At 44.3% G+C, this 121472-nt stretch overlaps 2 protein-coding genes across 2 annotated transcripts; one reads left to right on the top strand and one right to left on the bottom strand.

Annotated features, from left to right (window-relative positions):
- The first annotated feature begins 17411 nt into the window (after positions 1-17411).
- Positions 17412-53734, top strand: LOC115128656 (juxtaposed with another zinc finger protein 1-like). Its single transcript, XM_029658719.2, has 5 exons — positions 17412-17697; positions 43656-43728; positions 47802-47998; positions 52969-53138; positions 53557-53734. Exons 1-5 carry the CDS (start codon positions 17583-17585, stop codon positions 53731-53733), a joined length of 732 nt encoding a protein of 243 aa, XP_029514579.1. The 5' UTR covers positions 17412-17582; the 3' UTR covers position 53734.
- A 5444-nt stretch (positions 53735-59178) lies between these two features.
- LOC115128655 (tax1-binding protein 1 homolog A) lies at positions 59179-100676 on the bottom strand. Its single transcript, XM_029658716.2, is given in 18 exon segments — positions 59179-60569; positions 61553-61638; positions 65983-66155; positions 66158-66175; positions 66504-66690; positions 70211-70297; positions 71752-72209; positions 72296-72368; positions 72920-73096; positions 73260-73511; positions 82377-82562; positions 84292-84382; positions 85783-85931; positions 90747-90905; positions 91007-91197; positions 92789-92891; positions 99602-99821; positions 100555-100676. Coding segments are annotated over 17 exon segments (2793 nt in total). The 5' UTR covers positions 99794-99821; positions 100555-100676; the 3' UTR covers positions 59179-60358.
- Between the last annotated feature and the right edge of the window lie 20796 nt (positions 100677-121472).

Raw genomic sequence — 121472 nt, 5'->3', positions numbered from 1 at the left:
TGTACAGAATGTGTTGATTTGCTGAAGGCTATGTGAATGAGTAACGGTATTGTATTTCGAGTTACTTTCGTGGTTCCATAATGGCTTTTTATGTCAATTAACACATCAAACAGACAGGAAGTCAAGTCCACATTGATTCCGAAGCCCAGACTTAAAGTAGAGGACCCCATGTCTCTAAAACAAAATAAATAAAATAGAGAGAGTTTCAGACTAGGTAGGTTTCGAGCCACTCAGGGCACACCTGGACAGTCACACCAGGACTCCATTAGGTGTAATGACAGGGACCTCAGATTGCCTTTATACAGTGAGCTCCAAAAGTATTGGGACAATGACAAAAGTTTTGTTGTTTTGGCTCTGGACACCAGCAGACTGTCAGCGTTCATTTGTGGGTTTTGTACATAATCTCCCCATTATAGGGGACCAAAACTATTGGGACAAATTCACTCACATTTTACCAGTCAAAAGTTTGGACACCTACAGTACTCATTCCAGGGTTTTCTTAATATGTGCTATTTTCTACATTGTAGAACAATAGTGAAGACATCAAAACTATGAAATAACACATATGGAATCAATGAGTAGGTGTGTCCAACTTTTTGACTGGTACAGTATATGTGTATTAAAGTAGTAAAAAATGAAGTATTTGGTCCCATATTCATAGCATGCAATGACTACATCAAGCTGGTGACTACACATTTGGAAACCATGTGTTTGATGTGTTTGATACCGTTCCATATATTCAGTTCCAGCCATTATTATGAGCCTGTCCTCCCCAATTAAGGTGCCACTAGCAGCCTGTGAGTGGCACCAACTGCAACATGCCCTTACCGAGATAAAAAAAAACTGAATGATTTCAATGTCTTGAAATTAACAGTGGTGGAAAAAGTACCCAATTGTCATACTTAAAAGTAAAGATATCTTCATAGAAAATGACGATAAAATGAAGTCACCCAGTAAAATACTACTTGAGTAAAAGTCTAAAAGTATTTGGTTTTAAATATCAGTATAAGTATCAATAGTAAATGTAATATGCCAAAATATACTCAAGTATCAAAAGTAAATAATTTCAAATTCCTTATATTAAGCAAACCAGATGGCACGATTTTCTTGTTTTTTAAATTTACAGATAGCCAGGGGCACACTCCAAAACTCAGGCATAATTTACAAACTAAGCATTTGTGTTTAGTGAGTCTGCCAGATCAGAGGTAGTTGGGATGACCAGGGATGTTCTCTTGTTAAGTGATTGAATTGGACTATTGTCTTGTCCTGTTAAGCATTCAAAATGTAACAAGTACTTTTGGTTGCCAGGGAAAATGTAGGGAGTAAAAAGTACATTATTTTCTTTAGGAATGTAGTGGAGTAAAAGTGAAAGTAGTCGAACATGTAAATAGTAAAGTAAAGTACAAACACCCCCAGAAAACGACTTAAGTAGTACTTTAAAGTATTTTTTACTTAAGTACTTTACACCACTGCTAAATTAAGCAGTTTATTTATTTTTGTTGAACCTTAACTTTGAATTGGATTAATTTGCCATATTTGGTCAGGCTTCCTGCATGTCCTGCAGCGGCTGTAGAGACAGAGAGTGACTTGGGCATGTATTCATAATGTGTCTCATATGAGTGCTGATCTAGGTTCAGTTCACCCCAGTCCATGCAATATTATTCACTGTGATTGAAAAGGCATAACCTATCCCAGAACAGCACTCCTACTCTAGGAGGCTTTATTACTATGGGCCCATGTTGTGTTGTTGATGTGGCTGAAGTGTGACACCAAAATAAACCCTCTGACTCTGTGACTCACCTCAAAGCAAAAATCAAATATGCTAATAGTTCTAGTGGTGACTGTGGCAACCATGAAAACAGGAAGTAGTGATGACGACACAGGGCTGCATACTGGAGCTGCTATTCCTCATATGGAACTTTGTGGGCCGGTCAAGAAGACACTCTGTGTGTGTTTGTGTGTGTGTGTGTGTGTGGGGGGGGGGGGATGACTCAGAGTAATATAGACCAAGACAAAGAATGAGAGCTGGAGAGAGAAAGAAAGGGAAAGACAGAAACAGAGTCGAGACACCAAGAGGAAATAAAAAGTTATCTTGCTGTAATAACTGTATTCGGGCAGACAGTGAGACTCCTGCGGATCAGACAATGGTTACATCACAAATGACACCCTATTCCCTTTACAGTGCACTACTTTTGACCGGGGTCCATAAGGCTCTGGTCAAAAGTAGTGCAATGTATCGTGAAAAGGGTTCCATTTGGGACACTGCCACTTCCATTAGAACCACTGCTATAACTCAGACATTACTATCAGCCGTTACTATCTGCCATCTTCAGCCAGCCTGGGCTTTTAACAGACACAAGGGCGTCTTTTTATTGCCCCTAGACGCCTGCTGTGGGTCCTGCATCACCCTGCCTGTAGATGTGTGAGAGAGACGGGACAAACAGAGACAGGTCACTGAACCCAGTTCACCTGGGTCAGAGCTCAGGCCTCACGTACAGAACAGATGAACTGAGTGTGTGTCTTAGTGTTTGTGTCTTCCCACACGAAAAAATACTACAGTATACCATGATATAAATAAAGCATTTACATCAGTGTTTTTGCGGACTATACTGTAGTATTTATTTAACCTTTATTTAACTAGGCAAGTCAGTTAAGAACAAATTCTTATTTACAATGATGGCCTACCAAAAGGCAAAATGGCCTCCTGTGGGGACGGGGGCCTGGGATTTAAAATAAAAAATAAATACAATATAAAAATAGGACAAAACACACATCACAACAAGAGAGACAACATAGAGAGACCTTAGACAACAACATGGCAAGGCAGCAACGCATGACAGCACAGCATGGTAGCAACACAACATAACAACAACATGGTAGCAACACAAGATGGTAGCAGCACAAAACATGGTACAAACATTATTGGACAGAGACAACAGCACAAAGGGCAAGAAGGTAGAGACAACAATACATCCCACAAAGCAGCCACAACTGTCAGTAAGAGTGTCCATGATGGGGTCTTTGAATGAAGAGATTGAGATAAAACTGTCCAGTTTGAGTGTTTGATGCAGCTCGTCCAGTCGTTAGATGCAGCGAACTGAGAAGAGGAGACACCCAGGGATGTGTGTGCTTTGGGGACCTTTAACAGAACGTGACTGGCAGAACGGGTGTTGTATGTGGAGGATGAGGGCTGCAGTAGATATCTCAGATAGGGGGGTGAGGCCTAAGAGGGTTTTATAAATAAGCATCAACCAGTGGGTCTTCTGACGGGTATACAGAGATGACCAGTTTACAGAGGAGTATAGAGTGCAGTGATGAGTCCAAATCTGATGACCGAATGGTAAAGAACATCTAGCTGCTCGAGAGCACCCTTACCTGCCTATCTATAAATGATGTCTCCGTAATCTAGCATGGGTAGGATGGTCATCTGAATCAGGGTTAGTTTGGCAGCTGGGTTGAAAGAGGAACGATTACGATAGAGGAAACCAAGTCTAGATTTAGCTTTAGCCTGCAGCTTTTATATGTGCTGAGAAAAGGACAGTGCACCGTCTAGCCATACTCCCAAGTACAGTGGGGCAAAAAAGTATTTAGTCAGCCACCAATTGTGCAAGTTCTCCCCCTTAAAAAGATGAGAGAGGCCTGTAATTTTTATCATAGGTACACTTCAACTATGACAGACAAAATGAGAAGAAAAAAATCCAGAAAATCACATTGTAGGATTTTTAATAAATTTATTTGCAAATTATGGTGGAAAATAAGTATTTGGTCAATAACAAAAGTTTATCTCAATACTTTGTTCTATACCCTTTGTTGGCAATGACAGAGGTCAAATGTTTTCTGTAAGTCTTCACAAGGTTTTCACACACTGTTGCTGGTATTTTGGCCCATTCCTCCATGCAGATATCCTCTAGAGCAGTGATGTTTTGGGGATGTTGCTGGGCAACACAGACTTTCAACTCCCTCCAAAGATTTTCTATGGGGTTGAGATCTGGAGACTGGCTAGGCCACTCCAGGACCTTGAAATGCTTCTTACGAAGCGGCTCCTTCGTTGCCCGGGCGGTGTGTTTGGGATCATTGTCATGCTGAAAGACCCAGCCACGTTTCATCTTCAATGCCCTTGCTGATGGAAGGAGGTTTTCACTCAAAATCTCACAATACATGGCCCCATTCATTCTTTCCTTTACACGGATCAGTCGTCCTGGTCCCTTTGCAGAAAAACAGCCCCAAAGCATGATGTTTCCACTCCCATGCTTCACAGTAGGTATGGTGTTCTTTGGATGCAACTCAGCATTCTTTGTCCTCCAAACACAACGAGTTGAGTTTTTACCAAAAAGTTATATTTTGGTTTCATCTGACCATATGACATTCTCCCAATCTTCTTCTGGATCATCCAAATGCTCTCTAGCAAACTTCAGACGGGCCTGGACATGTACTGGCTTAAGCAGGGGGACACGTCTGGCACTGCAGGATTTGAGTCCCTGGCGGCGTAGTGTGTTACTGGTAGGCTTTGTTACTTTGGTCCCAGCTCTCTGCAGGTCATTCACTAGGTCCCCCCGTGTGCTCACCGTTCTTGTGATCATTTTGACCCAACGTTGTGAGATCTTGCGTGGAGCCCCAGATCGAGGGAGATTATCAGTGGTCTTGTATGTCTTCCATTTCCTAATAATTGCTCCCACAGTTGATTTCCTCAAACCAAGCTGCTTACCTATTGCAGATTCAGTCTTCCCAGCCTGGTGCAGGTCTACAATTTTGTTTCTGGTGTCCTTTGACAGCTCTTTGGTCTTGGCCCTTGTCACGAACCGGCTCAAAGCCCGTAACAAAGGGAGACAACGTGGAGATAAGGAGTAGCAAAACATATATTTATTAACTAAATAACTAAGTATAATTTACAATGGTGTGTGTAATCAGTAATCAGTAGTGTAAGTGAGTGTTTTGCATGCATGAATGTGATAAAGCAGGGTGTTGAAAGGTGCCAAAGCAAACAAACAAAAGGCCACCAAGAACCACAACACAATCTACAAAGGTGTCTGCATGGAGAGAGTCTCCTCCATGAATGTGGAAGAGGTCTATTTATCCTGGGAGTCACCTGGCCCAGGTGTTTCCCATGTAGCTGACGACCCTCTGCACTCCGCCCACCGGCATCCTAATAAGGAAACAAGAACAAAGACAGACTACGGCAGACAAGAGTGGGAGGGTCGTCACACCATAGTGGAGTTTGGAGTGTGACTGTTTGAGGTTGTGGACAGGTGTCCACAATACTGATAACAAGTTCAAACAGGTGCCATTAATACAGGTAACGAGTGGAGGACAGAGGAGCCTCTTAAAGAAGAAGTTACAGGTCTGTGAGAGCCAGAAATCTTTCTTGTTTGTAGGCGACCAAATACTTATTTTCCACCATAATTTGCAAATAAATTCATTAAAAATCCTACAATGTGATTTTCTGGATTTTTTTTCTCATTTAGTCTGTCATAGTTGAAGTGTACCTATGATGAAAATTACAGGCCTCTCTCATCTTTTTAAGTGGGAAAACTTGCACAATTGGCGGCTGACTAAATACTTTTTTGCCCCACTGTGTGTATACACACACACACACAAACAACACACACACACACACACACAGTACCAGTCAAATGTTTGGACACACCTACCTACTCATTCCAGGGTTTTTCTTTATTTTTACTTTTTTGAAATTAAATAACACATATGGACTCATGCAGTAACCAAAAAAGTGTTAAAAAAATCAAAATATATTTTAGATTTGAGATTATTCAAAGTAGCCACCCTTTGCCTTGATGACAGCTTTGCACACTCTTGGCATTCTCTCCACTAGTTTCACCTGGAATATTTTTCCAACAGTCTTGACGGAGTTCCCACATATGCTGAGGTTGGCTGCTTTTCCTTCACCCTGCGGTCCAACTCATCCCAAACCATCTCATTTGGGTTGAGGTCGGGTGATTGTGGAGGCCAGGTCATCTGATGCAGCACTCCATCATTCTCCTTCTTGGTCAAATAGCCCTTACACAGCCTGGAGGTGTGCTGGGTCATTGTCTGGTTGAAAAACAAATGATAGTCCCACTAAGCGCAAACTTGATGGAATTGCATATCGCTGCAGAATGCTGTTGTAGCCATGTTGGTTAAGTGTGCCTGGAATTCTAAATAGATCACAGACAGTGACACCAGCAAAACACCCCCACACCTCCTCCTCCATGCTTCATGGTGGGAACCACACATGCGGAGATCATCCGTTCGCTTACTCTGTGTCTCACAAAGACACGGCAGTTGGAACCAAAAGTCTCACATTCGGACTCATCAGAACAAAGGACAGATTTCCACTGGTCTAATGTCCATTGCTCATGGTTCTTGGCCCAGTCAAGTCTCTTATTATTGGTGTCCTTTAGTAATGGTTTCTGTGCAGCAATTCGACCATGAAGGCCTGATTCACGCAGTCTCCTTTATAATTTACAATCTGTAGACATTATGAGAATAGAAAGGTTCAGAACTTTTGTGAAGCATCACAGCACAGTTGAAAAATATATGGAAAATAGAAATCCAATATGGATGGTGTTAAGCGATAGATGGGAGGGGTTGAATGGAGCTGAAGGGTGGGACTAATTACAACAAGATAACTAATGTAAAACATACTGTGTCTGTAAAACGTACATAGGCTCAGAACTTTTGTGTAAGAAATAGAGGGTAGAGGTTGAGGTTAGAGGAAGGACAGGAGTAAAAACAAACAAAATACAACTATCGTAAAATAGACTGGGCCCGTAAAATGTATATAGTATGTATAAGCTGGAAGTAGAAGCCTAAGTGTTGTTGTTCACTAGTTTACTCCAATTAGGAGAGGGGTGATAGGGTTAGAAAGTAAAGAAACATTTATTTTTACAAAGATATGTAAATGTATGTATGTATGTGTCACGGTAGTCCTCTTCATCTGAAGAGGAGAGGCGAGAAGGATCGGAGGACCAATATACAGCGTGGTTATATTGACTCATGTTTAATAAAAACAGATAAACATGAACACTACAAAATAATAAATGTGGAAAACCAAAAACAGCCCTATCTTGTGCAAAACACAGAGACAGGAACACTGAAACACTATACAAAAACAGTAAACAAAATAACAACCGTGAAGCTAATGTGAGCTGCGCTGAAACAAGCCATCAACATAGACAATCACCCACAAACAGTGCAACCCAGGCTACCTAAGTATGATTCTCAATCAGACACAACTAATGACACCTGCCTCTGATTGAGAACCATACTAGGCCGAAACATAGAAATACCCAAATCATAGAAAAACAAACATAGACTGCCCACCCAACTCACGCCCTGACCATACTAAATAAATACAAAACAAAGGAAATAAAGGTCAGAACGTGACAGTATGTATGTATGTATGTATGTATGTTTATGTGTGTGCGTATATATATATATATATATATATATATATATATATTTGCAAAAATGTATTTATATATTTATACTCCAGACCATAATTCTTAATTCCATTCTTTTACTTTTAGATTTGTATGTATTTGTCACACCAGCCTTTGCTTTGGCTCCCCCTCCTGTCTCAGGCGTTTGGTGTCCCTGGCCTTCTAGCTGTTGCCGAACCTGCTGCTGGAAAATGCCTTTCACTCATTAACCCCGGACGTCATCATTACACACACCTGGAACCAATCCCCAATCTATCACTGTATATATACTCCCTCTGTCATGTGTCTTTGTCGGTCATTAAACATGTTGTTTGTTTTCCTGAGAGGAACCTCTCCTACTATTTCCTGAGAAACTTTATTATTTTGCACTTTGGGTTTCGTCATGCTTTTATATATGATGCTTTATTAAATTCAGTAGTTCTAAACCTGTGACTGCCTCCTCCGCCCCACACTTGTGACAGTATTGTTAGATATTACTGCACTGTGTTTGTGTTCTTGTGTGTTTTTGAGTGTGTGTGTGTCCAACTGGGTCATCAGGTGGGATTAGCCAATCGTGATGAAGAAAATTAACTACTTCAAAATGGAGATAGCCTCAATGGCGCTTCCCATGCTGTCACAGATGCCATAATGGTACGAATACAGTGATGAGACCTCTGTCAATCTCTATGGCGCCATGAAAAAGAGAAGAATCCAGGAGCCAATTGAAAGAGGAGGCAGGTTTTGGGGCAGCTTTTTCCTGGGCGGTTCTTGCCTGGTCAGGTAAGAACCGCCCAGGACGCAGGTCGTAGTCAGACCATATTGCAATGGAGAGTGCCATCCTATGGCCAAGGGGACTATATCTTTATTGCTATAGCCCTGGGTCTGGGTCAATGGTATTGCCCGTGCTTTGCAGAGTACTTTTACAGTGCCTTCGTTAAGTATTCAGATCCCTTGACTCTTTCCACATTTTGTTACGTTACAGCCTTATTCTAAAATGTATTCAATTGTTTTTTCCCCTCATCAATCTACAGTGGCAAGAAAAAGTATGTGAACCTGGACTTCTACATAAATTACCTGGACTTCTACATAAATTGGTCATCAAATTTGATCTGATCTTAGTCTAAGTCACAACAATAGACAAACATAGTGTGCTTAAACTAATAACACACAAATGATTGTATTTTTCTTGTCTATATTGAATATATAATTTAAACATTCACTGTGTAGGTTGGGGAAAGTATGTGAACCCCTAGGCTAATGACTTCTCAGTCAGCTAAGTCCAATTAATGACACGAGATTGGAGATGTTGGTTAGAGCTGCCTTGCCCTATAAAAAACACTCACAAAATTTGAGTTTGCTATTCACAAGAAGCATTGCCTGATGTGAAGCATTGCCTGATGTGAACCATTCCTCGAACAAAAGAGATCTCAGAAGACAATAATTGTTGACTTGCATAAAGCTGGAAAGGGTAACAAAAGTATCTCTAAAAGCCTTGATGCTCATCAGTCCACGGTAAGACAAATTGTCTATAAATGGAGAAAGTTCAGCACTTAATCTCCCTAGGAGTGGCCGTCCTGCAAAGATGACTGCAAGAGCACATCACAGAATGCTCAATGAGGTTAAGAAGATTCCTAGAGTGTCAGCTAAAGACTTACAGAAATCACTGGAACATGCTAACATTTCTGTTGACAAGTCTACGATACGTAAAACACTAAACGAGAATGGTGTTCATGCGAGGACACCACGGAAGAAGCCACTGCTCTCCAAAACACATTGCTGCACGTCTAAAGTTTGCAAAAGTGCACCTAGATGTTCCACAGCGCTACTGGCAAAATATTCTGTGGATAGATTAAACTACAGTTGAGTCGTTTGGAAGGAACACACAACACTATGTGTGGAGAAAAAAATAGCTCAGAAAAATGAATTCCCAATTTTATCAAGACATTTTGCAGCAGAATGTGAGACTATCTGTCCGCCAATTGAAGCTCAACAGAAGTTGGATGATGCAACAGGACAACGACCCAAAACACAGAAGTAAATCAACAACAGAATGGCTTCAACAGAGGAAAATATACCTTCTGGAGTGACCTCAACCGGATTTGAGATGTTGTGGCATGATCTCAAGAGAGCAGTTCACACCAGACATCCCAAGAATATTGCTGAACTGAAACAGTTTTGTAAAGAGGATTGGTCCAAAATTCCTCCTGACCGTTGTGCAGGTCTGATTCGCAACTACAGAAAACGTTTGGTTGAGGTTATTGCTGCCAAAGGAGGGTCAACCAGTTATTAAATCCAAGGGTTCACATACTTTTCCCACCCTGCACTGTGAATGTTTACACGGTGTGTTCAATAAAGACATGAAAACATATAATTGTTTGTGTGTTATTAGCAGACTGTGTTTTTCTATTGTTGTGACCTAGATGAAGTTCAGATTTATGCAGAAATCCAGGTATTTCCAAAGGGTTCACATACGTTTTCTTGCCACTGTACATACCCCATAATGACAAAGCAAAAACATGTTTACATTTTTTTGCTAACTTATAAAAAAGAACACATTTACATAAGTAAATGACCCTTTACTCAGTATTTTTTGAAGCACTTTTGGCAGCAATTACAGGATCGAGTCTTCTTGGGTATGACGCTACAAGCTAGGCACACCTGTATTTGGGGAGTTTCTCCCATTCTTCTCTGCAGATCCTCTCAAGTTCTATCAGGTTGGATTGGCAGTGTTGCTGCACAGATATTTCCAGGTCTCTCCAGAGATGTTCGATTGGGTTCAAATCTGGGCTCTAGCTGGGCCACTCAAGGCCATTCAGAGACTTGTCCCGAAGCAACTCCTGCGTTGTCTTGGTTGTGTGCTTAGGGTCGTTGTCCTGTTGGAAGGTGAACCTTCGCCCCAGTCTGAGGTCCTGAGCACTCCAGAGCAAGTTTTCATCAAGAATATCTCTGTACTTTGCTCTGTTCATCTTTTCCTCGATCCTGGCTAGTCTCCCACTTCCTGCCGCTGAAAAACATCCCCACAGCATGAAACTGCCACCACCCTGCTTCACCGTAGGGATGGTGCCAGGTCTCCTCCAGACTTGAAGCTTGGCATTCAAGCCAAAGAGTTCAATCTTGGTTTCATCAGTCCAGAGAATCTTGTTCTCATGGTCTGAGAGTCTTTTGGTGCCTTTTGGCAAACTCCAAGCGGTCTGTCATGTGCCTTTTACTGAGCAGTGGCTTCCGTCTGGCCACACTACCATAAATGCCTGATTGGTTGAGTGCTGCAGAAATGGTTGTCTTTCTGGAAGGTTCTCCCATCTGCCCAGGGGAGCTCTGCAGCTCTGTCAGAGTGACCATCAGGTTCTTGGTCACTTCCCTGACTAAGGCCCTTCTCCCCCGATTGTTCAGTTTGGCCGGGCGTCCAGCTCTAGGAAGAGTCTTAGTGGTTCCAAACTTCCATTTAAGAGTGATGGAAGCCACTGTGTTCTTGGGAACCTTAACGCTGTAGAAATGTTTTGGTACCCTTCCCCAGATCTGTGCCTCGACAAAGTCCTGTCTTGGAGCTCTATGGACAATTCATTCGACCTCAAGGCTTAGTTTTTGCTCTGGACCTTATAGAGTACAGGTGTGTGCCTTTCCAAATCATGTCCTTTGAATTGAATTTACCACAGGTGGACTCCAATCAAGCTGTAGAAAAATGTCAAGGATGATCAATGGAAATAGGATGCACCTGAGCTCAAATTCGGGTCTCATAACAAAGGGTCTGAATACTTACAGTTGATACAGTCCCAAAATGTTTTGCATTTCAGCAGTCAAGTTTTCAAGATATTGTGGCCTGCATTTTGCATCATCATGAAGATGTGGCTAGTGTTGCTTTGCTTCTTGAAAGTCCAATATCTTGACAGCTGACATGCAACACATTTTGTGACTTTATCAACATTAGAAAAAAATACACAAATATATATTTTTTGTGGATTTTCCCTTTAATATCTTATAGGCCTATGTGTGTGTCATTACAGTTATACATTTATGAATCAAGTAGGCCTAGTCTAGCCTGGCTGACGGGATCAGAGAGATTCCGAATTCTATGGACAGGACTTTGAGTTAGGTGTCTGGCGGACTAGTCTCCTAGGCCTACAACATATTAATAACTTTCATTGTAGCCTAATAAGCCTGGATCCAACAACTAGGCTATGCATTCCTACCATGCATTGTTGCATGACATTGACCAGGGATCATCAACTGGATTCAGCCACGGGCCGATTATTTCTTGAGCGGATGGTTTGGGGACTGGAACATAATCACAGATAATTAGTAGACTGCAAATTGAAGCCCAAACAGATATAATATTTGACTAAAACATAATCATTTCAAACCTTTCTTACATTTGTATATGATCACGTCTCTCTATTATGCTTGGAAATATTTGGGAACAGATTTCCCAAGTTAAAATATAGCTTCACCTTCGTTTTCTTGTTTTTGTAGTTTGTTTAGTGTCCGTCTTCATTAAATATATAACATGTATTCAAATCACGCTGCGCCTTGGTCTCCTCCATTCAATGAACGTGACTGGAGCTGATTTCCTGGTGTTTTTACAGTTTTTTTATGGCCAACAATGAAAATTCTCCCCAAAAGTTTAATTAAATGAAAAAAATATATATATATATTTTGCTCAGAAAACGTATATAACTACCGGCAGTTGGGGAACCCTGACATCGGCTACTGCACGTAATTTGTTAGTGGGTCAGCTCAACCTTGTAAATGCATTTTTAGTGAGAAATGCAAACATCTAGCCTGGGGGCATATACATTCAAACAAGCAACAGGTAAACGTGATATTAGGCTGTCATCCCCTCCCTCTTCTACCCCTATCTACACAGTTCCACATGCTCCCCCAGCTGAGGTTGTCACTAGTTACAACAGGCCAAAGTCAAAAAGGCTATGAAAACAAAAATGAGCTTTTTGGTTGTAATTTAAGGTTATGTTTAGGCATAAGGTTAGCATTGTGCTTAAGGTTAGGTTTCAAATTTAACCCATCTTGTCTCAGCTGGGGGAGGGGATTCTATTAAGCTATATGGAACTGTTTTAAGAAGTTCATACCAAGGATCATTTAGCTATTTGATTTTTAAAAATGTAAGACCCATTGAAGTTTTAAAAAATGAAAAATTATCTTTGCCCATACAAGCGCATTGAATAAAAATATTCACGACATGGAACAACAGATAGTTCCCCCAAAATATCAAAAGGACGTTTGTTCTGAAGTGTCTCCCCTATATCTGAGAGATATAAGAAAGATCAGAAAGTATTCTTTTTTTTACATGTATTTAACCCCATATTGTTGGCATTGAACAGTACCCACATATATTTCCATGCATTATTTCAACTGGTACTGGGTCCCTTCAGATGAGTCTTGTGAGGCCTGTGGGCTGTCCTAGGGCAAAACAACTGACATGTACATGTTCGTGAGAGTCTCACCTTTGTACAGAGGGATGTAGCCCAAACAGTTTGGATGCTACAGACAGACGTTGGGAGATCGGCTGTACTGACTTCTCCTGACACTTGTGGAGGTAGAACACCATTGTGTTTGTGAGTCTCATCTTTCCATTAAGGGGTCATAATAGTTTGTAGGCCAAACTGTTTAGATGCTACAGACGATTTTGTGAGAAGACAGCTTTTCGGGATATCTCATGGTCTGACAAACACCGCTCTGGCTCTGTCACGACATAGGAGGATGCGGTGGATTGAGACGCATCCAATGCAAAAAAGAAGATATTTCTAGCTTATATGTACATATTTTTTTATTTAAAAAAAATGTTTACCTCTTTTTCTCCCCAATTGGTAGTTACAGTCTTGTCCCATCGCTGCAACTCCTCCCCTACGTATATGGGAGAGACAAAGGTTGAGAGCCAGCAGCATGTCACCCTGCAACCAACTGCAGGTTTGCTTCTGAAGCTAAGCAGGGTTGGTCCATGTCAGTTTCTGGATGGAAGACCAGATTCTGCTGGAAGTGGTTTTGGAGGGCCAGTAGGAGGCACCCTTTCCTCTGGTCTAAAGAAATACATAAGAAATGTCCTGGGTAGGGTGCTGTCTTTCAGATGGGATGTTAAACATGTGTCATGACTCTCTGTGGTCACTAAAATATCCAATGGCACTTATTGTAGGGGTGTTAAGCATGGTGTCCTGGCAGAATTCCCAATCTGGCTCTCATACCAGCATGGTCACCTACTCATCCCCAGTTTACAACTGGCTCGTTCATCCCTTGACCCTGTGACTATTCTCCAGGTTGTTGCTGTAAATGAGAATATGTTCTCAGGCATCTTACCTGGTAAAATAAGGGTTCAATAAAAATGTGTCCTCTGAAACATGACCCTGCCAAGCTGCACTGCTCACTTAACCTAGAAGCTAGCTGCACCAATGTGTCAGGGGAAACACAGTCCAGCTGGTGACTGAAGTCACGGCGCCGACAGAGATGGCTGCCTCGCTTCGCGTTCCTAGGAAACTATGCAGTTTTTTTTTTTTTTTACGTGTTATTTCTTACATTAGTACCCCAGGTCATCTTAGGTTTCATTACATATAGTCGAGAAGAACTACTGAATATAAGATCAGCGTCAACTCACCATCAGTACGACCAAGAATATGATTTTCGCGACGCGGATCCTGTGTTCTGCCTTTCATCCAGGACAACGGAATGGATCCCATGCGGCGACCCAAAAAACGACTCCGTAAAAGAGGGAAACGAGGCGGTCTTCTGGTCAGACTCCGGAGACGGGCACATCGTGCACCACTCCCTAGCATTCTTCTCGCCAATGTCCAGTCTCTTGACAACAAGGTTGATGAAATCCGAGCAAGGGTAGCATTCCAGAGGGACATCAGAGACTGTAACGTTCTTTGCTTCACGGAAGCATGGCTCACTGGAGAGACGCTATCGGAGGCGGTGCAGCCAGCGGGTTTCTCCACGCATCATGCCGACAGAAACAAACATCTTTCTGGTAAGAAGAGGGGCGGGGGCGTATGCCTTATGGCTAACGAGACATGGTGTGATCAAAGAAACATACAGGAACTCAAATCCTTCTGTTCACCTGATTTAGAATTCCTCACAATCAAATGTCGACCGCATTATCTACCAAGAGAATTCTCTTCGATTATATTCACAGCCGTATATATTCCCCCCCAAGCAAACACATCGATGGCTCTGAACGAACTTTATTTGACTCTTTGCTGACCACGACTCCATTTTGTTGATCCCTGCCTACAGACAGAAACTAAAACAAGAAGCTCCCACGCTGAGGTCTGTCCAACGCTGGTCCGACCAAGCTGATTCCACACTCCAAGACTGCTTCCATCACGTGGACTGGGATATGTTTCGTATTGCGTCAGATAACAACATTGACGAATACGCTGATTCGGTGTGCGAGTTCATTAGAACGTGTGTTGAAGATGTCGTTCCCATAGCAACAATTAAAACATTCCCTAACCAGAAACCGTGGATTGATGGCAGCATTCGCGTGAAACTGAAAACGCGAACCACTGCATTTAATCAGGGAAGGTGACTGGTAACATGACCGAATACAAACAGTGCAGCTATTCCCTCCGCAAGGCTATCAAACAAGCTAAGCGTCAGTATAGAGACAAAGTAGAATCTCAATTCAACGGCTCAGACACAAGAGGTATGTGGCAGGGTCTACAGTCAATCACGGACTACAAGAAGAAAACCAGCCCAGTCACGGACCAGGATGTCTTGCTCCCAGGCAGACCAAATAACTTTTTTGCCTGCTTTGAGGACAATACAGTGCCACTGACACGGCCTGCAACGAAAACATGCGGACTCTCCTTCACTGCAGCCGAGGTGAGTAAGACATTTAAACGTGTTAACCCTCGCAAGGCTGCAGGCCCAGACGGCATCCCCAGCCGCGCCCTCAGAGCATGCGCAGACCAGATGGCCGGTGTGTTTACGGACATATTCAATCAATCCCTATACCAGTCTGCTGTTCCCACATGCTTCAAGAGGGCCACCATTGTTCCTGTTCCCAAGAAAGCTAAGGTAACTGAGCTAAACGACTACCGCCCCGTAGCACTCACTTCCGTCATCATGAAGTGCTTTGAGAGACTAGTCAAGGACCATATCACCTCCCCCTTACCTGACACCCTAGACCCACTCCAATTTGCTTACCGCCCAAATAGGTCCACATACGATGCAATCTCAACCACACTGCACACTGCCCTAACCCATCTGGACAAGAGGAATACCTATGTGAGAATGCTGTTCATCGACTACAGCTCGGCATTCAACACCATAGTACCCTCCAAGCTCGTCATCAAGCTCGAGACCCTGGGTCTCGACCCCGCCCTGTGCAACTGGGTACTGGACTTTCTGACGGGCCGCCCCCAGGTGGTGAGGGTAGGCAACAACATCTCCACCCCGCTGATCCTCAACACTGGGGCCCCACAAGGGTGCGTTCTGAGCCCTCTCCTGTACTCCCTGTTCACCCACGACTGCGTGGCCACGCACGCCTCCAACTCAATCATCAAGTTTGCGGACGACACAACAGTGGTAGGCTTGATTACCAACAACGACGAGACGGCCTACAGGGAGGAGGTGAGGGCCCTCGGAGTGTGGTATCAGGAAAATAACCTCACTCAACGTCAACAAAACTAAGGAGATGATTGTGGACTTCAGGAAACAGCAGAGGGAACACCCCCCTATCCACATCGATGGAACAGTAGTGGAGAGGGTAGTAAGTTTTAAGTTCCTCGGCATACACATCACAGACAAACTGAATTGGTCCACTCACACAGACAGCATCGTGAAGAAGGCGCAGCAGCGCCTCTTCAACCTCAGGAGGCTGAAGAAATTAGGCTTGTCACCAAAAGCACTCACAAACTTCTACAGATGCACAATCGAGAGCATCCTGGCGGGCTGTATCACCACCTGGTACGGCAACTGCTCCGCCCACAACCGTAAGGCTCTCCAGAGGGTAGTGAGGTCTGCACAACGCATCACCGGGGGCAAACTACCTGCCCTCCAGGACACCTACACCACCCGATGTTACAGGAAGGCCATAAAGATCATCAAGGACAACAACCACCCGAGCCACTGCCTGTTCATCCCGCTATCATCCAGAAGGCGAGGTCAGTACAGGTGCATCAAAGCTGGGACCGAGAGACTGAAAAACAGCTTCTATCTCAAGGCCATCAGACTGTTAAACAGCCACCACTAACATTGAGTGGCTGCTGCCAACACACTGACACTGACTCAACTCCAGCCACTTTAATAATGGGAATTGATGGGAAATGATGTAAAATATATCACTAGCCACTTTAAACAATGCTACCTAATATAATGTTACATACCCTACATTATTCATCTCATATGCATACGTATATACTGTACTCTATATCATCTACTGCATCCTTATGTAATACATGTATCACTAGCCACTTTAACTATGCCACTTTGTTTACATACTCATCTCATATGTATATACTGTACTCGATACCATCTACTGTATCTTGCCTATGCTGCTCTGTACCATCACTCATTCATATATTTTCATGTACATATTCTTTATCCCCTTACACTGTGTATAAGACAGTAGTTTTGGAATTGTTAGTTAGATTACTTGTTGGTTATTACTGCATTGTCGGAACTAGAAGCACAAGCATTTCGCTACACTCGCATTAACATCTGCTAACCATGTGTATGTGACAAATAAAATTAGATAGATTTGATTTGAGGTACCTAGCTTGCCACATGGAGTTGCTAGAGTGCAATGGGACAAGGAAATCCCTGGCAGCCAAACTCTCCCCTAACCTGGATGATGCTAGTCCAATTGTGTCCTGGGTCACGGCTGGCTATGACTGCCTGGGTCTGTAGTGATGCAGTGCCTTAGATTGCTGCACCACTCTAGAGGCCCTAAATTGACATTTTTTATGGGGATTTTTGATTATGCTAAATAGATTTCCGCGCGGGCGCGGACATCGACCTTTTGAAGAAAACACATTGTAGGCGGGGTTTATGACTTTGTGGCTGGGGTAACTACTGACAACCTCCAGCTGCGTTTGCCGCTGCTGTGACTGTCCTGCCTGGCCGCCCGGTGTCTGATACGCTGCTCCCCTGCTCCTTCCCTGGATCCAAAGCCCGCCTCGGCTACCGAACTCCCAGTGAATGCACTAGTCAGCAACCATGACAGGCATCGCCGCCGCGTCTTTCTTCTCCAACTCCTGCAGGTTCGGGGGCTGTGGGCTCCAGTTCGAGTCTCTGGCCGAGCTCATCGTCCATATCGAGGACAATCACATCGGTGAGTTGGGGAGGGAGAGAGGTAGCATAGTTAGCTAGCTAGCCCAATGCTAGGCTAGAAGAACACGGTTCCATTGCATTCCGCTATGCCTGCCTGCTTGCTACCCTTTCGCTGCAAATGCAGAATAAAAAATGAGAAAACAAACTTCCCCTCGGATTTAGTGGTTGGATTTATTTTTGCATTATTATTATGCAGCAAGGGCGTAAGTTTAGCTATTTAAAAAAATTAAACTACTAACGTTGTCATAGGTGGCTAGGCTAGTGTAGTCTAGCCAGGCAGAGGTTTTGCATTGGTCGCTGTGTTTACTTTTAGGCCCGTGTTACAATGCAGCGGAGCACCTTTCGCTGATTGAGATTTATCTCTCGCCATTGTCATCACAAGTACTCAGCTGTTCTCACCCTGAACATGCGGTAAGATAATACTTCATTGTAAATGATAATTGATTTGACTCGACTCAGTTACAACTAGAATAATAAATGCCGCTAGTTTAGTAGTAGACTTGTACCTATCAGGTAGCCTATGTTTTGTTTGTAAGTCAGCGTTTATCATATTATTTGGTTGTTGTCAGCTGAAATGTTTTGAATTTTGTGCCAGCAAAGTTGTTTCCCCTTTTTCCAGATAGATTGTTTCCAGTCTGCAGTCTCTCAGGTGCTTGATTTGCAAAAATGTAACGATATAATGTTTCAACTTGTTGCAGATTACCACCAAATAGGCGCTCATATCATTTGCTTGGCTTTAGGCAATATGCTACAGTTCAAATTTGCAGCAATCATCAATCATTTAGACTGCACTCATTTTATATAAAAATATAAATGGTTATTAAACATATGCCTGTCTATCAGTGTCATACAACGCAATATTTTCACCATAAACTATTGTGCATAGTTATCATAACTACGAGGCCTTAGAGGTTTAATATGCTACAAAAAAAAAACCATTTGTCTAAGTCACTCATCACAAAACAGCTGCGGCAATGAGCCAAATATTAGGTTATCTCGTAAGAATAGGCCTAATCGGATGATCTATGCATGAAAGATCGGGATTTGCCCAGCCAGGTCAGACAATAACATGGCAATTTACTCCAAAACACCACAGGGTCCACAAATGTGTCCTTTGGTCTGGTTGTCACAGGAGCACGGAGGCTCCTAAATCAGACCTCTTATCTAATCTTGCCCATTAGATTTTAAAAATTAGTCATTTTATCATGTGAGGTAATAACATTTAGGGCTTGCAACATTAATACCAATGGTATGCCCATCGCTTTTTTCCATGTGTTTCATACCAGCATGCACACATGGAGGGGGCGGGGCGGGCAAGGGATGCTCCACTGAGCTGGTCTCCATGGAGACAGGCTGTCACAGAGGGGGATGGGAGAATGCTATTGGCCCGAGGGGCAGCACACCTGCTGCCTCTCATACAAAGAAGGCTCCGCCCCAGCCAGCTGTGACCGTGATGTTGTTTAATTACAGGACAGGGGTGCAGTGGGGGTTTTGGTGGAGGTGTGGCAGAAGACCTATCATCACCATACATCATATACCCACTCACATCAGCTGATGAGAGAAAGGGTCAGCTATCTATCTCAGAGAGCAGGTTAGCTCAGAGCTTAGCAATATTATTATTTCTGGTAGGCTTAGCAGTGAGCACGCATCCACATACTGTATACAGACACACACACACACATGCTTGACTATTATTGTGGGGACCTAACCTAAAATAGATTTCCATGCAAAAGCCTATATTCACTAACCCTTAACTGAACCTCAAACTCCTAACCCCTAAACCTAATTCTAAACCTTATTGTAACCCTAACCCCTAAGCCTTTAGGCTTGTTTTACTATCCTTGTGGGGACATTTGGGGACTTCCAGTACCCACGAGGATAGTAAATCAAAACACACACGTTTGGTATTACTATACGTGTGGGAACCTAAAATGTATTTCTATTAAAAATCGAATTTTACCTAAACCTAACCCTAATTCTAACCTTAAATCTAACCCCTGAGCCTAAAATAGCATTTGTCCTTGTGGGGACCTGGGAAATGTCCCCACAAGGGAGAATTTTCCTTGTTTTACTCTCCTTATGGGGATTCCTAGCACCCACAAGGATAGAAATATAACCCCCTCCCCACACACACTCACCATCTGGCTCCTGAAGCAGCTGAGCAGAACAGGGGTCACCAGTCTGATCAGTGGGGTCAATGAATCAACCCTACAGCTGCATCGCTACAATGACTGACACCATTAATAACACATAATCATATCAATACTCTCATTAGATCTGTCCACTCAGCAAGGAGTGTGTGTGTGTGTTTGTGTTTTCTTGTTTGTCTTTGGTTCTTCGTGTGCTCAACCAGTGCAGTATATTCACCATTCAATTGTTACCAAATCAATAATTACAATACAGAAGATGAGTATTCTCTGTGCAGGTGAACAGACTCATTTCATTACTGATATGCTGGGTTGTCCACTCAGACATGTTCAGCTGCAGAAAGTCTGAAGTCCATGTTTAGAGATACAGCGCTGCCCTCTAGTGTCAGAGAATCTAATAGTATGCTGTTCATCATCCGCTGGAACTCCAGTACCAATGATAGGGTTTATTCGGTGGCATCATGCTAGGTTTTGTTGCCGAATTTTGAAAGGGAACTCTGTCATCAATATTAACAGGACCTCCTCTAAAGTAGCCTTGATATCAAAGAGCCTTCCCACAGACAAGAAATATACTAAACAAAAATATAAATGCAGTATGCAACAATTTCAACGATTTTACGGAGTTACAGTTTATATAAGGAAATTAGTCTATTTAAATGAATTAATTGGTCCAAAATCTATGGATTTTACATGACTGGGCACCGCGCGCAGCCATAGGCCCACCCACTGGGGAGCCAGTTCCAGCCAACCAGAATGAGTTTTCCCCTGCAAAGGGGCTTTTTATTACAGACAGAAATACTCTTCAGTTTCATCAGCTGTCCAGGTGGCTGGTCTCAGACGATCCTGCAGGTGAAGAAGCCGGATGTGGAGGTCCTGGGGTGGCGTGGTTACACGTGGTCTGTGGTTGTGAGGCCAGTTGGGCGTACTGCCAAATTCTCTAAAATGACATTGGAGGCGGCTTATGGTAGAGAATTGTTTTATTGATTTGACCTTTATTTTACTAGGCAAGTCAGTTAAGAACAAATTCTTGTATTCAATGACGGCCTAGGAACAGTGGGTTAACTGCCTGTTCAGGGGCAGAACGACAGATTTGTACCTTGTCAGCTCGGGGATTCGAACTTGCAACCTTTCGGTTACTAGTCCAACGCTCTAACCACTAGGCTACCCTGCCGCCCCGGACATTTAATTATCTGGCAACAGCTCTTTTGTACATTCCTGCAGTCAGCATGCCAATTGCACACTCCCTACAAACTTGAGATACAGTGGGGCAAAAAAGTATTTAGTCAGCCACCAATTGTGCAAGTTCTCCCACTTAAAAAGATGAGAGAGGCCTGTAATTCTCATCATAGGTACACTTAAACTATGACAGACAAAATGAGGAAAAAAATCCAGAAAATCACATTGTAGGATTTTTAATGAATCTATTTGCAAATTATGGTGGAAAATAAGTATTTGGTCAATAACAAAAGTTTCTCAATACTTTGTCATTGCCAACAAAGGGTATATAACAGAGGTCAAATGTTTTCTGTAAGTCTTCACAAGGTTTTCACACACCGTTTCTGGTATTTTGGCCCATTCCTCCATGCAGATCTCCTCTAGAGCAGTGATGTTTTGGGGATGTTGCTGGGCAACACAGACTTTCAACTCCCTCCAATGATTTTCTATGGGGTTGAGTTCTGGAGACTGGCTAGGCCACTCCAGGACCTTGAAATGCTTCTTACGAAGCCACTCCTTTGTTGCCCGGGCGGTGTGTTTGGGATCATTGTCATGCTGAAAGACCCAGCCACGTTTCATCTTCAATGCCCTTGCTGTTGGAAGGAGGTTTTCACTCAAAATCTCACGATACATGGCCCCATTCATTCTTTCCTTTACACTGATCAGTCCTCCTGGTCCCTTTGCAGAAAAACAGCCCCAAAGCATTTGTGTTTCTGAGGTACAGGGTTGTCCTGTATGTAGGTTACATGTATGATCATGTCTTCATAGATAATTGCGTAATTATCGTATTTCGTCGTCCTAACGCAGTCTACACCGCCCTGCAGCTAGCTAGCTAGCTAACGTCTACCGTTAGCTAGTCCACCGTCTACCGATTAGCAGCACAACTTACACTCAACGACTTGATTAGTGTAGTGTTAGCTAGCTACATAGTTGTCTTTGCTGTCTTCGTATCCAAGATAATTGTGTAGTTTAGAGTGTGTAGTTTTAGAGTGATTATCTTAATTTACAGAGGTTAGCTAGCCAGCTATTCGTCGTCCTTAACGTAACAGAACTTCCGCACTCAACATCCGGTCGCATTTCGCTTCGCTCCACAGGTAGTATCACATTTTTCATTTCATTACAGTACAACGGCTTGAGTTGTTTGATCGTAGCTAGCTACATAGCTAGCTAGTCTTTGTATCAAAGATAATTGTGTAGTCTTGAGCGATTTCCTGGTTAGCTAGCCAGCTATTGTCGTTCTTTTAACGCAACGTAACGTAAATCAACACTGCTAGCTAGCCAGCTAGCCCCGAATAGCAGCACAGTAGCACAGTAGAAACCATTACACTCAACGGAACGACTTGATTAGTGTAGTGTCAACAACGCAGACACTGCCAGCTAGCCTACATAGTCAACAACGCAGCCTCTGCCAGCTAGCCTACTTCAGCAGTACTGTATCATTTTAATCATTTTAGTCAATAAGATTCTTGCTACGTAAGCTTAACTTTCTGAACACTCGAGACGTGTAGTCCCCTTGTCATTCAATCTCCTTTGCATTAGCGTAGCCTCTTGTGTAGCCTGTCAACTATGTGTCTGTCTATCCCTGTTCTCTCCTCTCTGCACAGACCATACAAACGCTCCACACCGCGTGGCCGCGCCACCCTAATCTGGTGGTCCCAGCGCGCACGACCCACGTGGAGTTCCAGGTCTCCGGTAGCCTCTGGAACTGCCGATCTGCGGCCAACAAGGCAGAGTTCATCTCAGCCTATGCCTCCCTCCAGTCCCTCGACTTCTTGGCACTGACGGAAACATGGATCACCACAGACAACACTGCTACTCCTACTGCTCTCTCTTCGTCTGCCCACATGTTCTCGCACACCCCGAGAGCTTCTGGTCAGCGGGGTGGTGGCACCGGGATCCTCATCTCTCCCAAGTGGTCATTCTCTCTTTCTCCCCTTACCCATCTGTCTATCGCCTCCTTTGAATTCCATGCCGTCACAGTTACCAGCCCTTTCAAGCTTAACATCCTTATCATTTATCGCCCTCCAGGTTCCCTCGGAGAGTTCATCAATGAGCTTGATGCCTTGATAAGCTCCTTTCCTGAGGACGGCTCACCTCTCACAGTTCTGGGCGACTTTAACCTCCCCACGTCTACCTTTGACTCATTCCTCTCTGCCTCCTTCTTTCCACTCCTCTCCTCTTTTGACCTCACCCTCTCACCTTCCCCCTACTCACAAGGCAGGAAATACGCTCGACCTCATCTTTACTAGATGCTGTTCTTCCACTAACCTCATTGCAACTCCCCTCCAAGTCTCCGACCACTACCTTGTATCCTTCTCCCTCTCGCTCTCATCCAACACTTCCCACACTGCCCCTACTCGGATGGTATCGCGCCGTCCCAACCTTCGCTCTCTCTCCCCCGCTACTCTCTCCTCTTCCATCCTATTATCTCTTCCCTCTGCTCAAACCTTCTCCAACCTATCTCCTGATTCTGCCTCCTCAACCCTCCTCTCCTCCCTTTCTGCATCCTTTGACTCTCTATGTCCCCTATCCTCCAGGCCGGCTCGGTCCTCCCCTCCCGCTCCGTGGCTCAACAACTCATTGCGAGCTCACAGAACAGGGCTCCGGGCAGCCGAGCGGAAATGGAGGAAAACTCGCCTCCCTGCGGACCTGACATCCTTTCACTCCCTCCTCTCTACATTTTCCTCTTCTCTCTCTGCTGCTAAAGCCTCTTTCTACCACTCTAAATTCCAAGCATCTGCCTCTAACCCTAGGAAGCTCTTTGCAACCTTCTCCTCCCTCCTGAATCCTCCTCCCCCTCCCCCTCCTCCCTCTCTGCAGATGACTTCGTCAACCATTTTGAAAAGAAGGTCGACGACATCCGATCCTCGTTTGCTAAGTCAAACGACACCGCTGGTTCTGCTCACACTGCCCTACCCTGTGCTCTGACCTCTTTCTCCCCCTCTCTCCAGATGAAATCTCGCGTCTTGTGACGGCCGGCCGCCCAACAACCTGCCCGCTTGACCCTATCCCCTCCTCTCTTCTCCAGACCATTTCCGGAGACCTTCTCCCTTACCTCACCTCGCTCATCAACTCATCCCTGACCGCTGGCTCGTCCCTTCCGTCTTCAAGAGAGCGAGAGTTGCACCCCTTCTGAAAAAACCTACACTCGATCCCTCCGATGTCAACAACTACAGACCAGTATCCCTTCTTTCTTTTCTCTCCAAAACTCTTGAACGTGCCGTCCTTGGCCAGCTCTCCCGCTATCTCTCTCAGAATGACCTTCTTGATCCAAATCAGTCAGGTTTCAAGACTAGTCATTCAACTGAGACTGCTCTTCTCTGTATCACGGAGGCGCTCCGCACTGCTAAAGCTAACTCTCTCTCCTCTGCTCTCATCCTTCTAGACCTATCGGCTGCCTTCGATACTGTGAACCATCAGATCCTCCTCTCCACCCTCTCCGAGTTGGGCATCTCCGGCGCGGCCCACGCTTGGATTGCGTCCTACCTGACAGGTCGCTCCTACCAGGTGGCGTGGCGAGAATCCGTCTCCACACCACGTGCTCTCACCACTGGTGTCCCCCAGGGCTCTGTTCTAGGCCCTCTCCTATTCTCGCTATACACCAAGTCACTTGGCTCTGTCATAACCTCACATGGTCTCTCCTATCATTGCTATGCAGACGACACACAATTAATCTTCTCCTTTCCCCCTTCTGATGATCAGGTGGCGAATCGCATCTCTGCATGTCTGGCAGACATATCAGTGTGGATGACGGATCACCACCTCAAGCTGAACCTCGGCAAGACGGAGCTGCTCTTCCTCCCGGGGAAGGACTGCCCATTCCATGATCTCGCCATCACGGTTGACAACTCCATTGTGTCCTCCTCCCAGAGCGCTAAGAACCTTGGCGTGATCCTGGACAACACCCTGTCGTTCTCAACTAACATCAAGGCGGTGGCCCGTTCCTGTAGGTTCATGCTCTACAACATCCGCAGAGTACGACCCTGCCTCACACAGGAAGCGGCGCAGGTCCTAGTCCAGGCACTCGTCATCTCCCGTCTGGATTACTGCAACTCGCTGTTGGCTGGGCTCCCTGCCTGTGCCATTAAACCCCTACAACTCATCCAGAACGCCGCAGCCCGTCTGGTGTTCAACCTTCCCAAGTTCTCTCACGTCACCCCGCTCCTCCGCTCTCTCCACTGGCTTCCAGTTGAAGCTCGCATCCGCTACAAGACCATGGTGCTTGCCTACGGAGCTGTGAGGGGAACGGCACCTCAGTACCTCCAGGCTCTGATCAGGCCCTACACCCAAACAAGGGCACTCGTTCATCCACCTCTGGCCTGCTCGCCTCCCTACCACTGAGGAAGTACAGTTCCCGCTCAGCCCAGTCAAAACTGTTCGCTGCTCTGGCCCCCAATGGTGGAACAAACTCCCTCACGACGCCAGGACAGCGGAGTCAATCACCACCTTCCGGAGACACCTGAAACCCCACCTCTTTAAGGAATACCTAGGATAGGATAAAGTAATCCCTCTCACCCCCTCCCCCTTAAAAGATTTAGATGCACTACTGTTCCACTGGATGTCATAAGGTGAATGCACCAATTTGTAAGTCGCTCTGGATAAGAGCGTCTGCTAAATGACGTAAATGTAAATGTCTTTAAGTTAGATGTGTGTGTGTGGGGTCAGAGAAGAGCAATATAGTGATGTCAGCCTTGGCTAGCTGTGTGCCAGACTGCCAGTGTTCTGTTGTCATTACCTGAACAAGTACATACCTGCCTCTCGCCTGAAACCACCCCTTCCCCTGTCCTACCTAGAGATAGAGAGAGGGGAGGAAAGAGGAGTGGAAGAGCGTGAAGAAGAGAGCGAGAGAGGCAGAGATGCCACACACAGTGCTTCCTAAATTGGTAAATGTTGCTAGTACAACTTGTCTCTGTTACTCATGTATCCTGTTAGCTGTCAAATGTAACCTAGATCTAAGGTCGTTGTGTATGTGAGTCTGCTAATATAATGTAATGATAGTACAGGCACTGTATATCCGTCTGTGACCAGAAGGGGCCAGTGTAGCACTGTTTCTTTTCACTGTTCTTTTAAACGCTTGCTATTGCTTACTGACTACTGTACTGTTGCATTTCCAACTTTGGAGTGTGTCTCTATAGTTGAAATAGGCATCCTTTCCTGTGTTATTAGTTTGTCTTAACTCCATTTTTGGAGTAGGCATATGTGTTTTTTTCTTGTGTAATTACGTTATGTGTGTAGGATGTGAAAGCAATGATTCCACTACAACATATCTTACTAACCCAGTCATGTCAACCCAGTCATGTCAGATCAGTGATTTAATCCAGGACCTGAAGGAAGGGAGGGAGGTGGGAAGGAAGGGAGGGAGGTGGGAAGGAAGGGTACACTGTATAAGTATTTGAACAGTGTCCATGTTTGTTGTTGATGCCTGGTGTGTTGGTGGCTATTTCCTCTCTCCCCCTCTGAACTCAATGCTGAGGTGTGACATGAAAGTGTGTGTGTGTGTGTGTGCTCCAAATGACCTGTCTGGGCGTAACGAGGCAATTAGTGTGTCCCAGAATGGAAAATACACCACCGCAACACACGCACACCCTCAGAAGTCGCAGGGCCTGAAAGCCCCAACATGCACTGGGAAGTCTAATTACAGAGGGGTGTACCCTCCCTCTCTTTCCCCACTCTCCTCCTTTTTCTCTCTTCCCTCTCTCCATCCGGTGCCTGCTGCTTCAGAAACACATTAAAACACACTCTGGCTTAATTAGCAGTCTGGAAAACAAGACCTGCATTCTTGGCCTGCTGTGACACACACACACACACAGTTTTGTATTGCTATCCTTGTGGGGACCAAATAATTGATTCCCATACAAAATACTATTTTCCCTAAATTTAACCTTAACCCTTAACCTAAGCCTAACCTTAACCCTAAAACTTTACCTAAACCTAACCTTAACTCCTAACCTTAATTCTAACCCGAAGCCTAAACCTAAGCCTAAAATTGAATTTTTCCTCATGGGGACCGGCAAAATGTCCCCACTTGCCCGCCCAAATGTTCATTTTTTTACTATCCTTGTGAGGACTTCTGTTACCCACAAGTATAGTTAAACAAAAAAATGCACACACAGGTGGGGCCTTATCTTTGACCGGTAGGAGGCAGTAGTAGACTGTTGGTCAGAAAAGCGATGTTGTGTTGAAGTCCGTAGAGTGCTGTTTGATGGGTAGCTGATTTAATGACAGGAACACTAATTTGGACTATATTTATGACTCTCTTATGCCCCCAATTTACACTCCTATACACAGGTACACACCCATGCCACACACTGTCTTTTGGAGAGCACTGGACCAGTGTGACAGCTGTGACACAAGCTCCGTTTTATTTTTTAAATTTAGCATACACTCTTATCCAGAGCAACTTACAGTAGTGAGTGCATACATTTTTCATACTTGTCCCCCTTGGGAATCGAACCCACAACCTTGGTGACACAAGCACCATCCTCTACCAACTGAGCCACACGGGACCACTTCTCCATCATGGGTGTGTGTGCATGTGCGCGCCTGCCTTCTTGTTACAGTGGCGGTATCAGGAGTATACTTGCTTCCTGTCCTGCTAGGTGAACGGAAGCCATAAAGTTGGGGAACATTTATTGCTCTCCCCCTCTGCACCTGGTTTACTTAATTCCCCCCTCCCCCATCCCCAACGTTCTAGAGTATGTGGTTAGCTTTGCGGAGCTTGACATTAGGGCTGGGCGATATGGCCTAAAAATCATGTCTCAATTATTTTTTTTCTTTAAAAAAACAACAACTTATGGGCGATTTACTATATATATCTTAATGTTTTCTCTAAGTTTTGTTGTACAATTTAAAGGTCAAATACACTGCATTTCAAACAGGTAGCAATGATCTAACAAATTCAGGGCTTGTGACGTTATACCTAGGCTAAATACAAGCCTTCCACAACCATAAGACCCACTAATATGATTTTATCAAAATAGGTTAACCTGTTTTTGCTGTTGCAATATTCACTGATCTGGCTTTCAAGTCTGTCTATAAAGCAGTAGTGGTGCGTGGGTAAAATCACTGAGGAAGACGAGACACTAAAAAAGCCATATTACAACCTATGTTGTGATAATTATGTTTGCTCTATAATCCGTTAGTTCATACCTGACCACGATATACAATAAGGTGGTGACAACAAAAAGACAAGTCACACAGCGGCGGAATAAATTCAACTACACATATATTTGTTTAATCACAAAACCCACAAAGCAAATATGGCATACAAACAGTTATCACCTGCAGCATGGTCAAGCAAGTTAATGTTTTCGACAGTTTACTAAACTACTGATTTTAGAACCACGGCGTTACCGGAAGTCCACACAAAGACAACAGACACATTGCCTCTGCTATTCCAGCACCATTTTAAACATCATCAAATCAACAAGGCCATGGTTAGTTTAATACACTGAAAACAAACATACAGATACCAAAAACTATTTAGTCCAATCAATGTTGCTAAATGGACGACGCAGGAGAAGATGGCTGACGTTTTACGTGTTCCTAACCGATTGTGTTTTTATGTTAGTTTTTTTGCGTTTTAACTTATTTTCTACATATTATGCTGTTAACGTCTCTCATGACCGAAAATAACTTCTGGACATCAGAACAGAGTTTACTCACCACGAACTGGCAGAAGATTTTTTTTCCTTTAACGAGTCCAATGAGCCCGACGTGAAGGACCTACTGCTTTCCCGGGAACAGGCCCAAATCCCCGTCATTGGCGTGAAGAAACGACGGAGAAGAAGAAACGACGGAGTCTTGAGGTTTTGCTTGCCTGAGTATCTCATGATAAGCTGTAGACCACACTATCTACCTAGTTTTCATCTATATTTTTCGTAGCTGTCTACATACCACCACAGTCCGATGCTGGCATTAAGACTGCACTCAATGAGCTGTATTCCCCCATAAGCAAACAGGAAAACACTCATCCAGAGGCGGCGCTCCTAGTGGCCGGGGACTTTAATGCAGGGAAACTTAAATCTGTTTTACCAAATTTCTATCAGCATGTTAAATGTGCAACCAGAGGGGGGGAAAAACTCAAGACCACCTTTACTCCACACACAAAGATGCATACAAAGCTCTCCCTTGCCCTCCATTTGGCAAATCTGACCTTAAAATTCTATCCTCATGATTCCTGCTTACAAGCAAAGATTTATGCAGGAAGCACCAGTGACTCGGTCAATAAAAAAGTGGTCAGATGAAGCAGATGCTAAGCTACATGACTGTTTTGCTAGCACAGACTGGAATATGTTCCGGGATTCTTCCAATGGTATTGAGGAGTACACCACATAAATCATTGGCTTCATCGATGACGTCATCCCCACAGTGACCTTACCTACATACCCCAACCAGAAACCATGGATTACAGGCAACATCTTCACTGAGCTAAAGGCTAGAGCTGCCGCTTTCAAGGAGCAGGACACTAACCCGGAAGCTTATAAGAAATCCCGCTATGCCTTCCGATGAACCATCTGACAGGCAAAGTGTCAGTACAGGACTATGATCGAATCGTACTACACCGGCTCCAATGCTTGTCGGATATGGCAAGGCTTGCAAACCATTACAGACTACAAAGGGAAGCATAGCCGAGTGCTGCCCAGTGACACAAGCCTACCAGACAAGCTAAACTACTTCTATGCTCGCTTCGAGGCAAATAACACTGAAACATGCATGAGAGCACCAGCTGTTCCGGACAACTGTGTGATCATGCTCTCTGCAGATGATGTGAGTAAGACCTTTAAACATGTCAACAGTCACAAGGCTGCAGAGCCAGCTGGATTACCAGGATGTGTACTGCGAGCATGTGCTGACCAACCGGCGAGTGTGTTCACTGACATTTTCAACCTCTCCCTGTCCGAGTCTGTAATAACAACATGTTTTAAGCAGACCACCATAGTCCCTGTTCCGAAGAACACTAAGGTAACCTTTCTAAATGACTATCGACCTGTAGCACTCACGTCTGTAGCCATGAATTGCTTTGAAAGGCTGGTCATGGCGCACATCAACACCATTATCCCAAAAACCCTAGACCCACTCCAATTTGCATACCGCCCTAACAGATCCACAGATGATACAATCTATATTGCACTCAATACTGCCCTTTCCCACCTGGACAAAATAAAACCCTAAGTAAGAATGCTATTCATTGACTACAGCTCAGTGTTCAACACCATAGTGCCCTTAAAGCTCATCACTAAGCTAAGGACCCTGGGACTAAACACCTCCCTCTGCAACTGAATCCTGGCTGCCCCCAGGTGGTAATGGTAGGTAACAACACATCCGCTACGCTGATCCTCAACACCGGGGTCCCTCAGGGGTGCGTGATCAGTCCCCTCCTGTACACCCTGTTCATGCATGACTGCACGGCCAGGCATGACTCCAACGACATCATTAAGTTTGCCGATGACACAACAGTGGTAGGCCTGATTACCGACAATGACGAGACAGCCTATAGGGAGGAGGTCAGGGGGGGGGGGTAGAGAGAGCGAGAGAGAAAGCTTAAATTCACACAGGACACTGGATAAGACAGGAGAAATACTCCAGATATAACAGACTGGCCCTAGCCCCATGACACAAACTATTGCAGCATAAATACTGGAGGCTGAGACAGGAGGGGTCGGGAGACACTGTGGCCCCGTCCGACGATACCCCTGGACAGGGCCAAACAGGCAGGATATAACCCCACCCACTTTGCCAGAGCACAGCCCCCACACCACTAGAGGGATATCTTCAACCACCAACTTACTATCCTGAGACAAGGCCAAGTATAGCCCACGAAGATCTCCCCCACTGCACGAACCCGAGGTGGGGCCCGCCAATCCGGATATGGAAGACCACGTCAGTGACTCAACCCACTCAAGTGACGCACCCCTCCTAGGGACAGCATGGAAGAGCACCAGTAAGCCAGTGACTCAGCCCCTTTAGTAGGGTTAGAGACAGAGCATCCCAGTGGAGAGAGGGAAACCGGCCAGGCAGAGACAGCAAGTAAGGTTCGTTGCTCCAGTGCCTTTCCATTCACCTTCACACTCCTGGGCCAGACTACACTGAATCGTAGGACCTACTGAAGAGATGAGTCTTCGATAAAGACTTAAAAGTAGAGACACATGGATAGGCAGACCATTCCATAAAAATTGAGCTCTATAGGAGAAAGCCCTGCCTCCAGCTGTTTGCTTAGAAATTCTAAAGACAATAAGGAGGCCTGCGTCTTGTGAATGTAGAGTTTAAAAAAATATATATATATTTCACCTTTATTTAACCAGGTAGGCTAGTTGAGAACAAGTTCTCATTTGCAACTGCGTCCTGGCCAAGATAAAGCATAGCAGTGTGAACAGACAATACAGAGTTACACATGGAGTAAACAATTAACAAGTCAATAACACAGTAGAAAAAAAGTCTATATACATTGTGTGCAAAAGGCATGAGGAGGTAGGTGACTAATGAAAATTTTGCAGATTAATACGAGTGATAAATGATCAGATGGTCATGTACAGGTAGAGATATTGGTGTGCAAAAGAGCAGAAAAGTAAATAAATATAAACAGTATGGGGATGAGGTAGGTAAAATTGGGTGGGCTATTTACCGATAGACTATGTACAGCTGCAGCGATCGGTTAGCTGCTCAGATAGCAGATATTTGAAGTTGGTGAGGGAGATAAAAGTCTCCAACTTCAGCAATTTTTGCAATTCGTTCCAGTCACAGGCAGCCGAGAACTGGAATGAAAGGCGGCCAAATGAGGTGTTGGCTTTAGGGATGATCAGTGAGATACACCTGCTGGAGCGCGTGCTACTGGTGGGTGTGGCCATCGTAACCAGTGAACTGAGATAAGGCGGAGCTTTACCTAGCATGGACTTGTAGATGACCTGGAGCCAGTGGGTCTGGCAACGAATATGTAGCGAGGGCCAGCCGACTAGAGGATACAGGTCGCAGTGGTGGGTGGTATAAGGTGCTTTAGTAACAAAACGGATGGCACTGTAATTTACATTTACATTACATTTAAGTCATTTAGCAGACGCTCTTATCCAGAGCGACTTACAAATTGGAATAAACTGCATCCAGTTTGCTGAGTAGAGTATTGGAAGCTATTTTGTAGATGACATTGCCGAAGTCGAGGATCGGTAGGATAGTCAGTTTTACTAGGGTAAGTTTGGCGGCGTGAGTGAAGATTTGATTTTAGATTGGAGATGTTTGATATGAGTCTGGAAGGAGAGTTTACAGTCTAGCCAGACACCTAGGTACTTATAGATGTCCACATATTCTAGGTCGGAACCATCCAGGGTGGTGATGCTAGTCGGGCGTGCGGGTGCAGGCAGCGAACAGTTGAAAAGCATGCATTTGGTTTTACTAGCCTTTAAGAGCAGTTGGAGGCCACGGAAGGAGTGTTGTATGGCATTGAAGCTTGTTTGGAGGTTAGATAGCACAGTGTCCAAGGACGGGCCGGAAGTATACAGAATGGTGTCGTCTGCGTAGAGGTGGATCAGGGAATCGCCCGCAGCAAGAGAAACATCATTGATATATACAGAGAAAAGAGTCGGCCCGAGAATTGAACCCTGTGGCACCCCCATAGAGACTGCCAGAGGACCGGACAGCATGCCCTCCGATTTGACACACTGAACTCTGTCTGCAAAGTAGTTGGTGAACCAGGCAAGGCAGTCATCAGAAAAACCGAGGCTACTGAGTCTGCCGATAAGAATATGGTGATGGACAGAGTCGAAAGCCTTGGCAAGGTCGATGAAGACGGCTGCACAGTACTGTCTTTTATCGATGGCGGTTATGATATTGTTTAGTACCTTGAGCGTGGCTGAGGTGCACCCGTGATTCGAGATGGTCAGTGACCTGTACGTATAGGTACGTGTAGGTATGTACGGCAGGACCAAATCAGAAAGATAGGTAAGAGAAAGCCCATGTAATGCTTTGTAGGTTAGCAGTACAACCTTGAAATCAGCCCTAGCCTTAACAGGAAGCCAGTGTAGAGGGGCTTACACTGGAGTAATATGATCACATTTTTTGGTTCTAGTCAAGATTCTAGCAGCCTTCTAGCAGCCTAATCCGGGTCGATGGACAAAAAGTTTCTGATTTTTGCAATGTTAAGTAGATGGAAAAAAGCTGTCCTTGAAACAGTTGATATGTTCGTCAAAAGAGCGATCATGGTCCAGAGTAACGCCAAGGTCATTCACAGCTTTATTTGAGACGACTGTACAAACATCAAGATGAATTGTCAGATTCAACAGCAGATTTCTTTGTTTCTTGTGACTTAGAACTAGCATCTCTGTTTTGTCCGAGTTTAAAAGTAGAACATTTGCCGCCATCCACTTCCTTATGTCTGAAACACAGGCTTCCAGGGAGGGCAATTTTGGGGCTTCACCATGTTTCATCGAAATGTACAGCTGTGTGTTGTCCGCACAGCAGTGAAAGTTAACATTATATTTCCGAATGACATCACCAAGAGGTAAAAAATATAGTGAAAACAATAGTCGTCCTAAAATGGAGCCTTGAGGAACACCGAAATTTACAGTTGATTTGTCAGAGGACAAACCATCTACAGAGACAAATTAATATCTCCGACAGATAAGATCTAAACCAGGTCAGAACTTGACCGTGTAGTCCAATTTGGGCTGCCAATCTCTCCAAAAGAATCTGGTGATCGATGGTATCAAAAGCAGCACTAAGGAGAGTAAAGGTGCTTGCCGGGGGGAGGGGTGGGTTGGATACTGCTTGGGTGTAGGTGCTACATATGCTGATCTTGATGGTTTGGTGCGCTTTTTTACCTTTTTATTTTTTAAACATTTTAACGCACTCTCAATTTCCACATTTTAATCTACCTTTGGGTAGCATGTGCTGGCCCCGCCACTCGAGTGATTCTTATCTTAACATAAAAGAGCAGACAGAAACAACAAGACCCAGAGTTCTAGGTACAAAGTAAATATTACAAAACAAGACATACAGAACAAGGACAGGTAGAAAGAAAGAGGGTAGATGTGACTGGGGGGAATAGGGGGGAATAAGGGGGGGGGGGGGTGACATCTATCCTCTTTCTTTCTACCTGTCATTGTCCATATTTTTAGGGGGATTGTTCTGTAGCCAAATCCAAACTGGCTGCACTATGGCAGCCCACAGTTTGCTAATTATTTTATCGGTTTTTGTATCAAAGGAGGCCAAATGCTTTCTGGCATCAATCAACCAAATGCCACAGCAGCAACATGGCATACTCTTTTGTTCCAGACAGCATCCTATGCATGAGCTACATACTGAGACAGGGGCGCTGTTTCCCCCACTCTGATTTCTCTGGTGAGATTCAGCTAGTTGCGAATTGACGGAAAATTATGACAACACAGAGAGTGAGAAATATTGTATAATTTTTTATTGGTCAAATATTTGGAGAAGCCTGGCATCCATAAATACATGCCACTCGGAAAATTCCCTTTTTAGTTACAAATTTAACTAGAACCATGCATAATACACATTCGCTAATAATGACCAACTTCTTGTAGCAGGCACATGTCTTATCAACAATCTCTCAAGCCCACGTGCTAGTAATTAGCCAGCTAATCTTTATATTTCAGTTTAGCCAACAATATATTTACTAGCTAACAAGGTTGATCAATTGAATTGTTATGAACACACCATTCTGTCTGTTTCCAACTGTTTGGAAAGCATGTCCACTTTGTTCAGATGTTGAAATCAAGTGGCCTACCTTATTTCTCAGAATGAGAAATAGAACGAATTGCCAATTCCGTATATAATTCTGTTTTATGCTTATTGCACATTTTTAAAACGGTCTTTGGCTATAATGCTTCTACCGGTACTTGATACCCCAATACCACGACAAACTGAGCATTCATTTTACAGAATCAATATTCAGTGATACTCTCGTTTTAGTAGTGTCTGCTCTGCGCGCAATGTGAGTAATTGAGACATAAAAAGGGTATTGTTAGAAAAGTTATCTTTTCTATTACAGTAAAATAATGTTTTGGTGTCCATATGACCGATTCTGTTGGACCAAACCTCAAATGCAAATGGTGAGTTTAAACCACTTGTCAGAGAGGAAGATGTGATCTCTCAATTTTGTTGGCAGGGGGAGCGGCTTTAGCGGAAGAGGCGAAGCAACCTCTTTCTAAAATATATTTTGGACCTTATCTTGTTGCCTGCCTTCCCGCCTTTCAGAGAACAACTCCCATTGTTAGGGCGGAGGCGTGCATCTCATCATTATATACAGATCTCTGGTGTAAATGGGAATGTGCACAGAGGAGCAAAGAAGATGAGACCAAAAATACACCATGAGAAAAAGCAGACATAAAACTCATAAAAGCTGAAAAACAACTATACCTTGATTCTGGCGACAAAGGCATTTGGAATATCATGCAAAAACATAGATCTAATTAATTTGATTAATTCAAATGTATCGCCCAGCCCTACTTGACATTCTGTTGTATGCTAGCTAGGTCGAAACACTTAATTCTGTTAATTAATAAAGCCCTTTAAAACTCCTGCATTACCTAACATTGTTGTTACTAACATTTAGAAGAGATACCAAACCCAGTCACAAGGATGGCGAATCTTTGAAATTCCGTCTGCCACTAAAAGATTTAGGAAAAAACTGCTTTTGTTCCATAGGTGAGGTACGAAGAACTAATCTTTAGAATACCTTAAAGGCAATTCAGAATGTAGATTGAGGACCTCTACTGAGGAATGTGGTTGTTTTGCATGATTGTGTTGCGTAGGGTTAACACAGTATTTGTATTTTATTGGTGTATTTCCTATGCTCCTACACTGCCGTAATTGTGAAATCCAGGGCGCCCTTGTAAAATAGACCTTGGTATCAATTAGGGATGCACGATACATCGGCGAACATATTGGAATCGGCTGATGTTAGCTAAAAATACCAACATCGGTATCGACCCGATGTCTACTTCTTACGGCTGAAATCCCATTAACGGGATCGATTTGACAATAGCCAGTGAAAGTGCAGGGCGCCATATTCAAACAACAGAAATCTCATAATTAAAATTCCTCAAGCATACAAGTATTATACACCATTTTAAAGATAAACTTGTTGTTAATTTCACCACAGTGTCCGATTTCAAAAAGGCTTTACAGCAAAAGCACACCATATGATTGTTAGGTCAGCATCTAGTCACAGAAAAACACAGCCATTTTTCCAGCCAAAGAGAGGAGTCACAAAAAGCAGAAATAGAGATAAAATTAATCACTAACCTTTGATGATCTTCATCAGATGACACTCATAGGACTTCATGTTACACAATACATGTATGTTTGTTCGATAAAGTTCATATTTATATCCACAAATCTCAGTTTACATTGGTGCGTTATGTTTTTGCTTCCAAAACATCCAGTGATTTTGCAGAGAGCCACATCAATTTACAGAAATACTCATCATAAATGTTGATGAAAATACAAGTGTTGTACATGGAATTAAAGATATACTTATCCTTAATGCAACCGCTGTGTCAGATTTCAAAAAAGCTTTACGGAAAAAGCACACCATGCAATAATCTGAGTACAGTGCTCAGAGACAAAAACAAGCCATATAGATTCCCGCCATGTTGTGGAGTCAACAGAAGTCAGAAATAGCATTATAAATATTCACTTACCTTTGATAATCTTCATCAGAATGCACTCCCAGGAATCCCAGTTCCACAATAAAAAAAAAGATAAAGTCCATCATTTATGTCCAAATACCTCCTTTTTGTTTGTGCGTTTAGTTCACAAATCCAAATTCACAAGGGGCAGGCACTTAGTTCAGACGACAGTTCCATTACAGTTCGTAGAAATATGTCAAACGATGTAAAGAATCAATCTTTAGGATGTTTTTATCATAAATAATATTCCAACTGGACAATTCCTTTGTCTTTAGAAAGGAAAAGGAACGCAGCTAACTCACAGGCGCGCGCGAGACTGAGCTCATGGCATTCTGCCAGACACCTGACTCAAACAGCTCTTATTCTCCCCCCCTTCACAGTAGAAGCCTGAAACAAGGTTCTAAAGACTGTTGACATCTAGTGGAAGCCTTAGGAAGTGCAATCAAACCAAATTTTACACTGTATATTGGATAGGCCAAGACTTGAAAACCTACAAACCTCAGATTTCCCACTTCCTGATTGGATTTCTTCTCAGGTTTTTGCTTGCCATATGAGTTCTGTTATACTCACAGACATCATTCAAACAGTTGTAGAAACTTCAGAGTGTTTTATTTCTATCCAAATCTACTAATTATATGCATATCTTAATTTCTGGGCCTGAGTAGCAGGCAGTTTACTCTGGGCACCTTATTTATCCAAGCTACTCAATACTGCCCCCCAGCTATAATAAGTTAACGCCGATGTTAAAAACCGATGTCAAAGCTGCCATGCATACCTATATAACATAGGTACATGATGCAATGACTCCACGTAAAATTTTGCGGTTCACTTGCAACACAGCATTCCTAATCTAGCCCACAATGTCTGCTGTGTGGATCGAACAGTCATTTGAAAGAGTAAGAAAATTGCAACGAGACAACTCAATAGCGAAATCCATTAACCTCTTCAGTCGACCCTCTACTTTTTTGAACATTTTGTTAAAAATCGCGCAACATTTCAGCGCCCTGCTACTCATGCCAGGAATATAGTACGTTCATATGGTTAGAATGTGTGGATAGGAAACCCTCGGACGTTTTTAAAACTGGTTAAATCACGACTGTGGCTATTAGATAACGTGCGTTACATCGGAAAGCGCAGGAAAACCTGATCACAGAAAATGGAAATAAATATCCTTGCGCCACTTCCAGCAATTGTTAACAGTGAGCCGAATTAGATAAGACCGAGCATTCAACTCCCACAGCATCCCCATGTTGTTGAGTATCTTGTGAATTTAATCATCTTTGATTCTTGGTTGAACCGAAAGAGGGGCACCGCTTACCTCCGGTCTCCGCCCAGATCATTCCGGAAGAGCTCTCTCCTGAAATTTTTTCCAAGACGACAGCTAATGATATTTACATCGCCTACGGATGATTTTTATCGCTTATTAACGTTTACTAATACCTAAAGTAGCATTACAAACGTATTTCGAAGTGTTTTGTGAAAGTTTATCGTCTACTTTTTGAATTTTAAAAAATGACGTTACGTTGTGAAATCGCTGTTTTTCGTTTATCACACAGTCTACATATAACGATATCTTGGCTTTATATGGCCCGATTTAATTGAAATAAAGACCCAATAGTGTTTATGGGACATCTAGGAGTGCCAACAAAGAAGATGGTGAAAGGTAATGACTGTTTTCTATTTTATTGTGCGGTTTGTGTAACGCCGAAATGCTAATTATTTTGTTTACGTCCCCTGCTGTGTTTTTCTGTTGTAGTGTATTGGTGCATGCTATCAGATAATAGCTTCTCATGCTGTCGCCGAAAAGCATTTTAAAAATCGGACTTGTTGCCTGGATTCACAACGAGTGTAGCTTTAATTTGATACCCTGCATGTGTATTTTAATGAACTTTTGAGTTTTAACTAATACTATTAGCATTTAGCGTAGCACATTTGCATTTCCAGAGCTCTAGTTGGGACGCAAGCGTCCCAAGTAGAGGCAACAGGTTAAAGCCAAGACAATGGAATTCATTGCCCTTGACAATCAACCGTTCTCAGTCGTGGGTGATGTTCGCACCGGTACGCACTACCAAGTACGCAGATGTTACCCTACTGGAGTTACACAGTAATAGTGTCACTGCTATTAGCTTCACAACATACATACTATGGAACGCCGTTTGGGTCTTTGACAGTGCTACTGTATCCTTTTTGACATGCAAAGCTGTACAAAAAAGTCTGAAAACGCGCCCACGAACGATGTGTTTACAATAGCGCGTTGGTAATAAAGCATAATTTGTTAGACCACAACTTCTGGGGTAGCTAGCTTTAGCTTGGTACCTAGCTAGCACCAATACAGCCAGCCTGAAAACAATGACCAGTAGAAACTGCAGTCACTTTCATAATTCTTAGCAATGATTTAGGAATCTTTGTGACTAAGTATTAGCTAGGTTGTCACTTGTTCGCCTATTGAAATTGAACTTTAGTTCTTGAAAATAAATAGCTAGCCAGTTACTTAACCCTGTTGCCCAAAGCTAACGTTATAAGCAGCCATCTGGCTAGTGAGGCTCGACCGGACCGGGTTATGTGTTGTGAAGCTAGCCACAATAATGATTAGGCACAATAGTGGAATTTGCAGGTTGCCTTCAAAATAAAAGTATGTAATTGACAGTGATGCAAATTAATACAAATAGTAGAATTATGCCATACCTTTATTTTGAAGGCTAACTGCAAATTCCACTATTGTACCTAATCCTTATTGTGGCTAGCTTCACATAGATGGGTCCGACCACCATTAATCAAATAAGAACTATTTTATAAATTAGGGTTATTTTAGATGATGACACCTATCTATATAGTTAGCTAGCTATAGCTACTGAAACACATTTGTCGTTTTGCTGTGTTTTTGGGGAAGAACATTGTTTGCATCCATGAGATAGCTAGCTTTTTTTAATGACCAGTGCTGTAGGTGCGTGCGTGAGACAAATTTACCAGCATCATAGCATACGTATCGATGAATCGTTGTGACATATGAAATACGATTGATAGTGTAATCAATGTGTAATAACTACGTACATTTTTAAAAATAAATGCGATGTGCAGTCATATTCAGATCCTGATTGGTCAACAAGCTTATTTGACACATCAAATAGTTTTATTTGATGTGTATCTTTTTTGATATGCAAAGACCCAAACGACGTTCCATAGAAATCCTGGTTGGTTGAGAATGAAACGACTGAAGAAATGAACAACGAAACAGCACAGCAAGTACGTGACAGAAGAAGTTTTGATGAAGTTTTACAAGTAACGGGGACAAACTAATATTTTATTGGCATTTACGTGTGTGTGTCTCCCTTTATTTAACTAGGCAAGTCAGTTTGCCTAGTTAAATAACATCGTGCTGATGCCGATGTTGGCATTTTTAGCTAATATCAGCCGATTCCGATATGTTCACCATATATCGTGCATCCTTAGAGGCTGCTTTGAAGAATCTCAGTATATTTGAATTTGTTAAACATTTTCTTGCGTACTACATGATTCCATATGTGTTATTTCATGGTTTTGATGTATTCACTATTATGTAGAAAACCTCTGGAATGAATATATATCCCTGTATGTGTCAACTTTTGACTGGTACTGTATGTCTTTTGTTCTAGCAATACAAGGAATGGCGTCCTACTGTGACAAGTACATATCGTCAGTCTCGGTCTCTCTCTTCTCTTTCTCTTTCTTTCTCTCTCTCTCTTTCTCTCTCTTTCTCTCTCTCTTTCTTTCTCTTTCTTTCTCTCTTTCGCTTTCTCTTTCTTTCTCTTTCTCTCTCTTTCTCTCTCTCTCTCTTTCTCTTCCTCCCCCCCTCTACATAGAGTGTATGTAGGTTAAGTGTTCTGGTTTCTGGATCTCAGCAGCAGGTAGAATGATTAAAGCACAGCAGTAAAAACCTGCTTAAGACCACCTCAGTGGACCACCTTAGACGTGTGTGTGAGAGATTCAGAAAGAGAGAGGGAGCGAGAGAGACTGCTTTTTGTGTGTGTTTGTTTGTCAGGTTGTATGGGTGTTTGCCGGTCTCCTTGGTGTGCTCCTGCACTGTGGGAAGTCTTCATTCTTTCTTAATTATGAGGTGTGAATGTCTGAAGCCAAAGTACTTCCAAGACCAAACACACACACACAGACGGAGAGAGAGGGAGACTGTTAAAAATGGAACAGAGATAATCTAGCTCTGGTCATCTGTGAACCATTATACACACAACCATAATTACATACATACACACACATTGTCTCCTCTCACACATGTATTGAGGCTCACACCAAGGCTGAACTAATACTCAGAAACACAATATATTCTAAACTTTAAACATATTTAATAGTATGTACACTTAAGCACAGTGTGGTTGACTCATGATAAGTGCATATCAGATTAAATACGTGTAAAACTCTGTCAAGTACACTGCACTGCATAGTTGTGGGGCAAAAATATCAATTAGAAACTTGACGCAAGTACGCAGGATCACCATTTTGCTCAGCTAATTGTGTTCTTATGTTGCGTAGGTACGTAAGGTAGGCGTTATGAATTAAGCTGTACACATTCACAACAATCCATTGCATTGCATATGTATTCAGCTATTGACTGTATTTACACTCAGTGTAGTGGGCTTTCACCCTGTTGACCACATGGTGGTAGTGTGGACTTGTGGCTTAGCACACATTCATCACATTGTACACTCTCTCTCACACACACATGCGCACAGCACACTCTTATGCTCACACGCTCCGTTTTTGAAGTTTGGGCTGGTGGCCCGAGGCAGTGGAAGCTCCCTGCTGCAGTGTTACTGAGGTGTGTGTGTTACTGTGAAATTTCTAGTATATCCATCATAACCTCCAACTCCTTCCATCCCCTGTACATAACCCTCTCTGTACCATGGTGCTATGTACAGTGTTCTTGGTTACATAACCCTCTCTGTACCATGGTGCTATGTACAGTGTTCTTGGTTACATAACCCTCTCTGTACCATGGTGCTATGTACAGTGTTCTTGGTTACATAACCCTCTCTGTACCATGGTGCTATGTACAGTGTTCTTGGTTACATAACCCTCTCTGTACCATGGTGCTATGTACAGTGTTCTTGGTTACATAACCCTCTCTGTACCATGGTACTATGTCCAGTGTTCTTGGTTACATAACCCTCTCTGTACCATGGTGCTATGTCCAGTGTTCTTGGTTACATAACCTTCTCTGTACCATGGTGCTATGTACAGTGTTCTTGGTTACATAACCATCTCTGTACCATGGTGCTATGTACAGTGTTCTTGGTTACATATGTACAGTGTTCTTGGTTACATAACCCTCTCTGTACCATGGTGCTATGTACAGTGTTCTTGGTTACATAACCCTCTCTGTACCATGGTGCTATGTACAGTGTTCTTGATTACATAACCCTCTCTGTACCATGGTGCTATGTACAGTGTTCTTGATTACATAACCCTGTCTGTACCATGGTGCTATGTACAGTGTTCTTGGTTACATATGTACAGTGTTCTTGATTACATAACCCTCTCTGTACCATGGTGCTATGTACAGTGTTCTTGATTACATAACCCTCTCTGTACCATGGTGCTATGTACAGTGTTCTTGGTTACACAACCCTCTCTGTACCATGGTGCTATGTACAGTGTTCTTGGTTACATAACCCTCTCTGTACCATGGTGCTATGAACAGTGTTCTTGGTTACATAACCCTCTCTGTTCCATGGTGCTATGTACAGTGTTATTGATTACATATGTACAGTGTTATTGATTACATATGTACAGTGTTCTTGGTTACATATGTACAGTGTTCTTGGTTACATAACCCTCTCTGTACCATGTTGCTATGTACAGTGTTCTTGGTTACATAACCCTCTCTGTACCATGGTGCTATGTACAGTGTTCTTGGTTACATAACCCTCTCTGTACCATGGTGCTATGTACAGTGTTCTTGGTTACATAACCCTCTCTGTACCATGGTGCTATGTACAGTGTTCTTGGTTACACAACCCTCTCTGTACCATGGTGCTATGTACAGTGTTCTTGGTTACACAACCCTCTCTGTACCATGGTGCTATGTACAGTGTTCTTGGTACCATGGTGCTATGTACAGTGTTCTTGGTTACACAACCCTCTCTGTACCATGGTGCTATGTACAGTGTTCTTGGTTACACAACCCTCTCTGTACCATGGTGCTATGTACAGTGTTCTTGGTTACATAACCCTCTCTGTACCATGGTGCTATGTACAGTGTTCTTGGTTACATAACCCTCTCTGTACCATGGTGCTATGTACAGTGTTCTTGGTTACACAACCCTCTCTGTACCATGGTGCTATGTACAGTGTTCTTGGTTACATAACCCTCTCTGTACCATGGTGCTATGTACAGTGTTCTTGGTTACATAACCCTCTCTGTACCATGGTGCTATGTACAGTGTTCTTGGTTACACAACCCTCTCTGTACCATGGTGCTATGTACAGTGTTCTTGGTGACATAACCCTCTCTGTACCATGGTGCTATGTAGTCAACCCCCTGCTACAATTGACAGGACAGGGAATGTCTTTACTAATGCAGCCTATTTATTATCCGTATATATCCAACCGCCCTCCACACACACACAGAGAGAGAGGGAGACAGACATACACCCAATTCACCTTACTGCATACTGATTTCCTCCATAAATCATACTTACCCCGAACCCTTCATATACAAGCACTTTCAGTAAAGCTGGTGTACTGGACTGGATGTATGCTACCAGGTTGTCTCCCCTTGTGCTTCTCATGTACCATGCTGATACATTCTGAGTCTTGAAATCTTTCAGTATGTATGTCCTCATTTGAAATTGAATGAATCTATTTTACACTAACTACCCCTTTCTATCTCTCGGCTCTCTCTCTCTTGCCTCTCTCTCTCTCTTGCACCTCTTTCTCTCTCCCGCACCTCTTTCTCCCTCTCTCAGACACAGATCCTCGTGTTCTGGAGAAACAGGAGCAACAACAGCCCACTTACCTGGCCCTGAGCTACATCAACAGGTAACATACATACCACAGGAGGTTGGTGGCACCTTATTGGGGAGGACAGGCTCGTGGTAATGGCTGGAGCTGAATTAGTGGAACGGTACCAAACACCATGTTTTTGATGCCATTACATTCGCACCGTTCCAGCCATTTATTATGAGCCGCCCTCCCCTCAGCAGCCTCCACTGATACACAAGTAAATGCCACGCACACACATTCACTCTATAGAGGGCAGCTCTACTGATGGAGCATTGACACAAAGATTAGCATACAGGACAGTTCCTACCTTCACTTTTACCACATCCTTCAGGCTTTTAAACACCAATATGGTTTGGAGAAACATGCTTCTGTCAAGCAGAACATCGGATACAACTTCTTCTGCCAAGGCAGCAACTACTTTTCATGGGGTCCAGCCACATTAAGACCAATTTCAAATATTACAGTTGACATCTGAAGTTTACATACACCTTAAACTCAGTTTTTAACAATTCCTGACATTTAATCCTAGTAAAAATTCCCTGTCTTAGGTCACTTAAAATAAAGTGGTGATACTAAGAATGTGAAATGTCAGAATAATAGTAGAGAGAATGATTTATTTCAGCTTTTATTTCTTTCATCACATTCCCAGTGGGTCAGAAGTTTACATACACTCAATTAGTATTTGGTAGCGTTTCCTTAAATTGTTCAACTTGGGTCAAACGTTTTGGGTAGCCTTCCACAAGCTTCCCACAATAAGTTGGGGGAATTTTGGCCCATTCCTCCTGACAGAGCTGATGTAACCGAGTCAGGTTTGTAGGCCTCCTTGCTCGCACACACTTTTTCAGTTCTGCCCACAAATTGTCTATAGGTTTGAGGTCAGGGCTTTGTGATGGCCACTCCAATACCTTGACTTTGTTGTCCTTAAGCCATTTTGCCACAACTTTGGAAGTATGCTTGGGGTCATTGTCCATTTGGAAGACCCATTTGCGACCAAGCTTTAACTTCCTGACTGATGTCTTGAGATGTTGCTTCAATATATCCACATAATTTTCCTCCCTCATGATGCCATCTATTTTGTGAAGTGCACCAGTCCCTCCGGCAGCAAAGCACCCCCACAACATGATGCTGCCACCCCCGTGCTTCACGGTTGGGATGGTGATCTTTGGCTTGCGAGCATCCCCATTTTTCCTCCAAACATAACATTGGTCATTAGGGCCAAACAGTTATATTTTTGTTTCATCAGACCAGAGGACATTTCTCCAAAAAGTACGATCTTTGTCCCCATGTGCAGTTGCAAACCGTAGTCTGGCTTTTTTATGCTGGTTTTGGAGCAGTGGCTTCTTCGCCTTCCAGGTTATGTCGATATAGGACTTGTTTTACTGTGGATAAAGATACTTTTGTACCCGTTTCCTCCAGCATCTTCACAAGGTCCTTTGCTGCTGTTCTGGGATTGATTTGCACTTTTCGCACCAAAGTACATTCATCTCTAGGAGACAGAATGCGTCTCCTTCCTGAGTGGTATGACGGGTGTGTGGTCCCATGGTATTTATACTTGCATACTATTGTTTGTACAGATGAACGTGGTACCTTCAGGCGTTTGGAAGTTGCTCCCAAGGATGAACCAGACTTGTGGAGGTCTACAATTTTTTTCTGAGGTCTTTGCTGATTTCTTTTGATTTTCCCATGATGTCAAGCAAAGAGGCACTGAAGGTAGGCCTTGAAATACATCCACAGGTACACATCCAACTCAAATTATATCAATTAGCCTATCAGAAGCTTCTAAAGCCATGACATAATTTTCTGGAATTTTCCAAGCTGTTTAAAGGCACAGTCAACTTCGTGTATGTAAACTTCTGACCCACTGAAATTGTGATACAGTGAATTATAAGTGAAATAATCTGTCTGTAAACAATTGTTGGAAAAATTACTTGTCGTGCACAAAGTAGATGTCCTAACTGACTTGCCCAAACTATAGTTTGTTAACAAGATATTTGTGGACTGGTTGAAAAACGAGTTTTAATGACTCCAACGTAAGTGTATGTAAACTTCCGACTAGTGATGACCAAAATAGTGAAGACATCACAACTATGAAATAACACATGTGGAATAAGTTAAGAACAAATTCTTAATTGAACTGCAATATGGAAGACTATCAAATGCTTCCCAAATATGCCTTCTGGTGGTCAAACTAGCAATAACTTGCATTAACAGGAAAAAATGGCTGACAAATAGATAACGTGCCACAGAATGCTGCAGCAGCCCGCAATGGATGCCGCACTATGACGCAACTTTTAAAGGAGGAATAACTGTACATATGTCAACTTGGGCAATTTTTAGCACTTTTCTGGGGTTCTTGATTGCTTTTATTGCTTTACTGAGAAGCTTAGCAGAAGTAGACATGCTCATGTTATTTATGTTCGTGAGGGGGGAAAAGTATTTGATCTCCTGCGGATTTGGTACGTTTGCCCACTGACAAAGAAATTATCAGTCTATAATTTTAAATGGTAGGTTTATTTGAACAGTGAGAGACAGAATAACAACAACAAAAATCCTGAAAAACACATGCCAAAAATGTTATAAATTGATTTGCATTTTAATGAGGGAAATAAGTATTTGACTTTTATACAGGTAACGAGCTGAGATTAGGAGCACACTCTTAAAGGGAGTGCTCCTAATCACAGTTTGTTACCTGTATAAAAGACACCTGTCCACAGAAGCAATCAATCAGATTCCAAACTCTCCACCATGGCCAAAACCAAAGAGCTCTCCAAGGATGTCAGGGACAAGATTGTAGACCTACACAAGGCTGGAATGGGCTACAAGACCATCGCCAAGCAGCTTGGTGAGAAGGTGACAACAGTTGGTGCAATTATTCGCAAATGGAAGAAACACAAAAGAACTGTCAATCTCCCTCGGCCTGTGGCTCCATGCAAGATCTCACCTCGTGGAGTTGCAATGATCATGAGAACGGTGAGGAATCAGCCCAGAACTACACGGGAGGATCTTGTCAATGATCTCAAGGCAGCTGGGACCATAGTCACCAAGAAAACAATTGGTAACACACTACGCCGTGAAGGACTGAAATCCTGCAGCGCCCGCAAAGTCCCCCTTCTCAAGAAAGCACATATACATGCCCATCTGAAGTTTGCCAATGAACATCTGAATGATTCAGAGGACAACTGGGTGAAAGTGTTGTGATCAGATGAGACCAAAATGGAGCTCTTTGGCATCAACTCAACTCGCCGTGATTGGAGGAGGAGGAATGCTGCCTATGACCCCAAGAACACCATCCCCACCGTCAAACATGGAGGTGAAAACATTATGCTTTGGTGGTGTTTTTCTGCTAAGGGGACAGGACAACTTCACCGCATCAAAGGGACGATGGACAGGGCCATGTACCGTCAAATCTTGGGTGAGAATCTCCTTCCCCCAGCCAGGGCATTGAAAATGGGTCGTGGATGGGTATTCCAGCATGACAATGACCCAAAACACACGGCCAAAGGCCTACAAAGGAGTGGCTCAAGAAGAAGCACATTAAGGTCCTGGAGTGGCCTAGCCAGTCTCCAAACCTTAATCCCATAGAAAATCAGTGGAGGGAGCTGAAGGTTCGAGTTGCCAAACGTCAGCCTCGAAACCTTAATGACTTGGAGAAGATCTGCAAAGAGGAGTGGGACAAAATCCCTCCTGAGTTGTGTGCAAACCTGGTGGCCAACTACAAGAAACGTCTGACCTCTGATTGCTAACAAGGGTTTTGCCACCAAGTACTAAGTCATGTTTTGCAGAGGGGTCAAATACTTATTTCTCTCATTAAAATGCAAATCAATTTATAAAATTTTTGACATGCATTTTTCTGGATTTTTTGTTGTTGCTACTATGTCTCTCACTGTTCAAATAAACCTACCATTAAAATTATAGACGGATCATTTCTTTGTCAGTTGGCAAATGTACAAAATCAGCAGGGGATCAAATACTTTTTTCCCTCACTGTAGTAGACTTCCTACTAGGGCGAGGGAGGGAGGGAGAAGAGGGAGGGAGGGAGAAACTACTTTATTATCATTAAGTCATCTTTATTTGTAGGTGTGTGTGTGTAACATGTAATGTGTGTCCAGGTTCATGACGGATGCGGCGCGTCGGGAGCAGGAGACCTTGAAGAAGCGGGCCACGCCCAAACTTTCCCTGTCAATCACAGGGGGTGTGTCTCGAAACAGCGTGGCCACGCCTCCACGCCACAGCAACGGCAACCTGACACCTCCCGTGACTCCACCCATCACACCCTCCTCCTCCTTCCGTAGCAGCACACCCACAGGTAAGAGAAAGTGGACACTTATGATTAGCGTCTGGACGTTACCAATATTGTGATAATTGGATGTAACCTTTTAAAAATAATAATTTTTTAACCGCCCTAATGTTGGAAACAAACATCATTTTGTTATCATTCAGAGTCACATGTATTTATTTTCCAAGTAATGGCACACAATATTTTACATACAGACAGTTTTTAAAAGACCAAAGAATTGGGTCTGCTTCGGGTTTTCATTTTTGCCATGGAAAAAATATTGTAACACTGGTATCGTCTCGGCCCTACTGAAGATGTATGGCCCCTCGCAACTCCAGGATTGTGAGTTTATCGCTGCTTTCACCCATCAGGAAATGTATGCACCCACTACTGTAAGTCTCTTTGGATAAAAGTGTCTTCTAAATGGCTTTGCCTCTAGTGTTCTAGACTGAGGCTCAATGGAACATTCCTATTAGGAGTGTTCTAGACTGAGGCTCAATGGAACATTCCTATTAGGAGTGTTCTAGACTGAGGCTCAATGGAACATTCCTATTAGGAGTGTTCTAGACTGAGGCTCAATGGAACATTCCTATTAGGAGTGTTCTAGACTGAGGGTCAATGGAACATTCCTATTAGGAGTGTTCTAGACTGAGGCTCAATGGAACATTCCTATTAGGAGTGTTCTAGACTGAGGCTCAATGGAACATTCCTATTAGGAGTGTTCTAGACTGAGGCTCAATGGAACATTCCTATTAGGAGTGTTCTAGACTGAGGCTCAATGGAACATTCCTGTTAAATCAAATCAAATCTTATTTGTCACATACACATGGTTAGCAGATGTTAATGCGAGTGTAGCGAAATGCTTGTGCTTCTAGTTCCGACAATTCAGTAATAACCAACAAGTAATCTAACTAACAATTCCTAAACTACTGTCTTATACACAGTGTAAGGGGATAAAGAATATGTACATAAGGATATATGAATGAGTGATGGTACAGAGCAGCATAGGCAAGATACAGTAGATGGTACCGAGTACAGTATATACATATGAGATGAGTATGTAAACAAAGTGGCATAGTTAAAGTGGCTAGTGATACATGTATTACATAAGGATGCAGTCGATGATATAGAGTACAGTATATACGTATGCATATGAGATGAATAATGTAGGGTAAGTAACATTATATAAGGTAGCATTGTTTAAAGTGGCTAGTGATATATTTACATCATTTCCCATCAATTCCCATTATTAAAGTGGCTGGAGTTGAGTCAGTGTCAGTGTGTTGGCAGCAGCCACTCAATGTTAGTGGTGGCTGTTTAACAGTCTGATGGCCTTGAGATAGAAGCTGTTTTTCAGTCTCTCGGTCCCAGCTTTGATGCACCTGTACTGACCTCGCCTTCTGGATGATAGCGGGGTGAACAGGCAGTGGCTCGGGGGGTTGATGTCCTTGATTATCTTTATGGCCTTCCTGTAACATCGGGTGGTGTAGGTGTCCTGGAGGGCAGGTAGTTTGCCCCCGGTGATGCGTTGTGCAGACCTCACTACCCTCTGGAGAGCCTTACAGTTGAGGCGGAGCAGTTGCCGTACCAGGCGGTGATACAGCCCGCCAGGATGCTCTCGATTGTGCATCTGTAGAAGTTTGTGAGTGCTTTTGGTGACAAGCCGAATTTCTTCAGCCTCCTGAGGTTGAAGAGGCGCTGCTGCGCCTTCTTCACGATGCTGTCTGTGTGAGTGGACCAATTCAGTTTGTCTGTGATGTGTATGCCGAGGAACTTAAAACTTGCTACCCTCTCCACTACTGTTCCATCGATGTGGATAGGGGGGTGTTCCCTCTGCTGTTTCCTGAAGTCCACAATCATCTCCTTAGTTTTGTTGTCGTTGAGTGTGAGGTTATTTTCCTGACACCACACTCCGAGGGCCCTCACCTCCTCCCTTGTAGGCCGTCTCGTCGTTGTTGGTAATCAAGCCTACCACTGTTGTGTCGTCTGCAAACTTGATGATTGAGTTGGAGGCGTGCGTGGCCACGCAGTCGTGGGTGAACAGGGAGTACAGGAGAGGGCTCAGAACGCACCCTTGTGGGGCCCCAGTGTTGAGGATCAGCGGGGTGGAGATGTTGTTGCCTACCCTCACCACCTGGGGGCGGCCCGTCAGGAAGTCCAGTACCCAGTTGCACAGGGCGGGGTCGAGACCCAGGGTCTCGAGCTTGATGACGAGCTTGGAGGGTACTATGGTGTTGAATGCCGAGCTGTAGTCGATGAACAGCATTCTCACGTAGGTATTCCTCTTGTCCAGATGGGTTAGGGCAGTGTGCAGTGTGGTTGAGATTGCATCGTCTGTGGACCTATTTGGGCGGTAAGCAAATTGGAGTGGGTCTAGGGTGTCAGGTAGGGTGGAGGTGATATGATCCTTGACTAGTCTCTCAAAGCACTTCATGATGACGGAAGTGAGTGCTACGGGGCGGTAGTCGTTTAGCTCAGTTACCTTAGCTTTCTTGGGAACAGGAACAATGGTGGCCCTCTTGAAGCATGTGGGAACAGCAGACTGGTATAGGGATTGATTGAATATGTCCGTAAACACACCGGCCAGCTGGTCTGCGCATGCTCTGAGGTCGCGGCTGGGCATGCCGTCTGGGCCTGCAGCCTTGCGAGGGTTAACAAGTTTAAATGTCTTACTCACCTCGGCTGCAGTGAAGGAGAGACCGCATGTTTTCGTTGCAGGCCGTGTCAGTGGCACTGTATTGTCCTCAAAGCGGGCAAAAAAGTTATTTGGTCTGCCTGGGAGCAAGACATCCTGGTTCGTGACTGGGCTGGATTTCTTCCTGTAGTCCGTGATTGACTGTAGACCCTGCCACATGCCTCTTGTGTCTGAGCCGTTGAATTGAGATTCTACTTTGTCTCTGTACTGACGCTTAGCTTGTTTGATAGCCTTGCGGAGGGAATAGCTGCACTGTTTGTATTCGGTCATGTTACCAGACACCTTGCCCTGATTAAAAGCAGTGGTTCGCGCTTTCAGTTTCACGCGAATGCTGCCATCAATCCACGGTTTCTGGTTAGGGAATGTTTTAATCGTTGCTATGGGAACGACATCTTCAACGCACGTTCTAATGAACTCGCACACCGAATCAGCGTATTCGTCAATGTTGTTATCTGACGCAATACGAAACATTTCCCAGTCCACGTGATTGAAGCAGTCTTGGAGTGTGGAGTCAGCTTGGTCGGACCAGCGTTGGACAGACCTCAGCGTGGGAGCATCTTGTTTTAGTTTCTGTCTGTAGGCAGGGATCAACAAAATGGAGTCGTGGTCAGCTTTTCCGAAAGGGGGGCGGGGCAGGGCCTTATATGCGTCGCGGAAGTTAGAGTAACAATGATCCAAGGTTTTTCCACCCCTGGTTGCGCAATCGATATGCTGATAAAATTTAGGGAGTCTTGTTTTCAGATTAGCCTTGTTAAAATCCCCAGCTACAATGAATACAGCCTCCGGATAAATGGTTTCCAGTTTGCAAAGAGTTAAATAAAGTTCGTTCAGAGCCATCGATGTGTCTGCTTGGGGGGGGATATATACGGCTGTGATTATAATCGAAGAGAATTCTCTTGGTAGATAATGCGGTCTACATTTGATTGTGAGGAATTCTAAATCAGGTGAACAGAAGGATTTGAGTTCCTGTATGTTTCTTTCATCACACCATGTCTCGTTAGCCATAAGGCATACGCCCCCGTCCCTCTTCTTACCAGAAAGGTGTTTGTTTCTGTCGGCGCGATGCGTGGAGAAACCCGTTGGCTGCACCGCTTCGGATAGCGTCTCTCCAGTGAGCCATGTTTCCGTGAAGCACAGAACGTTACAGTCTCTGATGTCCCTCTGGAATGCTACCCTTGCTCGGATTTCATCAACCTTGTTGTCAAGAGACTGGACATTGGCAAGAAGAATGCTAGGGAGTGGTGCACGATGTGCCCGTCTCCGGAGTCTGACCAGAAGACCGCCTCGTTTCCCTCTTTTTCGGAGACGTTTTTTTGGGTCGCTGCATGCGATCCATTCCGTTGTCCTGTTTGTAAGGCAGAACACAGGATCCGCGTCGCGAAAAACATATTCTTGGTCGTACTGATGGTGAGTTGACGCTGATCTTATATTCAGTAGTTCTTCTCGACTGTATGTAATGAAACCTAAGATGACCTGGGGTACTAATGTAAGAAATAACACGTAAAAAAACAAAAAACTGCATAGTTTCCTAGGAATGTGAAGCGAGGCGGCCATCTCTGTCAGCGCCTATTAGGAGTGTTCTAGACTGAGGCTCAATGGAACATTCTTATTAGGAGTGTCCTAGACTGAGGGTCATTGGAAAATTCCTATTGGGAGTGTCCTAGACTGAGCGTCATTGGAACAGTCCTATTAGGAGTGTCCTAGACGGAGGGTCATTTGAACAGTCCTATTAGGAGTGTTCTAGACTGAGGCTCAATGGAACATCCCTATTGGGAGTCGCACTTCCTATTGGGAATCGCACTGTGTTTGCGTGTGTGTGTGTCAGAGCCCAAAAGTAGATGTGCAATTCCTGCCCAAATGTTTCCAATCGCAGCATTAGGTCTACGCTTACATAACCACGCACCCACACACACCCTTGTTGAAATCCTTTTAACATGTGCCAGGGTGCCATCCACTTCCTCCTGCTGAGGCGAAGTGTTTCCTGTGTAATGGTGGGGGTAGTGTGGGATGGGGTTGTAATAGTCAATGTGAGAGTGGAAAAAGTTGTGCACTTTTTCCAGGCAAAGCAACGAGGATACCTCCCACTTAATGATCTCTTTCAGGGAGCCAACCCCCTCCCCCTGGGTTCCCCTGACTCACACACACATACACCAAACCCTCCCCTGTGCTAGTTCCATCAAATTCCCCTCTCCCTCTCTGCTCTATGCCCCTCTCCTTGAGACGATAGACAGATGTAACTGTCTGTGTTTCCCCTATAGTTATGTTCTCTCCGTCTCCTTACTCTCTGTGTGTGTTCCCCCTCCAGGCAGTGAGTATGATGATGAGGAGGTGGACTATGAGGAGTCAGACAGTGATGAGTCCTGGACCACGGAGAGTGCCATCAGCTCCGAGTCTATCCTCAGCTCCATGTGTATGAATGGAGGGGAGGAGAAACCCTTCGCCTGCCCTGTGCCTGGCTGCAAAAAGAGATACAAGGTGCAGTACACACTCAGCCCCAGCTCACTTCACTGTATGTGGTGCCTAGCTCTATTCTTCTGCTATACTCCAGTCATCTACATATCAGTTCAGTATAGCCTATGATCTGAGTACTGGAGGTTTTCACTTCAATACAGGATCTTCCTCTAGCAATGTCAACATTTGCAATGTCGTTCCTGGATGTTGCTTTTCGGGATCCTCACTGAGAAAATGTAAAGGGAAATTATTATTTTTATTCCTTTTTTAATTTATTAGATGGGATAGTAAGGATGGGATGAGAGATGGGAGGGGGTGTGTTAGAACAGCAGTCATTTGAATTTAAACCCACACTTGCACAGGTATTCTGGAGTCTTAAACCGCTAGCCCAGCCCAGGGTCCTCCTGTTGCCCTCCTGATAATGTCTCTCCCCGTCATTCAGAATGTGAACGGTATTAAATACCATGCCAAGAACGGCCACCGGACACAGATCCGTGTGCGGAAGCCCTTCAAGTGCCGCTGTGGGAAGAGCTACAAGACGTCCCAGGGCCTGAGACACCACACCATCAACTTCCACCCGCCCGTCTCCGCCGACATCATCCGCAAGATGCAGGGCTAGAGACGATCATCGTGACAACCCCTGGTCACACCCCACCATGTATACCCCCCCAAACCATATTCCTCACCAGCACTACCCACCCAACCACCCCAAACTTTTTCAATTGTCAATATCCACCTCACCTCTCCCAACCTCCCAAAACATCCCTATCCCTTCCGGCCCAACATAGGGGTGACAACCCAAACCCCTATCCCTTCTGGCCCAACATAGGGGTGACAACCCAAACCCCTATCCCTTCTGGCCCAACATAGGGGTGACAACCCAAACCCCTATCCCTTCTGGCCCAACATAGGGGTGACAACCCAAACCCCTATCCCTTCTGGCCCAACATAGGGGTGACAACCCAAACCCCTATCCCTTCTGGCCCAACATAGGGTGACAACCCAAACCCCTATCCCTTCTGGCCCAACATAGGGGTGACAACCCAAACCCCTATCCCTTCTGGCCCAACATAGCGGTGACAACCCAAACCCCTATCCCTTCTGGCCCAACATAGGGGTGACAATCCAAACCCCTATCCCTTCTGGCCCAACATAGGGGTGACAACCCAAACCCCTATTCCTTCTGGCCCAACATAGCGGTGACAACCCAAACCCCTATCCCTTCTGGCCCAACATAGGGGTGACAACCCAAACCCCTATCCCTTCTGGCCCAACATAGGGGTGACAACCCAAACCCCTACCCCTTCTGGCCCAACATAGGGGTGACAACCCAAACCCCTATCCCTTCTGGCCCAACATAGAGGTGACACCCCAAACCCCTATCCCTTCTGGCCCAACATAGGGGTGACAACCCAAACCCCTATCCCTTCTGGCCCAACATAGGGGTGACAACCCAAACCCCTATCCCTTCTGGCCCAACATAGGGGTGACACCCCAAACCCCTATCCCTTCTGGCCCAACATAGGGGTGACACCCCAAACCCCTATCCCTTCTGGCCCAACATGGGGGTGACAACCCAAACCCCTATCCCTTCTGGCCCAACATAGGGGTGACAACCCAAACCCCTATCCTTTCTGGCCCAATCTTAGGGGTGACAACCCAAACCCCTATCCCTTCTGGCCCAGTCTTAGGGTTGACAACGCAAACCCCTATCCCCTCTGGCCTAATCTTAGGGGTGACAACCCAAACCCCTATCCCTTCTGGCCCAATCTTAGGGGTGACAACCCCTATCCCCGCTGGCCTAATCTTAGGGGTGACAACCCTTATCCCCTCTGGCCTAATCTTAGGGATGACAACCCCTATCCCGTCTGGCCCAATCTTAGGGGTGACAACCCAAACCCCTATCCCTTCTGGCCCAACATAGGGGTGACAATCCAAACCCCTATCCCTTCTGGCCCAACATAGGGGTAACAACCCAAACCCCTATCCCTTCTGGCCCAACATAGCGGTGACAACCCAAACCCCTATCCCTTCTGGCCCAACATAGGGGTGACAACCCAAACCCCTATCCCTTCTGGCCCAACATAGGGGTGACAACCCAAACCCCTACCCCTTCTGGCCCAACATAGGGGTGACAACCCAAACCCCTATCCCTTCTGGCCCAACATAGGGGTGACACCCCAAACCCCTATCCCTTCTGGCCCAACATAGGGGTGACAACCCAAACCCCTATCCCTTCTGGCCCAACATAGGGGTGACAACCCAAACCCCTATCCCTTCTGGCCCAACATAGGGGTGACACCCCAAACCCCTATCCCTTCTGGCCCAACATAGGGGTGACAACCCAAACCCCTATCCCTTCTGGCCCAACATAGGGGTGACAACCCAAACCCCTATCCCTTCTGGCCCAACATAGGGGTGACACCCCAAACCCCTATCCCTTCTGGCCCAACATAGGGGTGACACCCCAAACCCCTATCCCTTCTGGCCCAACATGGGGGTGACAACCCAAACCCCTATCCCTTCTGGCCCAACATAGGGTTGACAACCCAAACCCCTATCCTTTCTGGCCCAATCTTAGGGGTGACAACCCAAACCCCTATTCCTTCTGGCCCAGTCTTAGGGTTGACAACGCAAACCCCTATCCCCTCTGGCCTAATCTTAGGGGTGACAACCCAAACCCCTATCCCTTCTGGCCCAATCTTAGGGGTGACAACCCCTATCCCCGCTGGCCTAATCTTAGGGGTGACAACCCTTATCCCCTCTGGCCTAATCTTAGGGATGACAACCCCTATCCCGTCTGGCCCAATCTTAGGGGTGACAACCCAAACCCCTATCCCTTCTGGCCCAACATAGGGGTGACAATCCAAACCCCTATCCCTTCTGGCCCAACATAGGGGTGACAACCCAAACCCCTATCCCTTCTGGCCCAACATAGCGGTGACAACCCAAACCCCTATCCCTTCTGGCCCAACATAGGGGTGACAACCCAAACCCCTATCCCTTCTGGCCCAACATAGGGTGACAACCCAAACCCCTACCCCTTCTGGCCCAACATAGGGTGACAACCCAAACCCCTATCCCTTCTGGCCCAACATAGGGGTGACACCCCAAACCCCTATCCCTTCTGGCCCAACATAGGGGTGACAACCCAAACCCCTATCCCTTCTGGCCCAACATAGGGGTGACAACCCAAACCCCTATCCCTTCTGGCCCAACATAGGGGTGACACCCCAAACCCCTATCCCTTCTGGCCCAACATAGGGGTGACACCCCAAACCCCTATCCCTTCTGGCCCAACATGGGGGTGACAACCCAAACCCCTATCCTTTCTGGCCCAATCTTAGGGGTGACAACCCAAACCCCTATCCCTTCTGGCCCAGTCTTAGGGTTGACAACGCAAACCCCTATCCCCTCTGGCCTAATCTTAGGGGTGACAACCCAAACCCCTATCCCTTCTGGCCCAATCTTAGGGGTGACAACCCCTATCCCCGCTGGCCTAATCTTAGGGGTGACAACCCTTATCCCCTCTGGCCTAATCTTAGGGATGACAACCCCTATCCCGTCTGGCCCAATCTTAGGGGTGACAACCCAAACCCCTATCCCCTCTGGCCCAATCTTAGGGGTGACAACCCAAACCCCTATCCCCTCTGGCCTAATCTTAGGGGTGACAACCCAAACCCCTATCCCCTCTGGGCTAATCTTAGGGGTGACAACCCAAACCCCTATCCCCTCTGGGCTAATCTTAGGGGTGACAACCCAAACCCCTATCCCCTCTGGGCTAATCTTAGGGGTGACAACCCAAACCCCTATCCCTTCCTGCCACACACTAAAGGATCTAGTGCATGCTTTAAGTTGTTTAGACTTTGTCTTGTATTATGTTGTATGGTTTTGACATGCTATCTCTATAGGCTTAGTTTTGTTGTTGTACATTTGCACATTCTCATGCTATCACAACAATTGTCCTTACTTTTTGTATTGACATACGGTGCTAACTGTAAAAAAAAAAAATATTAAAAAAAGGGGAGTAATGTGAGAGAAGGATGAGGGCAAGAGGAGGAAGGAGTTGTGTTTAAGTCTATATATAGATATATAAACATTAGATGTGTGTATATACACAAATATATAAGTATTCATAACCATATACAAAATAGTTGCTTTATTTTATACTTTATTTTTCAATATATTTTCCAGATATTTTATCGATAAGTGTGTTTCATTCCTCAACCCCCTGAGACAATCTGTTCTGTGGTGTCATAGTTCAAAGTTGAAACAGCTAGGTGACCTCCGGTCTAGATATTCCCAGCAGCAAAAAACAAACTGACTAGGGCTTGAATTCTAACTTCAGATCTGTGTACAAAAAAAAAATGGTTTCTCCTATTGCTATTTAATGCACGATTTGCGCTGAAGTTACATGCTATCATTTGGCCCATATAGAGAAAGTATTTAATCCCTTCATTCCCACTGTTATAGGACTGATCCCCAATGATTCCGGAATGTATTGTCCATCCTGTATTCTAGAAGGTTATTCCAGACTAGTGTGAGCAGACCAGTTGAGGCATCATACTGTATTCTAGAAGGTTATTCCAGACTAGTGTGAGCAGACCAGTTGAGGCATCATACTGTATTCTAGAAGGTTATTCCAGACTAGTGTGAGCAGACCAGTTGAGGCATCATACTGTATTCTAGAAGGTTATTCCAGACTAGTGTGAGCAGACCAGTTGAGGCATCATACTGTATTCTAGAAGGTTATTCCAGACTAGTGTGAGCAGACCAGTTGAGGCATCATGCTCTATTCTATTCCATTTGCCAAGTATTGTTTCTGGTTTCTTTTCCATGATCATTGCCAACAGCTCTCTACTGCCAAACATTGACATTACCATGTGCCTGAGGGGGGAGAGAGACTGTCATAAGGTTTCATCTTAGAGACTCGCAAAAGTGTCAAGGAAATATGGTCTCATTGTGCCTCAAGTGTGACTGTGTGTGCATGCTTTTGTCTTAAGGTATGTGTGTGTGTCGAGAGATTACACCTACAACCTTTGCCTTGCGTTGTAGACCACAGCATTCCAGTAGTCAGTGTGAGTTGCTTCTTAGGAGAGTCTTTCTGCAGTATCTGAGCTTCTAGTGTTATTCTTCTTTCTCTGTTAGTCCTCTATAGTGTTACAATTTATGGCTGAGGCTCAAATGTCAGTGCCAGGTCACTGGGCGAGTCCCAAATTGCACCCTATTCCTATGGGCCCTGGTCAAAAGTAGTGCCATACCAAGGCCATTGCTCCTGTAGAGCAGGAGAGTGGTGGACATGTGATCCAGTTGGGATATCATGCTTTCAGAGTACAGCGGAGTGGTGGAATGTCAGTGGTGCCATTTTGTCAAAACATTTCTAACCTGTCATTCAGTTGTGTGATGGTCCCCCACCACACACGAGTGTGGCAAAGTGCCGTTAAGGTCAGGGCCCGTATTCACAAAGCATTTCAGAGTAGGAATGCTGATCAGATTTTCCTTTTAAAATCGTAGGAGGGGGGGACCTGATCCTAGAACAGTACTCCTACTCTGAGATGCGTTGAACACAGGCCCAGGATACAAGACAGAAAGAAAATGGCAGTGAAAGAGGAAGGTAGCATCGTTGGGGTAGTGTTTTTGTGTGGTGTTCCGGACTCTGTGCCGGGTTTTCCGTACTTGGAAGCCTTGGCTCCGTAGCAGCTTTCTGGCAAGGGATCGGAGACGCAGGTCGCCATGGTTACACTTTAACAGGGCGACTAACAGTATTAGTGGGGATGGGAGGATTACATTAGCCGTGTGTGTATGAGGGGGACTATTTCGATATACTGTGTACAGTGAATGTATTGTAATGTGTCTTAAGTGCTTTTAAATTATATTTTCATATGTTTCCTATTTGTGCAGAGGTTATGAGTAGGGAGACCTGTGTACTATGTCAAACTGTCTTTATATACAAGAAGCTGCTTCATAAATGTAAAATGACATTACATAAAAAAACTCTGGAGCCCAGAACTGTCTGTGGTTGATTGGTGTGTTGTGACCCCCAAAGACAAAATGACAATTGTATCCATTTGACAGGTGTACTTTATTCATAAAGATATTTTTAATGCACACATACAAACCTACACTCACTCTCAAAGCTGCAACTTTGAAGCCAAAAGTACAGCACTGTGGTCACGTGGAAAGAACAGTCAAATCTCAGACAGACAGATGTCAAGAACTAAAGGAGACTCAATGTGGAGACGCACGCACAGCCAACAGAAACTGACCCCGACAAAGGAGGAAAAGATGAGTCTCAGGTCATAGACTTAACACAGTGAAAGAGACCATAGCCAGGTGTACAGTAGTTTTTCTATAGCAGTCATATTTCCAGTTACCTTCCCTCCTACTGAAGGAGAATGTTAGCCTATCCAGAGACCAGGAAGTAAAACAATTGGTCCATCATTCTGTCACTACTAAAACATTGAGGTAACGAGCAATTCAGCCACATTTCTCCATAATAGTCCTACTTCTCATATATATACATACATTCAGAATAATGAAGCCTTTTTAGTGCAGTCAAATTTAAACAGTGGTGCTATTTCCTGTTTTTATTTTTTTTTAATGTCTGATGTCTTTTGCTGACAAGAGTCTGTCATGCTGTACATTAGTTTCCCCTAACCACAGATCTAGGATCAGATTACCCAACCTTAACCATTAGGTAAAACCCAAAACTGACCTTAGATCAATGTAGAGGCAACGTCAACCTACTCCCAATCCCTGGATGTCACCTGTTTCTAGGTGTGGCTACGGAGTGATGAATCCTACGGATACTAAACACATGCAGTGATGACACTACAACCCCGAAGCAGAAAAATGACATCATCAACATGGGACAAAACCAAAGTGATCCGAACTTCTCACGCAAAGTATTTTTTACAATTATTTCCCTAAACCGGAACTGACAAACTCCCCCTTACACACTCCTTGATGTTTTTGAAAGGTAAGCATTTATTTATTATTTAACCTTTACTTAACTGAAAGGTAGCATGTGAGGCCAGGATTGAAGTTAATTCCATTTAAATTCAGAACATTTAAAAGAGTAATTTTCCCCAGATTATTTTTCAATTGTTGATGTGATGATTTGTAATCTCCCCTCCTAGTCAGAGTTGAAATGAAATCATCCCAAATCCCAATTTGTGCACATGTTCCTAGAATTATTTTAATTTAATCCAACCTTCCCCTTTACACACACCCCAACCTCCCCGCTACTCCATGTTGTCGAAGTTTAGCACATGGCCATCAAAGTGTGTGAGCACGTGCTTCTGGAAGAGCTGCTGATGGCAGTCGAGGGGGAACTGCTCAGAGCACACGGGACACACCTTCCAGTGGCTCTCCACGTGCTGCTCAAAGCTACGCTGCTCAAAGTGGGGCGGGAAGATCACCTCGCACAACGGGCAGCGCTTGTGGACTTCATTACTGAGTGGAGGGGGGGGCATAGACAATAATAGATGAGGAGGAGAGAGAGAGAGGGAGTAGAGAGTCAGGAGAGAGGGGGAACAGCGAGGTGGCGAGAGAGAGGGAGCAGAGAGAAAAGGATCAGAAGAGAGGGAGCAGAGAGGTGGAGGGAGCAGAGAGGTGGAGAGAGGGAGCAGAGAGAGAGCAGAGGTGGAGGGAGCAGAGAGGTGGAGAGAGGGAGCAGAGGGAGAGCAGAGAGGAGGAGAGAGGGAGCAGAGAGAAAAGGATCAGAAGAGAGGGAGCAGAGAGGTGGAGGGAGCAGAAGAGAGGGAGCAGAGAGGTGGAGGGAGCAGAGGGGGAGCAGAGAGGTGGAGGGAGCAGAGAGGTGGAGAGAGGGAGCAGAGAGAAAAGGATCAGAAGAGAGGGAGCAGAGAGGTGGAGAGAGGGAGCAGAGAGAAAAGGATCAGAAGAGAGGGAGCAGAGAGGTGGAGGGAGCAGAGAGGTGGAGAGAGGGAGCAGAGAGAAAAGGATCAGAAGAGAGGGAGCAGAGAGGTGGAGAGAGGGAGCAGAGGTGGAGGGAGCAGAGGTGGAGCAGAGAGGGAGAAGAGGTGGAGCAGAAGGGGAGCAGAGAGGGAGAAGAGGTGGAGCAGAGAGCGGGAGCAGAAGGGGAGCAGAGAGGGAGAAGAAGGGGAGCAGAGAGGGAGAAGGGGAGCAGAGAGAGGGAGCAGAGAGGGAGAAGAGGTGGAGCAGAGAGCGGGAGATGAGGTGGAGCAGAGAGAGGGAGAAGAGGTGGAGCAGGGGGGAGAGAGAGGGAGCAGAGGGGGAGAAGAGGTGGAGCAGAGAGAGGAAGAAGAGGTGGAGCAGAGAGAGGGAGAAGAGGTGGAGCAGAGAGAGGGAGCAGAGGGGGAGAGAGAGGGAGAAGAGACTGTAGGGTTAGGTTTTGTGTGTGTTGGTAAAGCTGGGATAGCATTTTGTGTATTGTCTGTGTGGAGTGTGTGTGTTACCTGGGGTCAAAACAGAAGCTGCTCCTGTTGTCGTTGCGTCTGCTGCTGGACTGATGATTGCAGGCAGGCTGCTCCCCATCACCGACCTATAATATATACACACACACCATTACTGCATGCAACACACACACTCTCTCAAACCATGGCTGTCTGAACACTGATGACTCTCTTCAAAGGTTAATAGAGTGTTAATAGAGCTAGAGAGGAGAGGGTCATGATACCAGTGAAGAGCAGTGTGTGTGTCTGCGATGCCCTCCTAATACACCATTGGGATGTAAGATGAAGTTGCCCATAGTAACTGATCTAAGGTCAATTTAGCATTTCCCTCCCTAATGCTTGAGGACAAGATTTGGGGAGGATAAACTGATCCTACATCTGCGCCCAAGGGCAACTTCTACCAATTAGCCTCATCCAGCCCCCGCGGACGTCAATCTAACACTAACGAGCTCAGAGTGGGAGACGTTAAAGAACTCTCCTCCATCTCTGGCCACCCTGGGGTCCTTCTGTTTTATACCCTTTACAGACAGACTGTACGGAATGTTGCCACTAAAATAAAGATCTGCCAATTTTTTGGATCCCAATTCATCTAGTCCCCATTTATAGCACATTCCTGCCGGGACAGACCTTTTATATCTCCTGTACACATGTCAGCAAGTTTAGGAGTAGACGTGGGCCAATGTCACTTTAATAAACCCATTGAATAGACACCATCACAAAGAATGCTTGAGATGTTTCTACAACTTGATTGGAGTCCACCTGTGGTAAATTCAATTGATTGGACATGATTTGGAAAGACACACACCTGTCTATATAAGGTGCCACAGCTGACAGTGCATGTCAGAGCAAAAACCAAGCCATGAGGTTGAAGGAATCGTCCGTAGAGCTCCGAGACAGGATTGTGTCGAGGCACAGATCTGGGGAAGGGTACCAAAATGTCTGCAGCATTGAAGGTCCCTAAGAACACTGTGGCCTCCATCATTCTTAAATGGAAGAAGTTTAGAACCACCAAGACTCTTCCTAGAGCTGACTGCCCGGCGAAATGGAGCAATTGGGGGAGAAGGGCCATGGTCAGGGAGCTAACAAAAAACCTGATGGTCACACTGACAGAAATCCAAGGTTCCGCTGTGGAGATGGGAGAAGGAAAAGCATCTCTGCAGCACTCCACTAATCAGGCCTTTATGGTAGAGTGCCCACTCCTCAGTGCAAGGCATATGACAGCCCGCTTGGAGTTTGCCAAAAGGCACCTAAAGGACTCTCAGACCATGAGAACAAGATTCTCTGGTCTGATGAAACCAAGATTAAACTCTTTCGCCTGAATGCCAAGCGTCACATCTGGAAGAAACCTGGCACCATCCCTACGGTGAAGCATGGTGGCAGCATCATGCTATGGGGATGTTTTTCTGCCATATTGACTGGGAGACGAGTCAGGATCGAGGCAAAGATGAAAGGAGCAAAGTACAGAGACATCCTTGATGAAAACCTGCTCCAGAGCGCTCAGGACCTCAAACTGGGGTGAAGGTTCACCTTCCAACAGGACAACGACCCTAAGTACACTACCAAGACAACATAGGTGTTGCTTTGGGACAAGTCTCTGAATGTCCTTGAGTGGCCCAGTCGGAGCCCGGACTTGTACCCGATCGAATATCTCTGGAGAGACCTAAAAATAGCAGTGCAGCGACGCTCCCCATCCAACCTGACAGAGCTTAAGAGTTTCTACAGAAAAGAAGGGGAGAAACTCCCCAAATACAGATGTGCCAAGCTTGTAGTGTCATACCCAAGAAGACACGAGGCTGTAATCGCTGCCAAAGGTGCTTAAAGGCCAAAGTACTGATTAAAGGGTCTGAATACTTATGTAAACGTGACATTTCATTGTAGTTGCTTGTAGTTGATCAACCAAACCGTTTTGTTAAATATTTTGTTTCGTTTTTTGTGTAGAGACATTATCCAGAATGAGATCGTGATGTTATATGAGTTTGTTTGGAGTGTTTTGGAGCATTTCATACTTTAGACACATGTTCATAGTGCATTGTAGTCAATGGCAAGTGATGTCTCAGCAAAGTGTGACAACCAATTTTTTTTGTAACACAACCAAATATATATATATATAATCCTGTTTGGGGGATCAACTACAAGCACAGAAAGACTAAGGCCACATATAAAAATGGGTCAACTTCCCTTTTAATTGGTTTCTATACAGACAGATATTCAGGGAAACAAAGTCACATTGATGAGTCAAGTCACAGGTCGGGAATAAGCCTAGTCTACTAATGCCACGTTCAAAACAACTGGGGTCAAATCATGACGCCATTGACCTTCAGGTCGGAAAGTCAAAGCTCTAGAAAGAGGCACTTGTTCCGGAGTTGGATGAGCGTTCAAAGGGAATTTTCCCCAGTCGGAGCAAGTTTTTCCCCAGAGTTCTCAGTTGTTTTGAACACACTGAAGTCAGAGATTTCAGAGTTCCCAGTTGTTTTGAACACACTGAAGTCAGAGATTTCAGAGTTCCCAGTTGTTTTGAACACACCGAAGTCAGAGATTTCAGAGTTCCCAGTTGTTTTGAACACACCGAAGTCAGAGATTTCAGAGTTCCCAGTTGTTTTGAACACACCGAAGTCAGAGATTTCAGAGTTCCCAGTTGTTTTGAACACACCGAAGTCAGAGATTTCAGAGTTCCCAGTTGTTTTGAACACACCGAAGTCAGAGATTTCAGAGTTCCCAGTTGTTTTGAACACACCGAAGTCAGAGATTTCAGAGTTCCCAGTTGTTTTGAACACACCGAAGTCAGAGATTTCAGAGTTCCCAGTTGTTTTGAACACACCGAAGTCAGAGATTTCAGAGTTCCCAGTTGTTTTGAACACACTGAAGTCAGAGATTTCAGAGTTCCCAGTTGTTTTGAACACACTGAAGTCAGAGATTTCAGAGTTCCCAGTTGTTTTGAACACACTGAAGTCAGAGATTTCAGAGTTCCCAGTTGTTTTGAACGCAGCATAAGCGACATGCGAGTGAAGAGCAAAATAATCCACTTGTTAAACTATATAACATGCTGTCAAAACGTTCTGATCAGTGTTTAATAATGAGCCAACCAGACAAGATGACCATGAGCAGCACTCACCTCAACTTAGCTGACATTACCAGAGCATAATTGTAGCCTAACCAATATCCAAACGAAGATTCAGTGAAAAGAAAACACATTTTTTGTGGTTGAGACAGTGTTTCCCAAACTCGGTCCTGGGGACCCCAAGGAGTGCACATTTAGATTCTTGACCTAGCACTACACATCTGATTTAAATAATGAATTCATCATCAAGATTTGATCATGTGAATCAGCTGTGTAATGCTAGGGCAAAAAACGAAACGTGGACCAAGGCAGGCCCCAGGGCCTAGTTTGGGAAGACCCTGGCTTAAGAAAACAGTACATGTGGTGGGTGAAGTCACATGCATTGCAAAGTTAAGAACTGCCAGGAGGATAGTCGCTACCTATCAACTATCAAGAACTTTGGGGTGTAGTGCGCGCCAATTCTGCCTCAGCATTACGGCTACATTTCATACCAAGCCGTAGGCAGCACTTCACCGCAGTCATCACTAGGTCGGTTCGCGGAAATAAAAGTTTAGGCTTTGATACCAGCAACACTTTTCAGATATAAAGAAAAGGTGGAAAAATGTTGCCGCGATGTTACAGTTGGCAAAAAAAGTGTATTGGTTTGAAAGGTGTGTATATGTGAACGAAGGAGAAACAGCAGGGAGAGAGAGAGGAAGAGACAGAGGGTGTAAGAGAAGAAGACAGATAAGAAGAAGATAAAGAATATAATGAAATGGTTAGAGGGTAAAAACAGGGGACTTTGGAAAGGAAAGAAATATGGTAAAGATGGGACAGAGGAGAGGGAGAAATAGAACGTGGGATACAAGAGAACAAGCTAAAGTAAATGCACTGACTTTACAAAACATTAAGAACACCTGTTCTTTCCATGACAGACTGACCAGGTGTATCCAGGTGAAAGCTATGAACTTGTTAAGGATTGTGTGCCATTAAAAAATGTAAGTGCCTTTGAACGAGGTATGGTAGTAGGTCCTAGGCACACCGTTTTGTGTCAAGAACGGCAACGCTGCTGGGTTTTTCACGCTCAACAGTTTCCCACGTGTATCAAGAATGATCCACCACCAAAAAGACATCCAGCCAACTGTGGGAAGCATTGGAGTCAACATGGCATGGGCTTTCGACAGAGTCCATGCCCTGATGAATTGAGGCTGTTCTGAGGGCAAAAGGGGGGGTGCAATTCAATACTAGGAAAGTGTTCTTAATGTTTGGTTTACTCAGTGTACGTGGAAAAAGGATTGGCAGTGGAGGACAGAAACGGACATAAAAAACAGCAATAAAAGAGGACTAGGTTACAGAACTCAGCAGAGTGTGTGTGTGTGTGTGTATATGAACTCACGTTGCGTGGCTCCTCGGGGGGGTGCTCCAGTCCGTCGGGGGGGCTCATGCTTCGCGAGGAGGGCTGGATGCAGACCACCTCTCTCTCCCAGCCTGGACCAGGGGTCGGGGGGGTGGCCGGAGGGGCGCATGCACCAGGGGCCTCGGGAGGGGGGCGGGGCATCTGCTCAGGGACAGGGCACCGTCTGCCCCGTCTGGAGAAAACACAACAGCCACACAGAAAACAGGAGGTGTCACCACTGAAAACGAGCAGGATCGATGTCTCTTTAGCTGGGAGAGAGGGAGATGTGGCTGGGGTTCAACAGACCTATGGGAGGAGGAGAATGTAACAGGTTGACAGTGAGAGAAGATACAGCGAAAAGAGAAGGGGAGATCGAGAGAGACAGTAAGACAACAAAAAAATGTAGAAACCCTTAGACAAACACAGATATTGTAGATTGTAGATAGCTAGAGTGATGTAGAGATGCCTGTTGAGATGACAGCCAAAGAGACAGACAGATAGATGGGGGCAGAGGGTTTCACCTCGAGTGTTGTCGGTGGAGTAGGGGTTCCCGTACTGCAATTCTGCAGGTCTCTGGGGTACCAGGGGGGGTGGGGAGGGGTCCTGGGGGTAGGGCAGGGGGTAGCGTAGCAACACAGGCTGTTTGACCTCTGACCCCTGACCCTCAGCCTCCTGCTCCCTCTGTCGGTCCTGACACTGATGCAGCTCCTGGCACGGGGACAAGGAGACGGCCACTGAGAACAACTTCAATAATTTGAAACAAATATCAGCACCGAATAAAACCAGGAAATCCATTTCATTCATACAGCTGGATAAAAAAAACTATGCAATGGGGCGTGGTTTCAGCTTGACATTACTCTACTTTTAAAGTCTGAACATATTTGACAAACTTACATTTATGAGTGAAATGTCCCTTTAGGCTGGGCCACAATCTTAGATATACAGAAAATGCATGTCTGTATGTATAACTGTAACTATGTATTTAAGTGATAATGCCACAGAAGCCGTGGTTTGGAGGATATATTGTCATTGGTGTTGTCTTAGTCCAGCAAACTGTGCCAATAGTTTGAGCTCCATTTTTATGGAATGCTCTGCCTACCCATGTGAGAGACGCAAACTCGGTCTCAACCTTTAAGTCTTTACTGAAGACTCAACTCTTCAGTGGGTCATATGATTGAGTGGAGTCTGGCCCGGGAGTGTGAAGGTGAATGGAAAGGCTCTGGAGCAACGAACCACCCTTGCGGTCTATGCCTGGCCTGGTTCCCCTCTTTCCACTGGGATTCTCTGCCTCTAACCCTATTACAGGGGCTGAGTCACTGGCTTATTGGTGCTCTTTCATGCCGTCCCATAGGAGGGGTGCGTCACTTGAGTGGGTTGAGTCACTGATGTGATCTTCCTGTCTGGGTTGGCGCCCCTCCTTGGGTTGTGCCGTAGCGGAGATCTTTGTGGGCTATACTCGGCCTTGTCTCAGGATGGTAAGTTGGTGGTTGAAGACATCCCTGTAGTGGTGTGGGGGCTGTGCTTTGGCAAAGTGGGTGGGGTTATGTCCTTCCTGTTTGGCCCTGTCCGGGGGTATCATTGGATGGGGCCACAGTGTTTCCTGACCCCTCCTGTCTCAGCCTCCAGTATTTATGCTGCAGTAGTTTGTGTCGGGGGCTAGGGTCAGTTAGTTATATCTGGAGTACTTCTCCTGTCTTATCCGGTGTCCTGTGTGAATTTAAGTATGCTCTCTCTAATTCTCTCTTTCTTTCTTTCTCTCTCTCGGAGGTCCTGAGCCCTAGGACCATGCCTCAGGACTACCTGGCATGATGACTCCTTGCTGTCCCCAGTCCACCTGGCCGTGCTGCTGCTCCAGTTTCAACTGTTCTGCCTGTGATTATTATTATTTGACCATGCTGGTCATTTATGAACATTTGAACATCTTGGCCATGTTCTGTTATAATCTCCACCCGGCACAGCCAGAAGAGGACTGGCCACCCCTCATAGCCTGGTTCCTCTCTAGGTTTCTTCCTAGGTTTTGGCCTTTCTAGGGAGTTTTTCCTAGCCACCGTGCTTCTACACCTGCATTGCTTGCTATTTGGGGTTTTAGGCTGGGTTTCTGTACAGCACTTTAAGATATCAGCTGATGTACGAAGGACTATATAAATACATTTGATTTGATTTGAATATATCCTCCAAACCAAGGCTTCGAGGGCATTATCACTTTTATCATCATATTAAAATAATGATTGACATATTTTCATTAAAAACTATTTTGATTCATTTACTCATCCTTCCACGAGGATATAGCCCTGAGGTTATATATATATATATATTATAACTACCAAGCCATCTGGTAGTTCGATTGGCATCGTTGCCATTCCAAACAAAAAATGGTTGCTATGCAGGCTTTCCCTCCTTGGTAGATAGCCGACTACACAGCTCACACAATCATTTCAAACTGAAGCTTGAAAGACAGCAAAGCAGCTGCATTTGTTTTACCAGTTTGTCTATTGACATTTCTTTGCATATATCCATACAAATGTTGCGAATTCATGATTTCCACTGGCAGAGGAAAGCCGTCTGTCTCGTCCCGACACGTTCATTCTCGACGGGACAGTGGATATCACATTTCAATATTGTAATAATGTTGCAAATGTCGGTGAGACAGACAGCAAGGTTCCTACAAATCTCAGCTGCTGTAAACCAAGTGCTAGCCAAAAGCAACAGGAGATCATGTCTAGCTGCTTTTTACAGTGGAGACCAGGTTGATGCCTGGCTGGGACGTGCAGTGACTTTCCAGATGGAACAGTCAACAGGCATTTCGCAATCATAGCCAGTGGTAGTCTGAAATGCACAATGGCTGGAACGTGCTTTTAACCAATCAGCATCCAGGATTAGACCCACCCATTGTATAAATATCCATGGCCCTGGACTAAGTACCACAGGACGTCACATCTATGCCCCGTCTGAAATACCCTTTCCTATACCTAGACACCTCTCCTAGATCTGAAATACCCTTTCCTATACCTAGACACCTCTCCTAGATCTGAAATACCCTTTCCTATACCTAGACACCTCTCCTAGATCTGAAATACCCTTTCCTATACCTAGACACCTCTCCTAGATCTGAAATACCCTTTCCTATACCTAGACACCTCTCCTAGATCTGAAATACCCTTTCCTATACCTAGACACCTCTCCTAAATCTGAAATACCCTTTCCTATACCTAGACACCTCTCCTAGATCTGAAATACCCTTTCCTATACCTAGACACCTCTCCTAGATCTGAAATACCCTTTCCTATACCTAGACACCTCTCCTAGATCTGAAATACCCTTTCCTATACCTAGACACCTCTCCTAGATCTGAAATACCCTTTCCTATACCTAGACACCTCTCCTAGATCTGAAATACCCTTTCCTATACCTAGATACCTCTCCTAGATCTGAAATACACTTTCCTATACCTAGACACCTCTCCTAGATCTGAAATACCCTTTCCTATACCTAGATACCTCTCCTAGATCTGAAATACACTTTCCTATACCTAGACACCTCTCCTAGATCTGAAATACCCTTTCCTATACCTAGACACCTCTCCTAGATCTGAAATACCCTTTCCTAGATCTGAAATGATCCATTGGAGCTTATGTACGATTAGGAGCAACTTCAGGGTTTTCTATCATAGAACACCAAACAGTTCTACCTGCAGTTCTATCTGAAGTCAACTGCTAGAATTATCTAGTCTTACTGTGAGAGGTGTCAAACACCAGCCCACATAGCTCTTGCATGCTTGCTGAAGGTGCTCGCCCCCCCCCCCCCTCTTCCCTTTCTTTCTCCTTCCCACCTTTTTCTTCCTCCCTCTCTTGATGACTTCATTAGTGCAGGGCTATCCGGTCTAACAGTTAAACGAGGGTGACCGCGGGGTGAAACAGACACGAAGGCTGGCATTTCCACCATTTAATGGTTAGTGTACTACGGCAGTACCGTACAGGGATGGGTGTATCATTAGTTGAATCTAGAAATTGGGGCAGAGGGAGGAAGCTATGTTGGGGTATCCAGTGCTTTGGTAGGCTTATAACAGCTAAACACTTGCAGGCTTCAGCAGTAGCTCTATGAAAGCATTTTATACCATCTCAAACATATGACAGCTCATAGGTCCAGTGTCCTGATGTTTTAACAGCTGTGTAAACTGTGTATTTCCTGAGGTCTTATGCTATGACAGCTGTATGAATGTTCATAGTACCTCCTTGAGTTGGTCCTTCTCTCTGAGGGCCTGAGCCAGACTCTCCTTCAGCTCTGTCACCTCTATGGCCCTCTCTGCCATCTGGATCTACACAGAGGAAACAGACCATCAGACAAACATCAGACAAACACTGTACCCATTGGCCACAAGGAACAGAGAACTTACAGATTTATTCTTTAAGAACCCATTGTAAGTCATCCTGTATATACCATCCCAGACATAACCTAGTCTAGTGCACTGGGGTAAATATAAATCAAGCAAAGTTTACATGGCTGTGTGTCTGGGCTCTTCTCAAACAACTACAAAGGCAGCTACTCTGCCTGACTCTCTCCGACTCCCCCTCTCTCCAACTCTCCACCCGACTCTCCCCCTCCCTCCCCCCTCTTCAGCTCCTCCCGACTCTCCTTCCCTTCCTCTCTCCTTCCCGCCTCTCTCCAACTCTCCTTCACTCCCTCCCTCCCTCCCTCCGACTCTCCTTCCGACTCTCCCGCCGACTCTCCCTCCAACCCTCGCCCGTCTGTCTTTTCCCCATTATATCTTTCTACAGTATCTATCCCTTTCCCTCCTCCTCCATTTCTCTTTCTCTCCCTTGTTATTGGTGAAGGGGGCTGCAATAGTGCAATTCTCTCCATTCCTCTCCTCCTCTTTTCTGTCATCTCCTCTTAACTCCTCATATATCCTCCCCTCTTCCCTTCCCCTCCCTTCCCCCTCCTCTCCTCCCCAGTGTGTGTGTGATGTAAACAGCTATAAAGCATGTGTATCTGTGTGTCTGGGGCTTGGGGTTATAACTGTGTGTATTTATCTCTATCTGGAGACATTATCGAGAGAGAGACTACTATTTACCCGCACAGATAAACACACTCACTCCCAGAGATCAAGCACACACTCACTCCCAGAGATCAAGCACACACTCACTCCCAGAGATCAAGCACACACTCACTCCCAGAGATCAAGCACACACTCACTCCCAGAGATCAAGCACACACTCACTCCCAGAGATCAAGCACACACTCACCCCCAGAGATCAAGCACACACTCACTCCCAGAGATCAAACACACTCACTCCCAGAGATCAAGCACACACTCACTCCCATAGATCAAGCACACACTCACTCCCAGAGATCAAGCACACACTCACTCCCAGAGATCAAGCACACACTCACTCCCAGAGATCAAGCACACACTCACTCCCAGAGATCAAGCACACACTCACTCCCAGAGATCAAGCACACACACACAGAGCCAGAAAGGAAGGCATTTCACTGTACTTGTGCATTGAAACTGAAACACACACACACCCTCACTGAGCGAAAAGTACACACTTAATCATGAGAAACACACACATTCAGTGTAGAGGACCATGGTGATGAACGGTTAAAGAGTAACAACCAAGCTAACCTCACAGGACTGACCTAGACACAACCTTATCAACCTGGCAAAGAGACTGGGTGTGTTTGTGTGCCAGAATGTGTGCGTCCATGTGTGTGTGTACAAATGTGAGCATGATCGTGTGTGTGTGTGTGTGTGTGTGGATGACTCACCCTGAATCGCTCCTCCTCATTGGCCAGTCTCTGTTTGAGCGTTTCGTTGATAGCACACTGCTCCGCCCACTTCTCCTCCATCCTCGCCAGCTCCTCCTCCACTGAACGAGTCTGCTCTTTCTCTACCTCCTCCACACTCCTCCTCTCATCCACCTCTTCAGCACTCCTCCTCTCATTCTCCACCTCCACCCAACTCTCCATCTTCATGCTCATGAACTCACCTCCTACACTCCTGTCCTTCTTCCTCTCCTCTTCCACACTCCCCTCTTCTTTCCCTTCCTCTCCTCCACTCACTTCCCTCTCATCCCCATTTCTCCCCTTCCACTCCTTCTCCCCTACTCTCATGGTTTCCATGCCTGAGAATGTATTGGTGTATGTGTGTTCCCTGTCTTTGTAACTGCGGTTAGGGACAGCAGGCCTCTCAGTGTCTCCTCTCAGCACAGCTGCAGCCAGATTGCCTGCAAACACACAGAAGTTAGAGGACTTAGTATTAAAGAGAAAAGTGTGTGTGTGTGTGTGTGTGTGTGTGTGTGTGTGTCAGTACCTGCTGTAGGTGACTCTGGACTGGGTGTCAGTGGCTCCTGTGTCGTCTCAGTAGCAGCGTTTCTCTTTGACTCCTACAGACATAAAGGGGAAATAAGTTGAGGAAGCCATTTCAGACCATTGAGATCCATTGAGATGTACCCCAATGATAAACTCCCAGTCATTAGATATAATGTTTCTGTTGCTGAATCAGGCTGGGGACATAGGAGACGGCTTTGCTGCTTATGAAATGACACCCTATTCACTAACATTCACTACTTTTGATCAGAGCCCTAAGGGCCCTTATGAAATGTAGTGCACTATATAGGGAACATATATGTATGGGCACTGGTCAAATGTAGTGCACTATATAGGAAAGAGAGCCGAATGGGCCCTGGTCAAAAGTAGTGCACTATATAGGGAACATATATGTATGGGCACTGGTCAAAAGTAGTGCACTATATAGGGAACATATATGTACGGGTACTGGTCAAAAGTAGTGCACTATATAGGGAACATATATGTATGGGCACTGGTCAAAAGTAGTGGACTATATAAGGAAGCAACCTGTCAGTGGCCTTGGGTGTGTGCCACTAGATGGCGCTATGGTGTGGTGTATTACAGTACTGCAGACAGACAGACTCACCCCCTGGGCCTCGCTGAGCTTGGCCACCTGCCTGCGGAGTCGCTGACACTCCCTGTACTTCTCCTTGTAGTGCTCAGCGGCCATGTGGAGACGCAGCTTCAGCTCCTCCACTTCTCTCTGTAGCTCAGCCTCCGCCTCAGACACCACACACCCCCCCTCACTGGAGGTCCCCACACCCTGAGAAAGAGGGAGGCGGAGTAGTTCAGCACAAATAAATCATTCAATACTGGAATTCTGTTACTAAATTTGTCTACAGCACACAGCAGTTGTACATTCCTCTTACCTTTCTATTCTTAAAAACTAAGAAAGATCCATCTGTGGATATCTATGGTCTCCTTACCACTTCCTGTTGGGAGGTGGTCCTCATGCGGTCCAGCTGCGTCTCCATTCGCCGGCACTCGGCCTGGGCATCGGCCAAGCTGGCGCGGAGGGCGTCGACCTCCAGGCGGGCGCGGTACAGCTCGGTCATGGTGCGGTCGCGGGCACTCGCAGAGTCGCGGAGCTCTGACACCAACATGGCGGCCTGCTGGCGAGACGCCTGGAGCTGCTCCTCGGCCTGGCGAAGCTTCTCCCTCAGACGACCCATCTCAGCCTGGAGAGAGGGAGGGGCAGACAGGTTAATACACACATTTACACACAGGTGCTGCGAGGCCTGACACACAGTGACTGCTACCTCAGAAGGGCTATCTTAGCTTACATGTGTGTCTTTCTTTTCTATGTGACATCAGGGTCAACATTTCTAAATGGTTTGATATACATTTATATATGATTTTCTTGCAGCTTCATGTGTAGTTACAGGAATAAGAGTCTAGGTAGGCACAATGAGACCTTAACTCGAGCAACAACAAAACATCTACATGTCATTCAAAAATGTCACATGAAACATGGACACATGTCTGTTAGTGGTTTAGTCAACTTCTCGATCATTTATACCCATGCTAAACAGCAAAAGATAAACAGCATTTCTATATTTTGTAATAGTTTATATGATCATTTAATACAATAATATAATACAATGGGTTCTGTCAACAAAATCATTGACAATAATAATAATAAAAATAATAACCAATAATGAAAGTATTATAATCTGTTAAGTTTTAATAGTGTGTGTGTGAAAACTAGACATGACATTCTTGCTTCCTCTGTCCTTGTTTCCTCCACTCCTTGAAAGTGCATTGGAGCCCGGAGGGGAGGAACCTTCCCTCCTCTCCCCCAATGTGCTTTGAGAGGGAGGTGAGGAATGGAGGAAAAAAGGGGAGAATCTAAATTGCATTTCCTAAATTCCTGACACCCTTCTCAAAAACCCATTGATAAGAAGGTGAGATGGGAAACACAATCTAGTAAATGAATGGGTTAAGAATATAGAAATAGAAAAATATATGAATGAGCAGTGACAGAGCAGCTAAGATGCCATTTTTATTTTATCTTTATTTAACTAGGCACGTCAGTTAAGAACAAATTCTTATTTACAATGACAGCCTAGGAACAGTGGGTTAACTGCCTTGTTCAGAGGCAGAATGACAGATTTTTACAGTGTCAGCTCGGGTATTCGATCTAGTAACCTTTCGGTTACTGGCCCAACGCTCTAACTACTAGGCTACCTGCCGCCCCAATAGATAGTAGGATACAGTATATACATATGAGATGAGTAATACGAGATATGTAAACATTATTAAAGTGGCATTATTAAAGTGACTAGTGTTCTGTTTATTAAAGTGGCCAATGATATCAAGTCTGTAGGTAGGCAGCTGCCTCCCTGTTCTAGTGATGGCTGTTTAACAATCTGATGGCCTTGAGATAAAAGCTGTTTATCGATCTCTCTGTCCCAGCTTTGATGCATCTGTACTGACCTCCCCTTCTGGATGATAGCGTGGAGAACAGGTAGTGGCTCGGGTGGTTATTGTCCTTGATGATCTTTATGGCCTTCCTGTGACATCGGGTGTTGTAGGTGTCCTGGAGGGCAGGTAGTTTGCCCCCGGTGAAGCTTTGTGCCGACTGCACCACCCTCTGGAAAGCCCTTCGGTTGGGGGCGGTGCAGTTGCCCTACCAGGCGGTGATGCAGCCCGACAGGATGCTCTCAATTGTGCACCAGTAAAAGTTAGTGAGGCTTTTCGGTGACAAGCCACATTTTTAGGCTGGACCATTTCAGTTTGTCGGTGATATGTACACAGAGGAACTTAAAACTTTCCACCTTCTCCACTGATGTCCCGTTGATGTGGACAGGGGGGTTCTCCCTTTACCGTTTCCTGAAGTCCACGATCATCTCTTTTGTTTTGCTGACATTGAGTGTCCAATTCTGTCCAATTCTCTCAGATCTCCACAAGTGTCTTGGGGTAGTAGTGGTTTCTGGACCCCAGAACCCGTCTGGTGTGGGGTGGACCTACAGCACAACACTTGAGGCATTGGTTGGATGTTTCATTCCATTGCTATACACACAGACATGTGTAAGCTGGACACACCCACAGCACCCTATCAGGCTGATCAGGCAGGCCTTTGTAGCTGGAGAGCTGCTGGAAACACTGAAATTATATATTTACTCGTGTGCTTCATTCCAGCTAGTTAGATGTGCAACCACTGACTAACTATAGTTAGGGCATATCTCTAGTCTAGCAATAGATACTGTTGTTTAGGCTGGATATCACCATTTAATAAGACTACCAATGATTAGCTAGGACATATCAGTCAGCTAACCATTTACAGTAACAGCAGTTCATTAATAAGTAAATACACACTAATTATTATGCAGAAATTGAGATATGTTACCTTATCTTGGCACTGTGGCCCGGTATGGCCAGCTATTAATTCATGGAAGTGTGACCTCCTACTTTGAAAGGACAGGAAGTGTTGGCTGAGCACTTGACCAGGCACTGTAAAGTCCATGGAGATCAAGAGCACCTCCTCCCAGCTGCCCACTGCACTGAGGCTAGGTAACACGGTCACCACCGATAAATCCATGATTATCGAAAACTTCAACAAGCATTTCGCAACGGCTGGCCATGCCTTCCTCCTGGCTACTCCAACCTCGGCTAACAGCTCCGCCCCCCCCCCGCAGCTACTCGCCCAAGCCTCTCCAGGTTCTCCTTTACCCAAATCCAGATAGCAGATGTTCCGAAAGAGCTGCAAAACCTGGACCCGTACAAATCAGCTGGGCTTGACAATCTGGACCCTCTATTTCTGAAACTATCCGCCGCCATTGTCGCAACCCCTTTTACCAGCCTGTTCAACCTCTCTTTCATATCGTCTGAGATCCCCAAGGATTGGAAATCTGCCGCAGTCATCCCCCTCTTCAAAGGGGGAGACACCCGGGACCCAAACTGATACAGACCTATATCCATCCTGCCCTGCCTATCTAAGGTCTTCGAAAGCCAGGTCAACAAACAGGTCACTGACAATCTCGAATCCCACCGTACCTTCTCCGCTGTGCAATCTGGTTTCCGAGCCGGTCACGGGTGCACCTCAGCCACGCTCAAGGTACTAAACGATATCATAACCGCCATCGATAAAAGACAGTACTGTGCAGCCGTCTTCATCGACCTGGCCAAGGCTTTCGACTCTGTCAATCACCATATTCTTATCGGCAGACTCAGTAGCCTCGGTTTTTCTAATGACTGCCTTGCCTGGTTCACCAACTACTTTGCAGACAGAGTTCAGTGTGTCAAATCGGAGGGCATGCTGTCCGGTCCTCTGGCAGTCTCTATGGGGGTGCCACAGGGTTCAATTCTCGGGCCGACTCTTTTCTCTGTATATATCAATGATGTTGCTCTTGCTGCGGGCGATTCCCTGATCCACCTCTACGCAGACGACACCATTCTGTATACTTCCGGCCCGTCCTTGGACACTGTGCTATCTAACCTCCAAACGAGCTTCAATACCATACAACACTCCTTCCGTGGCCTCTAACTGCTCTTAAACGCTAGTAAAACCAAATGCATGCTTTTCAACCGTTCGCTGCCTGCACCCGCACGCCCGACTAGCATCACCACCCTGGATGGTTCCGACCTAGAATATGTGGACATCTATAAGTGCCTAGGTGTCTGGCTAGACTGTAAACTCTCCTTCCAGACTCATATCAAACATCTCTAATCTAAAATCAAATCTAGAGTCGGCTTTCTATTCCGCAACAAAGCCTCCTTCACTCACGCCGCCAAACTCACCCTAGTAAAACTGACTATCCTACCGATCCTCGACTTCGGCAATGTCATCTACAAAATAGCTTCCAATACTCCACTCAGCAAACTGGATGCAGTTTTTCACAGTGCCATCCGTTTTGTTACTAAAGCACCTTATACCACCCACCACTGCGACCTGTATGCTCTAGTCGGCTGGCCCTCGCTACATATTCGTCGACAGACCCACTGGCTCCAGGTCATCTACAAGTCCATGCTAGGTAAAGCTCCGCCTTATCTCAGTTCACTAGTCACGATGGCAACACCCACCCGTAGCATGCGCTCCAGCAGGTGTATCTCACTGATCATCCCTAAAGCCAACACCTCATTTGGTCGCCTTTCATTCCAGTTCTCTGCTGCCTGTGACTGGAACGAATTGCAAAAATGGCTGAAGTCGGAGACTTTTATCTCCTTCACCAACTTCAAACATCTGCTATCTGAGCAGCTAACCGATCGCTGCAGCTGTACATAGTCTATCGGTAAATAGCCCGCCCAATTTTACCTACCTCATCCCCATACTGTTTATATTTATTTACTTTCTGCTCTTTTGCACACCAATATCTCTACCTGTACATGACCATCTGATCATTTATCACTCCAGTGTTAATCTGCAAAATTGTAATTATTCGCCTACCTCCTCATGCCTTTTGCACACAATGTATATAGACTCTTTTTCCCCCTTTTTTGTCCTACTGTGTTATTGACTTGTTAATTGTTTACTCCATGTGTAACTCTGTGTTGTCTGTTCACACTGCTATGCTTTATCTTGGCCAGGTCGCAGTTGCAAATGAGAACTTGTTCTCAACTAGCCTACCTGGTTAAATAAAGGTGAAATAAATAAAATAAAAAATTCCACATTTAACCCCACCCACATTTGAACTTCTCAATATCAAGTCATTTTTTAAATTTCTATTCAAAAACGAATATACAGGCCGTTTTCACATTCCCGATTGTTGTTTTCCCCCCCGAGTTAAAAGGGAGCAATCAAAACGTACACGGGCCGTAATCTTACCTCAGGAATCTTGATTTAATGTTGTCCACGAAGTAGGCTAATTATCTTGACTGCCGTAAGAGAAAATCTCTATCACTTGACTATCATTCAGAAAGTCCTTTCCTCAATCAGCTGTTGCTTTACAATAATTTCCCCACGCAACTAAACAGCTAGACATCAAGCGTGTATCAAACTACTAAGCATAATTACTGAAGAACCCTGTTAATGACTGTATCGATTTTGTTTTATTAATCATATGAAAGTTACTCTTTCTGTTTGAAGCATTGGATTTTGGAATCACATACATTATTTTGGATATGTGTGTATATACAGTGGGGCAAAAAAGTATTTAGTCAGCCACCAATTGTGCAAGTTCTCCCACTTAAAAAGATGAGAGAGGCCTGTAATTTTCATCATAGGTACACTTCAATTATGACAGACAAAATTAGAAGAAAAAAATCCAGGATTTTTAATGAATTTATTTGCAAATTATGGTGGAAAATAAGTATTTGGTCACCTACAAACAAGCAAAATGTCTGGCTCTCACAGACCTGTAACTTCTTCTTTAAGAGGCTCCTCTGTCCTCCACTCGTTACCTGTATTAAAGGCACCTGTTTGAACTTGTTATCCGTATAAAAAACACCTGTCCACAACCTCAAACAGTCACACTCCAAACTCCACTATGGCCAAGACCAAAGAGCTGTCAAAGGACACCAGAAACAAAATTGTAGACCTGCACCAGGCTGGGAAGACTGAATCTGCAATAGGTAAGCAGCTTGGTTTGAGGAAATCAACTGTGGGAGCAATTATTAAGAAATGGAAGACATACAAGACCACTGATAATCTCCCTCGATCTGGGGCTCCACGCAAGATCTCACCCCAAAATGATCACAAGAACGGTGAGCAAAAATCCCAGAACCACACGGGGGGACCTAGTAAATGACCTGCAGAGAGCTGGGCCAACGTAACAAAGCCTACCATCAGTAACACACTACGCCGCCAGGGACTCAAATCCTGCAGTGCCAGACGTGACCCTCTGCTTAAGCCAGTACATGTCCAGGCCCGTCTGAAGTTTGCTAGAGAGCATTTGGATGATCCAGAAGAAGATTGGGAGAATGTCATATGGTCAGATGAAACAAAAATATAACTTTTGGTAAAAACTCAAATCGTCGTGTTTGGAGGACAAAGAATGCTGAGTTGCATCCAAAGAACACCATACCTACTGTGAAGCATGGGGGTGGAAACATCATGCTTTGGGCTGTTTTTCTGCAAAGGGACCAGGACGACTGATCCGTGTAAAGGAAAGAATGAATGGGGCCATGTATCGTGAGATTTTGAGTGAAAACCTCCTTCCATCAGCAAGGGCATTGAAGATGAAACGTGGCTGGCTCTTTCAGCATGACAATGATCCCAAACACACCGCCCAGGCAACGAAGGAGTGGCTTCGTAAGAAGCATTTCAAGGTCCTGGTGTGGCCTAGCCAGTCTCCAGATCTCAACCCCATAGAAAATCTTTGGAGGGAGTTGAAAGTCCGTGTTTCACAGCAACAGCCCCAAAACATCACTGCTCTAGAGGAGATCTGCATGGAGGAATGGGCCAAAATACCAGCAACAGTGTGTGAAAACCTTATGAAGACTTACAGAAAACATTTGACCTCTGTCATTGCCAACCAAGGGTATATAGAAAAGTATTGAGACAAACTTTTGTTATTGACCAAATACTTATTTTCCACCATAATTTGCAAATAAATTCATTAAAAATCCTACAATGTGATTTTGTCTGTCATAGTTGAAGTGTACCTATGATGAAAATTACAGGCCTCTCTCATATTTTTAAGTGGGAGAACTTGCACGATTGGTGACTGACTAAATACTTTTTTGCCCCACTGTATACTGTGTACTGGGGTATCTGGAAACAGCCACTGGATGCTTTTTCAAACTGTTGAAGCTATTTCTTCGAAGTTTTTCAACACGTTTTAATATGTGCAGCTACTTTAAGTGATACCTGCAGTCAACTTGATAAAGCAGATCGCGTTCTTCATTTCACCTGTCACATTATTTTACATTATGAAGCTCACCATAGTTCCCCAGAACAGTTGAGTCAGACATGTGTTTGTTAGTAAATAGCACAAGGAGAGAAAGCGGGAGCAGGTGAGTCCAGCTGTGTGTTGACAGGGCTGACACTTCACATTGAAAAGGCAACAGTGTTTTTTTTGTTTCAATAGATTGATCAGGGACGCGCAACTATAGTTAGCCTTCTCAGAAAATACCTCAGTGCAACACAACACATTCAGCAGAAAATAGATTCATTTTCATCAGATGCAATGCTATTTGGCTGGCAGCCACACAAGTAAATGATCTCACAATGTTTTGCAAAAATTATGAATGGCCATCATATTTCTAATGTTTATCATAGAAAGAATGTATCCATCTACATTTCCTAATGTTTATCTTAAAGTTAATCTTGCATTTTACCAGAGAAAAGTATGCTGGCTACACAAAATTAATCTAGCATAGTACTGGAGAAAAGTAGCTACACATAGAAAAGTACTGGAGAAAAGTAGCTACACATAGAAAACTCCTGGGGAACAGTAGCTACACATAGAAAACTCCTGGGGAAAAGTAGCTACACATAGAAAACTCCTGGGGAAAAGTAGCTACACATAGAAAACTCCTGGGGAAAAGTAGCTACACATAGAAAACTCCTGGGGAAAAGTAGCTACACATAGAAAACTCCTGGGGAAAAGTAGCTACACATAGAAAACTCCTGGGGAACAGTAGCTACACATAGAAAACTCCTGGGGAAAAGTAGCTACACCTAGAAAACTCCTGGGGAAAAGTAGCTACACGTAGAAAACTCCTGGGGAAAAGTAGCTACACGTAGAAAACTCCTGGGGAAAAGTAGCTAGTAAAACTCCTGGGGAAAAGTAGCTACACATAGAAAACTCCTGGGGAAAAGTAGCTACACATAGAAAACTCCTGGGGAAAAGTAGCTACACATAGAAAACTCCTGGGGAACAGTAGCTACACGTAGAAAACTCCTTGGGAAAAGTAGTTACACGTAGAAAACTCCTGGGGAACAGTAGCTACACGTAGAAAACTCCTGGGGAAAAGTAGCTACACATAGAAAACTCCTGGGGAACAGTAGCTACACATAGAAAACTCCTGGGGAACAGTAGCTACACATAGAAAACTCCTGGGGAAAAGTAGCTACACGTAGAAAACTCCTGGGGAACAGTAGCTACACATAGAAAACTCCTGGGGAACAGTAGCTACACGTAGAAAAGTACTGGGGAAGAGTAGCTACACGTAGAAAACTCCTGGGGAAAAGTAGCTACACATAGAAAAGTACTGGGGAAAAGTAGCTACACGTAGAAAACTCCTAGAGAAAAGTAGCTACACGTAGAAAACTCCTGGGGAAAAGTAGCTACACATAGAAAAGTACTGGGGAAGAGTAGCTACACATTGGTCATAAAGCTCTAATGCCCGTTGGTGAATTCTCATCCGAGTGGAGAAGTGCAACTGAAGCACAAAATGACTGATGCCAAGCAGAAATTACAATAAGAAGCATTTTACATCTGCATTTACAAAACGCAGCAAGATATTTGTTATGCATTGGTTTTTTTATCCTGTGAGAAAAATGCAGAATTCTGCATTAACGCAACACTTAAGTTTGATTTGCTAGTGGCTGAATGAATAAGGTGACAGGGCATCATATTGAGAAGTCAAAGTCAAAGCCGTTTGTACAGCTGCCACTATCTTGATTTTCTTGCTTCTTTCCCTACTTTCCGTTCTCAGCCCATCTTCTCCTCCAAGCAGAGCAGGCAGGTCCGTTGCCTTAGCAACTCCACTCCACTCAAGACACAGTGTGCAGCCTACACATGCTGCTCCAGAGCAAGTACTGTTCTTCCTTCAGACAAGCATTCTGGTAATAAACGCCCAATGGGCACCCTCTTGTGTAATACTGTGTATATCCTGGTATGAGAGAAGAACTGCAAGACCATATGAACACCTGGATACTGCCAGACCCTAATGTGCCCATGAAAACTGTTTTCACACCATAACATAGGAAGATAGGAAATGTTACAGTACACTTCCGAGATCTCCTCCAACCCCCCCTAAAAAGGTTTTGATACTACTCATGAATTATATTAAATGTATCTATGTTGCCCCTTTATATCTAAATGTATTAATGACTTTGTAACAGCTCCAAACAGATGTCCATGACAACAAATGCTCACTGCTACCCTAATTTATAGAAAGACCCATATGAACACACACACACACCCCTCCCTCCTCACCTTGTCGACAGCGTGTGTGTGCAGCTCTTTCTCCAGGCGATCTTTCTGAGTGACGCATGCTCGGAGCCTGTCCAGTTCTTCCTGGAACTGAGCGATGGTCACTTCTCTGTTGAGCTCCACAGCCTTCAGCATCTGCAGCTCTGCACTCAGCTTAGTGTTCTCTAGCTCCGTGCTACGCAGGTGGACCTACACACACACACACACACGCAGAGAGACCATTATAGACACACAGACAAAGAAAGACTGTTATGAACACACACACATACAGTTTAAGTCGGAAGTTTACATACACTTAGGTTGGAGTCATTAAAACTCGTTTTTCAACAACTCCACAAATTTCTTGTTAACAAACTATAGTTTTGGCAAGTCGGTAAGGACATCTACTTTGTGCATGACACAAGTAATTTTTCCAACAATTGTTTACAGACAGATTATTTCACTTATAATTCACTGTTCCAGTGTGTCAGAAGTTTACATACACTAAGTTGACTGTGCCTTTAAACAGCTTGGAGAATGCCAGAAAATTATGTCATTGCTTTAGAAGCTTCTGATAGGCTAATTAACATCATTTGAGTCAATTGGGGGTGTACCTGTGATGTATTTCAAGGCCTACCTTCAAACTCAGTGCCTCTTTGCTTGACATCATGGGAAAATCAAAAGGAATCAGCCAAGACCTCAGAAAAAATTTGTAGACCTCCACAAGTCTGGTTCATCCTTGGAAGCAATTTCCAAACACCTGAAGGTACCATGTTCATCTGTACAAACAATAGTACGCATGTATAAACAACATGGGACCAAGCAGCCGTCATACCGCTCAGGAAGGAGACGCATTCTGTCTCCTAGAGATGAACGTACTTTGGTGCGAAAACTACAAATCAATCCCAGAACAGCAGCAAAAGACCTTGTGAAGATGCTGGAGGAAACAGGTACAAAAGTATCTATATCCACATTAAAACGAGTCCTATATCGACATAACCTGGAAGGCCGCTCAGCAAGGAAGAAGCCACTGCTCCAAAACCGCCATAAAAAAGCCAGACTACGGTTTGCAACTACACATGGGGACAAAGATCGTACTTTTTGGAGAAATGTCCTCTGGTCTGATGAAGCAAAAATATAACTGTTTGGCCATAATGACAATCTTTAAGTTTGGAGGAAAAAGGAGGAGGCTTGCAAGCCAAAGATCACCATTTCAACCGTGGCAGTATCATGTTGTGGGGGTGCTTTGCTGCAGGAGAGACTGGTGCACTTCACAAAATAGATGGCATCATAAGGGAGGAAAATTATGTGGATATATTGAAGCAACATCTCAAGGCATCAGTCAGGAAGTCAAAGCTTGGTCGCAAATGGGTCTTCCAAATGGACAATGACCCCATGCATACTTCCAAAGTTGTGGCAAAATGGCTTAAGGACAACAAAGTCAAGGTATTGGAGTGGCCATCAAAAAGCCCAGACCTCAATCCCAGAGAAAATGTGTGGGCAGAACTGAAAAAGTGTGTGCAAGCAAGGATGCCTACAAACCTGACTCAGTTACACCAGTTCTGTCAGGAGGAATGGGCCAAAATTCACCCAACTTATTGTGGGAAGCGTGTGGAAGGCGACCCAAAACGTTGGACCCAAGTAAAACCATTTAAAGGCAATGCTACCAAATACTAATTGAGTGTATGTAAACTTCTGACCCACTGTGAATGTGATGAAAGAAATAAAAGCTGAAATAAATCATTCTCTCAACTATTATTCTGACATTTCACATTCTTATAATAAAGTGGTGATCCTAACTGACCTAAGACAGGGAATTTTTACTTGGATTAAATGTCAGGAATTGTGAAAAACTGAGTTTAAATGTATTTGGCTAAGGTGTATGTAAACTTCCGACTTCAACTGTAGATACATGTGCATACACAGTGTATCATTTCACCTTGTAAAGGTCCCTCTCGTCCTTCTCATTCTTCAGTTGGGTCTCCAGAGTGTCTCTATCTGCTGTCAGCTTCTTTAACCTGTCTCTCAGACTGGACAACAACAACTGCATTAATACCAATAATGTTCTCTCTAGTTTTCTGTACTGTATGTCATTTGAGTATAGTACTGTATCTATGGTGTTTCTCATCAACAGTCCAGTTAGTTTCCTTATAGTCCTTTGTGTGTGTGTGTGTGTGTGTGTGTGTGTGTGTGTGTGTGCGGCAGGTTTTCCACTAGGCGTTAATAGCCGGCTCTTGGCCTATAAAAAATGAAAAAAGCTGATAATTAAAATTGGTGCCAGGCCGGGAGAAGAAAAAAATAGATTGCGAAATAATGTTTTTTAGCCTATTTAAATGGTGGAAATACTAGTCGATGGAAATACATTTGACTTGCCATGCTTATCGGTCTATAGGGTAATTTGCATAATTGTGTGTAATTAAATTGCAGCGTGCATAGGCTACTGTATATTCCTTATGAATCTTATTTATCACACCCCTACAGCACACAGATACAGAGCCATGGAGCTGAACAATCTGCAGCAGCAGCAGCATCTCAAACTGCAACAGATGGCAGGCCTCTTCAGTGCGTCACACACCACTTTGCAATGAGCTGGAGGCAGTACGCGTTTTGAAAACACATAGTTAATTGTTTGAAAGCTGAACGTTTTAACATGTATTATGAGGCATGTCTTACCTTGCTTCAAAGCAGCCTATTAGATCTACACCACTCCCATGTGCGCTGCCCTTTTGACAACGGTGTTTTCTGCTAATTGCATTATGGAAAGAACATTTGCGTGTAGCCTACTGCCTTGTGCGCATCGCTGAGCTTTATAATGTGAAGAAATAATAGTTCATCAACATTTGAAGATAAACGCTCTGTTCTGTTGCCCTCATTGCTTTTTAAGTATTTAAAAATACATTTTTATGTAGCTTAGGCTTACTGGTTGTATGAATTTGGGCTCTATCTTCCCACAGCTGTCCCAGTCGGTTTGGAATAGGCTATTCCTCGACAAGCTGACCAATAGAATAGGTCAACTTTTCTACTATGGGGGATAGTAGATTGGCGTAGGCTAGTGATTTGGCTGTTTGTTACTCCTCTTGTTGGCTGAGGAAAAGTAAATGTTGGCAGTTATTCGAGCATCTTCAAAATGCGCATCAGAATTCAGTATGAAGGACTACACATTGTTGCATGGTCAACATGTTCTGTTAATATGAATTACCATAATCCAAATGCGATTTCTGTCATTCTGAGCAGTGTGGGTGGACGCCCTAATCAGGTTACACACCCAATGGATATGGGTCCGGCAGATTTATCAAATGTCCGGTAAATTAAAATGTTGCCGGCCAAATGTCCTGTCCACATTTCCCTAATGGAAACCCTGATGTGTGGCATGTGTGTTCCTCCTCACCAGTCCAGTTCCTATCCTTCCAGTGTGTGTGTTCCTCCTCACCAGTCCAGTTCGGTCTCTTTCTGCAGTCCTCTCTGTGTGACTCCCAGTAGGTCCTCCTCCAGCTGTCTGACCCGGTCTGTGGCCTCCTGCAGTCTCCTCCTCACCTCCTCCCTCTCCTCTGACAGGCCCTGGGAGGAGCGTAGCAGCTCCTGCAACCACACCACAGGCAACTTCAGCTGTCAATCACACTGTTAACCAATCACAGGCCCTGTCGGTCAGTCCGGTTAGACCAGAGGTGTCAAACTCAATTCCTGGAAGGCTGAGTGTTTTCTGTTTTTTGTCTTTTCCTTTCAATTTGTGATCAACTAAGACCCAGACAATGAGATGAGGGGAGTTCCTACCTAATCAATGACCTTTACTGATCAATCAAGTAGAATGGAGGGAAATTCTGCAAATGCTTGGCTTTGTATTGAGTTTGACCCTCTCAATCAAAATGCTGTGTGATTACGAATGACGATTGGCAATGTTCTGAAACAAGAGACAACCATGAGAACCAGTTGGAATCTATCTATCCAGTATCTTGTACCTGGTCCTGACAGTGATCTCCCCTGTTGGAACATGTTGAGAAGTAGAGGACATTAAATCACCCACAACACACTGCACCTGACAGACCAGCACGCCTACATAAACACCCCTCCATCACTCAACACGCACACACACGCACTTGTGCATCAGACAGACAGGCACATCCCATCCATCAAACATACAGGTGCAGTATATACATTTGTATTTGTTTTGGGAAACACGTGCACAGTGTCACACCCAGATGTCATGTGTAGTTCAGGTACAGCCCGCTGGCACCCTGGAGGACTGTATGATTTCAACTGTAGCCATTTGGGAGACACTTTAGCAGCGCAAAATACCTTATAAAACATGTTGTCGTAAAATTAGCAGCCGCAAAATATGTACTTACATTTTCATGGTCCAGCTAAAGGATATTTTCATCAGTGCTGCACTAAAGGGCCATGGTGAATATACTGAAATGTTCTTGTGTACTGCACAAATGAACACGTGTACACACACACACACACACACACACACACACACACACACACACACCACTTATTTCATAAGAGAAACCCTTGTTGAATGAAGATTCTGACATTAATAAACTATGTACATTTTTGATTACATCGATTTAGTACTTCATAAAATTACCAAGTAAGAAATCTCTCAAAGCTGTCTACCACACACACATTCCTTTTACTATCCTTGTGCGGACCAAACAACTGATACCCATTCAAAATCCTATTTTCCCTAACCCTAATTCAAACCCTATACCTAATCCCTAACCCTAAATCAAACCCTATACCTAATCCCTAACCCTAATTCAAACCCTATACCTAACCCCTAATCCTAATTCAAAGCCTACACCTAACCCTAATTCAAACCCTATACCTAACCCCTAACCCTAATTCAAACCCTATACCTAACCCCTAATCCTAATTCAAAGCCTACACCTAACCCCTAACCCTAATTCAAACCCTATACCTAACCCCTAATCCTAATTCAAAGCCTACACCTAACCCCTAACCCTAATTCAAACCCTATACCTAACCCCTAACCCTAATTCAAACCCTATACCTAACCCCTAACCCTAATTCAAACCCTATACCTAACCCCTAACCCTATACCTAATCCAAACCCTATACCTAACCCCTAAACCAAACCCTATACCTAAACCTAATTCAAACCCTATACCTAACCCCTAAACCTAACCCAAACCCTATACCTAACCCCTAAACCAAACCCTAATTCAAACCCTATACCTAACCCCTAAACCTAATTCAAACCCTATACCTAACCCCTAAACCTAATTCAAACCCTATACCTAACCCCTAAGCCTAATTGAAACCCTATACCTAACCCCTAACCATAATTCAAACTCTATACCTAACCCCTAACCCTAATTCACACCCTATACCTAACCCCTAATTCAAACCCTATACCTAACCCCTAACCCTAATTCAAACCCTATACCTAACCCCTAATTCAAACCCTATACCTAACCCCTAACCCTATACCTAACCCCTAATCCTAATTCAAACCCTATACCTAACCCCTAATCCTAATTCAAACCCTATACCTAACCCTAATACAAACCCTATACCTAACCCAAACCCTTAACCCTATACCTAACCCAAACCCTTAACCCTATACCTAACCCTAATTCAAACCCTATACCTAACCCCTAAACCTAATTCAAACCCTATACCTATCCCCTAGGCCAAACCCTATACCTAACCCCTAACCCTAATTCACACCCTATACCTAACCCAAACCCTATACCTAACCCCTAACCCTAATTCAAACCCTATACCTAACCCCTAAGCCAAACCCTATACCTAACCCCTAACCCTAATTCACACCCTATACCTAACCCCTAAGCCAAACCCTATACTTAACCCCTAACCCTAATTCACACCCTATACCTAACCCAAACCCTAACCCTAACCCCTAACCCTAATTCACACCTTATGCCTAACCCTAATTCACACCCTATACCTAACCCCTAACCCAAACCCTATACCTAACCCTAATTCACACCCTATACCTAACCCCTAATTCAAACCCTATACCTAACCCCTAACCCTAATTCACACCCTATAACCTAACCCCTAACCCTAATTCACACCCTATACTTAACCCCTAACCCTAATTCAAACCCATACCTAACCCCTAACCCAATACCTAACCCTAATTCACACCCTATACCTAACCCCTAACCCTAATTCAAACCCTATACCTAACTAACCCATAAGCCTAAAATATACTTTTTCCTTGTGAGGGATCAACAAAATGCCCCCACCTGTCCAAATGTTCCTTTTTTACTATTCCTGTGAGGACCTCTGGTCCCCAAAAGGATATTAAAACACACACACACACACTAGGAAAAAGCACCAGGGGGCAGTAAGAGACTGGTTCCATTTCATCAACGTTCTCCCCTAAGTTTCCTCCACTCTCCTTCCCTCTTCTCATCGTCCCTGCTTCCCTCCTCTCTCTCCTCTCATCCTCCCTCCTCCTCTCATCCTCCCTGCTTCCCTCCTCTCTCTCCTCTTATCCTCCCTACTTCCCTCCTCTCTCTCCTCTCATCCTCCCTGCTTCCCTCCTCTCTCTCCTTTCATCCTCCCCCTATTTCCTCTAGTTTCAGTGGGTTAAATCTTACGTTGCAGGTTAAGTCACATGGAAATGTTTATTCACTGGTACTTCAAAATGGTACTTCAAATAAATTACAAAATTGAAGTCACTCTCAGCAGTTGTAGTAAGATGAGAAATGAGAGAGTGAGAAAGAGAGAAAAACAGAGAGAAAAAGAGAGACGGCGAGAGAGAGAGAGCAGTGCCCCTAGTACATTGGCGTGACTGAGTCATGTTACTCCCTAAACTGGGCAGGGCCTTCCTTCACCCAGGCGGGTTTGCAGACAACAGTCTCTCATTCCACACGCATTTTAAAACAAGTTACAAGTGGGTGGCATTGTGAGTGTGTGTGTCAGTGGGATTGAGTGTGTGTCTGTATGGGTGAATTAGAATGTGTGTGTGGGGGAGGAGGAGTGGTCTGTGTGTATGTGTGTGGCCTTGACGTCATATTTGTTCACTCTGTGGTTGAGATGGCATTGCCCTGATGCCAGATGCCTGGGAGACCGTGTCCAGTTAGCGTCCTGGCCCAGTGAGTCAGCTCGTTAAAAAGGGACAGAGAGACAGACACAAACACGAAACAAACAAAAAAATATGACACACTGTGCAAACACAGTGCACACACACTTCTTTGTGTGTTCAACCATGGACACAGATCATTCATAAACTTCATTAACGTTGATGTTTTCAACCTGTGATCACTGAATAGGAACTGGCACTCAGGTTTCTCTCTTCTGCTCCCTCGCTCTGTACAGTCTCCTGTGCTACGTATCTCTCTCTCCCGTCCCTCACCTGGTTGTGTGTGTGTGTAGCAGGCTGCAGGTCTCTCTCCCTCACCTGGTTGTGTGTGCGTAGCAGGCTGCAGGTCTCTCTCCCCTCCCTCACCTGGTTGTGTGTGTGTAGCAGGCTGCAGGTCTCTCTCCCTCACCTGGTTGTGTGTGCGTAGCAGGCTGCAGGTCTCTCTCCCCTCCCTCACCTGGTTGTGTGTGCGTAGCAGGCTGCAGGTCTCTCTCCCCTCCCTCACCTGGTTGTGTGTGCGTAGCAGGCTGCAGGTCTCTCTCCCTCCCTCACCTGGTTGTGTGGGCGTAGCAGGCTGCAGGTCTCTCTCCCCTCCCTCACCTGGCTGTGTGTGCGTAGCAGGCTGCAGGTCTCTCTCCCTCCCTCACCTGGTTGTGTGTGCGTAGCAGGCTGCAGGTCTCTCTCCCCTCCCTCACCTGGTTGTGTGTGTGTAGCAGGCTGCAGGTCTCTCTCCCTCACCTGGTTGTGTGTGCGTAGCAGGCTGCAGGTCTCTCTCCCCTCCCTCACCTGGTTGTGTGTGCGTAGCAGGCTGCAGGTCTCTCTCCCCTCCCTCACCTGGTTGTGTGTGCGTAGCAGGCTGCAGGTCTCTCTCCCTCCCTCACCTGGTTGTGTGGGCGTAGCAGGCTGCAGGTCTCTCTCCCCTCCCTCACCTGGCTGTGTGTGCGTAGCAGGCTGCAGGTCTCTCTCCCTCCCTCACCTGGTTGTGTGTGCGTAGCAGGCTGCAGGTCTCTCTCCCCTCCCTCACCTGGTTGTGTGTGCGTAGCAGGCTGCAGGTCTCTCTCCCTCCCTCCCTCACCTGGTTGTGTGTGCGTAGCAGGCTGCAGGTCTCTCTCCCCTCCCTCACCTGGTTGTGTGTGCGTAGCAGGCTGCAGGTCTCTCTCCCTCCCTCACCTGGTTGTGTGGGCGTAGCAGGCTGCAGGTCTCTCTCCCCTCCCTCACCTGGCTGTGTGTGCGTAGCAGGCTGCAGGTCTCTCTCCCCTCCCTCACCTGGTTGTGTGTGTGTAGCAGGCTGCAGGTCTCTCTCCCTCCCTCACCTGGTTGTGTGTGCGTAGCAGGCTGCAGGTCTCCCTCTCCTGCTCTCTCTCTCTGTGCAGCCTCCTGTGCTCCTCCTGCAGCTGCTGCTTCTCCTCTTGCAGGTGGTGCATGGTCTTCAACAGCTCCCTGCGCTCCTGCTGCGCCTCCTCTACACGCTGCTTCTCACCAGAGGATAGAAGAGGAGACAGTGTACCAGTAACATTTAGACGGCTATACTGTATCTGTGTGTATGTCTGTGTGTGTGTGTGTGTGTGTGTACCTCCAGCACACTGCTCTTGGTGGTCACCACCAGAATGTCTGAGTTGCTGTCATCCTCGGTAACGGTAAGACAGTCCTCGGTGGGCGTGGCCGAGCGAAACAGGAAAGGTGTGCTGGCGCCTCTGATGTCACCCGTGTGTGTGACGTAACAGAACTGATAAAACTCCCCGTCACTCTTGGGAACATAGTACCCTGCAAAGGGGGAGACCGAGTTGGAAAAAGTTAGGAAGGGCCTGGCATTTTGAGACCGTATCGTCAGGTGAATTGGTTGCGTTTATTTCGTCTAGAGTATTCATAAAGAGTATCAGAGTAGCACAGGGATGGGCATTTGAAATGATTTAACTATTAGAATAATATCATTACTTTTTCCTGGATATCCAGATAGTCAAAATACATGTTTTAAAGATTATTATTTTTTTTAAATTATACTTCAATGGAGACTTGCTCACTGGACTCTGGAGGAAGCTGGTGAACTACACTCTTCTTGCTTCAGCAGAAGGTGGTGGAGGGGCGGGAAAGGAGGAGCAGGGGCCGGTGTGTGTGACCAGGTGCCCAACTTTGGTTTTAGAAGTGGGTGGGACATCATTTTTTTTGTTTTTTTGACCAGTCGGATAAACACTCCAAAGCCTATCCGACTGCTCGGAGGCATCCTCATGGTCCTAAAGCACACTGTTGCCTCGTTTTGTATCACATTCTCAATAATAAAACTGAGGTTGTTGACTACATCAAATTGTTGTAAAGTAGCTAGCTTGCTACAGTAGACAGTTAAGTTAGCCAGCTAGCGAGCTAAAGTAGCAATGCTAACAGTCTTTTTTGCTGCGCTCCTCATCCTTGTCTACAACAACAGCCTACCTGTTGGTTGATCATTGTATCCTGCTTCTTCTCATTTAGCCTAAAATCTTTATCTTCTGAAGCCTCTGACTGTAAAGCCTTGACCGACAACAACGACAAGCTACAGGTGTGAAACGGGTGTGTAGGGTAATGGTGCGTCCTTTTTTTTAAATGGGGCACCCTCGTAAAAACTGTCATTAAACTGTTGTTTTATTAAACTGTTAAATCTAATTGTCTATCCTTATAGGCTATTGAGCAACGTCACGTATCATTTGATTTCATTTCAGACAAAGCCTTTTCATTGTTAAAATAGGCTACTCTCTCAAGTAACCGAATATTCACGTCCGTTCAGATATTCAAATAACCGTGTGCCCATCCCTTAGACGAAGTGCTGATCTAGGATCTGGTCCCCACATGCCCATATCATCATATGCATTATGATCTAAAAACGCAAAAATGAACCATAGATCAGCACTCTGAGAGGCACTGTGAATCCGGACTGTCTAAATCTAATGTATATAAAATCACTCATCTTCTACTCATAGTAAACACATCATTCAATAAGAGTAAAAGTCCAGTAATTCAACTGCACTGTATTTGAGGTAAAGATCACTGTCAGTGATATAAACACATGCAGAAGTCACAGAGTTCCGCTGACAGCACAGAGACCATGTCAGCCCCTGTAAAACCAGATCACCGGCCCTCCATGTAGTGTGTGTGTAATATCCCTACACACACACACACACACACACACACACACACAGAGAGACAGAGAGAGAGAGAGGTGTTCAAGTCTCTGACCACGATTGCGGTTGTATTCCATCAATAAAATAAGGTAGCTGGTTTAATATAGGGACTGTTAAATCATGAGGTTACCTTCATATACCACAGTGCTTCCCATGCTCGGTGTGTGTGTGTGTGTGTACGTTCCTAAGTAAGTGTGTGTGTGTACCTTGGAACACCACAGCCCTGTGTACGGTGCTTCCAGGTTGGTAGTCTTGCGGCATGGGAGACCACAGGAAGGTGTAGTAATCCCTCGCTGTGTTCCAACCCACCTACACACCCAACGCAGGAGGACAGGCTACAGCTAAAACATACACACTGGCATATTGTTCTCACACCAACACAGGACACACAGCAAGACTAGGATCTCACAAATACCTGTTACGTACCTTGTTAATCATAATACAAAAGAGTGGTATTGCCCAAAGCAAGATCAACAAGTTGAACAGCCCAGCAGCCGAAAAGTGAAACGTACACTACCGGTCAAAAGTTTTTGAACACCTACTCATACAGAGGTTTTTCTTTATTTTGACTATCTTCTACATTGTAGAATAATAGTGAAAGACAAAACTATGAAATAACACATATGTAATCATGTAGTCACCAAAAAAGTGTTAAACAAATCAAAATATATATTTTATATTTGAGTCTTCAAATTGCCACCCTTTGCCTTCATGAATGCACATTCTTGGCATTCCTTCAACCAGCTTCACCTGGAATGCTTTTCCAACAGTCTTGAAGGAGTTCCCACATATGCTGAGCACTTGTTGGCTGCTTTTCCTTCACTCTGCGGTCCGACTCATCCCAAACCATATCAATTTGGTTGAGGTCGGAGGAATGTGGAGGCCAGGTTATCTGATGCAGCACTCCATCCCTCTCCTTCTTGGTAAAATAGCCCTTCACACCGCCTAGAGGTGTGCTGGGTCATTGTTCTGTTGAAAAACAAATGATAGTGGGACTAAGCACAAAGATGGGATGGCGTATCGCTGCAGAATTCTGTGGTAGCCAAGCTGGTTAAATGTGCCTTGAATACTAAATAAATCACAGACAGTGTGACCAGCAAAGCACCCCCACACCATAACACCTCCTCCTCCATGCTTCAAGGTGGGAACCACACATGTAGAGATCATCCGCTCACCTACTCTGCGTCTCACAAAGACACAGCGGTTGGAACAAAAAAAATCTCAAATTTTGACTCCAGACCTAAGGACAAATTTCCACCAGTCTAATGTCCATTGCTCGTGTTTCTTGGCCCAAGCAAGTCTGTTCTTATTATTGGTGTCCTTTAGTAGTGGTTTCTTTGCAGTAATTTGACCGTGAAGGCCTGATTCACACAGTCTCCTCTGAACAGTTGATGTTGAGATGTGTCTGTTACTTGAACACTTTGAAGCATTTGTTTTGGCTGCCATTTCTGAGGTTGGTAACTAATGAAGTTATCCTCTGCAGCAGAGGTAATTCTGGGTCTTCCATTCCTGTGGTGGTCCTAGTGAGAGCCAGTTTCATCATAGCGCTTGATGATTTTTGCGACTGCACTTGAAGAAACTTTCAAAGTTCTTGAAATGTTCCGGATTGACTGACCTTCATGTCTTAAAGTAATGATGGACTGTTGTTTTTCATTACTTATTTTAGCTGTTCTTGCCATAATATGGACTTGGTATTTTACCAAATAGGGCATTCTTCTGTATACCCATACCTTGTCACAACTCAACTGATTGGCTCAAACGCATTAAGAAGGAAAGAAATTCCACAAATGAACTTTTAAGGCATACCTGTTAATTGAAATGCATTCCAGGTGACTACCTCATGAAGCTGGTTGAGAAAATGCCAAGCATGTGCAAAGCTGTCATCAAGGCAAAGGGTGTCTATTTGTTTCACCCTTTTTGGTTACATTGTTACATTGGTTACATTGTTCCATGTGTGTTATTTCATAGTTTTGATGTCTTCACTATTATTCTAATACGTAGGCAATATACAAAATATAGAAAAACCCTTGAATGAATAGGTGTTCTAAAACTTTTCACCAGTATTGTATTTCACAGCCGAATTGTGATTGGCTTTCTAAGTTGAAGATGGGTTTGTTTCACATCATGCACACCAGTCCTGTTCTCATTCTCATGTAACAGTAGGCTAAACAAAAATAATGTACCACAAACAATTACAGGGATGGAAACATTTATTTTGAAACCACAAACCCTCCCTCACTCCTTGCCAGTTCTCCCCTCTCTCCTTGGAGAGGCTGGGAGGAGGTGTGTGTGTAAGTGCTGACAGAGGGCAGCAGCAGAGCCTAGTTTAAACGGGAGAAGACACAGAAGAGAAAGAGGTTCTAATTTTACACATACTTCTAAATGGTGGGAGAGAGATGTAATCATATCAATGTCGCCCCGTCACTTGAGGAGCGCATTTTCACATTCCTCGACAACGAGACACTTAAGGAGCGCATTTTCACATTCCTCGACAACGAGACACTTGAGGAGCGCATTTTCACATTCCTCGACAACGAGACACTTGAGGAGCGCATTTTCACATTCCTCGACAACGAGACACTTGAGGAGCGCATTTTCACATTCCTCGACAACGAGACACTTGAGGAGCGCATTTTCACATTCCTCGACAACGAGACACTTGAGGAGCGCATTTTCACATTCCTCGACAACGAGACACTTGAGGAGCGCATTTTCACATTCCTCGACAACGAGACACTTGAGGAGCGCATTTTCACATTCCTCGACAACGAGACACTTGAGGAGCGCATTTTCATATTCCTCAACAACGAGACACTTGAGGAGCGCATTTTCACATTCCTCGACAAACGAGACACTTGCGTTCAGTCTGCATTGTCAATGCAGCACATGCAACAATGTTGATGACAACGATGCTGTTTTCACTTTTCTTCTTAATATAAATCCACTAGTGTTCTATAAATTACACTATAATTTTGTGTTTCTTACATCAGCAAACAGCTATTTGTTTTTTCTTAGCAAATTGGGCCTAAATCTAAGGCTAATTTCTAGCGAGCTAATAAATGAACTGGGTCAGAGCAAACATAACAAGCTATACAGCCTGATAATACCAGTGATGGTGTAGACCTACAGCCGAATGTTTTTTGTGCAACAGTATCTTCTAAATCAAAGAGGAATACACAAAGCAAGAATGTTAGCTATAAAGTTGCTAAGAGAAAACATTAAATGTAGCCAAAGATTATAGGGTCCCCTAGGAAACACTTGTCAACACTTTGGTTCCTACCCTGTCACAATAACTCCTCCCTGGCATTTTAATTAGTTGTCATGTCAAACACCGTATTCAAAAGTGCCCACTATTATATTCTAACTATAGAATTAGAATAATAGTTATATGTCCATGATTCCAACAGTTCACCCAAGTGTTTTGCTCTAAACCACAAGTCAAACTGCAACATTTGGTAAAAAAATAAGGCCTAGATTGTTTGCCCATATCGTGGACCCTACATGGCAGTGTGGAAATTCTCTCAAATGAGTACAGGAAGTGCACAAATGTATGAAAATGCTGAATTTTTGTGGGGATGAATTGAACAGTATAAAACAATCAGAATTGAGAAAGACCCATTGAAATACATTAGAATGTATGTGTTGCTACCCTATGATCACACTACTCATAAAGCACATTTAGAACTTATATTATTCAAAAACAAAAAGCACTGACAAATACAGTCAACAACAAATAAAATACTGTGATATGATATTTTGGCCATAGTCGCCCAGCCCTACCTTGATGACAACATCCACTATTAATGAAATAACAATGTTCGGAGTGATGATGATTGTTAGTTTGATGACAATGTTCTGTGCGAGGTGATCGTGTTTTTAGTATGTTGACAGTAATTGGTGTGATATTATAAAGTAGAGTAATGCATGTAGGGCCTACTCAGAATGCAGGTGAAATTCCATGTGATAATAATAAATATCTAACTCTATTCAGGTGAGAACATTATTTATACCCAAGTGTGTGTGTGTGTCTCTGTCTGTGTGTCTTTCTGTCTGTGTGTCTTTCTGTCTGTGTGTCTGTCTGTGTTAGTCTAAGTCTGCGTTTCCCAAACTCGGTCCTCGGGACCAGAAAATATCCCCCAGCAACACCTATCTGTTCTCCCTTCCTCCTCCCACCTCCCTCTGCACATTGAATAACCACACCACAGCTACTGGAAACATCTCTGTAGAAGGAAATAGGCCAGGATTTCCCAAACTCGCGACCCCAAGGGGTGCACGTTTTGGTTTTTCCCCTAGCACTACACAGCTGATTCAAATAATCAACTAAACATCAAGCTTTGGTGTTAGGGAAAAAAACAAATGTGAACCCTTTGGGGTCCAGAGGATCGAGTTTGCGAAACGCTGGTCTACGGGGAGGTTTAAACACATCAATTATTTGCTAATTGTATAGTGGAGGGTTGCAGGTGACTGGAGTTTGGTTTGGAGTGTTCAGACTCAGGAGTGATGTTATAAAATAACCACAGATGAAGCTGCCATCCATCACCAATTAGAGGGGTATGCACACGGTCCGATGACACGTTAATTACACTCTTACTGCACGGGTTTCTCCCAGCTACATGCCACAACTCCACTACCTCCTGAATCAGGGACTTTTCCAGAGGTGTGTGTTTTAAATCTTAAGAGTTGATACAAGTCAATTTAAGCTTCTAATTGCATTAGAAGAAAATAGGTCTTAAAACTTAACTCTCATTCCAATCTTACTTTGTTTGATATATGGATAAGTGTGATAAGTGTAGGAATATTATCATAGTATCATCAAGGCCTTGTGATGCCAATCCCAGGTTTTAGAAGACAGTATTAATGACAGTATACAGCCAGTAGGGGGAGCCTGTACCTAACCTACATATTTTGTGTCAGAGAGCCTCAGGGTGTCTGTGTGTGTGTCAAGGGTAATGTGAGTAAGTGCCCAAGCAGCTGTGCTAGATATATGTGTCTGGAGCTCTCTCAGTAGTGCAATCACACACACACACACACACACACACACACACACACACACACACACACACACACACACACACACACACACACACACCACAGCGAGAGCCGGGGAGGATGGGGGGAGGGGTAGTGTCATGGCACAAGAGAAAAGCATTAGAAGATAAAAGTGTGAGAAGGGTGAAAAGGGAGGGAGGAGTGTTGGGTTGAAAAACGGACATTTTTTAAATAATTCCTCCTGTGGCTGAGTTTCACTCTTTCATGCCACGCTTTTCATGGGAAAAGCCTACCACCTCTAGCTGCGGAAATACACAGCTCTTTATCACACTCCCAACGCTTCACCATGAAACAGTTTTCATTAGTGCAGACTAACCATCTACATTTTCCAAATAAACCCACCATCTTTATTCCTTTTTAATTGAGCTGGGTGGATTTGAAGTAACTTCTTAAAAGATGATAAATTTTGGCTTTTTGTCTTTACGAGACATTAAGCTTCCTCGTTCACATTTCCTGTTAATTCAGTGTGAAATTTGATGGCCCTGATGAAAGAGGAGATATATAGAGAGGGGGGAGGGAGGGAGAGAAGGAGAGGTGGAAGAGAGAAAGTGAGAGATGGAAAGAGAGAGAAAGAAATAAGGATGTGTGTGTGGGGGGGGTTGCAATGAAAAATAAAGATCTGTTTAGACCAGAGAGACCGACCAGAAAATACTCCCCAGCAACACCTATCTGTTCTCCCTTCCTCCTCCCACCTCCCTCTGCACATTGAATAACCACACCACAGCTACTGGAAACATCTCTGTAGAAGGAAATAGGCCAGGATTTTCCAAACTCGGAACTCGCGACCCCAAGGGGTGCACGTTTTGGTTTTTGCCCTAGCACTACACAGCTGATTCAAATAACCATCTAAATCATCAAGCTTTGATAATTTGAATCAGCTGTGTAGTGTAAGGGCAAAAACCAAAACACTGAAATAGAGAAGAGAATCAGGTTGATGAGAATCAGGCCAATCTTCTCGTTGGAGACACGACGAGGCCTAACGGCCAATCTTCTCGTTGGAGACACGACGAGGCCTAACGGCCAATCTTCTCGTTGGAGACACGACGAGGCCTAACGGCCAATCTTCTCGTTGGAGACACGACGAGGCCTAACGGCCAATCTTCTAGTTGGAGACACGACGAGGCCTAACGGCCAATCTTCTCGTTGGAGACACGACGAGGCCTAACGGCCAATCTTCTAGTTGGAGACACGACGAGGCCTAACGGCCAATCTTCTCGTTGGAGACACGACGAGGCCTAACGGCCAATCTTCTCGTTGGAGACACGACGAGGCCTAACGGCCAATCTTCTCGTTGGAGACACGACGAGGCCTAACGGCCAATCTTCTAGTTGGAGACACGACGAGGCCTAACGGCCAATCTTCTAGTTGGAGACACGACGAGGCCTAACGGCCAATCTTCTAGTTGGAGACACGACGAGGCCTAACGGCCAATCTTCTAGTTGGAGACACGACGAGGCCTAACGGCCAATCTTCTAGTTGGAGGCACGACAAGGCCTAACGGCCAATCTTCTAGTTGGAGGCACGACAAGGCCTGACGGCCAATCTTCTAGTTGGAGGCACGACGAGGCCTGACGGCCAATATTCTAGTTGGAGACACGACGAGGCCTAGCGGCCAATCTTCTAGTTGGAGACACGACGAGGCCTAGCGGCCAATCTTCTAGTTGGAGACACGACGAGGCCTAACGGCCAATCTCCTAGTTGGAGGGTCATGAGGCTACATTTAGGCCCAGTGACGACTGCATAGGATGACTGCATAGCGTCTGATGAATCAATGCTCTATACAGTGTGAGAAGTACTGATGCAGAGCTAAGGGAGATCTAGTGTCGCTCACCCAGTCTTTGGGTGGGGTGTAGCTTAAAGATGCCCACCGGTCGTTGGGGGGTGGGTTGTAAATAGGGTAGGGTGTACCTTAAAGATGCCCACCAGTCTTTGGAGTGGGGAGTGATGTAGGATGTGTGTGTTTGTGTTACCTTAAATATTCCCACCCAGTCTTTGGGGTTGGGGGTGATGTACGAGGTGAGGGTGTAGCAACACTCCAGTGCCTCCTGGGGCAGGAAGCTCTTCCCAACGTTTTGGAAGATGACATGGGCAAAGTTTGATGTTTCCATGACGCCGATGACACTGCTGGGCAAAGAGCCCACCACCTGGAACGATGACATCATATCCTGTTTGTCACTTCATTTGTCCGAACTGCAGGGAAAATTAGTAATAGAGAGAATTTGGGAAAGAATATAGGGAAGGGATATGAAAACATTTCTGGTTGGGCATGCATACCCCCCTCCTCCTCTCACACACACACACACACACACATCATATTGACATTTTACCCATTTACAATCAAATGTAAATACATGCTAGTGAACTGACATGTAACATGGAAGAATTCCAAGCCTGCCTAAACATGTTAAAATAACGACATGATGGCAAACAGACTGCATGAGATCATGTCAAATAAAAACCACAATATATGCTTCCAAAAGCTGAGTGATCGCCCAAACAAGGACGGCCAAATGTAACATAGCCAGCACAGGTCTCATTTACCACAGGCGAACGGGGAGTTGCTAACTATAGCTAGGTAGCGAGCTAATATTCCCTTGGCATTTTCCAAGAGCCTGTATCTGACACAAACACGCTTAAGATGATTAGCTAGATAGCTATAATGTTCGCATATATAACGTTGCCCTAACGTAACTATCATGTACATTGACAACTGGATCGATTAAGATCTCCGCATTAACCTTCAAGGGCCTTGTAGCTAACTAACGTCACGTTGGCTAACGGATCTGACAACAAACTAGCTTATATTGTTAGCTAGCTAGCAATAATCTCAGTGTTAGCTATAGCTATACGTCTTGCTAGTAGGCCAAATCCCCTAGCAATATGACAATCACAGATATTTCTTCCGCTTGAATCGATTCATTACCTGTCTTACGAATCCAAACTGCGACAAATTGTGTTTTGAAAGCCAAATGTGTCAGTCCAAACGCGGTTGTGGAAATATCTTCAACCCCCGTTGTCAAAGCATTGAAGATGCTGATGCTTTTCCTGAAATGTGAAAACTGATGGTGTCACTTCCGGGATGGGTTGGTGGCGGTGCTGAGGAGAGAGATTCCATTTCCACCACGCGCAAATTCCAATGAGGTGATGCCGCAAAACAATCTATTTGCAAGTATAAACCAATAAAGCAATTAATGAATATACAGTAGCTATCTCTGGCAAATGTCAGGTTATTTGCCCAGTTGCTGCATCTTGCACTGGGAATAGAGCGAAACGTATACAACACAGAGTGATGATGGAGTGAGTCGCTGGGGGTTCTAGGGGGCGGCGGGTAGCCTAGTGGTTAGCGCGAATCCCTGAGTTGACAAATCTGTCGTTCTGCCTCTGAACAAGGCAGTTAACCCACTACCTAGGCCGTCATTGTAAATAAGAATTAGGGTCCATCAGGCTTAGCTAAAATGCAAAAAAATGTGAAGTCAATTTGATAAAGCTGTAATCTTAATAGACGTGACCCTGTAAACGCCCAGGTCAAGGAGAAATAAGCATGGCTGCCTTGTTCAGAGAGTGTCGGAATCTATTGCAAAGGTGCAATACTCTTGTCGACCTGGATCTTGGTAACATGTTTACATGTTTTTCTATTTTCCACCATCTTTTTCCCGGTGTGCATGTACATAATAGATCAAAATGGCTGTTTTTCTGCAAATCTTCTGAACAGTTGGTTACCCACTGTGTTTTTTGTTTGATCTTTATTTAACTAGGCAAGTCAGTTAAGAACCAATTCTTGTTTACAATGACGGCCTACCCAGCCAAACCCTGCCCTAACCCGGACGACCCCAGACGACCCCAGACGAAGCTGGGCCAATTGTGCTCCGCCCTTGGAACTCCTAATCACAGCCAATTGTGATACAGCCTGGGTTTGAACCAGGGTGTCTGTAGTGATGCCTCTAGCACTGAGATGCAGTGCCTTAGACCGCTGCGCAACTCTAGAGCCCATACAATTTCCTCCCAAGTTGTTGTTAACGAAATATGAACATTTTAACTATGAACTGATTGCTTGTAACAATGGACATGGCTATACGCTCATCTCTCACATCCCTATCAGTCAATTCTTTAAAATCATGTTTCCTTCACTCTTCATGTGACCAACTGGATGGAACACAACGTTATTCGTGGTTGGAGTGACTACCAGCATGCCTGCACAAGCCTGATAATTGTAATTAATGACAAGGCTCCCCTAGGACGGTGAACTCAGTCAGCGTCTCAATTTACTGTTGACAGTTATAATAGTAGACTACACAAGGTGCAATTTCGAAATTTGGTTGGTCACATGGTTGGTTGAAATTTTATTGGTCACATGCATGTGATTAGCAGATGTTATTGCGGGTGTAGCGAAATGCTTGTGCTTCTAGCTCCGAAAGTGCAGTAATATCTAACAAGTAATGTCTAACAAACGACACAAGATATACCCAATACACACAAATCTAAGTAGGAATGAATTTAGACTATATACATATGGACGAGTGACTTCAGAGCGGAACGGCTAAGATATAGTATAGAAAACAGTATATATATATGAGATGAGTATGCCAGATATGTAAACATTAAGTGACTAGTGTTCCATTTCTTAAAGGGGCCAGTTATTTCTAGACTATGCCTAAAGGCAGCAGCCTCTAATGTGCTAGTTGATGGCTGTTTAACAGTCTGATGGCCTTGAGATATAAGCTGTTTTTCACTCTCTTGATCCCAGCTTTGATGCACAGTTGGTGTTATGTCATAGCCCAAGAATGTACATTAATTAAGGAGTGTCCTATCGTTACTCTTTAAGGTCCAATGACCTTATGTTGTTTTCAGAGGTAGGCTGGCATCTAAACGTTAATTGATTCTCAATTGTAAAACTGTTCTAGAAACATAAACCCTTTTACTTTCATAGCACAAAATATCAAAATATTTTAACTAATGCAAAATCTACTGACTGTACACTTTTAACCGGCTTCATCACAGTTGCAGCCGACAGTATTTTTCAGCTACAACATGTTTCTGGTGGCCTTTTCCTTTACACACAGGTGTTCGGAGCATGCTAGATAGCTAATTAGCACAGGTGGTCGCCTGTCTTCCATAAACACACTGTAATATGGACATATAACCATGTGGGAACACTAACCCTAACCCATTTAGTGTCTATGAATGGGGTAGTTATGTCAATCACTGACAGTCACTCAATTAGCCCATGTCAGCTTTTTAGATTGGTAAATTAATCGAGCCAGCTAACTTGTAGTAATCATTGTTGAATTACCGACCAGAGGGCCCCCATTGATTTTGTAAGTCAGGGCAAAATTTAGCTTAGGGCCCCCAAATTTAGCTTAGGGCCCCCCTGTGGATGTGGGTATGCAGACCTGTGAGCCATTGTGGCCCCTCGTGTTGAGTTCAGATTTGTTTTGGCTCCCATCCCAATCCCTGTAGTAGGGGATTCTTCATGTTCTGAATTGTTCAGTGGGGTCTTTCTCTAACATACACTATTTTTACAAAAGTATGTGGACACCCCTTCAAATTACTGGATTCAGCTATTTCAGCCACACCCATTGCTGACCGGTGTATAAAATCGAGCACACAGCCATGTAATCGCCATAGACAAACATTGGCAGTAGAATGGCCGTACTGAAGACCTCAGTGACTTTCAACGTGGCACCGTCATAGGATGCCACCTTTCCAACAAGTGAGTTTGTCAAATGTCTGCCCTGCTAGAGCTGCCCTGGTCAACTGTAACTGCTATTTTCGTGAAGTGGAAACGTCTAGGAGCAACAACTGTTCAGCCGCAAAGTGGTAGACCACACAAGCTCACAGATTGGGACTGCCGAGTACTGAAGCATGTAGTGCGTAGAAATAGTCTGTCCTCGGTTGCAACCCTCACGACTGAGTTCCAAACTGCCTCTGGAAGCAACGTCAGCACAATCATTTCATTGAGTGTTTCATGAAATGGGTTTCTATGGCCGAGCAGCCGCACACCAGCCTAAGATCACCATGTACAATGCCAAACGTCGGCTGGAGTGGTGTAAAGCTCGCCGACATTGGACTACGAAGCAGTGGAAACACGTTATCTGGAGTTATGAATCACTCTTCACCATCTGTCAGTCCGACGGACGAGTCTGGGTTTGGCAGATGCCAGGAGGACGCTACCTGCCCCAATGCATATTGCCAACTGTAAAGTTTGGTGGAGGAGGAATAATGGTCTGGGGCTGTTTTTCATGGTTAGGGCTAGGCCCCTTAGTTCCAGTGAAGGGAAATCTTAACGCTACAGCATACAATGACAGCATACAACTTTGTGGCAACAGTTAGAGGGAAGACTCTTTCCTGTGTGACTTCCGGCGCCGACAGAGATGGCCGCCTCGCTTCGCGTTCCTAGGAAACTATGCAGTATTTTGTTTTGTTTTTTGTTTTTTTTAGGTGTTATTTATTACATTGGTACCCCAGGTAATCTTAGGTTTTATTACGTACAGTCGGGAGGAACTACTGGATATAAGAGCAACGTCAACTCACCATCATTACGACCAGGAATACGACTTTCCCAAAGCGGATCCTGTGTTTTGCCCACCACCCTGGACAATGGATCGGATCCCAGCCGGCGAACCAATACAACGACGCCGTAAAAGGGGCAGACGAAGCGGTCTTCTGGTCAGGCTCCGGAGACGGGCACATCGCGCACCACTCCCTAGCATACCACTCGCCAATGTCCAGTCTCTTGACAACAAGGTTGATGAAATCCGAGCAAGGATAGCATTCCAGAGAGACATAAGAGACTGTAACATTCTTTGCTTCATGGAAACATGGCTCACTCAAGACATGCTATCGGAGTCGGTACAGCCAGCTGGTTTCTTCACGCATCGCGCCGACAGAAGCAAGCATCTTTCTGGTGAGGGGTGGGGGGGTATGCTTATGATTAACGAGACGTGGTGTGATCATAACAACACACAGGAACTCAAGTCCTTCTGTTCACCTGACTTAGAATTCCTCACATCAAATGTCGACCGCATTATCTACCAAGAGAATTCTCTTAGATTATAATCACAGCCGCATATATTCCTCCCCCCAAGCAGACACATCGATGGCCCTGAACAAACTTTATTTGACTCTATGTAAACTGGAAACCACATATCCTGAGGCTGCATTCATTGTAGCTCGGGATTTTAACAAGGCTAATCTGAAAACAAGACTCCCTAAATTCTATCAGCATATCGATTGTGCTACCAGGGCTGGTAAAACCCTGGATCATTGTTATTCTAACTTCCGCGACGCATAGGCCCTCCCCTGCCCTCCTTTCAGAAAAGCTGACCACGACTTCATTTAGTTGCTTCCAGTGTATAGACAGAAACTAAAACAGGAAGCTCCCGCTCTCAGGTCTGTTCAACGCTGGTCCGACCAATCTGATTCCACGCTTCAAGATTGCTTCAATCACGTGGATTGGGATATGTTCCGCATTGCGTCAAACAACAACATTGACAAATACGCTGATTTGGTGAAACAACTTCTTTGCTCGCTTTGAGGACAATACAGTGCCACTGGCACGGCCCGCTACCAAAACCTGCGGACTCTCCTTCACTGCAGCCAATGTGAGTAAAACATTTAAACATGTTAACCCTCGCAAGGCTGCAGGCCCAGACGGCATCCCCAGCCGCGTCCTCAGAGCATGCACAGACCAGCTGGCTGGTGTGTTTACGGACATATTCAATCAATCCTTATCCCAGTCTGCTGTTCCCACATGCTTCAAGAGGGCCACCATTGTTCCTGTTCCCAAGAAAGCTAAGGTAATTGAGCTAAACGACTACTGCCCCGTAGCACTCACTTCCGTCATCATGAAGTGCTTTGAGAGACTAGTCAAGGACCATATCACCTCCACCCTACCTGACACCCTAGACCCACTCCAATTTGCTTACCAACCCAATAGGTCCACATATGACGCAATCGCAACCACACTGCACACTGCCCTAACCCATCTAGACAAGAGGAATACCTATGTGAGAATGCTGTTCATCGACTACAGCTCAGCGTTATCACCATAGTACCCTCCAAACTCGTCATCAAGCTCAAGACCCTGGATCTCGACCCCGCCCTGTGCAACTGGGTACTGGACTTCCTGACGGGCCACCCCCAGGTGGTGAGGGTAGGTAACAACATCTCCACCCCGCTGATCCTCAACACTGGGGCCCCACAAGGGTGCGCTCTGAGCCCTCTCCTGTACTCCCTGTTCACCCACGACTGCGTGGCCATGTACGCCTCCAACTCAATCATCAAGTTTGCAGATGACACTACAGTGGTAGGCTTGATTACCAACAACGTTGAGACGGCCTACAGGGAGGAGGTGAGAGCCCTCGGGGTGTGGTGTCAGGAAAATAACCTGACACTCAACGTCAACAAAACAAAGGAGATGACAGTGCACTTCAGGAAACAGCAGAGGGAGCACCCCCCTATCCACATCGACGGGACAGTAGTGGAGAGGGTAGAAAGTTTTAAGTTCCTCGGCGTACACATCACGGACAAACTGAATTGGTCCACCCACACAGACAACGTGGTGAAGAAGGCGCAGCAGCGCCTCTTCAACTTCAGGAGGCTGAAGAAATTTGGCTTGTCACCAAAAGCTCTCACAAACTTTTACAGATGCACAATCGAGAGCATCCTGTCTGGCTGTATCAACGCCTGGTACGACAACTGCTCCGCCCACAACGGTAAGGCTCTCCAGAGGGTAGTGAGGTCTGCACAACGCATCACCGGGGGCAAACTACCAGCCCTCCAGGACACCTACACCACCGATGTCACAGGAAGGCCATAAAGATCATCAAGGACAACAACCACCCGAGCCACTGCCTGTTCACCCCGCTATCATCTAGAAGGCGAGGTCAGTACAGGTGCATCAAAGCAGGGACCGAGAGCCTGAAAAACAGCTTCTATCTCAAGGCCATCAGACTGTTAAACAGCCACCACTAACATTGAGTGGCTGCTGCCATACATGTAAAAAATGTATCACTAGCCACTTTAAACAATGCCACTTAATATAATGTTTACATACCCTACACTACTCATCTCTTATGAATATATTGTACTCGATACCATCTACTGCATCTTGCCTATGCCGTTCTGTACCATCACTCATTCATATCTTTATGTACATATTCTTCATCCCTTTACACGTGTGTGCATAAGGTAGCTGTTGAGAAATTGTTAGGTTAGATTACTCGTTGGTTATTACTGCATTGCTGGAACTAGAAGCACAAGCATTTCGCTACACTCACATTAACATCTGCTAACCATGTGTATGTGACAAATGACAATGCCCCAGTGCACAAAGCGATGCAGAAATGGTTTGTCAAGATCGGTGTGGAAGAACTTGACTGGCTTGCACAGAGCCCTGACCTCAACCCCATCGAACGCCTTTGGGATGAACTGGAATTCCGAATGCACGCCAGGCGTAATCGCCCAACATCAGTGCCTGACCTCACTAATGCTCTTGTGGCTGAATGGAAGCAAGTGCAGCAATGTTCCAACATCTGGTGGAAAATCTTCCCAGAAGAGTGGAGGGTGTTATAGCAGCAAAGGTGGGACCAACTCCATATTAATGGACATGCTTTTGGAATGAGAAGTTCCAATGATCAGGTGTCCACATACTTTTGATTGTGTTGTGTATCATTAACATAACCAAAAAGTAGAATTTCTTAAACTAATAACCTACTACCTCATAAACACCAAGCTTTGTTGACAGAGCTGTGAGGCTTTCTCACAGCAACTTATGAGTCTTTGACATGTTGTGGCGTGTCTGCAAAGTTGTTTCTGCGGGGCACAAAAAACTAAATGAGCAGGACACGAGTTGAATGAAATGTAAAAGACTTAAAAATAAAAAGCTTGTGGTATGCTGGTGCTCTGTTGACATTTCACTGCGATACACTTGTTATTGTGAGAAATCTTTGAATAATAGGAATTTTGCGTTAATATGAAAGCGTATAATATGAAAATACGAGCCTACATGGCATTTCTCAAAATCAATATCTATCTTACCTCTGTTGTTTTATGTCCTCTGGATTGGAGAAGAGAGATGGATAGGACAAGGGTGAGCGTGCCAGTTAGCCTTCATTTTCTCACAGCATCAGTCTAGCTGACGCAATGCTATTTTCACGATATTTTAACACTTTTTTTTCTCTCTGGCATCCATTGATTTAACCGTCCTAAATTTTGCCATCCTACAAGGGTAAGAACTAATTATGATAGACATGTTTTCTTAGAGGAGTATCTACGCATTTACCCATTGGATAAAATATGCATTTTTGATTGGACACCCTAATCCTCCTCTTCCTACACTATCATACCTACATCACTTCACATTTGTCACTTTACACTAATTATGCTGAACTCCAAATGCCCCTCCATCTTAGACAGAGGCCTTTCTTCCTTAGCTACTCAGTTTTTGAAGAAATCTAGTGTCTATCAACATTAGGCCTGAAAATCCAGTAGGCCTACCCCACTGTCACTAGTTTTGTCTACTTCTCTTAATCATCAGATATTGCGACACAATTGCTAAGCTCTGAATGTGACATTTCTTCACCCTATGAAGAAAGCAGCATGTCAGGAAAGAAATGCATAGAAACATCATCTAATGTGTAAACACAGCCTGTTATTCTCCAAACCAGGTGAACATATCTAGCCTTGTCCATGCATTGGGTGTGTCCACTAAGGGAGTGTGGGTGCGCTAATATAGCTTCCTGTTAGTCAACAAGCTGTGTTACCATGTAGGCTAACTCTGAGGGAAGCTCTGTGTGGTTTTACATAATAGCTGCATGTCCAACGACACATCTTTGTCTATTTATTGAGGGTACCAGACAACCCTTTTCATGATTTTGTCTACAACACATTTGGATCAGTGTGTGGTTTATAAATGGAGACATGTAGCAATCGTAAGGCCATGACATCAGCAGAAGGCAAGGCGTTGATGTGCTCAGAGTAGATGTATTTACAGATCTTGGTGATCCAATAGTGAAAGACCCATATCATACAAAATATACAAGTACACAGCAAATTGGCCAGTGATAACACGTGTTCATTTTCTTGGTGTTACATTTGTGTTAAGAGGTGTTGACTTATGAGTTGTTTTTACATCCCCTGTGCTAATATAACTCCCAGTTGAGTTATTTTTTTCCAACAATAATAACAATATTACACATCAATACAGGGACTTTCCTGTGAATACAATGAAAACAAATGAAATAGAACACCAGGCAATGACTTGCACTAATGTTTCCAACTGATTTAAGTTTCACAAGTTTGAGTGATTTATACAATTGTAACAATTCAATTAAAAAAACTACAAAATAAGGAATTTTTCCACCCCAATTACATTTGTGAATATAATATTTGGCCAAGCGAAAAATAATGTCAATAAAATAGTTATATGATCGGAATTACAAGGTCGAGTATAATGCCTCCCGGTGTTGATTTAGCGTCAGGTTTTCACTTGAAACTTCATTTTCATCTAATTGCCAACGTTGCAAGGCAACTGGAATTGCGCAGCATTGAAAGGTAAGTAATATGTAAAAAATGTAATAAGTTAGCTGGTGGCCAACTTGTTATATCGGCTAAGTGAATGGTCGAGGTCTTTGTAGCTAACGTTACATCTGCGAAGTTTACATTTAGAAAAGTGGTCAGTTAGCGCTAGATTAAAATGAGCAAACTATTCGATTTGAGAAAATGTATCCAAATCCAGAAGGATCTGAGTTGGGCTGTACCGTTAGTTGATTTCAATCGTGTGCGTGTTGAGTTCACGAGGCCGAATAACTTTAACATTAGTGGTGCAGCAGGTGCATGGTATTACTTGGGGTGTGACCAATTTGAGCATTATTTGGTGCAGCATGTAACTTGCCAGGAGGTGAAGGTAACAACATGGCTAATATCTACTAATTTGTTATTCAAAACGTATATAACTAAGAATGTTTGTCTGGCCAAATATTGTTAGCCATATAGCTAGCTAGTTAGTTATCTAACTACAACACCGATCTCAGCATATTGTAATTTAGCGCTAACCGTTAGCGAGCTAGTGTACGTGGCCAGACGTGATAGGGTTGTCCTCTTGACATTTTATATTAACATGTCTATGGTGTGTGCTTGTTGTTAATCACAGATCAGACATTGTGTTCAAACCAATGTAGCCGATGTGAAATGGCTAGCAATTAGGGGTGGTGCGCGCTAGTGGCGTTTCATCAGTGACGTCACTTGCTCTGAGACCTTGAAGTAGTGGTTCCCCTTTCTCTGCAAGGGCCGCAGCTTTTGTGGAGCGATGGTAAACAGTTATATTTTTGTTTCATCAGACCAGAGGACATTTCTCCAAAAAGTATGATCTTTGTCCCCATGTGCAGTTGCAAACCGTAGTCTGACTTTTTTACGGGGGTTTTGGAGCAGTGGCTTCTTCCTTGCTGTGCAGCCTTTCAGGTTATGTTGATATAGGACTCGTTTTACTGTGGATATAGATACTTTTGTACCTGTTTCCTCCAGCATCTTCACAAGGTCCTTTGCTGTTATTCTGTGATTGATTTTCACATTTTGCACCAAAGTACATTCATCTCTAGGAGACAGAACGCGTCTCCTTCCTGAGTGGTATGTTATACTTGCGTTCTATTGTTTGTACAGATGAATGTGCCAGGTTTCTCTTATGGAGATTTTATCAATCAATGTGAATATATGAACTGTCTGATGTATATTCTTAATTGAATCCTTGGGCTTGATTTGGGTCAGACCCATTCTGTTGCCCCCTAGGTGACTTCTCTATGTATTCTGATTTGGTCTATCTTTTTTTATAGTACAAAATAGGTCTGGACTGCCCTCTGCAGCACAAATAAAATAAAAAAAAGATTCCTAAACTGAGGTGGATGTCCTGCTGGACCTGATTGATGCCAGTCCAGACCTGTGCCTCACAATCAAAGATCTTTATGAAGGTATCTTTCTACAGTCTCATAATGATATCAAATAACATGAATGATAGATTGGTTGCTTTGATCCATTTTTTGTGCTCAGACTTTTCTCCTGCAGGCTGTTCATCACCTAGTTCCTCCACAGACACATTATCCTTCTAAAGTTATATAGACCTGAGATCTCCAGGAAAGCTGTCTAAAAAAGCCAGGACAACCTTAGGAGATGAGGCCATCGACTCCACAGCAGCAAAAGAGGTATAATGACAACTGATATTGCATGTTGATAATCCCATTTCTGTGTTTGCTTTTCATGGACATTCTGACAGCATAAACCAACCCAAAATTGTTGAACTTTTTTTCTCTTGTCTTTATAGATGGTCCGAGACGCCCTGACTAGTAGACCTGGTGGGCAAGATGTACAGTGCCTTGCGAAAGTATTCGGCCCCCTTGAACTTTGCGACCTTTTGCCACATTTCAGGCTTCAAACATAAAGATATAAAACTGTATTTTTTTGTGAAGAATCAACAACAAGTGGGACACAATCATGAAGTGGAACGACATTTATTGGATATTTCAAACTTTTTTAACAAATCAAAAACTGAAAAATTGGGTGTGCAAAATTATTCAGCCCCCTTAAGTTAATACTTTGTAGCGCCACCTTTTGCTGCGATTACAGCTGTAAGTCGCTTGGGGTATGTCTATCAGTTTTGCACATCGAGAGACTGACATTTTTTCCCATTCCTCCTTGCAAAACAGCTCGAGCTCAGTGAGGTTGGATGGAGAGAATTTGTGAACAGCAGTTTTCAGTTCTTTCCACAGATTCTCGATTGGATTCAGGTCTGGACTTTGACTTGGCCATTCTAACACAATGTGTTTATTTTTGAACCATTCCATTGTAGATTTTGCTTTATGTTTTGGATCATTGTCTTGTTGGAAGACAAATCTCCGTCCCAGTCTCAGGTCTTTTGCAGACTCCATCAGGTTTTCTTCCAGAATGGTCCTGTATTTGGCTCCATCCATCTTCCCATCAATTTTAACCATCTTCCCTGTCCCTGCTGAAGAAAAGCAGGCCCAAACCATGATGCTGCCACCACCATGTTTGACAGTGGGGATAGTGTGTTCAGGGTGATGAGCTGTGTTGCTTTTACGCCAAACATAACGTTTTGCATTGTTGCCAAAAAGTTCAATTTTGGTTTCATCTGACCAGAGCACCTTCTTCCACATGTTTGGTGTGTCTCCCAGGTGGCTTGTTTAAAGTTTGCCACAACACTTTTTATGGATATCTTTAAGAAATGGCTTTCTTCTTGCCACTCTTCCATAAAGGCCAGATTTGTGCAATTATACGGAGACTTGATTACACACAGGTGGATTGTATTTATCATCATTAGTCATTTAGGTCAACATTGGATCATTCAGAGATCCTCACTGAACTTCTGGAGAGAGTTTGCTGCACTGAAAGTAAAGGGGCTGAATAATTTTGCACGTGCAATTTTTCAGTTTTTGATTTGTTAAAAAAGTTTGAAATATCCAATAAATGTTGTTCCACTTCATGATTGTGTCCCACTTGTTGTTGATTCTTCACAAAAAAAATACAGTTTTATATCTTTATGTTTGAAGCCTGAAATGTGGCAAAAGGTCGCAAAGTTCAAGGGGGCCGAATACTTTCGCAAGGCACTGTATTAGAAGAGGACCAGACAACCAAAACATTGGACCACAGAACCAGGAGCGAGATGTTTGCCATCTTAGTCAGCCACAATCCTGCAATGGTAAGCTTCTCCTTAGCCAATCAGGCCACACACAGTGGATCAAAACAATCAAACTATACATGAATGTTATTTGGCATCATTATGAGACTATAGAAAAATACAGTACAACTTTGGGTTAACATATTTGGCGCGTGTATGCATTACTGTTTTTGAGCAGGAGACTTCCCACTCGCCAACCGAGAGAATGTTATGCTCTTGGAATTGTGACCCTCTTTCCTTCATATTGCTTTAATATGTTGACACTTAACCTTGCGTCGAACCATCAAGAAGAGATTTCACCCCAGTCGGGAGGCCCAACCCATAGGAGGAAGACCTGGCCCACCAGCTTGTTGGTGATGCTTGCAAGGAGGCCATATTGTTCCCTGTCCACTTGGCTGATGAAGAACAAGTCTATCAGGAGATGGAGGTGTCCCAGTATCGCCAGGGGCTAGTTTATAATACAGACAGAAGCACAGATATCCTCAGTCTTTTCCAGGTTTCTGGACATCAAAGGATTGTGATGTAGTATGTGCTGGAATCAGAAGTACAGGCTAGTTATCTGATTGAGAACATGATTTTGTGTTGGTCATGAAGTTGAATTGCTCCACTTTGTTTTGGGTGAATCAGGACTTTTTGCTGATGTTCAATGATGAAACATCCTCTAAACTCCTTGAAAAGTGGGACACTGTATTGAAGCCTAAAGTCATCAAACTGGTAAAATCCCTGACTATGACCATGATATGCGTTGCCTCTTGAAGTCTGCAGAAAACTGCCAGAGAATGACAGTGAAACCAGTAAGTGGATTCTCTCATGGGTAGTGAAATGTTTCGTACTCAGCGACGTTGTTTTATGTGATTTGGGGTGTTTGCCTTTTCTTTCCCTCAGATTTGGACAATGATATGTCCTCCCTGCTGCTTCATCTCCCACCAGCAGCAGGAGGGAAGAGCACCAAGATCAGTGCCAGTGATGCTGTGGGCAGACTAGTGCACATTCATAAGGTAAGATGATACAGTACTTGTTGTGTAATAATTTTTGGGTTGTCTTTGTCTTAACATGTGGAGATGGACTTAAAAAGACTCTTTGTGTTGCAGTCATGCTGCAGCATTGTAGACCATCTGGATTGGAGCCATGGTCGACAGCCATACCTCCTTGCTATCGGAAGAAGACAGAGCAAGATTGACAACTACTACATCGTGGTGGACACGAGGCTTGTTCCCTGCCAGGTAACTAGTGGTCAGTGTGCGTTTGATGTACTGTTCAAAGCCCACTTTGTCTTTAACCTGACGTATGATGATGCTCTTGTCAACTTCTACACATTAGTGCAGACAACCATCTACAACATAGATGTAGGCAAAACAAGAGAGGCCCCTAGCGTGATAGAGTTGAGGACAAGACTTCTTAACTAGATAAATGTATGTTACGGGGCTTTTGTTGTCAAGCGTTGCACAGAAACAGCCAGTCATTGATATCTCATTTGAGAATTAAGCACAGTTTCTATCCCTCCACTAAGTTCAGATTGGTCTGTGCTCAAGATAATTGTAGATGGCAGTTTTCAACATACTCCGGTTTCAGAAGACATTTGAATCGTATTCACAAGAGTATTGATCAAGTAGTTGATGCATTAAGCATAGAAGGTCCCTCTCAAGTTGCTGATTCTCCAGTCCAGTCAGAAGCTCAACAAATGATTGGTGACATTGGTGTCCCACATGATAACACTCAAAATGATTGTTTTGAGAAGAATGGACAGTCTTGCTAAAGATATGTGTGCATCCATCATTGTCATGTTGCAAATAGTGTTGTCAACAGTAGTGTGATTCAGAAGAGCTTACTACTGGGCTGCACTCCCAAATGAACAAGATGTCCTGTCAGTTATGCCTATGGATAATCATTCTACATCTACTGTAAAGGATAGGTTTGAGAATTTTTTAAACCTATTTGCCAGTTTTAATACAGAAACCAGGAGAACAAAGTACTTCAACCAAAAATGTTTTGTGGAGCCAGTAGAAGTAGTGTTTGGAGTGAGAAATGATAGCAGGGTAAATAAACAGGCATGTTTGCTCAAGTCCCAGCGACAGATACTTTTTGTATATATTCCTATACTGGAAACATTGACGTTCATGTGTCGCAATTCTAAAATCTGTAAGTTATTGGAAAATGCACCCAGGGATAAATCTGTAGAAGTCACGTATGAAGACCTTTGTGATGGAAGTTACTCATCCCTTGTTCTCAAAACATCGTACAATTGGATCTGTAAAGTATTTCTATGGTGACTTAAACTGCCTGCCCGCTTGGATCCAAGCGTGGTGTTCACAAGATGGGCACCATTTATTTTGTACTCAGGAATCTGCTGCCCAAGTTTAACTGCTGTGATGAATATTAATTTAGTGTCATTATTTCATTATCAAGATCGAAAGAAATATGGCTATGATGCCATTTTAGAGCCCTTGGTTAATTATGTTAAAATGGAGAGTGATGGTGTAAATTTGCCTTTTTCAACTGGCAGTGCCTTTTTCAACTGGCAGTGCCTTTTTCAACTGGCAGTGCCTTTTTCAACTGGCAGTGCCTTTTTCAACTGGCAGTGCCTTTTTCAACTGGCAGTGCCTTTATACTCAACTGGCAGTGCCTTTTATACAACTGGCAGTGCCTTTTATACTCAACTGGCAGTGCCTTTTATACACAACTGGCAGTGCCTTTTATACACAACTGGCAGTGCCTTTATACACAACTGGCAGTGCCTTTATACACAACTGGCAGTGCCTTTATACACAACTGGCAGTGCCTTTTATACACAACTGGCAGTGCCTTTTATACACACTGGCAGTGCCAGTGCCTTTTATACACAACTGGCAGTGCCTTTTATACACAACTGGCAGTGCCTTTTATACAACTGGCAGTGCCTTTTATATACACTGGCAGTGCCTTTTGCTTTTTATACACAACTGGCAGTGCCTTTTATACACAACTGGCAGTGCCTTTTATACACAACTGGCAGTGCCTTTTATACACAACTGGCAGTGCCTTTTATACACAACTGGCAGTGCCTTTTATACACAACTGGCAGTGCCTTTTATACACAACTGGCAGTGCCTTTTATACACAACTGGCAGTGCCTTTATACACAACTGGCATACACAACTGTGCCTTTTATACACAACTGGCAGTGCCTTTTATATACACAACTGGCAGTGCCTTTTATACACAACTGGCAGTGCCTTTTATACACAACTGGCAGTGCCTTTTATATACAACTTTTTATACACACTGGCAGTGCCTTTTATACTGGCAGTGCCTTTTATACACAACTGGCAGTGCCTTTATATACACAACTGGCAGTGCCTTTATACACAACTGGCAGTGCCTTTTTATACACAACTGGCAGTGCTTTTATACAACTGGCACACAACTGGCAGTGCCTTTTATACACAACTGGCAGTGCCTTTTATACACAACTGGCAGTGCCTTTTATACACAACTGGCAGTGCCTTTTATACACAACTGGCAGTGCCTTTTATACACAACTGGCAGTGCCTTTTATACACAACTGGCAGTGCCTTTTATACACAACTGGCAGTGCCTTTTATACACAACTGGCAGTGCCTTTTATACACAACTGGCAGTGCCTTTATACACAACTGGCAGTGTCTTAAACTGTCTGCCAAATAACTGGAGACAATTTGGGGATGCATGCAGTCCTTGGTTTCACAGTCCTTCAGTGGTCATTACTTTTGCCGGTTCTGTTTGATAGAAAAGTCTAATGCGCAGACGGTTTACAGAGAGGATGACCCTAAGAATGTCTTGGTGGTAAAAATCTATTTGAAATGCATTTGAATCAGTTGCATTGACCTGCATTTGAATCCGTTGTATTCAGACCCACAGACCCACATCCTTGTATGGTGTAAAGAGAATTTCATTCATTTAAAAAATGATGCAGAAAAATGTATCTATGCTTTTGTCACTTCTAGGTTAGACTACTGCAATGCTCTACTTTCCGGCTACCCGGATAAAGCACTAAATAAACTTCAGTTAGTGTTAAATACGGCTGCTAGAATCCTGACTAGAACCAAAAAATTTGATCATATTACTCCAGTGCTAGCCTCCCTACACTGGCTTCCTGTCAAGGCAAGGGCTGATTTCAAGGTTTTACTGATAACCTACAAAGCATTACATGAGCTTGCTCCTACCTATCTCTCTGATTTGGTCCTGCCTTACATACCTACACGTACGCTACGGTCACAAGATGCAGGCCTCCTAATTGTCCCTAGAATTTCTAAGCAAACAGCTGGAGGCAGGGCTTTCTCCTATAGAGCTCCATTTTTATGGAATGTTCTGCCTACCCATGTGAGAGACGCAAACTCGGTCTCAACCTTGAAGTCTTTACTGATAACTCATGTCTTCAGTGGGTCATATGATTGAGGGTAGTCTGGCCCAGGAGTGTGAAGGTGAACGGAAAGGCTCTGGCGCAACGAACCGCCCTTGCTGTCTATGCCTGGCCAGTTCCCCTCTTTCCACTGGGATTCTCTGCCTCTAACCCTATTACAGGTGCTGAGTCACTGGCTTACTAGGGCTCTTTCATACCGTCCCTAGGAGGGGTGCGTCACTTGAGTGGGTTGAGTCACTAATGTGATCTTCCTGTCTGGGTTGGCGCCCCCCCCTGGGTTGTGCCGTGGCGGAGATCTTTGTGGGCTACACTCGGCCTTGTCTCAGGATGGTAAGTTGGTGGTTGAAGATATCCCTCTAGTGGTGTGGGGGCTGTGCTTTGGCAAAGTGGGTGGGGTTATATCCTTCCTGTTTGTCCCTGTCCGGGGGTGTCATCGGATGGGGCCACTGTCTCCTGACCCCTCCTGTCTCAGCCTCCAGTATTTATGCTGCAGTAGTTTGTGTCGGGGGGCTAGGATCAGTTTGTTATATCTGGAGTACTTCTCCTGTCCTATCCGGTGTCCTGTGTGAATTTGAAGTATGCTCTCTCTAATTCTCTCTCTCTTTCTCTTTCTTTCTCTCTCTCGGAGGACCTGAGCCCTAAGACCATGCCTCAGGACTACCTGACATGACTCCTTGCTGTCCCCAGTCCACCTGGCCGTGCTGCTGCTCCACTTTCAACTGTCCTGCCTGTGATTATTATTATTTGACCATGCTGGTCATTTATGAACATTTGAACATCTTGGCCATGTTCTGTTATAAAATCTCTACCCGGCACAGCCAGAAGAGGACTGGCCACTCCACATAGCCTGGTTCCTCTAGGTTTTGGCCTTTCTAGGGAGTTTTTCCTAGCCACCGTGCTTCTACACCTGCATTGCTTGCTGTTTGGGGTTTTATGCTGGGTTTCTGTACAGCACTTTGTGATATCAGCTGATGTATGAAGGGCTATATAAATATATTTGATTTGATTAAAGTCAACCTAGATAACAGTGGAAACAGAATAGCACTTAATTATATTCAAACACTTTCTTGTGAGAAACGTTCCACCAGTAAATGAGAACTGCAATTTTCCGCTCATCTTACTGCAAGTAACCAACGCCCCCCTCCACTCTCTTAGCCAGGGCATGACTGTGTATCTGAAGCATTTGATAATTGAATGTCACACACTTTTCAAACCATTGTACCGACGACTTGATACCCAAACATCACTTTGATACATTACTCAGCATGCATAAGACAAATCGGTCCTTTATTACAAATGTGGAGCAGGAGGAACACCTTCAAGAACATTACTAAGTCCCTTGCCAAAAAACATCAATTTGCTATAGGCCATCACTGGGAGACCTCATGATTGGACGGACAAAAGCATTTTCCCCGAGTGATTTTACTGGTCAGTGCAGAAAGCCATTTCCTCTACCAGCTGGGTTAAGATGGATGGCACATACTGCAAACTAACAGTCCCCCTCTGCACTAAGATGGAGCATGAAATGCCAGTCTTGTAAAAATAACCAAGATCATTGTGGTTGACATCATTGTATACCTATTCTTGGACAAGTTGCATACTGATAATTTCTGTGAACATTACCATGCATTCACGGTGTTTTGAAGGTGTTGATGACAAAGTTTATCTGCAATGTTATAAGCCTTGTGTCTTTCAAAGTGCTTATGGTGCTGATGAGAGCCTTTGTTTGGTATGATTGAGTAATAGTCAGATTATTGGAAACTTTGTCAAGAAAATTGCATACCTAGTCTTAGGACTTCCAGTTGTGTTTAAATAGTGACTCTACAAATACTCTTGTTCTCATATAGTACATGTTCTGATGCACTGTTTTCATTCTGATGTGCCTGTGATGCACTGATTTCATTTTAATGTGCCTGTGATGCACTGATTTCACATTTGGCCTAAATAAATTAAACAAAGCAGTCACACTACTCTTGTAAGGAATCATTTATTGCTCCTGTTTAAGTCATCTACAACTTGCAGGCTTGATTTATGATTGGGTGAGAACCAGACAAAAAATATATTTCCTGGTGTGAATATTTATCACTTCCTGGTGTCAATTCAGCTACAGGATGCATTCTGTATACATCTGGCCCTTCTTTGGACACTGTGTTAACTAACCTCCAAACGAGCTTCAATGCCATACAACACTCCTTCCGTGGCCTCCAAACTGTTCTTAAACGCTAGTAAAAACAAATGCATGCTTTTCAACCGTTTGCTCCCCGTACCCACCCACCCGACTAGCATCACTACCCTGGATGGTTCTTACCTAGAACATATGGACAACTCCAAATACCTAGGTGTCTGGCTAGACTGTAACCTCTCCTTCCAGACTCATATTAAACATCTCCAATCCAAAATCAAATCTAGAATCGGCTTTCTATTTCGCAATAAAGCCTCCACTCACGCCGCCAAACTTACCATAGTAAAACTGACTATCTTACCGATACTCGACATTGGTGATGTCATCTACAAAATGGCTTCCAATACTTGACTCAGCAAACTGGATGCAGTCTATCACAGTGCCATCAGTTTCTTACCAAAGCCCCTTATACCACCCACCACTGCGACCTGTATGCTCTAGTCGGCTGGCCCTCGCTACATATTCGTTGCCAGACCTACTGTCTCCAGGTAATTTAAGTCTTTGCTAGGTAAAGTGCCGCCTTATCTCAGCTCACTGGTGACGATAACAACACCCACCTGTAGCACGTGCTCCAGCAGGTATATCTCACTGGTCGTCCCCAAAGCCAACACCACCTTTGGCTGCCTTTTCTTCCAGTTCTCTGCTGCCAGTGACTGGAACGAATTGCAAAAATAGCTGAAGTTGGAGACATATTTCTCTTACTAACTTTAAACATCAGCTAACCGATCCCTGCAGCTATACATAGTCCATCTGTAAATAGCCCACCCAATCTACCTACCTCATCCCCATACTGTTTTTATTTACTTTTCTGCTCTTTTGCACACCAGTATCTCTACTTGCACATCATCTGCTCATTTATCACTCCAGTGTTACTTTGCTAAATTGTAATTACTTCGCTACTATGGCCTATTTATTGCCTACCTCACGGCATTTGCATACACTGGATATAGACTTTTTTCTATTGTGTTATTGACTGTACGCTTGTTTATTCCATGTGTAACTCTGTGTTGTTTGTCGCACTGCTTTGCTTTATCTTGGCCAGATCACAGTTGTAAATGAGAACTTGTTCTCAACTAGTTTACCTGGTTAAATAAAAGGTGCATTTAAAAAAATAATAATAATAATTCTGTAGAGTTGATCCTCAACACTGAAAGGTGTTGCTGCTTAATACTGAGGGTGTTGTTCAAATGACCCATGGGAGTGTTTTTCTCGATGTTTGAAGTGTTATCTTAACACTCAGTTTTTCAATATTAACACTACAAAAAGTGTTAAATTAACACTTTCAAATTTGCTCTGTACATTTACCAAATGCACGGGCAATAGCCAAAAAGAAATAGCCTCTGAATTGGACTGGACCCTTTTTTTTCAATTTCTGCCTAAAATGACAACTAACTGCCTGAAGCAAGGAAACACTTTGAATTTTTTCAATATTAACATGTGAAATAAATGTATGGGAATATAACACCTGGTAAAAGATAATACAAAACAAAAACATTTTTTTCTGTTCCATCATCTGAAATGTAAAAGAGAGGACATTGCAGTTTAGGCACATTTTGGATTTTGGCCACTATATGGCAGCACTATATGGCAGCAATGTATGTTATAGACTGATCCATTGAAGTGTTAAAATACATCAGACAATTTTGTATCAAGTCTGCCCAAATGTGCCAAATTGGTCAATTGATAAATTTTCAAGAACATAACTATAGATAACATACACACATGATATGTAATAAAAAATTAATGGTTTACACTCCCAGGAAGGTCATACATGATGGAAAAGTAACTTCCCTACAGAAAACACTATAACCTACACTAACCTTCACACATCTAGATGGCTGGGCTGAGGCGGGTGTGGGGCCATGAACAGCAGGGGTTCAAACTTTAGAACCCAGGTCCTACATTTTGAATATAAAAACACATTTTTATCAAACAAAGCTATGCTACATGTTTTATCTCTGGGACCCTCAGGATAACAAATCAGAGCCAGATTACTGAATGTAATTACATTACCTTCAGATGTGAAACTTCAGTGGCAGGTAGCCTAGTGGTTAGAGTGTTGGACTTGTAACCGGAAGGTTGCAAGATTGAATCCCTGAGCTGAAAAGGTAAAAATCTGTCGTTCTGCCCCTGAACAGGCAGTTAACCCACTGTTCTTAGGCCGTCATTGAAAATAAGAATTTGTTCTTAACTGACTTGCCTAGTTAAATAAAGATTTTAAAAAAGTGAATATATCAAACCAGTTAACTTGATAAGTGTTTTATTGTGCACTCTCAAACAATAGCATGGTATTTTTTCACTAATAGCTACTGTAAGTTGGACAGTGCAGTTAGATTGACATGAATTTAAGCTTTCTGTCCGTATAAGACATGTCTATGTCCTGGGAAATGTCCGTGTTACTTACGTCATTAGTGCACGTTAGCTCAACCGTCCAGGTGCAGGACAGGGATCGGTGTCCCTATCTGAACGGTCACCGGTAGAGGGCAAGACTGTACAGGTTCCCCTTGAGAAACTAAATGGAATATGTCTCTAACAGCAGCTCAAACAGGTAGGCCTACGTAATGTCAGCACTTGGCCCCCAGGACCATACAATTACCC

Source organism: Oncorhynchus nerka, linkage group LG4, assembly GCF_034236695.1.
Source record: "Oncorhynchus nerka isolate Pitt River linkage group LG4, Oner_Uvic_2.0, whole genome shotgun sequence".
In the NCBI taxonomy this organism is placed as follows: domain Eukaryota; kingdom Metazoa; phylum Chordata; class Actinopteri; order Salmoniformes; family Salmonidae; genus Oncorhynchus; species Oncorhynchus nerka.
Note: the sequence above shows the minus strand (reverse complement) of the source record. Positions and strands in the feature narration are given on the sequence as shown.

What these genes read in the sequence shown, in the direction of transcription:
- LOC115128656 (XM_029658719.2), top strand. Translation starts at nt 17,583, where the DNA reads ATGACAGGCATCGCCGCCGCGTCTTTCTTCTCCAACTCCTGCAGGTTC. An exon ending in GCCCTGAGCTACATCAACAG is followed by an intron (nt 43,729 to 47,801) that starts GTAACATACATA and finishes ATGTGTGTCCAG; the next exon opens with GTTCATGACGGATGCGGCGC. An exon ending in GCTGCAAAAAGAGATACAAG is followed by an intron (nt 53,139 to 53,556) that starts GTGCAGTACACA and finishes CCCGTCATTCAG; the next exon opens with AATGTGAACGGTATTAAATA.